Below are 144,179 nucleotides of genomic sequence, written 5' to 3'. Positions count from 1 at the left end.
TACACATCATGTACACCTTGCTATTACTGAGTTGAACCGCCTTTTGCTGTCTGAACTGTCTTAATTCTTTGTAGCACAGACTCAAGAAGGAGCGACACGGTAGCATCACACAGATTCATCTCCTGATCATCCCCATCCTGACCCCATTCCATATCCCAAAGGTGCTCCATTGGATTGAGATCTGGTGACCATAAAGGCAATTTGAGTACTGTGAACTCACTGTCATGTTCACCTAACCTGTTTGTGACATGGTGTGTTATCCGGCCATCAGAAGATGAGTACACTGTGGCCATGGTCACGGGAAGGACATGGTCAGCAACACTCAGAGAACTGCTCCTCAGTGGATATTTTCTCCTTTTTAGACAGTTCTCTCTAAACCATAGGAGAAAATAGGGCTGTGTGGATCAGCAATAGATCAGCAATTTCTGAAATACTCAGACCATTCATCTGGCACCAACAACTATGCCTTATTACAGTCTCTTTATCACCTTTGATGAGCAATTTGAACATACATAAATGCAGTAATTTGCTGCCATGTGTTCAGCTGATTGAATATTTATGCTATCAAGCAGTTGAGCACCTAATGAAGTGACTAGTGACTTTATAGAAGGTCTGAAGAAAACCTGCATTAATTGTATTAATGGCCTTCAGTGGTGGCTCATCTGATGATAAAGAGTCCAGAAGGAAAATGTTTACTGAGATCATGAATCAAGTAAGATTCATGAACTCCTGATGGGTTTATGGTGTTAATCATTTGCTTCAAACCCTCTGAAAATGTTGATGTTAATTTAGTAAATTATGGTTTCATAGACCAATCTTTGGTCATCACCCATAGGTGTCAGATATTAATGCTTCGAGTAGTGTTATTGTGAATGTGCAAGGCAATCTGATAGAGTTCAACAGGAGTATCTCTACTGCTGAAATGTTTAAGGAACCATGTTTTTTTTCCAAACCACAAGTTTTAGCGGGTAAACCTAAACAAAAAGAGTCCGAAAACTAAACTATCTTCATTCATCTACAACAACACTCCAACTTTTGTCTTTGGTTGGAGGAGCCATACTTTTGCTGATTGCTGTTTTTCCTAATGCTGGAATATGACGCTGAGCAGGAATTTCAGTAGGTCAGAAAAGCATGCTAATGTGGTACCCCTTGACTTAAGGGAAAGTGTATCATATGTCTTATATTTTTGACCTCTACATTATCAGTGGGACTTCCTTTTCCTGAAAAACAAAAATGTCTGATTTAGCAAGAATCATACAAATTAAAACAAATATGCAAATTCGTATTTTATTTCTTTTCTTTTTTTTATTTGTCACAAAGATCCCGTTTTTTGGGGGGTTTTTTTTGATTGTTTGTTTTTCTTAAGGGAATTCTCTTGCAATTTCATGGTTCAGGTTTTAAAGGGTGACAAAAAGGAGTTTCTGACCAGGCATCCTTATGCAACAAATTGCAAGTGAGAGTGTTGGTAAAACAGACGATGGAGCAGTTATTCTGACCGTTGGGTTACAGTTGCAGTGAAATTGACGTCTCAGTCACATATATCTCTCACTTGTCAAGCATTTAATTGGACTAAAAGTCAACCAAATCAGCTGTTCAGTCTTTCCAAAAAGGCTACATTTTCTTTTTAGTGTGCATTATCCTGACCAAAAAGCATCCCAATTTATATGAGAGACCCATCTTGCTAACCAACCTAGGGTTTTAGCACTGCCATCAGCTGATTATCTCAACCCTCTTGTCCAAACATAATGAAGGCAACAGTTAAATGCTGAACTCAAGACTTAAAAGTAGTATTCCACACAAACAATATTGTTTTAATGCACACAGTGTTAAGTCAGGAGTCGCTAGAGATGGGAACTGAGAACTGGATAGTGGTTCGGTCTACAGTGTGGATATGGACATTGCTTTTAATTTATTGCACAAAAGGAAGAGAGCATGATGGTAAAGTGCAAACTGCATCGAAGACAGAAACAACTGCTTTACGCTGCTAACCCAACTTCAGCTCTTTGCAAGCACCTGCACAGCATGCTAGCTCTAAGCTAGCCAAGAACCCAGAGTGATATTAAAGCTGAGTGAATACCGACCCCAGCCCGGGAGCCAGACCTTGAACAGGTAACAAAGTCAGTGATGAGAAGTCTGGCTGCATCCTCCATTTCTTTTAGTTCATGTTTCTATAGTAGACTCCCTTAGGCAATCACTTTAAAGTATCTCTGTCCTGGTTTTCATCCTTGCTTTGTGTTGTCAGCTTTGTGTTCATATCCAAATACTAAGAGAAAGATCATACAGTATGTGTGTCCTCATTAGGACAGGGATTTGTGCTGGTGTGTGGGACTGTGGTCTAAAGTTTTCTATTGTTCAATGATAATTATGAGGCAGTGTATTTTAGGTCATTTTAAAGAAAAATTGAAAGTAATGTCAGGAGTAGTGTAACAACTTATTTTCGCCTTAGAGTAATTAAGTAACGTACTGCATTACTTTCAAGAAAAGAGTTCAGTGTAACGTGTACTACACTGACCACAACAAAGAGGCGGAAAAACCTTCAACATGCACAAACATTTGACCCAACATGAAACAACATGAAATTAATTTGCACAAACATAATGTCTTTGATATGCCGCTTAGCAACGATGGTCACTCTCAAAGCAGAGCCAATGAGAACCCAATCAGAATTGATAAGTGATATCAGTAATGGAAGCAGAATTGCTAAACTCTTGAAAATTCCCATAAGAGTGGCAGGACTAATCCGTGCATTTATTGTGGTTCAAAGATTCTAAATGAACTTGTGTTGACAGGCACGCTGTTGCTATTTTAGCGAGCCATCTGTCAATATTCACATAGTCCTTGATGCAAAGTGTAAGTGGAGGTAATATTATATTATGTGATTAACTGAATTGTCTGTTTTTCTAATGTTCATGGCTTCTAACCACATATGAACCAACACTTAGAATGAACAAAGGCCAAAAACCATGTGATGGGTGGTGACATCACATACTGTCAACATTTCTTTTTACCCATGACCACAATCGTTTCCTGTGCTTTAAATAAGTGATTAGTTTAACCCAGGGGTCGCGAAATTTTACTGTCAAAAGAGATATTTTCAAGCTCAAATCGACATCATGAACAACTGTATAATTTAAATCTGTACTGACATTTGTTATTTTTGGTAATTAAACCTTTCTTTTTCATTTGTATTTAAGAAATTGTGAAACTAAAAATGCAACATTTTTATTTTTTACTTTTTACTTACTTTAATTTGGTGCTTTTTATTTTATTTTACCTTTTTAAAATGTGTAAACTGAGAACATGAAGTCTTGGCCCTGATATCTGCTGGCCACAGCCCCAAAACACTTGCTGTCATCTCAAGGCAAAGTCATCAGACGATAGATGGGTTCCCATTAAACCTTAAATAAACCTTAACTCAAGCCAAAGCACATCAACAGGTGTTATTTGTCTGGACATGCTCATTGAAGAGAGCTTAAAAACGTGCCTATAAAAATAAAAAAAACAACGCTGTCCTGCAAATGGGAGAGGCAGAGCAGAAAATAACTGTTTTGACTGGCAACTATGGAGTCCCTGGCTCCTTTGTACAGTACAACACATGACCAGTCATATAAATCACTGCCGTCAGTGTGTGAATGAACAAGTGTATTTCTCTAGCCAATAAATTAAAATACTGGCGATGGCCACTGGAACCCCTCAGCTTCCTAGCAGATACACTTATGGTATCAGTTTCAAAATCCTACGTTGCCCTGGTCTCAAGTTGGGATTTTCTGAAAACTGGACTTCTGATCTTGAAGTCAGGGTCACTGAGATTTGAAAACATCCAAGATTACTTGTTGGTGCACCTATGGCATCAATTTGAAATTCCTATATCACCTTGTTCTCGAGTTATCGCCACTTGCTTGCTCGCCCGCCCGCCTGGGTGATGATAGTTCCCCATTGCTGTAAAAATCATAGCCTTTTTTACTGGTAGTACCGTCAGATCGCAATGAACTGGCCTTTTAACTGAGATTTCTTTGCAAGGCTGTACTTTGACATACTGATAATGATGTCAAATTTGTCAGCTTCTACATTATTCAGATGATGCTGTCGGCTGACTGTGAAATAGTGAGAATAATCTCTTCAATCAGGCTTTCATTACATGCTTCAACAGTGAACAAGGAGCCTGTCCAGCCGCTGAGAGAGAGCGAGAAAAAGTGGGTGATGCGGGATGTATTCATCACAAGCAATCTGATGTAACGCCAGAGGAGACAGCGCATTGGCAGAGCGTCTGTCTGGGTTCTCTTTAACTTGGTTACCCCTGTGTGGGCTCCAAATCGGGCCTGGGAGCATGTGCTTTCATCCAGCACGCAGCTGAGGCCCAAACACTGAAGCATCACAAGCCTTCAGACCAAAGCGACCAGGCGTTAGATGTGAGAGCTGCGACTCGGCTGCCAGTGCCCCAAATATACCTGTCTCGTAGTAAAACCCTTTCACTATCATGCCATACAGCCCCAGCATTCACTATCTGCCAAATCGCCTTTGTCCACAATAGAAAGCACTGTGGCTGTGTCTGTGTGTGTCCAGACATCCAAGTCATATGTTTTGCTTTCACTGTGAAAAAAAAAAACCCTATCAGCATCTATTTCCAAACGTACTCCTTAGGTTCCTTTTTAGGGGATATGAGAGGAAACCTTGGCAGGCCACAGTTTTCCATGAGGTCAGTAAGCAAGGCATTCCAAGCAGAGTGTGAGATCTCAGGGAGGCTTAGCTAATTAAATAAATCATGTGATTTATGTACCTGATACACAGTTGATATGGACTTGTTTAAATCTCACAACACAGCTGTATTTAAATGGGTTCACATACACTAACACTGTACACAACACGGAAGTAAGAGCGGGGAGGAGGACAGAAGAGGACAGTAGGGATGAAATATGAAGGGAAGTGAAGAAATTCAAGGTTAAGAAACATCACTTAAAAGTAAGACAGATTATGACTTTGTCCTGTATCGTGTCCTCTGAAGCATTGTTGTGAATTTAAAAAGGACTATTAAAGAAGTACAGACACATTCAAAGCTTAATTTAGGTGGGAGGAAGTCTCTAATTTGTAGTCGTGGTTAATGTAGGAGCTCGAGTTGGGATTTCTTCTCTACGCTTTTAGGAGGTCAACTCAGATAACAGACGCATCTGTTTCAAGTGCTCCACTTGGGCTATCTGCTTTAAAAGTGTGCCTGTGTGGGCAGGGAGAGTGAAAAAATCAGGAGAAAGGGAGAATATGTTGTGTAATATGATACGGGAATTTCAAAGAGTTTCTTTTGGGAATAGATACAAATTCTCTGGGTCGTGCAAAGCATCGATGCCAGTAATAATGACGCATTAAGCCAAAACAAGCAGAGATTTACAGAATAATGACACGATGGCCCAAGCAGTGCATGGTTTAGGCATTAAAACTGGGCGGCCGAGTCATAGCCAGGAAGTGAAGAATGTCGAAAAGCTCGACCCATTTGATAAAATATCAATTAGAACTGTAAAAATAGCTTTACATTGAGAGCTATGCCTCAGTGTTATGGCTCAGTTTCCCAGGCATAGTTTTAGCTGAATCCTAGAGCTCAATGGCAGTCTTCATCAGTTTTCTTTAGTCTAGGACTAGGCTTTATTCAAGGCTTGGAAATTAGATGTATATGTCGTAATTAAGAGTGTGACTTTCAGTGGGCAGTAAGAGCAGTGGATAATTGGTTAGCCGGTAAGATAAAAGTAATGAATAATGAATTAGTAATGTTTAAAAACAGTAATATGTGATTCTAACCTTTTTAAATGCTTTAGTGAAATAAACAAATATGCAATTTAACTAAATAAGATTAAATAAAAGGACAGCAAAAAACACAAGGAGGCACAATTTTAGGTAAGAACAGGGTTTTAGAAAGTCCAGTGTAAAGACCAGTTGGTGATACCCTGGAGCCACCATTTGATAGGAAAAAAATTAGTATCCCGGTTGCTGGAGGTTTCTGGCTGCCGCTTCAGTAAAACTGGTTGCAAAGTAGTTGGCAACTGTATGCAAACATGTCAGGATCTTCCATACAAACTGTAGGCACTGATTGGTCTTTGGACCTGTGTAACTGGATCTTTGCCATAAGCCGTTAACTATACCTCATACAGTATTAATTAAGAAAGACCATCCCTTGCAATGGTTGAACTGGATTCACTAGCATACCTACCAATAATGCGCAAACAGTGGAAGTATAATGTTTTGAAATAATAAAATCCCCCTCTAAAGCGGTCGCATCAGGTAAGAAATGCAAACTTTATTCAATGTACGGTTCTAACATGCAAATAAGGTTGGGAATCACAGGTTTGCTACATTTACTCACAGGTGTCGATGGCGAGGATGACGAGGACAATTTTCTGTGGAATATATAAAAAGCAGAGACACACTTACATCTAGGCTAGGAACTAGGTCAAGTGTGAATGAGGAGATGACTGCTATAATTCACACACTGTGAAATGCCTTTTGATCCATTTGGACTCCAAAAGTGTTTTGTGTTTGTCACTTGGGATGACAGCTAAAGCAGCAGATGTACCGCAGAACCTGAGCAACACTGTATGGTTGTTAATCCTGACACACTGGAGGGGCTTTGTCTAGTCCAGCGTGTTAAACAAAATACATAACAAGACTGCTATGATTTGATTTTTCCTTTGATTTATGTTTATTTGAACAGCAGTATTATTTTATTCAGCTGAATGCCCTGTTAGAAAATAGCTGCTGTTTGTCTTGCGATCATGTTTCTATGACTATTCCTTTCCCTTTCGCATTTATTTACTCTGCATTTATGACTTTCCTTTATCCTCCTCTGTTTCTATTTATTCTGACCCCTCAGCTGTTAATTCAAAGTCTTGTATTTGCTCTGTCTTTGCAGCCTGTACCTGCCTCTGTCACCTGATTCCAGTGATGTATGCGTGCTCGCTCTGGCTCATGTTCAACTGGTTCAGTTGTTCAAAGGGAGCAGATGCTGTCCTAAACTGACAGACGGAGAGGGGGGCGGTCTGGAACATAACACAGAAAGATCAATTTACTCAAAGCAAAAAGATAATATGGAAAAACTCAGAACTAAATAAGAGACCGTAGAAACACGAGGAGGTGCAATGACACGTGTCTCGCTACGTAAACAACTTAAACTGCGCCCATGTATATCGGACCCAGCCCCGACCTGTGGCTTTTTTAAAGGATTGTGAACCATTTTTGGTTATGTAGGCCGCCTCTCTGTCATCTTTCCTGAACCATTATTATGATTTACAAGAATACTGAACAGAAGCTAGTTCCATCCATTCTCTTCCATGTATCCATATGCAGGGTGGCTTGAGCCTATCCCAGCTACCATAGAGTGAGAGTCGGGGTACACCCTGGACAGCGGGCTAGTCCCAAGTAGTTTTAATGCCTAAACCATACACTGTTTATAACTATTGATTAGTCAAGTGAAAGTGTGCCTCTGATCAGACTTTTGATTGCAATGGAGATGACAGTTTACAAAATTATCATTATGTTAAATTCAATAATACTTTATGTGAGTAGCCAAGACCAGAACAGTAGTGTGGGCGCTTGATCCAATGTCAAGTAAATACAGGATTAATAGGCACAAGGAAAAAATGCCCAACATATATCCATGCCACACGTTTAATTCGTTGTTTAAGACCGAACCGGTGCCCCTGCGGACACATTGTGTCGTTAACTTTACTTCTTCTGCAAGAATTTAATGGCACCCAATGATGGGTTCAACTCTGAAGCAGCTCTATATACATAAATAGGGATATCAGATGGAAAGAAACATTAATTACCAGAAAGTTGATCCTGTTCATCTGATGTGTTTATACTGGGAGAAAAATGTCGTCTTTCATTCAAGTGAAAACCATACGTCCAGCTGAACAGACTCAACCTTCTAGGATTTCCTTATTAAGCATGCACCAGAACAAACATTAGCTCCATTTTATTTTAATTTTTGCTACAGTTGAATGGGAAATAAGTCTGACTTTTCATTCTTGTGACTTACAAGGTGCAGTTTGAGAAAAGGACTCCTGTGTTAAACTAATTTGTCAGAGGTAAGCAGGTTTCATTTTGCTGTCCTCTGATGATCTCAGCAGTTCAAGAGGCATTTTTAAAATGGAATTTGATGAAGACATTTCCAAACACAAGCCCACATGAGAGAATGTGTGGGTGCATTACAACACTCTCGCAGAGATAGGAGCATGTGTGGTCGTCAGACAACGGCTTTCTACTGGAGACACAATTGCCCATCAACATCCTGGCTGAGCCGTTGACCAGGCTCATTGCCACATTGTAAAACTATCATATGTCGTGTCATGTGATGCACAAGACTAATGCTGGCACCTGACTTAATGACCAGAGCCAATTAAATCATGTAATGGATCTTATTAAGGTGTTATATGAACCCTAAAAAGAATTAACTACTCCTCGTGTGCCTCTGCAAAGAAAGTATGTTGTTCTGTTTATCTTGTGATTATTTTATATTTCTTCTGAGAAACTGACAGATAAATCTGAACAAAAGAGCAAAAAGCATTTGGCTTAATGGTTTTTCATAAGAGAGTCATGCTGTCATTCACAGCAGGGATTCAATGCCTCGATTGAAATGGCTGGAAAAGCCGAACAATAAAAATTATGGGAGCACAAAAGTCTTTATCAGCAACAAATGTCTTTTTCAAGTGCAGCATGTTTATTGGATTTTCTGAGCTTGTACTGCATTTCTTTAAACTTGTTCTTGTTAAGTTAAAGATGACAGGCAAATATAATGTGTGTGTTAGAGGTTTGGTGTACCTTTTTAATATCACAGGTTTTCAATATCAGGTCAGGCTGACAGCGTGCTGATGGGGCAGCTCTGGTTGTGTTTTTTCTTTATTATTCAATCATTTTCTACGCTCGAGTGTCCCTGCTCGTCCAGGTTTTCTGGTCTTATAACAAGAAGGGTGTTCAGCCCTTTGAACTGACCTGCCTTTGCAAAATGTACACTAATGCATTACATGTCAATAAATGTTCCTAATCAAATCCTGCAAGTGTAGTAACTTTGGAAAGGTGTTACAGAATGACCATCCAGTTTTCACTGTCAGGTCTCTTTGTCACCTTGGTGAGGTAACTGCTGCCTCGGGCAGCCCATATGGCTGGAGCAAGGAGACAGGGTGCCCCACCCCCTCTCAATCTGCAGGTTCACCTTACCAGAACTGGATCACATAATATCTGCAAATCGCTCCGTGGCATTCATGATAACCTACTTGGAGAGCTGGACTCCAGACTTCATGTGTTTCATTTAATATGTTTTGCCTGATACCATACATCAGGCAGTCAATACTACTTATGAATCCTAGTTTCAAGAAAAAAACACTTTTGGTTTAAATCCTGTCTTGACTTATATTCTTATAATGTAACAAACTCAGTGTGTTAAACAAAAACCTTGTTTTCACTCCAGTTTATACTTTATATTTATTAAAATCAAACAGTCCAGCTGATAAATTATGTGGCCAATACAGGAAGAATGGGCATATATTATCTGAACAAAGTGAATTAAAAAGTAAACAGCCAGTGCTGATGAATGAATTATTTAAACATTACACACACGAGAACAGTTCCTCTTTCCCATTTCAATCCATCACAGAAAATTAGTTTGATGTGCTACACAACTATAACTGTTTGTTTCATCCAACGATGACAGCACAGCATCTAAAACTGTAAGAGAGTATTCACTGTACACGAACTATGATTTTTCACCTTAATAAAGTCCTGCAGTTATTTCATGATGATCTTTTTGATCTCTAACAAGTTTGTGCTAAAAGTTACCAATACTTAGTCATACCATAATCTTATGTTTAAAGATTTTCAGCACGGATCTGTAAATGTTTTGAAGAGAACAGAAAATATTTGTGTCATTCTGAGGAGTATTGGTGTTGAAAGACAGCAATATTCAACTGAAAGCTGAATACTTTTTTGGGATTTCATGACTAGATAGTGAAATCAGTCTTGTTGGGCCGAATTTCATCTCATAGCGCCTTCCGTGTTTAAAACAGCTATATTTTTTGTTGCAAGGCCGACTTTGTAAATCATTAGTGCAACAAAGACATGCATCCCTGTTATCTAATACGAATGCAAAAGAGTGTATTACAAGCCTAAACCCTACCGGGTCTAAGCAGACCATCCAGAAGAAGTGTTAGGGAGGTACGTTGAGACTAAATTCTAAATTTTATAGTCACCAAGCTACGTGGTGAAATCACCAGGATAACTTATGCTAAACAACCTGGTCCTAAGCATCATCATCATAGTTTATTTATATAGCACTTTAAAAACACATAAGCAGGCTACATTCAGAGTTTAGTTTATCAGTTGAAAGCGACCACCAAATGAAGCACAGCCGTAAAGTTACAGCACTGCAAACTGTGCTTTGTACTGTTACTGGAATTTACATTCAGATGGTGATGCAGAAAATGGATACATTTTTTATGTTTAATCATAATTTACTCCCAAGTCTTTGTTATTTATCTCCAAGAATAGCTATCCATCCAACAGCATAAGAACATTGAGTAATTTTTAATGTCAATGTTTATGCAGTTTAGAGTTTAGAAATAAACAGACTGCAGTGAGCGATCATATAAATGCATTCATATGTTTTACTGCCTTCTGTAAATATATTTATTTTACCACTTAGTTGTGATGATCAATTAAAAAATTATTAATATTACTTAATTACCATTAGACCCACTTTCTTTCCTTTTATTTATTTGGCACAACAGCAGACAAAGGGCAGATGTCTTTAAGTTATGTTTGAGGTACTTCAGCATCTAGCAAGAAAAAAAAGCTGCAAAGATAAAGGGAGTAATATTTTTTAATTGGCAGGTAATTTCAAATGCAACGTTTCTACCAGTTTAACAAACATCAGCAAACACACAAAGTGTTTGTGTGAAGATTGTCGCACAGTGTGTTGCTAGCTAAAGGCCCAGCTGCTGTATTTCACAGGGAGAGAAAAGAAACAGCTAACTTCATTCAGAGATGGAGAAAGATAAGAAAGACGGGGCAGGAAAGGAAGAAGAGGTGGTGAGGACTCGTATTTGATAAACTGGAAATTTAAAGCTTACATGTAATTCCTAAGGTTTTTAAATCAGATATTGGGTCTAAACATGTGACATGTTTTTTTCATATTGTGAAATGTGCTGCGAAACAAATTGAGGTAGACTAACTGTGTTATTATAAGGATGCATAAAAATCCTCTGCAGGTTAGTGAAGGATAAACAGATTGCAGTACTGTGATGGATTTAAAGTAAAGGCCAGTGTGTGACTGGTGCACAGCATAAACAATGTACTGTCAGTATCGTGAATGGAAATCAGCCAGGACAACTCATGAAACATCTGTTTACATCTGGTTGAATTCAGGTGTTTAAATCTGCAAAGGGCAGCAGGTCAGCTGATCACAGCATGTACGTTAAGAAAATCTACTGGAGCTCTCAATAGAAATGATTGTGAGCTGTGCTTTTAGGGTTCCCCCACTCCCTGAATTCCACTCTAACCCCTGACTGTACTTATTTTCCTGTTTAGGGGCAAAGAAAATCCAGCTTTTCTATTTTCCTTAGACTTATTGACTGCAAAAAATGTTTAGTTTTTTTTTTCAGCTGCAGGAGGAAAAAAGCTTCCACAGGGGTCGCTAAAAAGACACTATTACAAAGACGGGGGAAAGGACAGTACTGATGCCCCATTGGTAATTGGAAACAGAAGGGAAACAAGACACAGCTGAAACTAATCAGGACAATCACAAAGAAGAAGTAAACCTCAAAGCATGACAGACTATCAAAATAAAACAGGAAATAAAATCAAAAGGGAAGCCCCTAAACACAGAGGCAAAGAAACCCCAATGTAATACACAGGAAACACTGGAGAGGCGAGACTGGAAACAACCTAAAGGTGATCACAACCGATAAGAAATACCCAAGTAATAAAACTAAGGCAGAGGCTCAAAAAGAAATACAAAAACCAAACCATGTAGACATGATTACAAAGTAGACTGCAAAAAAAACTAATTCAACAGCAAATTTTTTAAAAAAAAGACCGATGGCACTGTTTGTACTATTGTTTGTATATTATAATATATTATATTAACATTATAATATAGCCAGTTATCAAGGATTATGTGTAGGAATTTTCTCTTATTTGATATACTTCTGAAACTGTTTTAACAGAAGAACTGAGATGCCAAAATAAATTTTTTTAAATTACAATTTATTATATTTTATTTATTTATACTTTATTTGAAACCTTTTAGTGTTTGTTATTCTAGAAGAGATGACTCAAAAACAGTCTAAGGATGTGTTTAGTCCGTTTAAACCAAACTCTGGCTCATTTTCCCCCTTGGTGGGATTTGTTTGGGCAGATGTGAACACCATATTTGATTGGGCACATACCAAGACGACCACACAGAGACCCTTTGGAGGAGGTGCTTTAAGTGTGGTTTCAAATAAACTGCGGAGCGGTTCATTTATGGTCTGACCGCAGTCCAGACCAACTATCAGGGGTTTGAGCTAAACAAAAACAACTTTGCTTTGTATTCTGGGATGCAGCAAGGTATCCCAGACTATATATGGTAAATGGCCTGTATTTGTATAGCGCTTTACTTGGTCCCTAAGGACCCCAAAGCGCTTTACACATTCAGTCATCCACCCATTCACACACACATTTACACACTGGTGATGGCAAGCTACATTGTAGCCACAGCCGCCCTGGGGCGCACTGACAGACTGTAGAAGCTAACAACTAGCATTGAAATGAATGTAAATTCTCCATGTTCCCCAATAGTCCAGAACACAGCACCTTCTTATTGTGTTTACTTTTGTTGCTCCTGCTCCAGACACGCTTTGGTCAATAAGCAGACAGATTATTCTCATGTGGTTTTTTAGTGACACATTGGTTTGAAGGGATTTCACTTGGCTTTTTCTCCGTGTGAAAACAAACCAAACCATAGGAAAAGCTTTAGAAATTCATCAACTGATCCAGACCAGAGTTATCAAACTATAGGTGTGAAAATGCCTGAAAACTGTGACAGGTGAACAGCCACCTGCTAAGAGGCTGGTATTAATGTCGCTGTTGTCAATGTACATGTCTTCCACCAATCAGGTAACTTGATAGTCCAAAGGTGTAAATTCCACTGAATGCTAAATGCCCTGGCACCATTTTCCACCAGTACAAACCAGCATGTAGATGAGGAGCAAACACTCTGACAGCTGTGATATTAGGATTATTCCTAATAAATAGCAGTCTGTTGTTTTAGCCCACGGTTCTCACAGGACACTTGTTTTCTTTAGTGGGTTTTTTGTTGTTGTTGTTGTTTCTTTTTTTGTTCGAATGGAAATTAAATGTGTACTCATATTCTCATGTTTCATTCGGAGCCCTCGGGGGTAAACATGACTCACCTATCACTGTTATTGTTATTATCATTGCGCCCCGATGTGTGACAGTCCACTTCATCCAGGTTGGCTTGTTGAGAGATTAAACAGATGCTGGAAACAAATTGGAAAACAAATTCCCCTGGGAGACGGTATATAAGCCAGGCGAGCTCCAGTCGCTCGGCTCTGTCGGACTGAATCATTCCAGCGCTCAAAGCCAGTTGGAGTAGCGTAAAACTAATACAACACCCGGGTTACCAAAGCGTTCAACACAATCCCCCTCTCTGGATGCAGAGAAGGTTGGAGCCGTCAGGAGCCAGTGAATTGTGAGAAAAATCACTTCAGGTTGTTATGATAAGAACGGCGAGGACGGCTCTCATTTTTAGTGTGAACCATAAACATGCAGTATTAACTTCTCAGCGCTCACATCAGTGTTTGGACACACTGCGCACAGCTGAGAAGACTACTATGTGTGATATGGACAGAGCTTTCTTTTTTTGGCACATGTATGTTCTGAGGCCAAGGGGGAAAAAAAGGTTACTTGGGCTCCACCAACGCTGGGTGCCGGGAGAGACAGCTCAGTGCTTTGGGCACACAATCAGCGCTCAGCTGGCATGAACACCCCCTCCATTACGGAGAGAAATCTGTGTGAGGGGTGCATTTTATGACACTGTGTTTCTCTGGGAGATTTATAGTGAGGTCGTGTGATAGCGATGTGGACTTTTTAGAGCTATAGAGGGTAATTACAAATGATCTGGTGAAATATTTGTCTAGATGTAGATCATTTCTGGTTTTCTGATGTTGTTTTGCTCTTGATTTCTTGATTGAATTAGCTTTGAATGCATCATATCCTACATCTAGCTATGGCTCTGTACAGTAATGTTTATGGAATGGGTTATAGAGGGTTCACGCGCAGCACACTCATACCAGAGTGGCCATTATGAGCTATGGAATGAAATTTTCTCATCAGCATTTTAGTCATTTCTGTCCTAAATAAACACAGGCAATTTGCAGCCGAACGCGAGCTGTAATATTTTGCTTCTTCTGCATGGTTAAGAGAAAGTGTCTGTCCAAATGTTATGTCAGTGCTATCCACCACATTTCTGCAAAATTTAATAAACACAATGCAAGTCCTGTCAGACAACTCATGTGAAATGGTTTGCATGGATTTCTGAAATTAATGTTCATAGCCTATGAACTGCAAAGGCTTGGACGTCATTGCATTAAAATTTCTGAGAGGCCTAATCTTTTGTAAGATATACAGTATTCTTGAATTGAATTTGTGACCTGTGGGGACTCCTGCTAGAACTCACCAATTAAAAGTAGTCAACAACAACAACAAATCTTTATTTTTAAGGTCCCTTAAAATAATGAACATGTATTTGGCTGAAAATATGTCGTAGAGCTAATATCTGATTTTGTAAAAACCATCTTGCAGATGTGTGTTTCCAGGCTTGTTTTTACATGACAGATGTAGGAATGAAAAGGGAACATTTGTTTGTAATGTGCTTGAGAGTTGGCAGACATGCTCTTTGCGATGCATTTTTTTAATAGCGAGAATTCAAATCTATGGTTACAATTGTATCAGATCATTTTTGTCCTTGAATTTAACCATGTGACAGAGTCAATAAACACAACATCCATCCATTTCTTTCTGTGTGACCATTAAATAATTTATGAATGAGTGCCCTTTTGAACGATATGACAGTAGATTTAAAGGTGCAGAGAGCAGCCACCACAGAGTTCTGGCGTTTCAAACCAAACGAGCTGCATCTTTCCCTCCCTTTGTATTTCATTAACAGCTAGAAAGGTTATATTAATTGAAGACAATAACATCAGCTCAGGTTTTGCCACCACTTTCCCATCATCGTCTTCTTTCTGGTGCTTCCATCATAGATCTCCACAGCAGATCATCTGTCTCCATCTCACCCTATCCCGAGCAACATACTCTGTTACACATACGCTCCACATGTCCTCCTTCACTACATCCATGAACCTTCTTACCGTCTTGCCTCTCTAACCTTTTTCTCCAGACTGCTCAACCTGAACTGTCCCTCTGATGTGCTCATTTCAAATCTTTTCCTGTCTTCTTGTTAAGATGCCAATATACCCACAAATGTTCGCTTCGCTCACCACCGCAACCTCCATCTCACAGTCACTTGTATTTATACCCGCTGCTGCAGTATTCTCCTGAACAATAGGTATCGGCACTCAGACAATATTGCTGCATAAGCGCTGACACAGGAAGAGAAGTCGTCAAAACTGGAAGCCAAGACTTTGTCAAGTGTTTTTTGCAAAGTTTTTGCTGGAATATAATTAAAATGGTGTTAAAAAACCAACACAATCATACACTTGTGTCTTCAATGCGACGCGGCAGGTTAGAAGAATGGAGAGGTGCTTGGGTTGCTCTCTGGAGCTCAGTGAATTCCCGCGTGGTACCGTGATAGGATGCCACCAGCACAACAAGTCCAGTCAAGAAATTTCTTCACTGAGACTTTAACCAAACTTTCTGACTTTAACCAAATAGAACACTTTTGGGATGAATTAGAGCAGAGACTTTCTTGTTCAGCATCAGTATCTGACCTCACCTCACAAATGTGCTTTTGGAAGAATCCTCAAAAATTCCCATAAACACACTGCTAAACCTTGTGGAAAACTTTCCCACAAATGTTGAAGCTGATGTAGCTGTAAAGGCTGGGCCAACATCATATTAAACCTTATGGATTATGAATGGGAAAGGGTGGAGTGCCCACTCCGGGTCGGGGATGAGTTCCTGCCCCAAGTGGAGGAGTTCAAGTATCTCGGGGTCTTGTTCGGGAGTGATGGGAGAAGGGAGCCGGAGATCGACAGACGGATTGGTGGTGCGGCCGCAGTGATGTGGACGCTGCACCGGACCATCGTGGTGAAGAGAGAGCTGAGTGTAAAAGCGAAGCTCTCAATTTACCGGTCGATCTACGTCCCTACCCTCACCCATGGTCACGAGCTGTGGGTAGTGACCGAAAGAACGAGATCGCGGATACAAGCGGCGGAAATGAGCTTCCTCCGAAGGGTGGCTGGCCTCTCCCTTAGAGATAGGGTGAGAAGTTCAGCCATCCGGGAGGGGCTCAGAGTAGAGCCGCTGCTCCTCCACATCGAAAGGAGCCAGTTGAGGTGGTTCAGGCATCTGACAAGGATACCTCCTGGGTGATGTGTTCTGGGCATGTCCCACCGGTAGGAGGCCCCGGGGCAGACCCAGGACACGCTGGAGAGATTATATCTCTCGGCTGGCCTGGGAACGCCTTGGTGTTCCCCCGGATAAGCTAGAGGAGGTGGCTGGGGAGAGGGAGGTCTGGGCTTCTCGGCTTAGGCTGCTGCCCCCGCGACCCAGCCCCGGATAAGCGGAAGAAGATGGATGGATGGATGGATGGATGGATGGACGTTACTCAAGTACACCCAAATACTTTTGGCAATATAGTGTGTTTAAACTCATCTACTTTCACTACCTCTACTCCTTGCAACTGTTATACCTGTATCCCTGTCATTCACATACATGCGTTTATTTCTACTTATTTCTACTGACTTTCAATCTTCTCTCCAGATCATACCTCCACCTCTCCAGGTTCTCTTCTACCAGCTCCCTGCTTATCATTACTTTCAAATGCATGTAAAGACATGTTAAAATTAAATTCTTGAGCTAACCATCATCATAAGTATTTACGGCTGTTGTGCTGCGCTCTTCTGCTCTTTGTTTAACTGTAAATGGCTCCCAGGCCTCTAGATTAACCTACGTTTTGTGGCTAGATGAGGGGAGTGGATGGTTTAGAGCAGGGCTGGGGACGTCAGGTGTCAAGGGCCGGTGTCCTGCAAGTTTTAGATATCACCCTGGGTCAGCACACCTGAATCAAATGATTAGTTCATTACCAGGCCTCTGGAGAACTTCAAGACATGTTGAGGAGGTCATTTAGCCATTTAAATCATTTTTGTTGGATCAAGGACACATCTAAAACCTGCAGGACACCGGCACTCGAGGCCTGGAGTTGCCCCACCCCTGGTTGAGAGTAAATTTTGTCACTCTGGTTTACCGCCGGTACATCCTATCCTAAGCATTCAACTACTCCCTGTGTTCCATGTACTTTTTGTTTGAACTTTATTTCTTGGTTTACTTGTACAGCATACATAAGTCAACAAACTAACCGCATCACCGATTTGCTGATTATGTATCTCATTTCTTTTGTTGTTAAATACATTTGTTTTTCTTATAAGTCTTCTACAATCTCCATATTTTGCCCTTCGCTTATAGCTTTTAGTAGCTCGGATGGAGAAACAAAAAGCAGTGGAACAGCTGCAGAGACAGAACTACATGAAAAGATTTCATATAAATGAGGTAAATGACAAGAATAAAATCCTGTTTTTATTCTTTTTTTATGTTGCAATCTAAACTCTCTTGGCTGGAGCCTTTCATCAAGCTTTCAATTTTACGTTCACACTTTTTATAAACAGGCTTAAACTGAGAGACTTATGTGAATAAACCTGACATGATGTTGTGGATAACTATAAACACAAAGGGAGTATGAATTCATTCTCTGCTAAAGACCCCATTACTCCGCTTTATTTTTTAATACCCAATAGATCTGTGCTGTGATATTAAAATTTAAAATCTCACTTATAGAACCATTAAGAGACGGGTAGTAGAGCAAATAAAAACTTCTGAAGTTTAAACTGCCCAAATGGCACAAATTATGCTGCCAGAACATAGCAGATTTGTCCTACAAGTAATTTTTATAAAGTCTATATAACTGCACTGATACCTAGCATTCCAAGCATTTTGGTCTTATTTGAATTAGTTTTAGTTATTGTTTTAACTCTTTTATTGTCCTATTATTGTTTTTTATTGTTATTATTGTATTACATTGTTGCTTTTTAATGCCATTTTTATATTGTTAAGCACTTTGTCCAGCATCGGCTGTTTGAAATGTGCTATACAAATAAATTTGACCTTGACCTTGACCTAGAAATGCAGCATCTTTCAAAAGTATGCAGTGTGCATCCATCTCTATGTCATGTAAGGACCGTTATCATGTTCTGGCAGAAGCGATGAGTGAGCATGGTTGCAGCTAGCTCAGACATGTCTGTAATACCACGTGGAAATATGTGACTGAACGCTTTAACGGCTTTCGGACATCAGTGATTACAAAACAAAAAAACCCCCAAAACTTTGATGAACAGCACAGACAAAGTTGAAACAGGCTGAGATGTCCCAAAGGTAAAAATGTATAAACAGCTGTCTGTTGTATAGAAAGTAAACCACAGAGATGTCTTTTTGCTGAAATGATTGCATTCAGTTACAGAAGGTAGAGAAACAGAGGCATCATATCACGTTGTGCTACAACCTAAAACCAAATCAATCGGTTCGGTCAAATAAAACCAGCCCAGCTGGGTGGGTGGGGGGCACACTGTAATGCACACATTTTGCCTCTACTGTACATTGCATACCCAGTCAGAAAAACAAAGAGGTGTAATATTCACAGCATTATTGCCAGCATTGCTCCTGGAGTCACGACCCAACTGTCTGCACAAGTTTCCAATACCTTTCCTTTTCAGGTCACGAGAAGAGAAACGCGGCGAACGCAGCCCAGTGACAGTTTTAACAAGCAGTCAGTCTGCTCTGTGCAGAGATTCACATTACATGTCTCATCTTCCAACAGCAGCCCTGTCTTTTATAACGAAAAAAAGACAAGTTCTTAATACTGTCAGCAAGTAACATGAAAGACCAAAAGGAAAAAAAATGAATTGGTCCAGCTGACAAACACAGACTGTGTATTCAAAGCCTGATGTATCTTATTCCTAGAAGTCATTATAGTCTTCAGTGAACTTCAAAACTCCTCAGGGGCTAATTTTCCTTCATGTAATTGAATTCAAACCTTGGCAAAACCAGAGTTATTATAGTTTTATAGTTCCTAATTACTTTTTATTTTTATGTTGTTTTGACTTTCAGTTTTGTTTTTAGTTCAGTTTAGTTTCTGTGGTTTGAAATGATTTCGTTTCATTCTAGTTTTTATTGATTTCACCGTTAGCTTTACTTTCCTTAATTATTCTAATATGGAGAGTATTTGTCAGGGGTATATTTAAGACATTCAGAGGAAATATTATAACACAAATGCATCACTTTTTGATGACAGCTGACTCGCAGGAACACAGATATATGTTTTCAATAAACAGATGCGCCATGGGCCTGACCAGAGCTTGGGATAACAAGTCTGACAAAGACTAAAGTGCTGTTGTGTCCTTCAGCTTAATGAAAGCCTAGAAACCAGGTGATGTGTAGTGGACAACGAATTTGATATGAAATGTAAGAAACTGTGATACACTGAGTCTAAGACAGTGAAGTGCAGAGGAGGCAGCACACGTGCTAAGCACACCTGGCTATGGGAAGGTGTTTAGCTCAAACTTCCTGCGTACAGCTAGTAGTTGGGTTTGACTGAGTTCAGATGGCATTCTTACCATAAACAAACTGTTTTGGAGTTTCTCTGGAATCTCAAAATAGTCTTGGTGCAGTTGTTTTGATCCTCACCCGATTATTACGTTCAGAACCACATGGAGGCTCTAATAAATCACAGTTTGATTTAAACTAATTAAACACTAATTTCTGCTAATAGTTCTCATTTTAATTTCATGTGTATTTGAAGATATATGGTACATACACATGTCCACTTTTGCTCTATCCCGCAATGGTAAAGAATCCTGAATTCAGAGCAAATCTGGATCAAGACTGACTCCAGACGTTTAGCCTGATTTAGACTTCTGCAGGAAATCCATATCATAGCTTACAACTTAAGTGGAAACGCTTTTTAACCCTACGCTGTTAGCGTCCATGCCATTTAGTCATTGTGGGTTGCGTCGACCCGATGTATAGTTAGATTTCTGGGAAGGTATAGATCTGACTACGTGGAAGATTAAAGCATAAGGTTGGAGGGTTTTCCGGTGACATCCTAAGTTATGATGTAGATTTCCCCACAAAGGTCTGAGTTAGGCTTTTCTCATGTCCCTGACTTTAAGAGACAAAAAATAGACAAACTGAAATAAATCACATCCCCAGCAGAGGTAATTAGTAATAAATCTAACAACGTTTTACATTTATAATTTATTTTAAAAACTGACGCAGACAAAACAGTATAATCCCACAAAGTCTTTCCCATGTACCCCGAAACATTTCTTTACATTGTTACAGTGTTGAGTTGTAATACATATTTAGTGTCTGATGAAGCTAGGACACATCTCAGTTAATCTCAAATTTCCAATGGAAGGATTAGGACATTAATTGAGCAGCAGCGGCCAGCGCTCACTAAAAGCTCTGGGTTGTGAAAGAGGCTCATAATTCAATATTGCAGGATATGAGATTATAGGCATTCTTAAATTTGGAGAAAAAACACAGGAAAGAGTTCATATTTCTGATCAAATAAACCATAAAGCAGCCAGTTTGCCCCAATATAGAAAAGATTTTATGCTGTATCTTGTATATTTATACTCTGGAACAGAATCAGTGGGAGATCTCACTACTGTGTACTATTTTATTTGGTTAAACTCCAGCCAACTCCTGCTGGGATATAAAGTCTAATAAATACAATGTTATGTTTTGTTTAGTGAGTCAGGCAAGTACTCAACTTTCCATAGAGGCAGCGGAGCATAAAGCAGACGCACAATAGGTAAACATTAGCTGGTCATGTGAACGAAGCAGCAGCAGCAGCAATGAGAGTGACTTCTATCAACTTTCTCAGACCTAACTCCTTCAGATCCAAACCAGCAACAACCTGCCTGTTTCAGTATTTATGTACTCAGTTTGTGCCTGTGGCTGAGTGTAAAGGTTTGCATCTTCTTCACTAATGCAAAGAACATACAGCGCTGTATTTTTAATTTGAAACATTGAAATTTAGATGCAAAATGTCTTGTAAAAGTTCGTTTATGTGGCGTGCTGCCATCATAATTAAAAAGCTGGTTACTTGTTTAACCCAATTCATAACAGAGAAAGTTTGGTCAACTTTCAAACACTTTGACTAAAATTTCCGAAGATTTGGTATTTAATTTAAAGTTACATCAGCCAATAATATCGTGAAGGCAGAAAAGAGATCTCTGACTGACAACTGATTGTTGGTTTACCTTTAATGGTAAAGAAGTCAGCTAACAGTCAAACAGCCCTACAGACCTACAGTCATATGAAAAAGAAGAGAGTATATAGAGTCCTGTGAAAACTTACTGTGACCACAGGAATTAAGTGGGCAAGTAGCAGACAGGTGCTGCGAATCAGATGCAGTTAATAACCTCTACAGGGAGTGCAGAATTATTAGGCAAGTTGTATTTTTGAGGAATAATTTTATTACTGAACAACAACCATGTTCTCAATGAACCCAAAAAACTCATTAATATCAAAGCTGAATGTTTTTGGAAGTAGTTTTTAGTTTGTTTTTAGTTTTAGCTATTTTAGGGGGATATCTGTGTGTGCAGGTGACTATTACTGTGCATAATTATTAGGCAACTTAACAAAAAACAAATATATACCTATTTCAGTTATTTATTTTTACCAGTGAAACCAATATAACATCTCCACATTCACAAATATACATTTCTGACATTCAAAAACAAAAACAAATCAGCGACCAATATAGCCACCTTTCTTTGCAAGGACACTCAAAAGCCTGCCATCCATGGATCCTGTCAGTGTTTTGATCTGTTCACCATCAACATTGCGTGCAGCAGCAACCACAGCCTCCCAGACACTGTTCAGAGAGGTGTACTGTTTTCCCTCCTTGTAAATCTCACATTTGATGATGGACCACAGGTTCTCAATGGGGTTCAGATCAGGTGAACAAGGAGGCCATGTCATTAGTTTTTCTTCTTTTATACCCTTTCTTGCCAGCCACGCTGTGGAGTACTTGGACGCGTGTGATGGAGCATTGTCCTGCATGAAAAGGATGCAGACTTCTTCCTGTACCACTGCTTGAAGAAGGTGTCTTCCAGAAACTGGCAGTAGGACTGGGAGTTGAGCTTGACTCCATCCTCAACCCGAAAAGGCCCCACAAGCTCATCTTTGATGATACCAGCCCAAACCAGTACTCCACCTCCACCTTGCTGGCGTCTGAGTCGGACTGGAGCTCTCTGCCCTTTACCAATCCAGCCACGGGCCCATCCATCTGGCCCATCAAGACTCACTCTCATTTCATCAGTCCATAAAACCTTAGAAAAATCAGTCTTGAGATATTTCTTGGCCCAGTCTTGACGTTTCAGCTTGTGTGTCTTGTTCAGTGGTGGTCGTCTTTCAGCCTTTCTTACCTTGGCCATGTCTCTGAGTATTGCACACCTTGTGCTTTTGGGCACTCCAGTGATGTTGCAGCTCTGAAATATGGCCAAACTGGTGGCAAGTGGCATCTTGGCAGCTGCACGCTTGACTTTTCTCAGTTCATGGGCAGTTATTTTGCGCCTTGGTTTTTCCACACGCTTCTTGCGACCCTGTTGACTATTTTGAATGAAACGCTTGATTGTTCGATGATCACGCTTCAGAAGCTTTGTAATTTTAAGACTGCTGCACCCCTCTGCAAGATATCTCACTATTTTTGACTTTTCTGAGCCTGTCAAGTCCTTCTTTTGACCCATTTTGCCAAAGGAAAGGAAGTTGCCTAATAATTATGCACACCTGATATAGGGTGTTGATGTCATTAGACCACACCCCTTCTCATTACAGAGATGCACATCACCTAATATGCTTAATTGGTAGTAGGCTTTCGAGCCTATACAGCTTGGAGTAAGACAACATGCATGAAGAGGATGATGTGGACAAAATACTCATTTGCCTAATAATTCTGCACTCCCTGTATAAAAGCAGAAGTTTTGGGGACTTTGCTGGTATCAGTTAACACAACGCTACAGTCTTCCCAGGAGTGGACTGCCGTAAATTCACCCCAAGGTCCGATTCTACAAAGCTCAGCGAATCTTCAACAACTCCACAAGCTCCATCTCAGACTCCATGGGCAGTTAGCATGTTAAATGCTTAAGTTCATAACAGCACAATTAGAAAAAGGCTGAACAAGTATGGCTTGTTTGGAAGGATTGCCTCTCTGAAAAGAACATGGCAACGCAGCTTAAGTTTGCAAAGTCTCATCTAAACAAACCACAGTACTTCTGGAAAAAGGTCCTTTGGACAGACCAAACCAAAGTGGAGATAGTTGGCCATAATGCACAGCCTCACATGTTGGGAAAACCAAACATAGCATAGCAGCCGCGGGACCAGGGCACCTTGCAGTCACTGAAGGAACCACAAACTCCTCTGTATACCAAAGTATTCAAGAGTCAAAAAGGCCATCTGTCACACAGCTAAAACTTAGCCAATAATGAGTCATGGAAAATCAGAATGATCCCAAACACAACAGCAAATGTACAAGAGAATGGCTAAAAACAGAAAAGAAGGTGTTGCAATAGATTTTGCAATATCAATAGCCCAAGTCAAAAACCTCGACCTGACTGAAATTCTGTGGTGGGACCTTAAGAGCACTGTGCATAAACAACTGGCCACAAACCTCAATGAACTTAAGCAGTGTTGTGAAGACGAGTGGGTCAAAACGCATATGTGCAAGTAGCCCCTGTGAGCCAAAGGGCTCAGGCTCCTCTAAAACGTATAAATTATACACTATATTATTTCTAAATATATATGGATTTATTCCTAATATGGATTTCAGGCATATGGCTGAGGAACACAGTCCTTTCTGTAAGCACAGAAGCCCCACCCACATCCTGGTTAAATGTTTTGTTTGATAGGGTGACAAATCAGAAGAAAGTTGGCTTAAAAGGAGAAGAGGTTAAACAGTTTGTTACAAACAGATGCTGAACAGCGCTTGACTGTACTCCAGTAGAGTCCACAAATAAAAACATGGAACTGAAAATGAGTAGAAAGTATACACTTTAATTTGCAGACTGTTAGGACAGATTTGCTTGAAACATGGATGCAAAATACACTATCATAAATTACAGGGCGAATGTTGGGGAAAAGTCACATGGTGAAGCAAAGAACAACATGAAATCATTGAAACAGGGAATTATAAATACCAGCCCACCACTCTGGCTTCTAAAAGCTTTCCATCCAAACAATGGGTGGCATCAGATGTAAACCAAAAGAACACCAACTCTGTGGGAGTTCAGCCAATTCATCACTTCCACCAGCACATGACAAAAGGGAAAACATTATATTCATCTCTATTTAGAAAACCTGTTTGGGAAGCTAACACTTTAACTTATACCGTGTAATTGCAGATAATCAGCAGCGGCCACAAAGTGACGTCAAGCTTTATGTTATTATAGCTCACAATTGTTTGCGGCTTCCTGAGGAAAAACATCGATCATTACCATAAGTCCATTATAGATCAATACAACAATATTTAGCATCACCACAAGGAGACGAGGGGATTCAAAAGGAGCTATCTCTCTTTCGTTGGGATTTTTATGTGCATTGCAGTATGTCAAATGAGCCCGGCATTAGTGAGCCACATCCGCTCAATGAGATACTACAGTTTCTAATCACATGTTCATACTAAGATGCAGCAAGGACTACTGGAAGTATGAGTCTGGCAGTATATTACATAACTCTGCTTGACTGGAAGTGAGAGTAAAATGTATTTTTCAGCTAAACTCACTGTTCACAGTGATTGGGACTTTATGGAGGCATCATGGTCAATTAAGATTAAGATTATTTAACTGATTTTGCTTGAAACAAACTGGAAAACAAAGACGCATCAGGTGGGAGGACTCGAAAGTTGACATTATATCAATTTGAAAACCTACACAGAGGCTTCTGTGTAATATTTCTCCTTTTTTGATGATGTCTCCCTCAGTGACCCCATCATCTGCATTAACCAGTGTGCCTTATTCAGCTGCACACTTATGACTGTCTTCCTTTCCAGATTTGTGATCTGCTTGTAACCTCGGTGACACAGAGCTGGACGAATAAAACAAAGCAAGCTTATCCGTTCAACTTTTCAGGCTTTCAAAGACGACCCTGTGAACACACTGACTGACAGACTCTCAGTCCAATCATTTGTTTTATTACTAACATGCACATACACACTTTTTGCTGTGATCTTTGGGGCTTGGAACTTGTATATGCTATGAAAATACACTGGTATTATGTCACTCCTGTAAAAATGAGAAGTGGAAAGGATTTTTTTTTCAAGCTGTATGTCACATTACATCCAAGTGTGTCTGCATGATGGGTTTGGAGGGCAGAGCCCAACATTCAGAGTGCAACACTGGGTTATGTAAGGTAATTTGTTCTGTTTGGGGGACCTTTTATAGAAGCACAGAAGAGTTAAAGTTACCTTATCCCCGAAATCTCCGAAAAGATAGCAGCTGTTCCCCAGCAGCATCGGGATCAGTTCACTGCTAATTCAATTAAACTGTAAACTAAAACCACTCTGGTTGATTATAACTATTCTTTATTTATTTGCTGTAAATGAGTTTTATAATATTTGACAATTTTTCATTTGAAAACTGTGTTTCGGGAGTTCTCATTATAAGAGCAACGCTGATATTTTGGAAAAAAGACAAGGATTCATTAAAAAGCATTTATGTATCAGCAGCATTAAAAATAATTCAAGTGTTAATATGGAATACATCTGTCATCTTACGTGTCTTCTTCGACTTAATTTAGAGAAAACACGTGATCTTGATTAGTTATTAATAAAGTGCAAAGCAACCTGAAGGATGAAAAAGGCTGCAAACCAAAATAAAGCTTATTCCCTTTTTAATGTGATTAAAAAAGCATTTCTTGAATCTAATTAGACACATGACTTGTCACAGAAGACTGTGTGCTCTACATGTTCATTGTGTTTCCGTCACACTTTCAGTTTGTGCATAAAAATCCAAATGAAAATGAATTTTGCATAAATTTTGACACTTAAAATGAATTCTTTATTTTGTCATTGAGTTATTTTGTTAGTTTGTCATGGGCATCTGGTAAATTGGTGCGACATGCACATGTGCTAGAAAAGCATAGCAGATACTCATCTTGTGCATATTTGTCATTAAGTTATTCCTCATCATTCATCCTATTTTTAATAAACGATTGAACAAACCATTTTCTATGGTTGCCATCTACAGCAGCTGCTCGGCCCATGCTATGAAGCTCCCGATGCACAGCTTTTGTGCTGATGTTAATGCCAAAGGAGGTCGGAAACTCATGTCTGGTATCGAAAAAATTTCACAAACTGACTTGTTGCACCGGTGGCATCCTATTACATTACTACACTCGAAGTTAGAGAGTTGTTTAGAACGAGTGTTTCTTTCACAAATGTTCATAAAGACAGCCTGCATGGCTAGGTGTTGGATTTTATGCGGCAGCAGGACTGAAACGCCTGAATTTTGTCTATGTCTAAATCTGCAGGTATGTGCAGATGCAGGCCGGGAATTACTATGACTCGGTTTAGTTGACAGGGGTAAAAATTGTGGCCAATGAAAACACCAGAAGGGTGTAATGTGGCAACTACCCTATAGCCTCCCTCATACTCATACAGTATGCATCTTTACTCTTTTTTTTTCTCCCCCCATAAACGTTGTTTCTTTCATGATATCATCAGTTCACGGACTTTCTAACTCCATTAAGGACGTGAGGTAGATGAAGTCATTAATGACTATAGAATAAAGTATGAATGAAATGTATGACTAAATGCGGCCTGTATTCTAAAGCACTTTTAGTGGGCAGTAAGACTACAAAAGCACCGTATAAATGCTAGTGCGTCATAACGTAAAGCCAGCAGAGGAAGCAGAAACCCACACTCAGGGCCACTGAGGGAAAACACTAATGCATATGTGCAGTTTGCTGCACAAGCAAACCTCAAAGCTGGAAACTTTTTGGGCTCCAGGCGAACAATTTTCATTCAAGCAAGCAGACACCATTTTTAGTATCCAGTTCTCCTTAATTCATCCATGAGTGGCACCCACAGAGAGTTTGGACCTTAAGGAGCTTGCATAACACTAGTGGACGGAGATATGCATCCAGTTTTCTTTTCTTATATTGTGGATCACACCGGCCATAACACCAATGACTTTTTGAGTCATTAGCCTTGATGATGGTACAATCATTTTTTTTAAAAAGTTGTAGGTATTTGTGCGCCTCATGTAGACAGGCTAAAGCCACTGTGACTGAATAAGAAAACCGGAAGAAAACAAATGGATAATGATTTCCTGGTAACACTTCTGGACTGAAGCATGTGCAGTAAAATTCAAAATTAACACATGTGGGGTTTTTTAAAGTTCACTATTTGTCAGACAAAAATAAATAAATACATAAATATTTTTTTTTTATCTTTTCTGTTGTCTTTTCTCTTGTCTCTTCACCTTCTTTTATCTTCCCAGAGCCAACACTTTCTCCGCTCTCCTCTGAGAAGAGCTGAAGAATTTGTCTCGGTGCGCCCGCGAGGAACATCCACTGAGAGTTACATTCTTTGTGCACTCAACCACTTACTGCACTAACCTCTTAAGCTGACTGAATAATAATGGTGATTCTAATGTAAGTAATTAATTGCATTAATAATTCAACACGTGCCCTCGTGCGTAATCATGCACCAGCTAAAAGACGGGTTCATGCCTGCTGCCAAATCAAACTGCTGCCAGCAATGGAGATAGAGAAATGATCAGATATTTTATTCAGTGCCAGCCCGCATATAGAAACATTAGAGTCATTGACCCAGAGAGGATTTGCTGAGCACGCCTGCTCATTTTAAGCAGCAGCATACGTCACATGCATACACTAATGTGCTTACGCACTTGGTAACTGCCCAGTACATCAAGAACTGATGTACTGCTGGTGACAGAGTAACTAAACCAGCGCTGGAAGGGCTTCAGCACTGTGATCCAAGCCACTTTTAATGTGATGGCGGGGTATGTCCTGCAAACAAACTAGGGGATTCTCCTCAACACTCCAAGGCTTTATCTTGGGATTATAATGACTAGTAGAGACAGCATGTCCCGCACACATTTGGATTCAGTTTCTTTCTCCTCAGAAGATTAAAGATTTAAAGAATACAGATGATGATGTGTCTCTATTGAGACAATGAGCTCACATCTACTGAATCAACAATAGGCAAACAGCCAAATGATCTTTGTACAAGAACTATTTAACAAGAGGTGATTCACCGTCATAAAAATCCAAGCAAAACATGCTCTTTTTTTGAAGTAATGGTTTTCTAACTATAACCATGTGGGTTTAGATCCTATTCAAATGAAAAATGTTTTTATGAGCCCAAAGCGAAGGTTAATGACATCAGGGATTAGATATTAGATGATCCTAAGGAAAAGAAATGCTTATTTTTTTATTTGTTTTTTTCCTTTTTTGAAATATTGAATTTTCTGCTGAAAATGCAAAATGAAAACTAACTTTTTGTATCATTCACCTAAATAATACAGTTGCAGAAAATAGTTTGTGAACTTTAACTTTGAGATATCCTACTGTACCTGGACATAGCCCAATGAAAGACATGAAAAGAAAATACAGATGTTGATTTTGGGGGTCTTTTTAGCCTTTTTTGGAACAGGACAGTGGCGATTCAAACCTAGCCTTACGGTGTATAGGTCGCCTGCTTGACCAAGTGAGCTATAGCGGTACCACCAAGGTGTTGATTTTTTTTTTTTTTTTTTGAGGTACATGATATGATATTATACATGTGGGAGGAAAAAACCTTCAATCAACAAAAATTTGAAGTTGAAATGTTTTTTATGTATTTATTTATTTTCAATTGGCTCATTCATGCAATTTTTTTCTGTCCTGCATATTTTTTTTCATCTCTTTCTGGATATGTTTTTCTCATTCATGTGAATGATCTACTGAAGAGTGTGCTTTTAATGAGAGTATTCCATCTGTAAGAACCAGCTCCATAACTCACAGTGAGGTCTGCGGTTTATTCAGAGTTACTGGGACATGTTCCTGTTGAATTTTTTTTTATTTTATGAGACTTTTTACATGATTAAATCACCTCAGAAAATTGTAGTTATTTATATGATGGTGTTGGAGAGAGGAAGCAGCAACTGCAAAGAAAGATTTCTTCCACTGATTGCTGATTAAATTCAGGCTTATGGCAAGGTTTGAGCTTGTCCCAGCTGTCATTGGGTCAGAGAAGGCACATGATTATAGGACATTTTAAAAAAAGGCTTGTTTCTTTTTCTTTTAGGTGGTCCAAGTGTTTAAGACAGCTAATCTAAATATATTGTAATAATTTTTTTATGAACATATGTTGCAGACAGTGTTTTTCTTTTCAGTATCTGCTCATGTAGTTAAAGTGTGGTTAGAGAAAAGTTATTGTTAATGGTGAATTAACAATACCGTTAATCTCTATAAAGTCGTGCACGTGAATATGTAGGTAGGAGACAAGATTTTAAAGGACAGGAAGTAGAGGTAAAAGAAGCCTTGCAGTCCACCTGTAGCTCCACTTCCGCTGACCAGTCACTTTTATGCAGGCTTTAGTTGGATGTAACTGAACAAGAAGGTGAAAAAATGCAGTTTTGAAATCCCTTGGATGTAATCTAATTACAATTTAGCCTTGTGTTATCCATTCATTCTCTTCCACTTATCCTTACCAGGGTTTATCCCAGCTGTCAAGGCGCAAACTCCACACAGAAAGGCCCCAGTCAAACCCAGTCCACGCCACTATGCTACCCAGCTTTGCGTTAGCTTTTGTGAATATGTCTGGATTTATAAACACTGACTGGTGCACAGAGCAGGATAACTTCTTCCTGCAATGAAAGCCCTTAAAGCTGTGCCTGATGGGTTTCCAGGCTGTGATGTCACCAAGGTGTTGCTAGGGTTAGGGTTGTTAAAACAAAGAAAAAAAACTCATTTCAATTGTAGGTTTGTCTTGACACTCAAAACTGCATTAAATTAAAATGCACCAGCTTGTATGAAAACGTCTAGTGTTTTATAGTGTTACAAAGGAATTGTGGTAAATAATGTTGATCAGTTGGTTAATATTTAGTTTGCATGACCAACATTTGATTTTTGTAAAGCTGCACATTTACAAAAACAAAATCTTCTAAAACTTAAAAAATGGCAGATTAATGGTATGTTGTGCATCTATAAACATTATTTGGGAAGTTATTATAAAGTTTATTACAGTACGTGTTTCAAAGAAAATATGAGTAGAGAGGTGAGGTGCCAGTGATGTCACAAAATCTGAACCTAGTGATGGGTCAGATGCGTCCTGTTTTACTCACAGCTCTGTCTTTTCAGCTGCGTGATCAGTTGATTTTTTGTTTACTTTTGCTGTCTTTTTACCACAACCAATCACAGCAAAGCCCCTACCTGGGCCTGGTTCTGCTGGAGATTTCTTCCTGTTAAAAGGGATTTTTTCCTTCCCACTGTCACCTGGTGTTTGCTCAAAGTGGGTTGTGTGATTGTTGGGTTTTCTCTCTATTATTGTAGGGTCACTATCTTACAGAATGAAGTGCCTTGATGCAACTGCTGTTGTGGTTTGGTGCCAGATCATTTCATTTCATTTCTGTTCCATTTAGACACTAGAACTTCCTGGTTAGGCTGATTAAAAGATTGTAGTTTGCAGAAATTGGTCTCCGTCTGTTGCTGTGCATCACAGGATCAGTGTTAAAGAACATCTTGTGCATCTGCGATGTGAGCAGCTTTCACTGTATATGTGACACCAAATGTGATTTCTATCAAACATCCAAAAACATCAATTTTGAGAAAAGTAACTCGAAATTTCGAGTCAGCGCTGCCAATCAGTAATCTACGTGAATGATGTCATTTCCTTGTTACCCGGAAGCTGAAGCCCTCAGCTACAAATGCTACAGCTAAGCTACCAGTATTAGCCAGTCATGAATGCACAAATTGCTGAGTATTTTCAGCGTGACTTCACAAAAAATGAAATCCTTGTGTTATTAGCTGAATCACATGGCGTTACTATCAGCAAACGTACTCTCGAAAGGGCCAGTTTGTTGCAATCTGGTTTTGAGTGCGCGTTCCTCTGCACCATATCCTGCCGGGTAACAAGAAAATGACGTCATTCACGTAGATTACTGATTGGCAGAGCTAACTCGAAATTTCAAGTTACTTTTCTCAAAATTTTGAGTTAATAAGTCGAAATTTCCAGTTATAGATACTTTTTTTTCTTTCTTTTTTTTGTGGCAGAAATGGGCTTCCATACAACGCTAATAGAAAAATTCTTAGTTTTTTATCTTTGCTTTTTAAATGTGTTTTTTTTTGTGAGAACAACAAATATAATTTGTTTTCTTACCGTGGAATTCTGTCTGAATTCAGTGAAAGTCAATTCAGTGTATGTGCGAGCGTAATTCCGGCGAACCAACCATTTAATTTGGCTTGTGTAATCATACAGTGATATCATATTGCTTGTTACACAAGACTTCTATAGTGTAAGTCAACATATGTTATGATGGCCATCTGCCCACGACTGCGTCTCATGACCTGCAATCGTATGCCCCGGTCCTTCTTTCTTTCAGATTGTGTTATGTAAAAGTCCTCTGCCTGGTAGAGTTCAAGCTTTGTCCTGTGGTGTGGCAGTGATAAGAAGTTCACCCCTGGGGTGGGTGAGGATACAGGGAAGATGACTATGTTACAGATCGCCGTGAACCCCCACATTTTAAAATACTCAGTTTGAAATCGTGCAGAGGCGCTCCCCAGCTGGCATTTAGAGAGCATTTTCTTGCCCAAAGCTCATTTATTTTTTTCCCTTGAGGTGTATCCCACATTGATTCCATATTACTCCCACAGTTGGGTTAGTAAGTATACACCCCGACCTCTTCCTTCCCTTTTCTCTTTTAGAAAACGATGTGTGCTTACTGGCTGTAGCTTCTCCTGCCTTCAGTTACATAGATCGGCCAAAACATTAAAACCACCTGTCTAATACTGTGCAGTTTCCCCTTCTAATGCTAAAATCCATCGTGGCTTGGATGTAGGACCTCGAAGACTGTTCTGACTGTAGGGCCTTTTGTTCCTGAAGGTCTGGGTGGGAACTTAATGTGCTGGGCTTTTAAAGGTGTATCTCACGGACGAGTCAATTACTCAAAGTCTTTAAAATGTTTTTAAGTCATTTGGGGTTTTTAGCACAACATTACATTGTAACAAGATGATCCCTGTTATTACCTTCACCTTTCAGTGATTTTAATATTGTGGCTCATTGATTTATCTTAAATTATCATTACGGCTTGCAGGGGCTGATTCTGTCATGTGCTAGCTGGCAGTTGACATGGAAAATTCCCCATTTTATTCTTGATACTGAGCTGTTTGCACATCATACTGAGGTCTCTGGTCCTTGGGGGTGTCCTGTGTTGGAGCGGAAAGTCCTGAGGCCTCATTCTGAAAATGACTTTAATTATAGATTCAAAGAATAAGTGAGGAAATAAGAGGTTCTTGTCTATTTTTACGCTTCAGCTTAACAAATTAGGCGTTCCACTCTCATATCCTGGAGCAATATTTGGACTTTGCTATAAGCCACGGCTGCATGATATTGTGTGTACAGTACAGCGTCCGTACTGTTGATTTCATGTGCCAGGAGTCCAGTGGAACAGCGAGGCTCTGGTGTTGTCATTAATACTTAATGGCAGACTGAAACGCCAATCACTGTATTTGTAGCAGCCTTGAGGCTCGCAATTACAGAATGCGGTTACAGCCACCCGGGGGCTGGGGTAGTGTGCAATTAGTTGCCTGCATCTGATAGGGTTACAAGTCACAGGTCAATAGTCACTGCTGCCCCGGTCACTAAATACAGGAGGAAGACTCGGATAGGAGACAAAGATAAGAACAGCTTCTGACAGATAAGGACAATGTGATGTAGGGAGACAGTGAAGCCTTTTTAAAAATGTATAGAAATAAATGATGTGGTGTAATCTATAAAAATATGACTTTATGAGCAAACACAACAATCTCAATTTGCCACTTTGGCTGTCTAGTATTAGAGGTAGCTTATCTTTTTAAGAACTATGGTTTATGACTTATACTGAATACGGTTTTTGGATTATTAGTATCTAATGAAACATTTTATTGGTATATATTCATATGCAAACCATTTTCTTACTATGGCAGTACAATTATTTTTCTTAATTGCAAAATGTGCAGTTTTAAAACAGCCTTTAAGTGCACACATGGTTCACACAGAATCTAATCAATTGCTCCATTACTTCTGCTATATTGTATTCAGTATGTCAGGGAAAAGCATTAAGTCTGTGAACAGTGGACTGTTTAAAGACTCTTTGAAAATTCAGGCAATATCAAAAAAGATCAACAATTTGTTGCACAGTGCTTTAACTTTTCTAAATATTTAACTTATTTAACATTCGCTGCTTTTTATTGCTGTTTTATGTCTCTACCAAATCACTGGGGAAGTATGTGGTTCATCAGCTGCTAAATGACCTACCATAGTCATCCACAAGCTACTAACTGTGTGTTTTATGGTGTGAATTATGTGGGGAAACCAGCATTTTCTCACTTTCCCCCTTGTACAGAGGATATTTTGTCTAAACTGACAACCTGAAAATCCAGACTTTTTAGAGTGATTGTGATTGTATACGACTTCCACCTTGACTTTTCTCTCCTGTAAAAGACGTCGTTGTGATCTCAATGGGAATTCAATAATTATCAATGGGTAATATAAAAAAGAATTTTTAAAAAAGATATAACTGCATTTTAAAGAACCTACACTGAATAGAGCTACCTGTTGCAGCCGTAACCTACTGTATAGATAGATTTACAGGGAAGGATGTGCTAAAGCTGCAGGGAGCTGCAAATCTGGTGATAAATCTCTGTATTTGCATCAATACCACCCCTCCTTTCACTCTGATGCACTTTCTCATGGCTATTTTGAGCATAATGATAAAACAACTGGTTATAACTCTTTTAAAAGCAAAAGGAGCTGATGTAAACCTGGCCTCAGATCAAAGGACAATTTGATTCATTACAGTAATTAAAGTTTTTTTTTAGTTCAATTTTTCTGATATGATGTCAGACTGTGTAAAGCACGGAGAGTGGTATGGAGGAAAATGAGTAAAGCTGACCTCCAGTGAAACCACTAAAGCAAACAGGCTAATTTTCAAGACTGATAAAAATTGAGTAAAGAGCTGCCAGGCTTGTCGTGTTGTCCTTGGACCCTTTGGAACGGGAAAAATGCGTTTGAGTACAAATGAAGAGGCAAATGAACGTCCCAATAAGTTGTGAGCAAAAGAAGTCTTTAGAGAGAAGTTTGCACTTAACAGTTACTCACTCATTGGCTTCAAATTTGACTTTTAAATTATCCTCTATAATACTGGAACTCAAAATAAATGTGGCCACTTTCAGCTGATGTAACATCCAAAGCTTGCTTTCCCAATGAGCTCTTCCCTGACTTTTTGGTCACTTTTTTGTTTTTGTTTTTTTGATTCAGGCACAGCACTCCTACGTTACCTTTGGTATTTCCTGACAGCAGAAGTTTTCCAAATTTTCTCCCACTTTCCTCACACACACGTATTCATAAGGACTTGTGATATTGAGGCAGAACTCGTCTGGATGTGCCTGCCCCTCAGTAGTCTTCCAGAAATGTAGCAATCACATTAAGTATATTTCCCTAACTATGAATAAAACAAATATAAATATATAATAATAACAAACACACACACACTCACACGCTACCTTCATATACTCTTAAAATACTATTTTTTTTTTCATGTCTGCTGGCAGATTTGGCTCTATTTTTTTTTTATAAACCTGTTGCATCGATATTTTTTAAATAACATGATATTTTCTTTCATCTGTGCTATCACTGATTAGACCAGAACATTGTGCCGTGATCATATTTTAATGCGATCAGCAGTGTTGGACAAAAATTACTTAAATCGGGGTACCTCCTCCCTCTGATCATATTCAATCGCGTTTTGTCTTTATACTCCCAATAATCCAAAACTGTGCTCCACTTTTAGGTCTACTATAGGTTTATTTGATAGTCGAGACGAATTTTCTTCGTTTTGTGCAATAACCGAGAGTCAAACAAAAGTCCGAGTTTCCGCAGAGGATCTAACAAGTTAGTCTCTTACCTATTGTCGTGATCACAGTGATGGCGAAGTAAAAGGAGCCGGCGAATTTCCACTGCACGCCGGCTTTGTGCGGCTTCAGCTGCAGCACCACTTTTTCCAGCTCGTCAAAGTCCTCCGAGGACAAGTTGAATGTCTGGAGCAGCTCCCCTTTCTTCCGGTGCAGCTCCATCCTCTGGGTCGTCTCCTTCTGAGATTCCATCGCGTCGAAGATCGCGGCTCCCACGATCAGGTAGGTGAAGGTGCAGATGATGAGGGCGAGGGTCCTCACGTTTTGCCTCTTCATGGTGGTGTGGTGAGTGTTAGGGGGACAGGCGGAGTGTCAGAGCGGGTCTTGAGGACGGGGAACTCGGCTGGCTCATGGCTGTGCTGCTCTGACGGAGCAGAGGAGCTCTCTGATTACTTTATGAGCGGAGGAGCTGTTCATTCAGCACCACGCCTCCCTCACCCACCCCCACCCCCCTCCACGCATCCATCCCACCTCTCTCTCACACACACACTCTCTCTCTCCGACTGCATGTATCCCATTTTAATTCTCCTTATGACATACTGGACTCACTGAGAAACTTAGAACACTGTGCTCCAATGCTACAAAAAAATCGTCAGCCTTTACTGAAGCACAGCGAAAAAATTTATGCCCACATTAGGGAAAAAGAAATGGAGGATAAATAATCTCACTTTTTAGAAAAAAAAATATTTTAGGTATTTAAGTTACAAGAAAAAAACGTTACAGGTGAACCAAGAAAAAAGGAAAAACGCAAAAAAACCTTGATTTTTGACTATTTAATTTTTCCTTTTACTTTATTTATCATAAAACATTATGAATAACCCAAAACATCCACATGCAAAATGTTTTTACAGGATTTACAGGCACTAGTAGATAGGTGAAGAGTAACTCTTTTAATAACCCTGATGGCAGGTCTTTACTTTTACTTGTCAGTCAGGAAAAAGCACTTATAGAAAATCCTATTTAATGAGATACAAATGAAATGTAAAAAATGCTACTTAACAATCAATAGCAGTTTGGAAATATTGTACAGAATGATCTGTTTGCCTTGTGGAGCCAGAGGAGACGAGTGTTAGGGGGGATCTGTGACAGAAGGACAGCAGAGAGAGTGAAAGGAAAGGGTTACAAGATGGACGTGAGACCTGCTATGATGTATGGTTTGGAAGCAGTGGCACCGACACAAAGACAGGAGGCAGCGCTGAAGATACTAAGATTTTCAGTGGGAGTGACTAGGAATGACAAGATTAGAAATGAACATACCAGGGGGACAGCTCAGGTCGAACGGATTGGAGACGAAGTTAGAGAGGCAAGCCTGAGGTGGTTTGGTCATGCACAGTTGAGAGATAATGGAAATATTGGACAAAGGGTGTTTAAGATGGAGCTGCCAAACAGGAGTAAAGAGGAAAACCACAGAGGAGGTTCATGGATGTAGTGAAGGAGGACATGCAGAGGGTTGGCTGGACAGAGGATGTTTGGGATAGGGTGAAATGGAAGCAAATGAGTTACTCAGGCAACTTCTAAAGGGAGCAGCTAAAAGAAGAAATGTACAGTATGATCTATTACCTGATTTACTATAAATCTGAAAATCTCTCTGTACTTGCTGAACTCTAACCACAAAAGCAAATATGAAGGATTTAAAACTTCAGCCAGTGAATTTGTGATGAATACTGAAAAGCTCTGCATTGGCTTGAGATGAGATTTGTTTATTTGCACTTTCACCTTAAATGTGGCCGAGAGGAATACGCAAACACAGCCTCAGGGGCCACAAGCTAGTGTACTCCTTGTGCCAGTTCCAAGTCCTGATAAATAGCAGGCCTACGTCATCTGGTGAAAAATCAACATGCTGATCCATCCGCTGTCGCAGCCATTTGGGAAATACCAGAGAAGCTGAAAGTACCATATAATGATCTTTAAACAATGTAGGTTTTGTTACCTAAAACAACCTCTTACCCCTGAAAAAAATCCTACAAGTCAGCCAAACCAGCCAAGCATAAAAGTAAAAGTGAAGTTATCTGTATTGCATAAAACAATAAAAAACTAATTCTATCTCGTGCATGTGTAACAGCACGCTGTGCACTCGTTGTAACGTATAGCCTCTCTCTCTGTTTTTTTAATCTTGCAAGTATTCTGCTTCATAGCTACATAACTATTCATGGAAAAAATACACAAAACACAGATTATAAAAGCAGTACTTCAGTGCCAACATCTTTTTGCCTGTCTCCTTGCTAATTATGTCACTCTAAAAAGTAACCGAGAACTGGTATAGCTCATTGGACCCATATACCTGCTGCAGAGGCCTGGCTTAAAAAATTGTATGTAAAACTATTCTACTACATTTTTTAAAGGGGAGAAATATTAAAGTTGTGTAGAAACTTAAATTTTAAGCAGGCAAGATTTAAAAAGGGGGAACCATGGAGCGTATTAAAAAAAATCCAAGCTGTTTTCTTCAGCAAACTTTCTTTTTGTTCAGTTTTCAGCTTTTGAAAATCGTGATGAACACGTATCACAATTGTATCGTCTGTTACCTGAATTATACAGGCAGTGATGATCAGGTTCACTAATAATGGCCAATAATTGTTAGTTTTGCCATATAATGAAGTTCCATGCTGAAACTACAATTTAAAAAAAAAAAAACTACAATTCCAGAAAAAAGACATCAGACGTAGAAAGATAGTGCAGCCCATTTTCTTTAAGTGGAAGACAAAAATTATTTCCTTTTCAGATGGAATCAGATGAATTCCTGACAGACCACAGCTGCTTTTGGTGACTACTGACCTACTTCAGCAGAGCAGCTGGGGGTTTAAAAAAAACAAACAAACTTTTTCATTCACATTCACTGCTGGGAGCTGTGAGATGGTTTTATTGCATCAAGGATTCATGTCCATCTATAACCGATGCTTTCAACATGACTCACCAGAACATTTCCACAGAATCCAGCTGTTTCTTCGGCTCCAATAAAAACTCAAAGGTTTGCTCTTTGACCCCAGCTTTTCCCAGCTCGCCAAGGCAAAACCAGAAGCTGCTTCTCAGAGTTTTCAGCATTACTGAAATATGCCATGTTTAGACTGAGGGGTAATTTAGCCACAAGAGGTGTGCGAGAAGTAAATAATGTTTAAGCTGAGACAGAAGTCATGACGGCAATAACGCAAACACAAACGGACAAAATGTCAAGTGAAAAGTCCACTTGGGCCAAATTTGATGACCTCCAGAGTCACTGGTTTCCAGTAAGTGGTTCTCTGACATGTTGTACGTCAGCGGGAGACGCAGCCACTGTTTAGGGATATCGAGCAATCTTGATTTTGCTGCTTTCGGTTATTTAGTTAATGCTCATTTTTACTTACAAATTACTGTACTGCACGTCGCTGCCTCAAATAAATGTTTTGACACAGGAACACAGATATACCAAGCAAGAGGAAGAGCTTTTTTTTCTCAGGCAATAAAATGGTTTTATTTCTTCTGATTTTTAGCTATATAAAGCCTATTTCTGTGTGAATGTGAGACTAGTTGTTAACTCCCCAGTGAGCCATTTCTGAGAAATAACGCACAGCATGTCTGGAACTCGCCGACCTTTCAAAATGTATCTCTAACTTTATCTCTGCCAGCCTGTGACAGACGATGACATCTGTACTGCACGTCGCTGCCTCGATTACTGACTGATAGATTCTGGCCAATCTTAAGTTCCACACCGTGAGCCAGGCTAAAAATAGCTCCGGCTTCAATAAACAGGTCAGTCAAGTCAACCGTGACTGAGCCTGAATAAATCCTCCCTTCACAAACCGAAGTGCTGCCTCAGCCGATCAATACGTCAATTAATCCATGACACTTTGATCAAACCTGTGACTTTTTATTTTAAATAATGCTCTTTGAAAGGTAGAGACTCATTACATGATTAAAAGTACCTGTACTTTAACAGAATAAGTAAATATTTTTTTTGTGAATAGCAATGCTTTATATTATTGTATTATAATATTTTAATCATGTGTACACAAGAAGAATGATTAACACAATGTCAAATCTTTTGAGAGGGTTTCTATCCCTCTCAAAATCTTTAATTGCAAAATAAATGTTGCAAACTGATGGGTTTAGGAAACTAATAGTTGAAAGGATTATATTTTATATTAATGTAGCCTATTATAGTCAGTATTTAGAACATGGACAAAAAAAGACCAGTTATCTACTTTCAACTATTCTTCATCCTGATACAACACCAGAGGGTATTTGTGACCAAGTAAATCTGTTAACCACTACACTATGGAGACACCTGTTTGATAAAGAATGCAAGATAATTAAAATAATGTAAACGCAATAAAAGGTGGTGGTAGTGGTGTGTGTGCATGTGTGTGTGTGTGTGTGTGTGTTCGGGGGGTGGGGGTCCGATGCTGAACCAGGGTGTGGATACTGGGGAAACAAGGAGAGAGACTACGTTAACGCGAGTAGAAATTTAGACAGCTCTAAGAGTGCTTGGGCCCTGATTCACCAGGATAAGGTAGCAGAAAATCTGGCGAGGAGTAGAGGCTTGGACTGGCCCTTGAATGCTGGCTTGTTGCTACAGATGATGGCTTGCAGGTGAGATTTTCCAAGAGCTGAGAGAATTTGACTAGCTTATTATGGCTGCCATGCAGATACTTCTTGGTCTTATCACTCAGGAACCTTCATAAGCAAAACTGACACTTCAGTTGCACCCACTGCCTTTCTCTTTGTCCGATTGTCTTTTCAGATTGTTTTTAAACCTTTTCAGATTTTCTACTAATCAGCAAATAAACAAACACCATACGCAAACTTCTTTTCACCCTCCTGTGCCTTTTACCTTATGCTCCTTACTGAGGTCTTCTGTGCAATTCATCGTCTTTGCTGTTCTTTTGGAGATTTGTTGTCCTCTATCTAGAATGCCCTTTTCCTCTTTTATTTATGCTTTGCCGATCTGCCTCTAGGGTGTCCTGCATTTTGGGTCTACCTAATAATAATTTCTGCTAAATGCATCCTTTTTCTTCCACTTATCTATTTCAGGGTTAAATCATAACATATTCTATAAAAACACACAGATGCTATAGTCTTGTACTATTCAATATCACACTGGCATACCATATGAACTTTTGTCTTTCCCTCTACTGCTAAACTGATTTTAGCTATACATTAATTTGATGCTTGAAAAGATTAGAAAAACGAACATCTAACAATAGAGTTAAAATAAAAACCTGCTAGGTGAGGGTTTTCTAAAGAAAAAAATTATGGACGTTATCAGATTTGACAATTCATTAAGAACACTAACAGTTTTAATGTGAGGCTTGTTTGGTTGGTGTTCTTTATTTTGTATTTTATTATGTTTAAGCTGAGAACTGGCCTCAGCTGCAAAGTCCTGCAGACCTGCTGCAGGCTGATCAGTTTTTTTTTTCCCCTCCACTGTTTAATCACCAATACATCTTCATGAGTCTGAGCACTTCCTGCAGCTATGGGCCCATCATAAAAAGTTTTCCCGTGTTAGGATTTGACCTGCGGCAGTTTAACCAGGGCATCGAAACTGAACCCTCATTACTGCGATTTTGAAGAGGCTCCACACAGAAGTCAGAGCTTTGATGTACTCTGAACATCATGGATTTTCAGAAATGTTAAAAACCACATTGCTTTAGCTCCTAATGGCAAATATCAACCAAGAAAAACAGATTTAAAGGTCATTAGACATGGATTTACAGCTGTTTTATTTATTCTAGGCTCTGGGGCTTTAATATCAATGTCTAAATTGTAAACACTTTTTAATGACTCAGCTTTAAATGGAATCTCCCGACTGTGCACAGTAAATGATGTTATACTGCAAAATGCTATTTACTAATTGCACAGCTTAGTAAGTCAAGGAAACAGAGGGGAAAACACCAGATATAATGAGTCACACCATATTTGCTGTGCATCTTTAAACTGATTTACCTGTGAGTCATCCCCTCTCACTCAAACAGGTCTTCAGTTAGAGGAGATCCTCTCTGAAATGTGTCCTCTGTGATGTGCAAAGGCACTCTGATGATCTCACAGCACTCACTCAAAGTTAAGTAGGAGAAACAATAGATGTAGGTAGCTAAGCAGGCAGCTGTGTGTGACTCCATCTGAGCAGGAAGAAGTGCTATGACCTTCTAAAAAAGTTGGCAAACCTCATCTTGACTTTGACAGGATTTCCCTCTTGGTCTGTGAACTAGTAAAATCTTTTAGATGAGCAAACATTGCACTGTAACCAAACAATCAGTGTCATTCATTGCATCTGTGGGGAGTTTCAATGTTGACTGTGTACACTGGGTAGGTTAAAAAACAATTAGGTGAGAAGCAGGGACATTATCAGGAGGATGTAGCTGTGTTCCATTAGTGCAAGCAAGGCAAGCAGTACTTTTCTATAGCTCAGTTAAAAAGTAACAAAGTGAAGGTGATCTCTCTTCTGTCATCTAAGAAAGGGTTCTGCCTCAAATGCATTCTATTTACCCCAGAGCGTGTTGGAGTTGAGTGTTGTCCAGTAATATGTCAGAAATTTTTTTGCTCCTTAGCAAGATAGAGCCATTATATCACCGGTAATACAGCGTAATGCTTGGGGGTTTTCTTGTTGTTTTTTTGTGCTTCAAAATATCACTGCATCCCATTCACGGACAGTGACTGGTCAGTTCTCTGTGTATGGTTTATTTAATGAGTCACAAATACACAACAATGACTTCTTCTTTCCTACGGTTCATGTCCCACTCGATGCAGGGTCCGCTGTTTTCCTTCCAGAGCATCTTCCGATGTGACGTTTGCAGCCTTCATATTGTCTTTGATTCTCCATCAAGCACTTTTTTGGGCTTCCTCATAGCCTGTTGCTGCCCGGGTCTAATCGTTGGGCTGTTTTCACATCGCAATGGACAACATAGCCATACTATCAGGGCCTTGACTCTCGCATCTTGTCCGTGATCTGCGCCACTCCCCATCGTTTCCTGACGTCTTCGTTCATCACTCGGTTGAGTCGTGTGAGACCCAGGGGCCACCTTAGCATCTTCATCTCTATGGTGTGAAGAACTTGCTCGTGCTTGCTCATCGCTGGCCAGCACTCTGACCCGTAGAGTGCCACTGGGCGCACGATTGACTTGTAGACTTTCACTTTGAGGTAGACTGGCGTTCTCTTGTCGCACAGGACTCCAGTGGCACAACAATGGCTGCACAGATTAAAAGGTGGGGTACATTAGGTGGGGTACAAAAGGTGGGGGTGCACTACTGCCATCTTGGATTGTGAAGGCAACTGGAAATGTGAAATTCTAGCTGTGTCCTAATTCCTAGGCTGCATCCTTCAAAGGACCAGGCCTTCGCGGTCTATGTGGGCCGGGTCCTCCGAAGACTGAGAAGGCCGGAAGTGCGAGGCTGTGAAATGGGACGGTCTAGCCCTCAGATTTGCGTCACCAGCTGTCTCGGTGGAGTTTAATAAACTCAGCTGTCTGCTCCTTGCTCCATAAAATATAACAGGACACTGGAGTAAATTCTCTACCATCTCACACTTCTGTTTAATAAGTTTTCTGTTTGACGTTTATTCAGCTGTGTGGAAACTATAATCTCAGCCAAACCAATTTACTCAAGAACAAATAAAGCACTGAAAAAAGCCAAAAAATAACATTTTTAAGTTATCTAAGTGACTTATATATCATGTTTAAATCAATTTAGGCCTGTTTTTATGAGCTTGTTAACATCTGGGCTTTTTTTTTTAGATACATGGGCGACTACAAATTTATAAATTTATAGAAATGCTGTATATTAAATATAAGGTATTTAAAATGGGTCAACCTTAAACAGGTGCAGCTATAATGTTGACATATATCATACCAATAGGGAACACTTCTATGCAGAGTAATTATTTTTGTTTTTGATAATCTACAGTTCTTTGTTAGTAAGATGAGGTGTTTTATTGCTACTTATACTAAAGTAATGGTTCTAAAAAATAAAAATAAACATCTCCACTATGATAACTATAGATAATAATACTTTATAATTCTTAAGTCAGGAAGGTGTGCAACAAGGTGCAGGAGGCTGTGTACATTTAAGTAGCAATAGCTCATAAGTAAATAAAAACCTGATTTTTGACTTAAAAATGGCAGAAAAATGTTTTGTTTCATTTTGTTTTGTGTTTTTTTTTAAGCAGTTGCAAAAACTCCATACTCCGGGCTACTGCAAAGATGTCAATCTACTCACCTAGTCACCCTCTGCTGGCCAGTCCTTGAAGTAAACAGTATTGACAATAATAGAAGAGCTTTACTATTTTTGTTTTCAGTTAAAAATCTTTATTTATTTGCTTATTTATTGGCAGGTTGTATTTGTTATCTGTGCTTTCAGTGGCCTGAGCTAATTGATGTCATATTTCGATGAGCAGTCAACTCCAGCTGTGTTGCCAGTGTACATGTACACACAGAAATATGCACAAGACCTGCACAAACACAACTCGTGGCAGGCCTTGGGGTGTGTAAGGCTGACTAAACTTTACTGGAGAACACGTTACGTAATGCCATGATACGAGGACATCATTAGGGCAATGCAAGGGAGACAGCAGCCATCCCACCCCGAGTGTTCACCCCCCCACCTTCTTCCCACCCTTAAAGCAACCTGGGAGGGGTTCCCTTCAGCTGCCTCCATGTCATTACATGAGGTTTAACGCGGCCTTCAGCTTCCCAATGACGTTCAATTAAAGCCTCTCATTTTCCCATCATTTGCTCTGCCTCCGTGACTCTGCCACTGCCCCTGCTGTCATTTTCTAATTATTCCAAATACCCCTTCAATTAGAGAAGAATCTGTTTATTAGCCTTCACACCCCAGTGACTGAGACACACCTGTTCTGCTCTGCAGGGCAAAGGAATGTCACATTGCACATTAATGTGAATATTTTGGTCAGGAGACTTTGGTTCACTGGTTTTCATCTGTGACCTCTGGACATTTGGAAAGTTTGTTCTGATTGGGCTGTACCACCATGACATATGGGTCAAAGGTAATCTCGCTATGAATGAAATGTGTTATTTCGGTTTTGCTTTCTGTTAGATTATAAACAATCCATTCTGAAATTGATTGCTTTCTCCAACATTTTTCTCCTTAATTGGGCAATTTACTGACCCCAAATTAGGATTCCAAACACAGAAATACTACAAGTATACTTTATTTACCAAGAATGACCTGTATTGGCAGCCAGTATATAGCAATATACCACAAGATTAAAGCCACCTGCATAATAATTTATTGATCCTCAAAGGGTGTAGGTTCTTAATCAGATTGGGATCTGGGAAGTTTTGAGGTTCGGTCAAAACTCCTACTTGTGCTCCTCAGAAAGTCCCATTTCTGTAACGATTCCACTTTTTCCTGCTGGATGGAGCCTGAAGTAGAACTTTGTATTGTGGCAAGATAGTAAATGTTCTTCACCTGTAGAAGAACCAGTGCAAACGCTACAACTAAGCACTAACTTAGTTGTCTAATTTTTACCTGGTATTTCTAAACCCTCAGGTAAACTCTGGTTTTAACGTCATAATTTCAGATCTTTGCACCGTCAGTCCAACTTGATATTGCGAGAAAACTTGTAATAGACACACTTGTCCACCATGTCCATTTCACACTTTGCCTCTGCAAAACGTGAAATAGGCATGCCAACAGAAGTCTCAGTAACAGCAGAGGGAGATATTTTATCTCAAACCAACATGAAAATAATAAAAAAAAAAAGTCTGGTGAAAAGCATTAGGAACCTGAAACCAAAAACACACAGATATCCATTGTACATGGAAATAGCAACACTGAGCAAGGAGTGTTAGGGCTAGTTATACACACTGATGGGTGATTTTCTAAATAAAGTTTAAAAAAAGTTTTAAAAAAAAAAAAAAAGTTAAAAAAAAGGAAGAAGGGAAGAAACTGTAAGCTGGGAACGGGAAACAAAACTTCAAAGTAAAACAGGAAATAACCAAAGGATACTAATCCTAACCTAAATACAAACTCCTGACAACAAAGCATGAGACATGGAAATGAAAAGGAACCAAGCGAAAATAATAAAAAAATAAACAGAACAAGACGATGTTGACACAAAGAACCTGAGAAACAGAAAGAATGCCTGGAAAAATCTAATGAGAAACTAGACTTGATACGGTCACAGCAGAAAAATGAAGGAAAAAAGCAGGAATAAAACTGCAAAGACAAGTATAGAAAGTCTGAACAAAAACTCAGAAAATGAAAACAAGACACTCAAATAATCTTCTGCTGGAATAAAGATGAGCACACTGACATGAAGATAAAACAAAAGAAGCAATCAAAAAAGAACAAAGAAACCAGCTTCCAGAGGTGAACCAAAGCCACCAAGAATCAAAAGTCTTGCAATCAAAACACACTCGTGTCTCACTTCATCCCCTGAGTGAGCCCCTCAGAGGGAGTCAGGCCAGGCTACATGCAAATAGCTCACAGGAGGTAGGGACGAATCAGCATATTTATAGATCTGTGTAGAGTTTAATTTACATCTAAGCTCAAATCACATTTTAAGGGTTTAATCAATATCTGGATAAGGATTGGGTTTGTTAGCTTGGGAGGGATTTGGTTATAAATGTTTAAAAAACATCACATATACAAATAAAATCCCTCACAACCTCACACAGCACAAGATGACACATTTCTTTAAAAAAAAAAAAATTGATCAAACAACGGTCTAAAAACCTGACATAATTGATTTCTTATTAAAAAAGGGCAAACAGTATAGTGATAGAGCTGAGCTACATAAAGTGCAGATTATTTGACAACAGAAATCTGATTACAAAAATAGCCGGTGATTAATTCTCTATCAGCATTCCCTGTCCTCTCCTCCTCAGCTAAGATAACACTTGTGTTAAATACAGTTACAACTACGCTTACATCATCGGTGACCCGCCATGCTCCTGTCTGCCTCAGCCTTTGTCCTTCATCACAAGTCATCCCTGCTGCCTACATCAGCACCATACACTCTAATCAACCCTGTCACATGTCTGCTGCGCTATTACGTAACACGTGTCGCTCCACACTGTATGAATATTCCAGTGTAGAGCGCACTCGCCCTGACACCAGCTTTCCTTCTCATAGATTGCCAATAAACTTTGAAGGCCTGACCCTCATTACATCAGCCTCAAGTGAGAAAAGTCATATATTGACTCTGAGAGATTGATTCAGCTCAAATTGATTGAAGTAATTAAAGACATCCTCCTTGATCAATGACTGCACTTAAAAAGATAGACACCCTCCAATTTAAACGATTTTTTCCCCACTCACTTTCCATTCTCAACTGATCTGTTTAGCCCCGTACAGAAATATTTTTTTAGCAGGCATCGTTAACCCTGGTGCCTCAAATCTCATCCATAAGAAAACTGCATAAATTCAATATCACAAGATACAGGCAAGTACCCGCATTGATGTTTTTCAGTGATTTTTCAGTCGGGGTTTTTTTACTTGTAATTCATCTTTTTTTGTGGGGGGAAAACATAGATGAATATGTAGGTATTATAGTGGTTTTTATACTTGTATCCCAAGGTGTCACATATTAACCTTCCCCATTTTAACTGTTGCAGTCATCAGTAATTTGAGACCTCAATGAGCGTAAACCATTTAATTGGATGAGAAACCATATTTCATCATTTCAGTGGATCTCCCATTCCTCTCTTTAATATCATAGAACTACAAGGATTTCTCTGAGCCAGTCAGGCTACATCACAGTTAATAAAGTCATGGCATCTAACACCCTGACCCCCGACTCTAACCCTCACCCTGACCATACGGTAACATTACCAACCTTAAAAATGAGAAATTTTGAAGAAAAAAGGTCACAAAACTAAAAGTGACTGCCCTCTAAAAGTCAGTGTCTGACATACTGTTATCACATATGTACATTTTCCCTTTTATGTTGTTTGTTTATGATTGTTTTTTGCTATCCGCAGTCTTGCACAATGATAACAGCCTCCTCTACTTTTACTCATAGTGAATCTAATGTCATTATATATAAAAAATGAGAGAAGCAGAGAAATATTTGTATGACCAGCAGTTGTCACTGTATCTTATTAACAGAAAAACTAAAAAAAAAAAAAAAATGTCAGTGCTTCTGTTGTACCTAATAACCCGTCGATGGCACTGTGGATCCAAGTAACACTTAGTGGCTCTCTGCTGTCTGCAACTAATTGCACTTTAGTTCAGTTATCCCTTATGGTACATCATTCCAACATGTCCTGATGCATCCTCAATAATCCAGAAAAGCAAATCCCAGAAAGCTGATTTCCCTTTGGAGAAAAGATTCAATATTCACCCATCTGACTTCTTCAGACTCAGCTTACTGCATGTTTAATAACAATAATATCATTGCTTACATCAGCATCATTCATTTCATGATCGTTAATATTAATGATCATGAAACTGAGGGCGGATGGAGCAGTAATGAACGATTTCTCCCACTGAAATCCAGCCACTGAGCAGAATTTAGGACAATTCCTTTCCCATTACTTTATCCCTCAGTGTTTTGAACACACATACATGTTAAAGGTAACTTCTTGTGTTCATTTCCAACTCTATATTCATCATTTTCAACTATACCCCAGTAGCTTTGCATGATTCACAGTACAAATGCGTCTGTATTTATCTTATACTTGGCTTTGGTGCAGCCCCCAGGTCATCCTTTATCTGAAACCAGCAGTATTAGCTCCACTGACTTCATCTTCTAGCCTTTGGTCTGATTGGCTGCCCCGGAAGCCATGTGCTTGGATGTTCCTCTCCCAGGAAGAACTGCCTTAAACTGAGCCTCAAACTTGAATTTTTGGACTACATGGATTACTTGCAAATCACTTATTGTTGCGGGCGACATGCATTCCACTTTGATCTTATGTAGGCTGGACTGGTAAAACTCAAATTTCTGTCAGTGTAAGAAGGTTTAACTACACATATAATCAATGAAGTATCCTAATATAAGACAAAAAAGCACAAATTCAACAGTAAATCTCAGTTTTTCTACATGATAAAAAAAAATGGTGCTCTAGTAAATGAAAGAAACTTGCCAGTAGGACTCTTTGATCTTAAACTGTAGCATGTGTGTAAAAATTAAAGAAATTTATCATTTAAATACTTTGTACTGTGAATGGCCATGGGGGAGATTTTTATCAGTAGTAAAAGCTCTAAAACTTGTTAAATTGCAGTCAAAGGTCAGAAATTTATGTCTTCATTCACATTTTCTAAAGCCATCTAATGAACTGGATTGGAATTTTGCCAGACCCATTCTGGTCCCCGAGCCTTATGTTTGACACTCCTTTTCTAGAACTTTGAATACATTCCCACCATTTCAACTATATGAAAAAAAAATGAAAATCATAATAGATCTCATGTTGTCACAGTTCACTCTCCAGGTGACTGTGATAAATATGACATTACTCTTTTGTTTGCTGTAAATAAAGCAATTTTATCTTTATTAAAACCAATTCAAAGCAGAATTTACTCAAAAAGCCTTTACCCAGGATCAGAAGACAAGAACACTGACTATTGCTTGCAGAAAGTGTAAAAAAAAAAAGATTACATGTTACCTTTGAGTAGAGTTGGCAGGCCGCATGATAGAATTTCATCCTGGGCAAAAAAGGGCTGCAGCTGCAGACCTTGACCATAATACCTCCACAGACACATTTATATGTGGAGAGACATATGCACACCACGGTCTGCTAATATATGTCCCAAACTGTCACTTTGTGCAGAGTACATTTCTTTCCCTGCTGTTCTCTCTGTGCAGGGGTTCATTTCCCAAAATATATTCAGTCTATGACAGAAAGCTCATCTGACATTAACCTCATGAGATTTTTCCCCACTGGAAGATGTCTTTTTCTGGTTTTACGCTGTCTCAAAGAATCAGTGACACACCTGTGAAAATGCACAAATTTTGAAACACAAAGCTACGTAAGACAAACACAGAACATCTTGTACTAGCGCTGGTCTTCCACAGGGAAAGCATGCTTGTTTAACCCTGAGGAAATGTGCAGATTATGTGTGTTTTTCCCTTGTGTGCCTTAAACTTGAGGGACATCCCTTCTCATGGGCAGTATTTGTGCTTATTCTACCCTCTGTGCTTCACTGTTATTTGTAGTTTTTGATGCAGAACTACAAAAGCAAACTTTACCAATGCACAGCAAGAAAGTCCTTGGTTTGAATCCTCTGGCCAGCCATGGGTCTATTTGTGCTAAGTTTGCATATTCTCCGTGTGTTACCATGAGTTCTCTCTGGGTGCTCCCACTTCCTCCCACAGTCTAAAAATACATATGTTGGGTTCGTTGGTGATTCTAAACTGTCTGCTGGTGTGAATGTGAGTGGCACCTCTATTGCAGGTTAGGCAGAGTCCAGGGTCTAAGCAGGGTACTCTATGTACTATGTACTCTAACTGGATGAGCATTTCAGAGATTGATGGATGGATTTTTAATGCATAAAAGTGAAACATGGAAGAATAACAAGACCAAGAGCAATGTTAGCAGCTCTACATAAGCTTTCAGAGGCTTGGAACAAATCAGCGCTACCATTAGTGCTGAATTAAGAAAAAAAATCTGCTTTTCTTTTAGTCACATTAAAAAAAACTTGAGCAAATATGACAGCAACTTCAAAGCTTTTTAAAGTGTCACATCCAACCTCAGCAGATTTGTAGCATCATTTGAAAAAGTGAAACTCAAAAAAGTTTCAACTATCCAACTAAAACCCGTTTGCACCAGCTTTCACACCTCCATAATGTTCATAATGCAGACTGATGTGCTGTAGGTGTGTATAACCTTATTCCGGCCCTTTTCTGATCCCAGTAACTCAATAAAGTGTGCTTATATAACTCAGATTTGCTCTAATCTTACAAACATGGTGAAGCTAAAGCAAACTGCTAATGTTCAACCTTATGTTTTATGTTGTAGTGTCACATGCTGTCCTTTCTTATATCAAAACTCAGTTAAAACCAAAAATATGTCAACATGTTCCAGGTGGGCAACGTGTTCCAGTTGTGGGTAAGTATATATCAATATTTCTGAAAGGTGTTCATTATTTCAGGGCAACAACAAAAGCAGGCCTCAGACTGAAAGCATAGGCGCTCCGCTGTGAATGCTGACAGGTAGTTGGTGACACACATGCCTGTGAAGACAGAAGACTTCAATATTGGTTGAGGATTGTGCAAAGTTGAAGAAATAACTCAAGTGCTTGCAGTAAATCTCAGGGCGGGGGATGTGCTTATAACTGTCAGCTGATGAATTCTTTAACCTACTGCACCAACTGCTGCTTTCACAGTGTATTATTTATAAATCGAGGCTTTATCTGGGTTCATCTCCTCTCTGCTTCTCATCTCTGCTCTCAGTGCTGCAGATTGCTTCAGCAATGTCAGCAGTGATTGCAAAAATAGTTGTTGTTACAATCTGTTGCACATGAATGAAAGGTTTAATTTTATGAATGCACATATGATATGTTTGAAGAGCAAAAGAATTGTTAACAGGAAATTCTTTACTGTCTTTTTATTGTTTCTTTGAGTGTCTTCTTTACTTCTTTATTTGATGTTTTGCTTCCTATGTTAATTTACCCACTGTGTATCTGCCTCTTGCTTATCTGTCAAAGCAAGCTGCTAACTGTCTGTGAAGGTTCTCGGTCATCCAGGTCATCGTAGTCTAAGGAGCTTGGAAAGCAAAGAATCTGGACTTCTTTAAGTTTTCTTGAAGACATTTCACCTCTCACCGGAGAAGCTTCTTCTGTTCTAAGAGCAGTTGGTGGAGAGTCTTGGGAGTGTCCGCAAGAGGGTCATGGACCCTCTATTGATCCTCTGCCTAATCACATGAGCCAAGGTGTGAAAACGGGTGTGGGTCACAATCAGCCAAGGTTTCAGGTGAACCCATAGTGAAACCTAGCCCCACCCTATCATGTGATTTATTGAGGTCAAATGGCCCAGGATGTGAGTGGGCATTAAGGCGTCTGGAAAGGGATCTCAAAACTGGATTATAGATGGCAGACAGTTGGCTACCGCCTCTCCCATAGAGATAGGGTGAGAAGTCCAGCCATCAGGGAGGGGCTCAGAGTAGAGCCGCTGCTCCTCCACATCGAAAGGAGCCAGTTGAGGTGGTTCGGGCATCTGACAACAATGCCCCTTGGGCGCCTCCTCGGTGAGGTGTTCTGGGCATGTCCCACTGGCAGACCCAGTACACGCTGGAGACATTATATCTGTCAGCTGGCCTGGGAACGCCTTGGTGTTCCCAGAGACAAGCTGGAGGAGGTGGTTGGGGAGAGGGAGGTCTGGGCTTCTCTGCTTAGGCTGCTGCCCCGCAACCCAGCCCCAGATAAGTGGAAGAAGATGGATGGATGGGTGTCATTATCGGTCATTATTGAACGCCTTTACAAAGTTTTTCCACAACCGTCTAAGTGCCCAGGCCCACTATTGGGTCTCTGGGTTCAACCAACTGAAAAGCAAAGCATAAGTCAAACTCTTCTTGTTTTATTACAAAATTCCTTTTGATGATGGCTAGCCAAGCATCCTTTTGCTTTCAAGAGGTTCCCTTAAAAAGGTTTACATCTTTAAACTTCCATACACTATTGTTTCCTTCTTTCTTTAAAGACAAAGTTCCTTGTGCACTCTCCGGCCACTCCAACTCCTTTAATTCTTCATGGCACGGACTCACCAAGGTGTTGGGAACATTCCAGAGGTTTTTGTCCACACTGACATGATAGCGTCACACAGCTGCTGCAGATTTGTCAGCTGCGCATCCATGATGGGAATCTCTTGTTCCACCACATCCCAAAGGTGCTCTATTGGATTCAGATCTTTGTGGAAGCCATTTGAGTTCAGTTGGACTTTAGCAGGTCGTTTTGATCATCTCGACATGTCTAAATGTTCTGGGTTGCTGCCATGTGATTGGTATTTGATACTTGCCTTAACAAGCAGTGAGTGTAGAGTACAGTACATTACTTTTCCTTTTATTCCAAATATTATTTGATGTAATAAAATGTTCAAATTGATCTGACTTGAATATTTTTAAATAACAAAAACAAGCTTGAAAGGATTTGATTCCTATGACAAATACTTTGCAGCTCAAAGTGCACAAAAAAAAAGGGTTTACTTGGATTATTTTGTCAGTCCGAGCGTTAGGTCAGAATCGTGTAGACATTAAGTGCCAAATGTGTAGGTCAGTATTAAAGGTCATGTTGTAATATCCAGCTGAGTCAGGGGCAGCTGTAGGGAAACACAGCTGAGAGACACGCAGCTCACTGAGCAGAACACACACACAGAAACAGTCACTGTAACAACAACATGAAACACACATCCGGGCATGCATGCACAGCCCTATAGCTTACAATGAAAAACAAACTCAGGCTTATGGAGCTAAGACACACACACACACATACAAACACACACTGGGAGACAAAACTAAACAGACAGTGAGAACATGTAGCCCTGGGCTGTTTATGAGTACAAGACAACACAGGGGTCAGAGGTCAGGGGCACCAGCCACATGTGATAAAAATGATCATACAACTGGACACAGCTGGATGTGAAAGAAACCATATTATATGACTGCTTATAGTGACAGGACACCAGCTCTACCACAGGGAGGAAAATGTATTATAATAGTGAAAGTGTTGCAACAGCACCATGTAGTGGATGCTTTAATACCACAGAGTAGTGTGCTTGGATATATATGCATAAACTGCAAGTGCCCATAATAATCGATTCAAAGTTAGAGAATGTGAATTTAAGTGCTTCCTGCAAACAAAAATGTGCTTTTGTGTTACTGTTAAATCATTTAAATTGTGTTTAGTTAGAGTAGAAGCAAATCGCAGTGAGGCTACTAAGAATCGACATCAGCTAATACTGCACCTGACACTTTAAATGGGCAACGGGGTGATCCAAATTAAATTTTCATTAGGTCAGAATGGTCAAAATAACCCGCAGTCGAGCACAAGTTAGTGTGTGATACACCAACATAATATACAAAGTTTTATTTGTATTTTCCAAAGGCTGCACTGAAACTTTGACAAAATCCAGTTGAATATGCTTTACTTTTAACAGCCTCTGCTAATTGCTGGTATGAAATGTCTTGATGGGATCTACAAAACTTCTGGCAGGATTACCTTATTTAATAAACACCATTAAGCACCAAAGATGGTCGATAAGTCCAAGCTGCAAAACAGCTCTGCTTAAGAGGCACTTGAAAAGAAGACCTTAGTATATTTTTGAAGAAGAATAAGAAGAATGTGTGAAGCTAAGATAGCTTTAATGCACACATAAGAGGGTGTGCATTATTTTAACTCTCTCTGGCAAGACAGGAAGAGAAAAGCGGCACTATTTATGAATGTTAAGTGTCATTCACTGAGTAATATCAGTATCTGCCCAATGTGACAACTGCTCTTAAAAATGTTATTGTAGATATTGTATAGGTGAAGTCCAGGTCATACAGTGTTATGTAGGAAATTTTCAACAGGAAAGGCTGGGCGGGCATATGGGGGGCACAAAAAATTGGGGGATGGCACACCAAAAACAGAATTAGCAGTTTGGCGGTGGGGGGTTAACGGGTTGCCAGTGCTGCCCCCCACCCCCCCCGCCCTTGGTGGCACCCCTGTCTGTGGGTGGATGAACAACAGGTACCTTTCAGAGACAGGTGCAGTTTGGGCCATACATCGCTTCTAAACCAGCCAAGTACAGCTTACAGACCTGATGGAAGGAACTCTGAAAATAGCTTGGTTGCCTGAGGGTTATATATATTGTTAAAATACAAAATTTATTTTTTTTCTCATGAGGCCGAATATCTTTTGTTATCGGCTGTTATTCCTTTTTGTCGACCAAATTATTTTTGAATAGAAGAAAGAATATAAGAGGTGGAGCAGCACCCTCTAGTGGATAATTTTTCCTCCAGTGGATAATTTTTAGCAAGTCAGTCACGGTAAGTGAAATTAAATAAGACTATAGTCAAGCCAAAAGCCTTAAATTTCTATTTACGGAAACGAAAATGTGTTGAACTGTTTTTTAAATTAATTCAAATATTTGCATGGGACTCAACCCTCGAATTGGAACCTAATACACCACTTAAGTCTGGCCACAAGATGGTGCCAGCACCATGACATTATAATGGAGTTTCATAGAAAGTCCTTAATTACTGTATCTGTGTTTGCTTTTTATTTCGAGTCAATGTCCTAAATCAAAGAAATTAGACGTGATAAGACGTTTGAGGCATGCGTATTCTGAATGTGTCAGTTTTTTTCTTTTAAAGTGACTCTGACTCCCTTTAAATTGGTTAAAGTACCATTTCCTCCCCACATTAGAGGAAAATCAGTCAGAATAAGGGGGAGTTTCTGCTTTCTGCTCTGCTTTTATTAGTCTTGGATCCTCCTCCTTCCTCAGATCTAACACATGTTGCCACTTTGCAAAAACTTGAAGACGTCAGAAAGGCGGGCATTTCCCCTCTATATATTCCTCAGAGCTGCATCCCATCCTGCTACTCAGTCCAACCTGGAAAGCACTGGCAGGCGTCCTTTTTTTGTTTTTGTTTTTTTGCGCTCAGCAGCATGGAAGTGACCAAAGGAGAGGACGGGTCGGCGGAACAGGCAGCGTCTTTATTTGGGACACGAGAGGTGGAGAGTCAGAGGAGCAAGAATGAGAATAAAAGGAGTTCCCACCGTAAAATCATTATTGGGGTATGTTCAGTTGCACTTTGGCAGCATGGAGGGCAACTTTAAAGACAACGGGGCGCGATTGACTTCCGCAGTGTGAAAGTCACACATTATAGTTAATGTATGTGTCTAAGCTCCTGCCACTCATATTGCTGCATGATCTTAAATGTGACTTTTAAATTGGGAAGCCCTTAAAGTGTCAGGGACACTATTGTTATAGATAATATTATTGATTAATAAGTAGCTGCTGTCTTTCGTCCTCTAGAAGAAATACTGAAAACAAAAACATCTGTCCCTGTTTGAAATGAAGAGATGTCCATCTTTTTTCTTTTGTGTCATAACTGCAAACTGGATTCTGGGGTTTACAAAACCCTGCTGAGTCTTAGTCCTTTTTTTGTATAATTGTTGTCAATCATTAGACAGTTAACCCAACTGACACTGTGTGATGTTTAACTAGGGGAAGAGAATCATCGTCAGGGATCAAAAACCACATCCTCCGGTCAGCATTTCTGCACTGTTTACTCACACTGTCATTAATCCACATCTGCCACACAGACGAGACTGTCAGTGTTGCCAGCGTGAACGTGGAAACTAAATGTTTTCACTCCAGTGCAAACAGACACAGGCCAGCAGGCTCTCTGCAGGTGGACAAGACCTGCAGTTGTTAGTGTGAAGCAGGGCTGGGTGGAGCTCTGACCACACAACGTTGACTCGGATCCAAAGTGTCATTTCGGCCAAATATTGGTTGTATTCAGACAGTCGGAAAATGAGTCGTCCTGCCAGTGCTTTGTTTTGATGTAGTTTTAGTGGTTAAAGATGTTACAGTGCAGAGGCACAGGTAATAGCTGAAGTTGTTTATAACTATAATTATTTATAATGTTGACTAATTGTGCAATTAGTTTCTAACATAATTGAGCAATATTTGTTTTACTCTAATGCAAGACTGTTCAACAAACAGACAGGCACAGTGCTGTGATAGTCAGCACTGATGCTAAAACTAAAAAGCTACTGGTTTGAATCCACTGGCTGGCTGGAGTCTTTCTGTGGGTTTGCATGTCCTCCCAGTGGGCTCTATCTGAGTACTCCAGCTTCCACAGCCCAAAGATGTATGTCCGGTTGATTGGCAGTTCCTGAGATAAACTAACTATCTGTGCAAAAAGTGTACCCCGCCTCTAACTTTTATGAAATGTGTGGTAGGCTCCAGCACCCCGCCCAAGAACCTGAATTAAACAGTGAAAGAAGATGGATGTGGACGTTTGTCACGGCTTGGCCTGTTCTTCCTGTGCTGCCATCAAGAATAGACTAATTTAAACTGGCCCACCTTGACCCTGGACTCTCTTACAAAACACATTGTTAATTTTAAGATTCTGACTTGATGAATAACCTTCAGTGTCCAGTAACATCCCCACATCTGGGCCAGTAGATCAAAACTTTGGTAGGTGTAATCTGTTATAATGTAGCATTGGTAAATATGTATTTTGAATTATTAGTCTAAATCTGAAAAATGATAACTTAATAAAGGTTTAAAAATATGTCGACCAAAAGACAGGCTGTGGGAACTTTGACGCAATACTTGGCTATCACCATCACTGGCAGGAATGGACATTTTAATCTGCTGGGTCTGTTCTTTGTTTTCCCCAGAACAGTATTTTTATCACAGAAGGAACGTCTCAGAAAACAACAGCAGCTTTTATTGTTCACAGCTCCTCGGGACATTGAGACTAACCACACATAGTCTTTGTGGAGGCTAAATCTGGAGTGTGTTTCAGTCTTTACAGAAAAAAACATAATTGAAGCAATTGTAAAGAAAAATGCCGTTATGTTTTATGGACTGGTTTTATGTTGCTGCGGTCATAGTCGTATCAGAAAAAGTTTCTTGCTGTAAATAGTGAAATAAATTTAGATATTTTTTTTAAAAGTTGGAAGTGGAAAGTTAAACATGTATGGAATGTGCATGATCTCCTTCATCACTGAGGCATAAACTGCATGTCAAAGAAGTCATTTGAGAATGTGCACATCCTTTCAGCTATTCACTTGCGACCTTCAGCTAGACACCACAATAACCAGATGCTGTCTGCTTTGACACACGATTAGACACACACAAGGTCTAGACAATGCTACGCCTTGTGCTGTCACATATGTCATTTTTAAGGTCCACGAGAATTCGGACAATAGCACGACTTTGTAGTTTTGCCTCTGTACACTACCACAGTGGATTTTAAATTAAACCAATCAAGATGTGTTTTAAGTGCAGATTGTAAGCTTTAATTCAATGGGTTTACCAAAAAATGGTGCAGTAGCTGCTTTGCAATACATCCCTAATGTCTTAAAACACTTTATGACAATGAATAATAAAGTGAATGTCTACCACCCCTTCACCACGTAGATCTCTTCAAACTCCACCCACCTCTATGGTAGTTCCTAATTTGCTCTGCTGCCTGAGAAGCTAGATTGCTTCATAATAGCTAAAAAAAAAAAGCTAGATTGAGCCATAATAGTTGCAACTGACACAGCATTTAAGACAGTTGTGCACCTGATTAGCACAGAAAAGTAGCAGAGTTCTTGATTATAATTTTTTTTGGATCAAGGATCCAGGCTTATGTAAGAGCAGCTTGTCATATCTACCATATCTTTCAGCTTTGTGCTTGTCATAAGGCCACACATGATGGCTGTTTGATGTGTAGCCCTAAGCTTTTGTGTCTAAGTCCACCCCTGAACTAGAATGACTTTTCCCTAAAAAGAGTTTTTGTGTCTTTGGGTAGCTTTTTTTTTTAATGTCCACTTCGAAGATGGCTTTCATCTGTAGTTTAATTACATAACCTTTACATCATTCTCTTGTAGACAATGGAGAATGAGTGGTGGTCATGGTGGGGGGTCTGAATAAGTATTAAAGTGTGTTTCAGTCAGCCCAGTAGGTTTCCACCAGACAGTCTGTTTACTTTCACAACCCACAGAGACCCCGTCTCTGTGGGTCATTTCTGTGAAGCCCATCCGAGTTTTCAGTTTTTTTCACCTATAGCTGGGGAAAATAAGTGCACGTATCCAGACACCAAATACAGCAGCGTGTTTTCATACCTGTATAGGAATTCCAGCTCTTGTGAATCACGCTAAGCAGATTACTCCTGCTGTACTGCTGTAGCTTTCTAGCTTGGGAGGATCAGACTAGTTTTGACTTGAGGATCATTTCAGTTTGTTAGACTAAAGAAACAGTGTGAAAAGATTAAAAATGTATCAGTTCTGGGAGGAAATTAGACTCTTTGTGCCAGCAAAAAGTGACACCAGAGAACAAAAGACTTGCTTTAAACTATGACTTGTGTTGTGCTAAGGAAATATTTGCAGCTGCATTCCCAGCAGAGCGGTGACAAGATGGTCATAGGAATAAAAGGAGATGAGCCATAATGCACTTACATATTATACTCTTTAAAAACTGTGATTGTAAGGCACAATTTTACCAGAACAATAAATATTAAAATCTGGCGACACATTTAAAATGAAGATTTGTGATGCCATAACGAGCAAATATCCATGTCAACTGGCCTGGTTTGGGGCATTGCAGACGCTTCAAAATCAGCATCCGTGATAAACCTGGTAAACACTGTCATTTCTAAGTAAAGTGATCTTTGAAACACCCATCTAATTACAAACCACTCGCCCCTAAGGAGCTGCTGTCCTGGGGCAGAAAGTTGGTGTTTTTAAAAAACAAACAAACAAAAAAAATTCTAGATCACTTCTTCCAACTGCAGAGAGCTGAGACTAATATATAGACAGATGGAGATGGTGTGGAAATTGCTAAAATCAACAGTTGAGCCTGTGAGGATACAGATGGAAGTCTCGGTGGATGATAAAGGATAGCTGGATAAAGCAATGTATCTAAACCTCTTCAGCTGCAGTAAAACTTGTGTGAGGCTGTAATGGAGTAGGGCTTTGAGCTAAAAGCTAGTGTCAGCATAATTAGAAGCATACAGAAAATAATAGCATGGTGATTGAATAGTGTTTGCCACCCTAGTGTAATTCAACAGGTCCCAAATGCTAATTCTTAACAGTAAAAAAGGAACAAAGTTGAATAAGACATGTACATTTTTATTTTAACTTGGAGATGTCAAATTGTGTATTTTTTTCCTTTTTTTTTACATGATTGTAGTTTGGTAACAATGCACACAGAGTTGTAATCCAATCAGGGGTTTTCCCCTTGTAGCTGCGTGGTTTGTTGGACGAGGATCTGGGGAAAAACAGCATGCTGCCTCTGGTGCGTAAAGTGTAAATAAACTGTTCAATAAAATAATTTTTTTCCAGACATAGTTTTTAAAAAGGAATTAGAGACAGTGAAGTACAGAGAAACACTGAGGCCGTTTGTTCTTGACCGTCTCGTTGCTTGGCTGTTTTTGTGATTCTCAGTCTGCATCTGCAGCTGCATCACATTTTTTGAAAAGAAAACTTGGAAATATAAGAGGGTCATGTGAGTCAGCTGGGTTCCTCTGCGAACTGTGGATACAACAAATTTCTTCATGATCGGTCCATTAATATTTTTTTAAGAGCCTGTAATGTCAGCCTCGTGTTAGTGATACTAAGAGGCAAAATAACAGCATGATTTAGTCATTAGGTGATGAGGATCCCATCTAATACTTAATTCTCAACACAGATGTACAACAGCCAACGCTGCTCTCTCTAGAGCTGAAGCTTTGAGTGTGGATTTAGTTTTGTTTATTTATGTCTTCTCTCGAGACAGACAAGATAATTGTTCACATTATGTTGAATTTTGTAGTGCTTGAACCTTTTTCTTTTCTTAGAACAGCAAGATTAGTGGCTGCTATCTCTAACAGCTTTAACAAACATCTTGCCATTTTATCTTCTGGGTTATAGGTTCTGCTGCTGTGTTTACTGGTGGTTATCCTGGCTGTGGCGTTTTTTCTAAGAAAGGAGAAAGGATCAGGTAAGATTGACTGTTTTAATTAACCAGCATTAAATTAATGTACATTTCACCTCCTCATTTTCATAATTCTTGCCCAATGGCTGTTGGAAAAGTCTCCAATCCCCCCATCCCTCTTCCCCCTTCATGATTTGTGCTTCATTTATAGCATATTTTTCATTCAGCTTGGATTGCATTTAAATTTTAAAGAAACTTTTTTGCCTCTGGTATAATGGTGCCCTGGTCACCTTGGATTGGGACTGGCTATATTCCATAGTACTAATAGAATTTATTTATTTAACACCCCTGTTTCTCATCAATCCACTTTATGCATGTTCTTGTGGTTTAATAAACAGGTTAAGTGTATCTTCTTCCTCAAAACAGCAAAAACAGTTTTATAAAGAATTTGAAAGCTACATTTCTTCACTGCCACGTTTGATTGCTTGCAGTCCCTCTTCCTTTGGTTGGTGCATATCCAGACATATTGCTGCTGCAGCTGTCAATAAGTGGTACAAGATGAAAATATCAGCGGGACTTCGTGTCACTGCAACACACATGTGCATCCTTCTGCGCAGCAAACAAAACAACAATCTGTTACTGCAGAAATTTCTTTGAATTTTACTTTAGTAGATGTATAGTCTGTGAAGTGCAGGTGTTGAAAATGTGAATAATGTCAATACAGACCTCAGCGCCCTGTATTCACAAGGATTTCAATGCCTTTTCTTAATGAATTCTCAGAGCTAACCTTCGATATGCAGCTGTCAAAGTGCTGACCCGCTTTTTCTTTCACTCACATGTAAATCTAAGTAGTACCACATTAATACATTTTCTGTCTAAGCTTTGTCTAAGTCGTGGTTTTCACTCATCATGGACAGTGAATAGAGAGCTTTAGCTACAAGAGCGTGAGAGAGATTATCTCAGGTTACATTTTGGGCATTTACTCAGCGAGAACTCATTTGGTTCGGTTGTCACTTGGTGAAATAACAATCAAGGCTCCACACTCTCATATATAGGATCTAACATCCCGCTGCAGATCCTCCAGAAACTTGAAACTTGAAGTATTTAGAGGAGCAGTAAAGAAGGATAAAGTTACCAACCAGGCAGCAAAAGAGAGACAGAGGTGAAAGTTAACCCCCAAGACGCCACATGGGTTGAGCGTATGTTTTTGTCAGGGTGGTGCAGGCTAGTTTTTTCTACCCATGGTTGCAAAACAAGTCGTAAATACCCTCTTAAGTGACAGAGGAATGTTTTCTGCAGCTATAGATTCCTCCCGGTTAGACGTGGGTAGCAGTGTCAGTATGCTCTTTGTTGAAAACCACCATGCCACAAACGCTCCTCCAATTTAGGGGGCAGCGGCGATGACTGTGGGCAGCAGTCCCCAGCCTGGGTGGGGTCCTCTCTCTCCTGTGGCATTTCCCTTTAACTTGTACTCTATTTTCTCCTCAGTTAACATAAAACCTTCGCATATGGGAAGAATGCTTCTTTTCACTCACCAGTCCTTACATCTGTGCAGCTTTGTTGGGACTTTCACATCTTTCATACTGCTGCTTTCTTGGTGAGGCCTTTGGCAACAGATTAAAAGAAACAAAAATAACCCAGAACTCCACTTGTTCCTATAGGCGGACACTGTGTTGTACAAAATGCTGAGAGCGGGTTTTTATGACGATTACTCACCATAGAAAGCCGTCTCCTGAGACAGAGCATCCCCATGTTAAGTCCAAACCACATAGCTGGCCCCAAAGCAGCGAGGAGGGGATTTTTCATCCATGTGCTAAGGCTCCCTCTGTCGTATGCCCTGTCAGTACAGCAGGAGACTTGATGGATGCATAAGGAAGGCAGATGTTTAAAGGTTAAAGAGGTGACCCAAAATTTCCTGCTTGGTGATGCCTTGCCTGTGGGAAAGTCCTTGAGAAAGGAAGGTTTCTTATCAACCTGTGCATACCGTTACAACATTTGAGGGCGTATTCTCAGTTCGCATTTGATTGCAACAACTAGAATAAATGTTATGGTTGTTTACTGTCTGTTGTCTTTCTCAAACTAAGTGTTGCTTTTGTTTTCTAAAAGCTCCAGTAAGCAACAATCATACATTTCTACATAACGCAGGAAGGAAGTGCTGCTCTTGCAGCTCTCTCTTAGATAATATACTAATGATGCATAAACAGCAGTATTGTATTAGCCTCTCTCACAGCAGGAAGAGCAAGTGAGGGCTTTTTTCCTTTTTGTTTTTTGTTGTTTTGGGAGGTTTTTTAGATCAAATTTTTTGTAATGCTTCATCACACTCATTCGCTCTCTCTTCTCTCAACCAACCTTCATCTTCACAGGGCTGCTAAGACACTGTGCCTGGGATTACCGTAATAACCCTAATATCACTGAAAAGCGCAGAGTCGCTGCTTTCGGGAACCATTGCAATTCTTTCAATCAAGCAAATGGTTCAGGAGTTACGGGAGTTGCAGATATTGAAAAGAGCATTGCAAAACACCTGTCTGATGCCAGCGACAGGTTAGGCTTGAGAGAGTTAAAAGAACAGCAACAAATGGAGCATGTAAAAACACCTAAAACCCAAACACAAGCATCAAAAGAATAACCTAATAGTTGTGTGTATTTGATACAGACCTTCTCATCAGTAAATGCATCAAGTAGGCACAATAAGAGCTCTAATGGAAATGAAGCTCATTTCCTCTGGGGTATCATAATAACCATGAATTGAGGATAACAAAATGGGATAAACCCCGTCACCAGTCTGTCACAAGGCTAACACAGAGAGGAAAACAGTCTTACCAGTAGTCTTCTTCCTGAGTGGTGTCATTATCCAACACGACAGACACGAAGTGAAACTGTGATATCATGACAGCCCTGTTATATAAGCAAACAGCTGATGGCTAAAAAGTTTGCACTGAATATGGCATGTACAGTTGTGTTCACGGGTTATGTAGTTCCCTGATGTAACAAACCAATTAATGGGGGGGAGGAGTTTCAGTGCATGTGTGGACACATCAGGTTACAACGTGTTATGTTTCACTTCTTTGTTTCCAAGATGGTTTCTATGGTGAGCACATCTTCTCCGAGGCAAAATGAAAGCACAGCATGTGTTCTGCCTCGAAATGCTTCCAGTCTTCTTGTAAATGTGGATGAAAAAGTAACGTCACTTTGCACTTACACATCCTCTTCACTGGTAGTCAAATTATTCAACAGTGCCATTTAAAGGGTGAACTTGACAGATTGCTTTAGTTGGTGTCCACCAGATGGGATCAGATTATATCCTCAAAGCTTGTCAGGTGATGTCCTTTTGTGGTAACTCTAAGTGTTTAACATAGATTCAGTTATTTATATGAAAGCTTTTAAAATTTGTAAGAGTTTGAACTGAGGATCTAAGTGGTTGTCAAAACAGTTCTAGTAACTTACCTTGCAAGATCACTGTGTCATTTTAATATATATTATTTATTGAAGTTTGCATTTGCTCAAAAGTGTGTTGAAATTAAATAGAAAACCTCAATTTTCCTTAATAACACAGTTCTTTTCTTACAGGAGGGGAGGTCTGGCTGAAAGAGGCCTTTCAGGAAGTCAGGCAGCCACAGTGTCCTTCTGGGTAATCACATACTTTTGTTTGGCTTCAGCAATGTGAAAACAGATCTACTTTTCATAAAATTTAATACACAAATTCCACCTGGGCTCCTTTGGATTACATCAGCTCTGGTCCTCCTCCGTCTGAATCCTAAGTTGTAACATATCACAGATCTGAAAGTGAAACTATTTAATCATATCACCCACATTTTCCCTGAGGAGAAACCATTCTTCACTTTTAGCAAACACTATCAACATACAAAGCAGGCTAGAGTTTCCTTTCTATCACTCTCTGGTTGCTTACCCAGCTAATGTCCATATTTTTATCTTGCACATAGCTGAATCGCGGCTTGTTCTCTCCCAGTGGTGTTGCTTTATTGGGGGAAAAAGTAACTGTCTCTATGGAAACTGGGGTAATGGCTGAGTAATCAGGCATGTGTTGATGAGTTGTGTCTGTGTGTTTGCACGAGAGCGTGGTCACATGTTTGTGTTTCTGTCTTGGTGAGGGAGTAACCTCAGACAGACGCGTCAGACTGTGGAAAAATGGTCCTGTGGCTCCAGATGAAGCTATTTTAGTTTGAAAAATACAATAAGACACACAAATGTCTCTAGCTTTTATATGAATGTTGGTTTTTTTTACTGTTTCTATGGATGCACCACACTTTTACTTTGTTTTTTATTCTTTACAATTTTTTGCAAAATGTTGATTGAAAACGGTTTAATTTCTTAAATATGCAGAATATTTTAGGACCATTTTTATCAAAGTTTTGCAGAGATGTGACAACTAACCACGTGGTGTTAACTTGTCCATCTTTTTAAACATGTAACAATCACCATGACAGTGTAGGATGAATTAATAAGGACCCAGTCACACAGGCCTAGAGACTAGTCTGCAACTATTTAACACTAGTTATGAGAGAAAAATGAGTTTTTCCTGACAGGTTGGCAAAATCTTTCTTATGATTATTTTGGTTACTAGCATATTGCTGCTCCTAGTTTGACTGGATGTGATGAGCTTGCTCTCTGAGGTATTGTGAAACTTTTAAAAGTGACATGCAAACCAGAAATGGAGAAAGTTTGCCTTCAGTATAAAAGTTCTACTATAGTGCTGCAGTTTCAAAAAGCACATATTTTACTTTGAAGTTGAACCTTCTCTATTTCCACTTAGCGTCACACTTTTGCAAATTTTACAACTACACAGATAATACCGGTAACACAAACTGGCCAGTGTTATGTTTTTAGGGGAGATTTCTGGTTTTATTGTGAAAAACTTTGTGATTTTTATCTGTGAAATGAGGCAGACAAATTTTAGAAATTTCAGAATTTCAGAAAATCATAACTATCGCTTCCTCCTCCAGGTCTGTTTCACAGCTTGTTTTGGTTTTCAGCCACGGACATTTCGGTTTTAGTTTAATGTCAGCGCTGCTACATAGTACAGCGCATTCAGCCACAGGTCTAATTCTTGCTCTCAGTGGCTTGAGACCAAAGCAATGTTAAAGGGCAGACATTCTAAGGGACATGATGTTGATAGACTCCTGAATTAAAAGGATACGGATAGGAGGACAGGAGATGATTGAAGTGTCACAGATGGAAAAGTAAAGTCAGTCAAATTTTCATTTGTCTTAAATTTGGTTCAGTTTTTATGTTTCAGTGAGCTATGATATGAAAGTTTGAAATGACTGACTGAAGCCATTTCAAGATGCTGTTGCGTGATTAGACTTGCTTATAGAAAAACTTGGCAGAAGGAGTGGAAAGATGACTCCAGATTATTAATGACGAATATAAACACAGGTCAGCGTCCCCTTAGAGAATGTGTTTATCAGATGTTTTTCCTGTCCAGATTTTCAAAGCCTCCTCTCATCCTGGTGTCTTTGGACGGTTTCCGGGCAGAGTATCTGAAAGACCATGCGAGTCACATGCCTGTTATCAACAAGTTACGTAAGTCAAAAACATCGCCTGTCTCATAGTTCTTTACGGTTTACGGCTCAAGGTAACAATGTGACTTTGTTGCATTGCAGGAAATAATGGAACTACAACGCAATACCTGAGGCCTGTTTATCCCACAAAGACCTTTCCCAACCACTACACCATTGTGACTGTGAGTGTTTCTTGTTCATTGAGAAATACAAACAGGTTTGTCGGGCAACAGTGTTTGGTCAGTGATGATGAATAACTCATGTTGTGTAAGGATGTATTTATAACTGTTCCAGTGAACTTTGGAGCACTTTTGTGTGCAGTTTGAATGTGATCTGACCAACCCAATTACCTGGGACACTTACTACAAAGCACATTCAACATACCCACATGACATCACATGAAGCTGGTTATTAATTTCCCAGGGTTTCTTAATCTACCTGTAATCTAGCAATGATTAAGAAACCCTGTGTATGGTCATATAAGACATATGACAAGTCTACTGGGAGCAGATGGCATATTTTACCAAGAGAAAACTACACACTAAGTAGCAACAAAGTTGCTGCAGCCAAAGCCAGCAGCATGTAAGTCAGCATGATAGGAAAAGCACCTAATAGTTACAGTTAGAGTCCTGATTAAAGGTGTGAATGTGCCTTTAGTATGCCTCGGTTTCAGTGGTCAGTGAACTGAAGGGATATATATGTAAAGTGGGCATGAAATACTTGGTGTATAAAGGCTAATTTACACTATGGACCCCTGCTCTCAAAAACTGAAAAGACGTAACACTGTATGTGTAGCTGGATTTAAGAAACCTGTGATGTTGGAAAATGTCTGGATGTGTTGGGAAAAGAGAGGCTATTTTAATGCATAAAATACGGCTGATTGCTCTGAAGGCTCTCCTCCACACAGTGCTCATTCATAAAATGCTTTACAAACCCAAACATTACAGCTAACAACTGGATTTTTCCATTTGAGTCCAGCTACCCAAACAACAAAGAGGCAGTGAAAGCGAAAAGTATATATTTAGTTTTAACATAAAACTCATTGTTGCAGTCAGTGGCAGCACAAAAGTGATCGCTTGAAACATCGGTTCTGTCACTAGTTAGCTAACATAAACTAATGTAAGTCCATTGACCACAAGGAACCAACCAATCCGGTGACGTAACGTTCTGTACTGAAAGATTATGGCACTAAACGTGTCTTAAAAACTTTCACTTTAAGCACTTATTTCTTAAATCCTGCGTCGCAGACAGTTTTACATCTGTGTCAGTTTTTGAGATGATGACGTAAATTAGCCTTTATAAATGAAGTGTTTCATGTCCACTTTAAAGTTAGGAAAGAAAGCTATAAAAATAAATAAAAATAACTGGTTTAGTTAATACACATATTCCAGGATTATACTTGTTTGTGAACGCTAAAACCGTGACTTATTCTTATTATACTTTTTTCAATTGTGCTTGAAGCCAAATACTTAAGGCCTCACTCACAGAAGCCTAGACACTGGTCAGTGACACCCCCTCTCTGTTTAGTTTGGTTGCTAGCAGATGTGACTGAGAATAAAGTAGCAAAACATTTAAAGTAAGAGAAGCTCAAACTCTAAATATGTATTTAAAGAAGTGTAAACATCATGCTTTTTCTAAAATGACACTTCCACAGGATGGTAGGAATGGTTGAGGCCTAATGGCTTACATGTGTATGGAGAACAACTCCAGCAAGATGCTTATAACGTTGACTCCCCCTTTATTGGTTGAAATCAGACACTTCAATTAAGATAAACTGCTGTGGTTACTGGTAATATTTGGGGTTGAAAGATGGTGAGAGAAGAGGTAATCACCTTTAAATCCCTGCAGCCACAGAATCAAAGCAGCTCATTGTGACTTGGTTTATCTTATCTCTATTCCTGCAGGGTCTTTATCCCGAGTCTCATGGGATTGTGGACAACAAGATGTACGATGTGAACCGAGATGCTTCCTTCAGCTTGAAAACAGATGAGAAATTTAACTCCCAGTGGTATCAAGGAGAACCGGTGAGTGAATCTGTTGTGTAGAAAGGTGGTAAATTAGTATAGCCAGGGGTGCACATAAGTGGTCCGCAGGTGCGCATTCGCTGTCAAAATAAAATACGCGCACCAGATAAGAAGTTGCAACGCGCGTTTGCGTACATATAAAAGGCACCGTTTTTGTCCGCTAGAGTGGGATTTTCACAGCATATTCTGCACCAAATCTCTGTGCATTCATCATTTGTTTGAAGCCAGCTCACCTCCTGTAACCACTTTTCCGAGAATACGCGCTTCTTTTGCGGTTCGGACTCCTTCTGATATTTCTTTGGAGGTGGAGGAACACCAAAGTAATTGCTTAAAGGAGCTTGCTTCTTCATCTTTAAGAGTTCTAAACAAATGTCTGTCCTCCTCCAGAACATCTTATGTACGCAAACGCGCGTTGCAACTTCTTATCTGGTGCGCGTCTTTTATTTTGACAGCGAATGAGGACCTGCGGACCACTTATGTGCACCCCTGAGTATAGCAAAATATCATAGCGGCCAAAAGTAAAACCTGCTTATTAAAAGAAATCCTTTTTAGGGAAATTTAGGTTCTGTTGAACATGACCACAAAAATGTAGCTCTCAAGGGAATACTGTTTATTCCACACATCTGAGAATCCCAGTTAGACCGTGTTGTTCATAGTCCTGCAAAAGTCAGCGCACTAGTCATGTGTTAGAAATAGAAATACTGTGCTCATCACAATGTAATTTGCTTTCTATGAACGACACAAGTCAGTGAGCAAGTTTGATTGCCGAGAATCGCTTCTCCCTGTAATGAGTTTCTTGATTATAATTATGGATTGAGCTCGTGCTAAGTGACAGCTTGTGAGGGCTGCGTGTTGTGCTTGTTTAGATGCTTTGTGGTTTTCATTTAAACGGGAGGCCTCTTAAATCTCATTTCTCAAGTGTGTGACAAACTGCTCTTCTTGAAATTACACAATGCAGCAGCCATATGGCTTTTCAGGAGGGAAGGAGAGATGGATGACCCCTGTCAAGCAATTTAGCTTGTAGGAATGAATTCTTTCATAATGACTTTTGAACCAATACAGCTAAGTGCATCAGCCAAATGTTTAGGAGACAGCTGCATAACTAATACGTCTACCTGCAGATCTAATGGGTATTAATTTAGAATAAAATCCTACTCTTAGGTTGCCTTCTGACTTGACAGGGCTGTGAGGGATTGCGCTTTTAGCTCAATGTACTAAACACTGGTGCCGCGATGTACTGAAAATTAATTATCCATTTTTCTACTGCAACTCACTCACAATAAAGTCTAGATGGCACTCCGTTCTCCTCCTTTCTTTTATTTTCTTTCATTTTTTCATTTCTCCATCTCATCTAACTTCTCTCGTCAGGTCTGGCTCACAGCCATCAATCAGAAACTGAAATCAGCGACTTTCTTCTGGCCAGGCTCTGATGTAGCCATTGATGGCACCTTCCCAAGTTTTTACAAGAAATATGATAAGTAAGAGCAATGCCATGCAAGCTTCTGATTCAATGCCAATGAAGTGTAAAATGTAGCTTAATGCAGCGCTGTATTGATGCTTTCATAAATTACATTTGTCCCACAGGTCTGTTGCATTTGAGAAGAGAGTGTCAACACTGTTTGACTGGCTCAGTCTACCTGAGGGAGAAAGGTTCTTGTTCATCTTTATGATAACAAAGACGATGTCGTAAGTTCCCATTAGGAGACTCTCTATATCACTCGTAACTGTTGGCTTTCTGTCTTTAGACCTGACTTCTACACTTTATACCTGGATGAACCTGATTCAGCAGGGCATCAGTATGGGCCAGAAAGTACGAAGGTGAGTTATTTGCCTGGATTAATAAGCTGGTTATTGAATAAGTAAAAAAGAATAAGTAAAAGAAGGGAACATCATTAAAGGAAAGCTCTGTGTGGAAAATTTGTGTGCTGACGGTGTTCATCAGCTGACTGAGCATGCTTTACAATGACGGGTTCACTCAGTTGTATAATGTATGCCTGGGGTTTCAGTTAATATGCTCCTGCTACTGTAAATTGGTCCTGGTGAGGGGCAAATTAAGCACAAAATGAAGAAGAAAAAAGTGTTTAACTGCTTTAACCAGGATAAACACATTTTAGGATTAGGATTCAACTTTATTGTCATTACACATGTATAAATACAGGGTAAGAAAATACAGTTTGCATCTAATCAGAAGTGCAAGAGTAGTAAGTGCAGTAAGAGCAGTTATATAAGATACGTTAAGTAGAGAGCTACTACGGGGAAATGTATGGATATACTGATATATACAGATAAGGGTAGTATAAATGGTTATGAACAGACTATGTACAGAGAGACCAAATATACAGATGAACTACAGACAAATGTACAGATGTACTGTTGTATACAGATATACAGATGATCTGTATAGCATACAGATGTTGTATATTGCTATACAGACAGGCAGATATACAGATGTACTATGAACAAATATACAGATTTACCACATTGTATCCATGGAATCCGGCCAAGCTCAGGATGAGGGCACCATCTGAAAACTGTGACGCACCATCTGACGCTGATGTGAACAATGGATTGTTTGGAAGGACATCTGCACTAAAAGGAGTTTGTCCATAACAAACTGTTTGAGCAGAACGGTGTTAGTGAGTGTGCTGATTGCTTTTGGGGGTTTTTGGAACTGTATGTCTTGTCTTGTTCAACAGTTTAAAGAGAAGCTAAGTTGCTAGCCGACCAGCCACCTGATTCTGGCATCTGTCCTGAATGAGTCCTTGATGCCTTTTAAGTGTGGTGTTTTTGGAACGTAGGGGATGCTGTGGAGTGATTATGACTCTCTCAGCTTAATTAAGACCTTTTTAGCACCTCTCTGGAGAGATGGAAGTGGTGGTTGGTGGAAGGGAGGTCTAGTCAGCTCGGCTTACTGCTGCCTGCACAACGAAGGACCAAACAAGCATTGTAATGCTGTTTTTCCATTTTCATTCATTTATAGTTATTTTCTTCCACTGAAAGTATTAAGTCAAACCTCTTCAAATAGTCAAGATTGTTCATTTTGCTGGGTAAATATTTATCTAAAGCACATTGTTGATAGGGCGTTTGCATGGCAAAAGCACAGTGATTCTCAGTGTTGTTGTTCCAGTCGTGGTAACATTTTAACCCTGTTAGAACTTGAACTTCTGTTATTCATTTAGGTCGTTGAGGCCTTGGAAAACGTGGACACTATTCTGGGCACGCTGATGGATGGCCTAAAAGCGAAAAACCTGCACAATTGTGTCAACATAATAGTCGCATCTGACCACGGTGAGATGAATACCAACTCTCCACAGCTGGGATACAGTTTACATGGGTTGACTGAGACAGAAAATTACCGGTTTACTGAAATTAAAATACACTTTAAAAGAAAAGAAACATTATCTTATGAAAGCTAGCAGATGGCTTAGTTTCTGATGGAAATACTGAAAACGACTGATTCACGGAAGTGTTAACTAAAATACAAATGGACATATTTTTAGCATTTTTGAGGAACAGAGCTGAATATTGCAAATGGAATTCAAAATAGCCAGGCTTTCTTTCCATTCGCTCACATAAAAGAGCAATTCACAAGCCATACAACTTTTCCTCCCTATGAGTACTTCTTATTCCAGTAAGTAACATCATCAACTGATGATGATAACATGGAGACTGAAATATAGCAGAAATGTAACACTTCTGCAATTTGACAAGCAATTAATCCTGCAAGAAACTGTAAATCTTAGGATTTGAAACACAAAATAGTCAAATAAACATTTTGATTCCAGTTAATTATTTTATCGCTGAGAGCATTCTCAGTGCTCCTGTTCAGTTTGAAGGTAAAATGCTGCACATTAGCGCTCTGAAACTTCAAACTGGATACCTTTAAACATTACATGTTACTGTTACACACCCTAATAAAGGAGGCCTGAAATTTGTTGGCAGTTCAAAGTTAAATGACTTTTGAGTCTTTGAGTCAGTTAGTTTACCTGCTGTCGGTAAGAATGGAGACCACTGCCACTGAGGAACTGAATAAAGAAGTCATGTGCATGTTAATTAAGTAAAATGTTCTCAGTATTAGAGAAAGAGGTTTCTTCGGATGGCTGGAGACCAGATGTTTAGCCCTGTAATTACACACTCAAGATCAGTGTGTTGGAGTGGATGTGGCTCAGGGCGATGCCCGGATATCCTCATCTGAGACATTACTTCCAAGAGAAGAAGTACATTTTCGAAAATCCATGAACAGATTTTGTTCTTCATTAAAGGTTTAGCTTCATATCATTTACAAGAGAAGATGTTAATTTTAACTTTAGTATTTGGTAGTTCCTAGCTTGGCAAGGCAAGAAACAAGCAATTAACTGGAGCGCTCATGCCAACACATGTTACACTGTCATTTTAAATGCGCAGGTCACATCCTGCATACACTGCAAACTTAAGCTCTGTGAATCTCTAGAAATGAATGGAAAAGTACGCCACAAATCTTCACCTTTTATTGAGGAAAGCTTTAAACTTTGTATTTCAGAGGAATTAAAAACCTTTGTAGCTTTTATACAACATTAAACAGTTCTTAAACATTATAAGGTTTTGTTTAAGAACTTCTTCTGGTGCCTTTCTCTGTGTCATTTGTTGCCCTGCTGAAGACAACCTAGTGAAATGACTTCTTTTCAACAGGCATGGAGAGCGCTTCATGCGAAAGGGCATCATATGTGTCAGATTTCCAGAAAGATACCTCTGGTTTTACTGTAATCCAAGGCCCAGCTGCTCGCATCAGACCAAGTCGCCTCCCACAGGATTACTTTTCCTGTGAGTTCCTGTTTAAAGACACCAGAATTTCCTTGTTCCCAGATTGATATCATTACTCTGTACCACTTTGTAGGAGATTAGCATGCCTGACTTAGTACTGTGTTTCTTTTTTCAGTTGACTATGAGGGCCTGGTGAAGAACTTGTCGGTATGCGAAATATTCCAGATCGGACTCTTGTATTCATAAGAAGAATGAAAGATTATCTGCTTGCTTGGAAAGTCAAACAGTCCCATTCTCTCTCTGTTGTGTGTTGATTCTCCTTGTCTGTGTCCATTTTGAAGTGCAGGACCGTTGATCAGCCAATGAGGCCGTACCTCAAAGAAAACCTTCCCAAAAGAATGCACTTCGCTAAAAACATCCGCATAGAGAGGGCTCACCTCTATATGAAGGCAGGCTGGCAAGCAGCACTGTAAGTAAACAATCAGTGATACTCTCTTTAATGCTTACTGTGTTAGTTCATCAGGTCTGGCTGCATGAAAACCTTTTATTAGTCCTATTAAAGGCATAGTTTAGTGCTAACTTCTGACCCAATTAAGTTAACATTTTTGTTTACAGGCATGTCATTTGTGCATTTTGGTTTTACAACTTCATTTTCAAACTTCGCCTACATGCAGCCTTGATATGTAGGTGTGATGTTTTGATCCGTATTATTATTATATTATTTTATAAAACAGAATGTTTATTGTTTCGCTTTAAGCCAGCAAAGCTGTTTTTTAAGAAACAAGCTGACATATATTATATATCTTTATTTTTATTTTTTGCTGATGCTTTTGTAATGTACAAAAAAAACCTGACACTTCTGCTAGGGCACGAAAGTAAAACACATGGGTTATACTGCAGTAGCCTGCTGCTTTGAGATAACCACAGTTCAGAGTTGGTAGTTAATACTGGGTCCATTTAACAAAGGTTAGCTGATAAGTTCTGTACAACCAAATCTAAAAATTTGGATAACATGAAAGAACTACTTAATTAGTGCTCAGGGATATCCATAACACATGTAGCTTAATAAAGCGGTAAAATGTCAAATATAGAGCTTTTAATGCACTATTTTTTAATGTAACATTAGTTTTACAGAAATTCAGTGCTTCATGTGTGGTTATAAGTGTCATTTTTTTCAGATTCATGAGAAGAACTAAGAATAAAAAACAAAGAGTGAAAAGTTTAGGTTTTGTTTCGTTGCAGACTGATATCGGGGGACAAGTCGTAGCAAGTCTTCTGTTGATTATCTGAGTTCATATCGTGGGAAACTCTTTTTATTTTTAGATATGCAGATTCACATTTTGCTCAGAAAACTCACATTGATTCATTTACAGTAGTAACTGATAGGATCACGTACAGCGTACACTGCATGTTATAGCAAGAAGCTGTGCAGATACTTCCTTGAATGTCATTCGTGCGATCATCCAAAAATGCTGTAGGCTTAACCGTTAAACTGATTCAGTTGGCAGACACAATGTACAGTTACACCTAAAAGAGAAGCATTTTTAGTGACTTCCAGAGTTTATTTTGTTCTGTGTTTTTTCCCTCAGATAAATTTTATTTTTTCTCCTCAGTAAACACAGTGATGTCAAGTATTGCACTGGCGGATTCCACGGCTCTGATAACCTCTTCACCAACATGCAGGTCGGAGGAATTTAATTTAAAGATGTTTATGTCACTTTTGAATTATGAACATTAACTCTTTCTTCATCTCATTCTCTCTCATTGGTTTAGGCTTTTAACCAGAGACACTTAAAAACTCAGTAAATTATTTGGCATAGTCAGTTTAATATACCAATTTTAAGTAACTAAAAACTAAAAATGTGTACTTTGCACATCTAATCGACATCTAAATGTGTTAAGTAGAAATAAAAGCAAAAAGTTGTCGGTTAAGTACTGGAGTGAATTACAGATACCTGAAAATTCAATTTAAATACACAAAAAAAGAATTTGTGCTTTCTTACTTGCCATTTCTGCTAGTTATGCAGTGAGACAGACAAAAAAGAAGCATGAACAGGAAGTATAATATCTTGGACGAACCATAATTGTCCTCCCTCACACACAGCAGTGAACGTTCAATAATGTTTTGTCTGCAATAGATCAGTGTTAATAGCACCAGTCAGATCATTTCGTAAGATCACTTGGCCACAGTACACAGAAAGATAAGAGTTGTGTCAGAGATGTCTTGTCAGTGGGTTTTCCCCCTTTTAATCTTCGCATAATACCTCACACATATCTTACGATGTTTTGACACACGTTTGGATAAGTCATGCTATGAGAGGGCAATTGTAGAAAAAGAAACTATCTTGTTATATTCTTTGTTGTACTGCTGTTTGCTCAAAAATATTCGATTTGTTCTGGATTTCTTTTATAAGTAATGTTCGAGCTTTTGTGGCTACATATACAATCACAGCTAAGAATTAGTCCAACATGATCTTTATACTGTAGTTTGTTTATAGAAATAAAAAAAAGGATATATTATTTTAATCAGTGAGCTTTAAATATGCATATAGACAGATTTTTGAACTTCTGGAAAAGCACCATCAGTGCTGAAAGGTATAAACAGGTTTTAGACCAACATGCTGCTCTTATTCTGATGACATCTTTTTCAAGGAAGGGCTTCTATATTTCAGAAGGACGATTTTGAATTACATACCACAGCTATTACAGAATAAAGCACGATGTAATGTCTTAATAGATTAGCTTTAAAAAAAACTCTGGGTGCTGAACTCATCGTGGGTGATCGTGGCTCAAGAGTTGGCAGTTCGTCTTGTAATCGGAAGGTTGCCGGTTCGAGCCCTGGCTCCGACAGTCTCGGTCGTTGTGTCCTTGGGCGAGACACTTCACCCGTTGCCTACTGGTGGTGGTCAGAGGGCCCGGTGGCGCCAGTGTCCGGCAGCCTCGCCTCTCTCAGTGCGCCCCAGGGCAGCTGTGGTTACAATGTAGCTTGCCATCACCAGTGTGTGAATGTGTGTGTGAATGGGTGAATGACTGAATGTAGTGTAAAGCGCTTTGGGGTCTTTAGAGACTAAGTAAAGCGCTATACAAATACAGGCCATTTACCATTACCATCTGCCTGTAGTCCAGAACTTCACCAGTTAAAAAAACTTACATCGTGAAACAAATACACGACAAAGAAGAACCAGGACTGTTGAGAAGCTAGAATCCTATATCAGTCAAGAAATGTTCCTCTCCCCAAAGTCCAACAGATGGTATCCTCAGTTTCCAGATGTTTATGAACTGTTGTTAAAAGAAGAGCAGATGCTACACAGCGGTAAACACGGCCCCGTCCCAGCGTGCTTTCTCACAGATTTTGGAATTAGGCTTGTAGTGAAACAAATTAAAGGAAACATATGCATTAGGTATGTCTAGACCCGGGCTGAAGTACCGTAATTACATTTTGTGTGGAAGATTTCTCTCCACCTACACAATCAACTTTTGACTGAGTTTGTTTTAATTGAGAAAGGTGTTTCTGTCTGCCTTCTTAATGTCAGTCTTCATGGTATTTTTGTGTATGCTTCCGGCCGTGGTTTACACTGGAATTTGACTCAGTATAATTAGCTTAGAAGACTGCTGATGGATCTAAAAAAAAGAAAAGTCAACTTTTGTGTAAGTGGTTTCCAGCCTGGCTGCACACAGCTAGGGAAAGTTGCAAACTGTGCTTGAAATAGATCACAGACAAATATCTGTGAATCCACCCAAGGCTTTCCTAGAATTGAAACCCTTCACTTCTGAGGTTTTGTAAGTTCATTTTACTGTTTTAGTTCCTTTCAAATATTTTTGCATTATCTAACTAAAGTGTTCAGTGATTTATTTTTGTGTACAAAAACAATTTAAATGTAGGTTTCAGCTTGATAAACTGTCAAACTGTAGATCATATAGTTCAATGTACGCACTTGTTTATTGTTGCAGAGAAATTAATGAAAGTCTTACCTATTTTTTTGTTTGTTTGTTTGTCTCCATCAGGCGATCTTCATTGGCTACGGTCCAGCATTTAAACACAGCACAGTTGTGCCAGCTTTTGAAAACATTGAATTATATAACCTCATGTGTGGTAAGTCATTTTGTTTGTTGTTTGTTGTGCACACTGCTCACTGTACGTTATTCCCCTGTCCTGTAATGAAGACTGATATTTTTTCTTTATTCGGTTATTTACATATTCGCTCATTGACTTTCATGCTGAGAGCTAAATGAGAACATCCATTTTACTCTCGTACCCTGAAGTTTTGTTAGCCCTTCGAGGTTGCCAGGCGAGCTGAGGAGACTACAAGAATTACTGATCAAAACCAAGAACTAGTCCGCCCCACAAACCTTCTAAATTGATACCGTAGTCTTAAACTGCAGGAGATATAATGTTTCAATCAGTGAACTCTAAACATGCTCATAGGCTGATTTTCTGTCTAAGGTAAGCATGCTGCAGCTACATATTTAGCAGATAAATGTGACACTAGCAGCAATAGCTTGACCTCAGACCATTTGCTGAACATGTAACTATTTCTGCAGTGACATAATTAGTTTCCATCGCTTCATCATATGAATCATGTCCACAAGACACCGACAAGTCAGCAAGTCTACAAGAAGTCATCTGATTTCATTCTTATTACTTTGCCTAACGTAGTTTACTAACCCCATAATTCATCAAATTTATAAAAACAGCTGCTTATTTTAAAAAGATAAGTTAACACACTTGAGAAGAGGAAGCAGGTGTGCTTCGCCTGCACTGAGTTTCAGATCTGTGCTATTTTGCTTCCAAAAGAAAAAAGTGTTAGAAAAAAGGAAACCACATCTACCAGACTGAAGAAAAGATAGAGTAACCCGGTTATTTCAGTACTCTAAGTCAAACAGAACACACAACCATACCACATAGTATGACAGCTACAGTACTGGTTGTGTAGGTCAAAGTAGAATAAAGCTCAGTAAGGCTGTTTGTTCATCTTCCATTAATTCAGGCAGTATCACTTAAAAAAAATAGAATTTAGGCAGATTTACTCTTTGCTGGTGTATTTTTTTAACGTACATAATAAACTGACTATTAAGGTTCACTCTCTTTGAAACAAATGTAAATTTGTATAAGTCTGAACTCTTATATCTGTACTGTGTGATAACTTTGGTAAAGATTCGGTGTTCTTGACTCTTCTTTTAATTTCAAATACACTGACATGTTGTCTTATGTGATGTGTCCTATTTATTTATTTATTTAATCATTTTCTCCTCCATTTATCAAACAGATCTTCTTGGCATTAGTCCCGCTCCAAACAACGGGACCCACGGTAGTCTGAACCACCTCCTGAAGCACCCCGTCCATAATCCAGTTCTCCCAGCGCAGCTCTCCCACGACACCCCCTGTGACTCTAATGACCCCCTCCCCTCTGACAACCTGCAGTGCACTTGTGAACCCCAAACCACAGAAATGGTATGTGCTAACCAGATTTATTTTTGGCCTCTGGATGCAAATGTCAGTCCTATTCTTCGGTCCAGAATGAAATATATTTACAACTAGAGTGAAATGTGAATTTTTTAAAGCCATTAATGGGACCCACTGGATGGTTTTTTTTAATAGGTTTAAAGACACTAAGATTATTGTCAACCTATTAGATGGATGGACACAAAATTTTCTTTGACTAGACAGCTATGGACCAGTGCCTGGTCAAAAGTTAAATTAGTCTAAAACTTATTTTTATATGACATGTTCTTCCTGTCAGTAATTTCTCATTAAACTATACAAAGATCTGCCAAACATCTATGTTTTTAAAAGATTTTATTGCTAATGCTAGCATTAGGTTTTAGCAACATACATACCCACTGCATATTGGTTTGAGTGTCAAATGTGTATTACACAGTTATAAATGACAACTAAGCTTCACAAATGCACACATTAAGTTGTGTCTCAAATGCGAGTTTAAAGCTGTTTTATTTATGGGCACATTCATAAAATACAAAAGCTTTCTGTATATATAAAACTATTAGAGGCATTCTCTTTTTACAGATTATAGTTGTGTGCAGTTACATCCATATGCATTGGTTAGATTTGAGACTCTTCTCCGGTTTTTCAGCTGATGAGTGCTTTGTGGTGGTAGATAACTGGGACATGTTGGCTTTTTGCTAGAGTCATAATTTCAAAGAGTTTTGTAAATAAACAGAACAGCTCATCACTCCTACATCACAAGATCATGTAACACACCTTCAGGCTTATTTTGGGACTAGTTTCTATCCATAGTGGCATTGCTGTAGACTTTTAGGTGCTTCAGTTAATCATTCTTTGTGTGCACAGCGAAAAATGAGAATTCACCAGGAACACAGCAGAGCTCGGGGATCCGACTATAACTACAGTTGCATGTTCCATGAAGCTAACATATGATGTTGTTTGATGTGTTTTACCCCTATTCTTTCATCGGCAGCCTTGACTGTGCTAAATGAAGCCCCGTGTTGGGATTATATCGCCGTATAACAGCTTGTAGAGCAACGGAACCGTTTTAAACCTGCTTGCAGAAAAATTGAAAAAAGCAGGAATAATGATAATCATGATTAAGGGTCATCAGAGAAATAAAAAGTATCTAGGCCCTCCTAATACTAGACTTTTCCAGCAATGGACACACTATTTTCCAGTGTATTGATTGGTGTGTAGATGTTGGTTGGAAAACCCAGAGTTAGCCTTGAATTTACCTCACTAAGCCAATATCATGATCAATAATACAGGCCTCTGGTGTGCGCCGGATTTATGGTTTTTTATTCGTAGTTAGTGGCAGTGGGTACCACTTGGTCTCTTCTGATGGAGTTCATTAACACATAGTGAAGTACATGGAGTAATAGAAGTACTACTATCCTACTCTCAAACTAGAGAAGCTGGGATATGTACAAAAAAAGAACTTTAAAAAATGCATTGACATCAGAGCTTTATATACTGAATACATGGTTAAATTATGTTAGCTATTTCTAACACAATCATGCTAACAAGATGTATGAATTTCTTTTCAGGTGGAACAAATGAACAGAAATCTCTTGGCATTGAGCTCAAGTGAGAATCATTTCACTTTTCTTTGCACATTTGTTGGTTTTAGAGATGCTTCTGTCTGATACACATTACACATTTTCTCTTCAGGTGAGAAATCCAGCTTGCGTCGCCTCCACGAACCTTTTGGCATCCCTCGAGTCATCCAATCAGGTGCCACATTTTGTCTGCTGCACCACTTAAACTACCTCAGCGGATACAGCAAAGACCGGCTCATGCCCCTCTGGGTATCCTATACCATTCAGCCTCTGGTGAGTCCGCTGGCTGGAGCTTTTATCTCTAAACATAGCCTGTAGAGTTGAGTCGTCCCGGCTATATTTCTTCTGTGGTTATGGTTTGGCAGCAGATTGCACAGAGTTGTTTAGTATCTGAATCCCTTTTCTGAGGAGCTGTTACTCATCTTCTCTGCTCATGTTGGCTCAAGCCTTTCTTGTCTTTGTCACTATGTGGTTGAGCTCTGGTGTAAATTATGACCTCAAGCAGAGTGATGCATTCCCGGGAGACTTGAGACTATTACTGTACTGTCTGAATCATGGTGCGAGAGAGGAAGCAGCATTGAAGCTATATCTAAACAATAGAAGTAAAACAGAGAATCTTACTGTACCATCTGTATTTTTTCCCTGACACTGCAGATTGTTTGTGACTGAGCCCTATTATCTTCATCACACTTGTAAACCTACACAGAACTTCAGTTTCCAGCTTGTCAAAGCTAAGCATTTCCATGAAAAGCTAGCTTTAAGCTAGTTTGCCTACTATAAAAAATGGACAATGTGACTAAGATATCATTGAAGATGTTTCCTGGACAGAGTCGTAATGTTTAGTATTTTATGACAAAGAGAAAAAAAATGGTTTTACATGCAATTAAATATTAATTTGCTGTTCATTTATTATAGATACTTACACAAGTTCACATCTGTGGCCCTGGCCTCTAGCTTAATGCAAGATCTCATTTAAAATTCCTTTCATCTGCCTTTTGGGGGGAAAAAAACCCTTTTTCCACAAGTTTATTGTATATGTTGTAACCCACGAGCTGTTCGTACAGGCACTGACACTATATGTTACTTTAATCTCAGTAAAGAGTAAAACTACGGCTCCACTGTAACATTTACCAGTGAAAAACTGCAGATTTCTTTCAACGATTTACCGACACCATCGCCTGTCTAAAACATCTCCACAGTTAAGCCCTTTCTGTCACTTTGATTTGATTGACTTATTGCCCATTTTCTGTCTAAACATTGGCATTTAATCAAGGAATTCTTAGAGCTTGTATTGCCTTCTTAAAAGCCTCTTAAACAAATAGAAAATATTTTCATTGTAGTCGTGCTGATTTGTCTTTGGGGCGAGGCCAAAACCGCTTTGGGGGATTGTCCAGATTTTTTGTATGCGGTTTAAAAACACAAAAGTGCATCTTTATGTAGACATGGTGTAAATGGTATGTGTTTCAAAGCGGGGCAGCACGGTGGAGCAGTGGTTAGCACTGTTGCCTTACAGCAAGAAGGTGCTGAGTTTGTGTGGGGTTTGCATGTTCTCCCCGTGTTTGGTGGGTTCTCTCCGGGTGGTCCAGCTTCCTCCCACAGTCCAAAGACATGCAGATATGAGTGTGAATGGTTGTCTGTCTCTCTGGCAACCTGTCCAGAGTGAATCATGTCGTCCCCTACGACCCTGAATTGAAAAGGTGGAAAAAGATGGATATTTTAAAGCTGCTCTTTTTTCTGGGAAATGGAAACACCCAAAAATGTCTTTCTTTCATTGTTTCTATTTAGCACTCTATTCTCTGAAATTATATAAATGTTTTGCATAACTGGTTCCAAAATGATATAACCCATGGTGCTACCAAGAATTTTAAGAGGAAACAAATGTCTTTTTTTTCCTCTGTGACAGAGGACGAAAGTGATTTATTGGTTTTGGGGTTTTTTGGGAGCTGTGCGCACAGAATCAGAGCAATGCCCTTGCTGACCCATATACACATGGAGAGCAAAATCCAAGCCAAGCGATCTTACACAACACTCGGCGTTTTAGTCTGGACTCCCACTTATACTGTCAACACTGACTGATCCTCTCTCTCTACCTCTTACTCTCTCTCAGACCAGAGTGCAACCTCTGAGCCCAGAGTTGGAGGCGTGTGTCCGTGCTGACGTACGCATCCCAGCAAACAACAGCCAGCAGTGTCTGCGCTACAAAGACAACTCTGATCTTGCCTATGGCCTGCTGCATCCCCCCAGTGAGTGTTTGTGTTTGTGAACCCGCATGTGTGTGGTATTGGGGGAGACAGTTCATCCCTCTCGGCCTGTGTTGAAGTCAGGTCGACGTGTTTCAGAGCACATTTTCACGTACAGAGCAAACTTATGCTTCACAGCTGCGTGACAGAAAAGCATCCACTTCCTCTTGAGTGACACTCTGCGGATTAAGTGTTTATTTATCTATTTCTGTATATCTGTCTTTTGGATGTTCAGAGATAAGAATACACAAAGTTTGTGGTAAATTTTCCAGGGTTAACAGAAAAAGCTGGCCAAAAAAAACCTTGGATCTGCCTCTGGTTCTGGTAGAAAGTGAGCACAACGATAGCAGTGATAGCAGATTAATGAATCAATTAATTGGTCTTGAGTGAATTAATGTAGCAACTTTTTAATGTGAACGACTTTCAGTTTTTCTGGAGGTAAGACGCAGTCATTAGCACTGCCGCCTCACAACAGTTCAGACCTCCTGGTCCTCCAGTTTTCCACTACAGTCTAAAGACCTGCTCATTATGCTAATTGGTGGTTCTTAATTGACTGTAGGTTTGTTAGTGTGTGGTTGTCTCGCTTTCTGCATTAGCACTGTAACAGGCTGGTACCCATTCAGGGTGCTATTGCCTTTTGCAGCTCCTACACGACCCTTCATGTTGTGTTTAAGTGTTTGGAATGTGGAAACAATGTGGATGTTACAAAGGTGACGTGTAGTATTTTATTGATTAGTGCTTAAACAGCTCTTAAACACAATCTGTTTTAGCTGTGTTGTTATGTGGGCAAACCAATACCAGTACAAACAAGAGCACACAAGAGGGTACAGCTCCCCCTGAAGGGCAAGGGCTATACCAAAACTTTGATGTTGTATGATGTTCTTCTTACATGCCGAGTGATCAGTCTGTTTTTTTGCTTGTTGGTTTTTTGTATTTTGTTGTTTTTCAGGGGGAGGGGTGGCACCTTTCAACTATGACTTTGCAGCATTACAAACCAAAATTGTGTATTTTATTATCTTTACCCATACGATTAAAGCAGAATTGTCTGAAACCTTGAGATTTTAAGAAATATTAGTGCAGTGTGTGTCTTTGCAAAAATGCAAAAATTTTCCAAGGTCACCTTTGACCTTGAATGCTAACAATGAAGGTCAAGGTCAAATGCTTAGCCAACCTAGCTACTCCTTTCTCCCAGGCCTAGTTTGTAGGTGGGCTGGAGCCTATCATAGCTGCCATGGTACACCCTGAACAGGTCACCAGTCTGTCGCAGGGCTAAAATCCTACAATTAACCAAATGCCAACTTTCATTGCCATGTGTCTGAGTCAGCGATCCTGGAAGCTCCTGCCGAATTTTACGCCAGCTTTCCAAGCATGAGAAAAAACTATTTCAGATTCTTCTGACACCACATCAATGCGATTATTAAAATTAAAATAAATCACAGGAGATGTAATAAAGAAGCCCTAAATCTGTCTGCATTTAACTCCACTAATTTGTAAAGTTTTTCTCAGCCAGTAAATCGGTATGCTTTAGTTTCACAGTAGACACATCAGTCTTTCACAACATGTAATCTAAGTTTTAATCCATAGCCAAATTCCATGCCCAGCAAATTCAGTTTGTCCTAACCTCTCATTTCCTCTATAGATCTGAGTGCCAATGTTTCAGACTCTCTAATCACGAGCAACATGGCACCGATGTTCCCTGCATTTAAAGGTGAGTCAGTTGTTTATTTGTTTCTAACTTTCCAGCTGCACCCAGACCGGTAAAAAGACCAGCAGTGATTCACAAGTTCAACATTTCTTAAAAGATCTGTCACAACTGAATGGGTCGGCTTAACAGCTCTCTGGATCTTTGAGACATGATGGCAGGCTCGATTTTGTTAAATGGGTCAAACACTCGAGTTTTCAGACAGCAGGTATTGCGGTTTCGCAGTTTCCATTGCTCCAAATTATCCTGAGTTGCTTGAAAGCTGACAGTAAGCTATACTTTATCCTATCCCAAGTCCAGAGATCTAACTGATGTAATTATGCGAGACTTCTCCGCCCTAATTTACTTGAGCTTGTTCTGTAAAACGCAATCAAAGGTTTAGTTAGTTGAACAGTTCCAGGGTTAGTTCCCCTGCTTGCATGCTGTGTGTTTCCCTTACAGCCGGATTCAGCAGATAGTCAGTATGTTTGTAAAGTGACTCACCACACTGTGCTCCACAAAGGAGTGCATGCAAGTTCTTCAGTCAAGGATCTGTGCTGGTTTACTTTCATACTTCATCCTTTATGTAGATATGACTTGAATGTGCTGGATTATATGATTATGAAGCCTGAACTTGCTCTCAGTGTACTTTACAGCATTACAAAATCATCTGTCATATGTGAAAGAATGTGTACATCCATGGTGGTCTGGTAATTTCACTCTGTGGTTAGTTAGCCAACCCAGAACTGTTCAAACCTGTAGATTGTGCTGGGTGATTAAGATATTGCAGAACTGAGTTTTATCCTGACAACAGGCAGCAGAAAAGTTTCCACTGTTGTGACTTGTACTGTTACTGGAAACTCTCTCTCACTACTTTGAAATCCTGTTGCACAAAAGTACTGTGTGCTTGAAGCCAAAATGTTTATCAGCTGGGAGATGCTGCCCCCTGGTGGCTGAGTACTGTCTTTGCATGAGTGAGAAGGGAGGAAAACGTGTAGCAGGGGCGATTCTAGGATGAGAGCTTTGGGGGTGCTGAGCACCCAGAGAGCTGCCCAGCCAAGCAAGATAAACTATTCATCACGATGAGACTTCTTCCCTGTCTCTGTCAGTCCCTGCATCCTTAAATGTCTCCAGTTGTCCCGAGTTCTCTCTGACTGTCTCCTTGGTGCATCCCTGTTCCTCCCTGTCCTCGTCGTCTGTTGTCATCATAATTTTACCATCTCTGTGCTCGCCTGCAAATTTCTTTATTAAATCATAAGATTCTTAAATTCATCAAGTCTCTCTGTGCCTGGGTCCTCATCACAAAACATAACATCACTGTTTTGTACATTTTAAGACAATTTAATCCCCACGTTTGTGAAAGAAAAGCAAAACACTTTTTTGAAAAGTTCATAACAAAACATTCAAATCTGATAAAGGTTATTTAAATGCTGCAAAAGAAGAATGGATTGGAGTAAAAAAAATACATATCCTAACCTTAATTACTGGGAGAGAATAATGAATGATGCTCATAGTGAGTAAAAAGTAAACTGACTGAATTATTTGGACAGAGATTCACTTTTATTGTGTATGTATAATATAATCCAGATACATAAAAAATACACGAGTCCTTATAATGTACAAATGTACAAAATATTAATTTAAAAAAATTTAAAAATGGAGGCAACTTTGCCTAGGGTACAATGTATACTATGTATAAAAAGATCTTTACTGCAGCTACTACTATGGCTCTATGGCAAATTCTTTCTTTTATTTCAACCTGCGTCGCCTCACCTTGAGGTTGGCAAATCACTTTTGGTGGTCAACTCTCTCAAGCAGTTTAACAGTTTCTGTTTTGCCTGTCACTATTCCCTGTCTGTTTTCTTACCTGGTTCTTCCTGACCTTGTACTTTCTCCTCACGTTCGCCTCTTTCCTCTCTCCCTCTTTGGACTGACAGTCGTACACAAATAGATGAAAAAATTACATTAATATGAAAAAAAAATACTATTAAGATTACTAATAAAAAAGTCCTCTCTCAGTGTACTTTCAACCAAAAGGCAAAGAACAAAACCACATGTACACCTAATAAAAGATATAAATATTGAAACACTGATCCAAAATTTTTCTTGATTGATGGATCATTTGATCTTACACTTTAACCTGAATGTGGCTCCTTTTTTTGAAAAAAACTTCCTTATCTCCATTATGAACCTGGCTGTCTCTCTGTACACAAACACACACACACACACAACAAGAGTTATAAGGTTAATTGGCATCCAATTAGTTAGCTAGTAAGTACCTTGGGTTTAATATCCGCACATATGACAAAATAACCAGCTTCTCTCATTACATTTCAAACAGTACAGTGGTAACAACAGTAGGCTACAATTTTAAGTTTTAGATTTTTAATAGGCTATATAAACTTCAATGGGAGCAACAGGACAGTCAAATGTAGCTGATTTTAATACAGAGTATGACGGATTGTAGGGTAGCAAACATCGTCAGAAAACATGTTTTCAACACTGCAGGTTACCCGGGTGTGATGTTTTTCAGCTAAAAGAAACATGGTCTGACTCCTACCTAACTATATAAAGAGTAACTGAAGGTTAAATGCAGCTAACATGTCCTGTTTTAAGCCAGGCACTCACACCTCCGCTCCGCTGCGTCTCAGCAACCATCTCTCAGGCAGAAAGGGCGTTAGAGCCAGAGTAGGGGAGAGGCGAGCTGGAACAAACCATTTTGGGTGGGTGGGGGATATCTACACTTTTGTTGTTAAAATATTACGTCTCAACCAAGTACTGTATGCTTTTTATATTTTTAGCAGTGTGTCACACAAACAGCAAATATTGTCAAAAAAGTAAGAAATCAATGGGCTAAAGACGCCCCTTACCTGTAGGAAGACCAGACAAATACTTTAGCATGTGCATTGCATGCAGGGAAAAAAAAAGCAAAATAATGTGATGTTTCTGTACAACACAGTGGAGCACTTAAAGCTTTTTTTGTGTGTATTTTCTCAGCTGTTTGGACGCATTTCCATGATGTCCTCCTCCCAACATATTCACAGCAGCTGAACGGAGTCAACGTCATGAGTGGGCCAATATTCGATAAAGACTATGATGGACACGTCGATGAATTAAAAAAGATTTCAGGGTAAGACAGAAGCGAAATAACATTTACTGTTGCTACACTGTGCAGTAAAGTCCTTTTGTTGTCAGAAGCTGCATATTTTTATGTTGACAGTTTAATGGTCTGATTAAATTCAGCCTTGTTCATTTATTGTGCTTTACAACTGCTTATTAGGTGTTCTTAAAAAAAGACTCAAAAGTTTCCATTTGGCCTTGACGTAAATGTCAGTTGATCATAAAAAAAACCTTTTCCAAAGAAAACTGCAACTTCAGTTTCGTTTTGAAGTTAGTTCTTAAGAAAGTAACTGTATTGCAAAAATGCTGATGTAGACACTTCCATTTATTCCTCTAGCAGAAACAGCAGGTCCAAAGCAAATCAAGAAAGGCTTTCTAATAGTGAGAACACTAGTACAATATTCATTTTCACACATGAACAACAATTTTGATTTTTGTAGGCATTTCCTGAGTGAGGTGCATGTGAGCAGGACCACAATGTGTTACAAATCCATATTCTAATGTGGGCACACACACATAAAGTGTGTTATGTTATTTAACTGCGGATGCTTCTGGACACCGTTTGCACTTTACCATCATGTTCTTGTCCTTCTGCGCAATAAAAATGAAAAGAATCGCCACTAATCAAAAGTTGGAGACCTCGCTATTATTTTTACTTCACCCTCCAAGCAATTTATGTCAGATTATTGTAGCTGAAGTGTAGGAAATGGGCACCTTTGGTTTGTTTTTGGCCTTTTTTTTTTCCTATTTCTGTTTTGTTTTTTTCTACAAGCAAGCAAACAAAGCAGAAAAATGTAATTTGATTACAGATTAATTGCAGATTAGTGCTCTACTTTAGAACGAGTTACGCCCAACACCACTAATTAGTCATTTTCCAGCTTCCTACTAAAAGATGGTCATTCTGTTTCCTGCCTGAGGCAGATCCCTCACCCAAACCAAACTGAGTTTCTCTGTTGTGTCCTGAAACTGAGAACATTGACCAGACATTTAATGTTTATATGGATCCACACAACAAAAGTATCAACAAATAATTACATAAAATGTCAGAAAGCCATCGTAAGATAAACAAGTACTCAGATAAAATCTAAGAAACGCTCCACGTAGTTCATGTGTAAAACTGACTATCAGTGTCCAGGCAGCTGAGCGCACTTAATTAGATGAGATCTGATGGGGAATTCTAAAGTGATGCAATACCTGAGCTGCTGTAGACATTCACTGTAGACATTTACAAACTATATTCAGGCTTTATCCAGACTAAAGTTTTGATGTTAAAATGCAATGTATTACATAAACATCCCTGGTAGGTCTGGTAGAGCATTTGCACATGGCTTAACTCAAGTCTCTGCCCTTCCTGCTTCCTGTCCAAAGGAAGGCCAAACAAAATATCCTAGCTTATATATCCATTGGAACGCATCTGAAAATGAAGATTGCATGACTGTTTGTGTACACCAGGCATGCCTCCTGCATGCAATGGTACGTTAGCTGTTAGCATTGAACACAAGGTCAGTAATCCCCCTGAGCTGTTACTTAATGTTAAACTAATCAGATATCCTTTTTCTTCCGCAGAAGGGTTTGTGATAAGAGAACGATAATTTCGGAGGAGGACGTGTAGTGACTGATAAGCAAATGTGGGTTTCAAACGTCTCCAGTTTCTTCTCTTCCAAACTAAGAAGTAGTAATAGAGCTAAAAAAAAATGAACAAGAAACAGTGTAGACTCTTAAAAGTTGTGTGTTTTTTCTTATATAACAAAATATGTATATGTATTGTTTTGGCCATATGCTTAAGTTACTGAATTTTTATAATATATTTTATATGTATGTCTCAGTATATGCATATTATACCTAATGTGTAAAGGCTGACGCGCTCATTTTGCACATTAGCTTTGTGCACTGGTTCAATACACCCCACCCTCACTCCACCCAACCACCCAGTGATATTAATTTAAGTGCATAAATGAACTCTTTGCATCGTTTTTGTTTGAATTAAAGCATTGATGCAGCCTTCATATGCACAATTATGCAAAAACTCAAAAGACCTTGAAAAAGTGTTTCCTCAATGTAACCCATTCCCCTTTAATAGCTCTCAGTTTTTGCTTAAATACTTCATGCTGGCTGGAAAATGTGATGTCATATACTCCTATGCTCAGATCAAGATTTGGAAACAATGAGAGTTGAATGAAGTTTGGTGGGTTGCTTTGTGACTGTTTGTTAAACAACATGCAGACAATTCTTAAGAAGTCTTGAGCACTTGAGTTGAAGACAGTTCATCCAAAAAGGCTTCTTGAGAAAGATTTCTTGAGTTTTCAGATGGAAGGTGAAATGTCCTTCAGAACCTAAAAAGGTCGGAGATGTGAATCACCTGTTACCCCACATCATAAAGGTGCTTTACTGCATTGAAATCTGATGACTGTGGAGACCATTTGAGTACAGTGAATTCAAGGTGATGATCAGGAAACCAGTTTGAGTTGATCTACTGGAAGCAGCCATCAAAAGATAGTACACTGTGATCATAAAGGGATGGCTATGGTCTGCAACAATACTTGGGTAGGCTCTGGTGTTTAAACATTGCTCAGTTGCAGCTCGTTCTCACACGCGACACTTAATATACTGTCGAATTGTCACGTCCCGAGGCGTTCCATGGGAACGCGAAATGTGACCTTCCGCGTTCCTATGCTACGCGCCAGATTGTGGATGAAATCGAATAGAACGACGCTCCCGCAGTAACACACGTTCCAGCCGTGTATTCCAGCCCTAATCATAACCTTATCCCTAACGTTCACCACCGCCTTAATCGTGTTAGATTTAAGTAAAATAAACATACATGTGTAGATTCATTCCAAATGATTCTCATGTTTCCTAATTTTTCCAAACTCGTAATATAAGGACACGTTGGGTGGCCGAAAACGTAATATACCGACGATTTGTCACCTAGCGTAAAAGGTTATGCTTTGGGAGTGAGAACTTGTTGTTAGTTGGTACTCAAAGTGTGCCAAAAAATATCCCCTTCATCATTACACCGCCAAGACACTGAACTGTTGAAATGAAGTAAGATGGATCCATCCTTCCATGTTTTTTATGCCAAAATCTATTCAGATGTAAAATGAGAGAAATCGGACTTAAAATACACCCGATGGTTATTTTTTAACCAGAGGCTTTAATACTGAGGTATTCAATTTTTCCATTGCAGCACTTTGATTACGTGTGATCTCTCATCTCTCCAGGAACGAGGCTCCCATCCCGACACATTTCTTTGTGATCCTGACCAGCTGCGGGAACTCGACCTTTGGCCCTCTGAACTGTGTAGGTCCACTCCAGGCCAGGTCCTTCATCATGCCCCACAGGCCCGACCACACAGAGAGTTGTGCTGTGAGTAACATCATTCGTCCCACATGTTTCTGCACAGTCTATCTCAGTCTGCCTCTGTGGAAACCTGCTGTCAGACCCTGCTTGATACTGGAGAATTTTAATATACGCCTCCCCCTCTTTCTGCTTTTCTTCAGAGTGGGACGGACTTGAAGTGGGTGGAAGACTGGCTGAAGCTCCACACTGCTCGAGTGCGGGACATCGAGCTCCTTACCGGACTCAGCTTCTACCACGACAGGTTATCAGTGGAAGAGACGCTGCGGATGAAGACATTTCTACACACTTCTTAAACTCACAGACTTTATCAAGTGAAGCTTTAACTCGCAGAGGAAGCCAAATTGGTGTGCAGATGTCAGCCCACATGGACAAACGGTTAACCCGATAACTGTGGGTTTAACAGATGCTTTACTTATAGACTTCCCTGATTTCAGACTGAATTCATTCTTAAGCTCCATCCATAATTTGAAGTGACATTTTTAAAAGAAAGTTTTATTGATTTTGTTTGTGCACAAAATAAAAAAAATAAATAATGAATGGAGCTTAAAGACGCCATCACATCTAATAAAATGATTCCAAAGTATTTCCGGGTTCCCATGTTCAGATTGGAAAACGGGAATAAAACTAAAGGGAAAAGAGAGTTTTTATTGATGGAAGAACTGTTGATGTTGAGTGAAGCTTGCCACACATCAGGGGAGCTGTCTGCAGCAGCTGGAAAAACATCTAACATGAATATGTTTTGCCCTTCTTTTTTTGTATGTGTGTTTTTTTTCTTTTTACACCCATTGGTATTTTTTTGTCTTTTGTAAAATGAATGAATTATTCAGCTTTTAAATGTGCGTCTATGCTGTATGCTTGGAAGGATTACTGTATGAGACACGTTTGAGCCAGTCTGGGCTCAGACACATAAAAGCCTTTTCTTCCTCCAACACAGGAGCAACACAGAGAGACATAAAGCAACTGCAAAGAATACTGAAAGCAAAGTATACATTTAGCAAGGGTCCCTAGTGCTGTATACTAAAATAGGTGTTAAATATATCACAGGTCATGTGAACTGTGTAGCGTGTGGTCTTGTGGTTAACACATTCGCATAGTCACAAGCTCGCACCGGTCCCAAGCCCAGATAAAGGGTATCCAGCATAAAATCTTTGCCAAATTAAACATGGGGATCCATCTACCCAGGCGAGGCTTTTAGAAGAGAGCAGCCTGATGTACCTTCTGTGAGAACCGTGCACGCTAGAAGCAGCAGATGTGAAGCTTTAATAACTGTTGACCACATGAGGCAGCTGTAACCCTGAACAATCAAGACTTCAGAAAATTGATCTCCTTGATGATCATGATCGTAACTTACACCTCACTGGGGTAAAGCAAGTCTGGGAAAGCTGTAATGTTTAAGGATCATTCAGGTAACCTCTCAGTGCTGGTAGTAAACGGAGTTTACTGATGTTTATTCTTCTTCACAAATAAGAAAAAATCAGATTTGGTGAATCATTGAAGATTATTTTATTTCTATTCTGTCTTTTTTCTGACTCTTTCTGGTTGTTTTGTGTCTTTCATGCCATTTTGTAACCTCAGTGAAGTGATTTTACATCCCTGTTGTCATTTTGTTCCTCTGTGGACATTTGGTGACTTTTTCCTGGGAAACTGAATTTTCAGGCAGCTGCTAAACTTCAGCGTTTAGTTGGAGATGAAGAGAAGCTGTGTGAGCTCAGTAGGCCCGTTCATTAATCCGTCCGTGACTGTGTGCGTTCGAATGTGTGGATCAGCAAAATCTTTATTCGGTCTTTGATTCGCGTACTGCTCGTATATGAAGTCATATAGATTTCATGTATACCAAGCCTTTTCTATTGGTTGCTGCAGTTTTTCACACATGAAAAATTTCATATAAAAAACAAACTTCCACACTGAGCCTGTGACTTGTTTCCTTTTCTTTATAACTTTTCATCAGCCAAGATTGAAGGTGCACAAATCACTTTCGCTTCACATGATTGCAGTTAGAGCGTCATGCAGAGCGAGGGAAGCAGCAGTTGCTCTTCAAGTCTCCTTCAGGTTGAAGCAGTGCATGTAAATGTGAAAAGGAAGGAAGCCGTGCTCTCTACGTTACCCTATAAAGTCTGCCACTTCCTCAGGCTGACCACTCCGGCAGCGCAATAAGCCAGAAGGTAAGATCTTGCAGCTTTCAGCTCTGCACCTCGTAAACTCTGAGGTGACCCAATTCTCATGTCAGAAAACCTGAGCTTGCTTTCCATTTGAGGTTGTTGCAAGGCTGGTGCAGTTGTCACAATACTTTTCTCAAGTGTCGGTTGATGGTTTGGCAAGAAAAGGGTACAAGTTGTCTCACTGCATCTTTAGTCATTGAGAAAGAAAAAAACGTTTTGTTGCGTGAAATCTTTCTGTGAAGTCTGCCATTCAGTTGCTGAATTGCTGAGCTGGCTGAATAAGGTCTACTGACTGTACACGCTCCTCTTATGATGATCAATCTGTATGACTGTTTTATTACTTCATCTGGAGTTTATATTTTCCAAGTGTACCTTGAGTCAGTAGTTTCTGACTCAAGGTACTTATATGAAAGTTTTGAAATCCGGCTCAAACTGAAGCAGAGGGCACGTCTCTTGCAAAGGAAATGCAGAAAGATGACGCCAGCTTTTCTGAGCTATTTTTTTTTTCAGTTGCTGTGGTGAACTGCATGAAGATGACAGTTCACCATATTTAGTTTAAATATACACGCAGCTCGTTAACATGCACACAATTTCCTGGAAAGTATTTTGGGAGTCTGTCTCACCTCACAGCAAGGTTTTGTGATGTGAGTAAGATGGGTCATTTTTAAAAATGTGTACCTGACATACTTTCTATTGTCAGTCACTGTGGGTTGCAAGCATGACAAGGCAGCTGTGAGGTTCTTATTTGGAATTCACTTGCTGCACACGCTTCTGGCTGTACAGCCAGAGTTTGCATGCTGTCACTGAAGCCTTCCTGGAAGCCCATCATCTGGGTGGGAAGTGTGTCAGAGACCACGTGACCGCCTTGGGGTTTCTCACGGTATGCTATATGTAGGTCTCAATGAAATTAGTCAAGTGCCCTTTTTACTGTCATTGCCGCGGTGGGCTGAAACAATCCTCCTCCTTCTCTTCTCGGATGTTAAAACACTAACCACTAAACCACGCGCACCCTGAATCATTATGGCCCCTTTGCATCGTAGAGGCGAGTCTGAGATGAGTGTGCTTGCATTAATGCGATAACGAAGACGATCATCTGTAAACCGAGCTACTCTTCGAATGAGGAATCTGTTACTAGGAGTTTTTAAGTGTGCAACTTGTTGCCTCGCCTGGTATTTAGAGCTCAAGAGAGCCACAGAGCACGTAAGCAGAGGACAGATAACAGCCGTGTCCCTCTCTGAGCCGTGAGGCCTAATTATTACTGGCACTGGCTGTTTTCTTCAGCCTCCTGGCAGCTCTGTTTAGTGACAACGACGGGCCTTATCTGCTAACACAGGCTGACATCCAGCTCTTCGACAGGCCATTTCCCCTCTGCTCCCCACGCCTGTGCGCTGCCGGGAAGGAAAATGGTCTCAGTTCAGATTGAGATGTGAAGCACTCGGGAATGATGTCTTCCAATGAGATGAATGAGATATTAAAGAATCGGCTTTCTCCTTTACTTCCTCCTACGCAGCTGATTGACTCTCTTTATAAACTGACCACACACCCAGCTGTGTGGTCAGGCATGCAAGCAATTCAGTTCAGTTTTATTTACACAAATCACAACAGCAGTCGTCTCAAAGTGCTTTAAGTTGTAGGGTAAAGATTGTACAATAATAGCGACAATCAGACAACCGCCTTTGACCCCTTGGCGACACTGGAAAGGAAAAAGTCCACTTTAACAGGAAGAAACTTCCAGCAGAGCTAGGTTCAAGGAGGGGCAACCATTTGACTAGTTTGGGGGTGAGGGGAGGGAGAAGAGACAAGCTGTGGAAGAGAGGCAGAGATTAAAAATAACTATGGATTAAAAAACAAAAAATAATCTGCACGACTGAGATGTAAAGACAAGAGGTCCATGTGTTGACCAAGCCAGTTCACAGCTAGACCCGCTAAGTTGTTTGATGACTGTTTGTGGTAAAGTAACACAGTCACAACTCTACATGCAATGTTATGCAAGGTGAACATTTTCAGTAAGCGGTCAGTCTTTGACAGATAACACTCACTAATCTTCACCTTATCATTTTAAGGACTTTAATACAAGACATGTGATGTGTTCAAGATATTCTAGCTTCTTCACAAACACACACAGCTGATCTTCTGCTGTAAACCTCAAACCAGTGGCTGAGCTTATTTCCAAGCACTGTCAAGTGACTTCTTTTGAAGTAAAACATGAAACAGATCTATTGATCTAATAATAAAAACAAAAAAGAAAAAGAAACTGGGACACGGGTGCACGTCAGCCATCAATAATGCACAGGGTTGGCATTTGGTTTGCTTTGCTGTTGCCCTGCCATCAGTGAAGCATCGCTGCTCTTCCTGCAGCTGAGGAAGCCGCGGTGGTTTAACACAGCGGAGGTCTGTGAGGACATGAGCAGCATGAAGGGAAATGAGGGGAAACTGATCGACACAGATCTGGACATGTAATTTTTTCATGACATCCTGTGCCGCCGAGCAACTATTTACGTCATCAGGTGTTTGTGACGCGTAGCTCCCGGGTATTCTTGGAGATAAGAAGGTTATTTCAAATCATTCAAGTAGAAATACTATAAGTAGCTTTCTGATGTGGAAGGGGAATCTCCGCTGCTCGCGAAATAACCTTTGCTATCTCCCTTTTTTAAATCTTTCAGTTCCAGAAGACGAAAGAGACGATCTGAGGGTTGGGCCCAGTGAGGGGGAGGACTAAAGAGGAGGGGAGGAGGAGACAGGAGTGAAAAAAGAAAACGGTGAAGCAGAGAGGAGGACAGACAGCGAGAGGAGGACCTGTGACAGTGACAGAAGACCTGAACCAGTATTTCTTTCTTCTTTTTTTTTTATTCAAAAACATGGATTTAAGTTTGCTTCAAGTTATGGAGAGAGAGAGCATCCTGGAGGTTCTTCGGAGAGACAAACAGATGCGAGCAATCGAAGAAGACAGGATCAGGTGGGTCATTTCAAACAGTGTTAATGGGTGCTGGGATGAAATGAGATTTTTAGGGATGCTGGAAGGAGGCAGGGCTGACTGCTCTTATATTGATTATGTGAAAGCGAAAATATGATTCTTCTGAAAACAAAACCTGTTTCAGAGATGTTACCTGTTACAAATCTGAACTGTTAGTAGTTTCATACTTAACATACGGACATGTGTGTGATATCAGAAGTTCATACTGTGCCATAAAATAAAGAAAGAACCTTCTTCTCACACGGGGACTTTAAATCTTGGTTTTTCTGCAGCTGACACTTAATTCTGCTCAATAAAGTGTTTTAAACCTTGTTAAACTATGGTAACTTTGTGTTATGCTCTCAAAGAAACCCCATATGTCCCCATTGTCCCCATATAAGGGCATACTTTTTAAAAATCATACTGTTCTTTAGTTTTTATAGCCAGAAGAAATTAACTTTTATCTGCTGGCTTTATGTTGAGTATCTCTAACAGAGTGATGCTTTTCTGAAGGATGTTTAAAAGATACAAATGTACCAAAAAAAGTTCATTATTGTCAGAAGAGAAATGTCCGTGAAGTTCGCAGTTAAAGCTCTCTGTGGTTCTCCCTCTCCTCAGGAGGATGAAATATGACCTGCAGGAGCTCCGAAGGAAGGGTGCAAAGAGCTATGCCCGGCAGTACGGTGAGCGGACCTGCGCCCGCTGCCAGAGGCCGCTGGGAAAGTTCTGGAACTCTGGCGCAGTCTGCCGCGGCTGCAGCCACCGCATCTGCAACAAGTGTCGTGTGGGAGCAGCGATCTGGAAGTGCACGGTCTGCCACGCGTACAGGTAGGGAGGCCACCAGCGAGCCTGCTGTACAGAGGGTTGAAATGTGTGACTCAGCGAGGCTCAAATCAAACACTAAATGACTGTGCGTGTGTAAAGCCCAGCAGTGACTGAAGGTTACTGTAACTGAGGCTCAAATCTCACACTTTCACTTTTACTCTGTTTGTGTACTGTTGAGAGACCCTGTCGTTGTGCTGAACTATCCAATGAAATGGTTAAACAGTCCGTGGGAGATCAGAAAATGACATTTGAAATAATAACCTGACCAAATCACTTGAAAATTATTTGATAATTCAATGATTTAGAACACTAATTTAATTGTGGATGGACCTCCCACCTCCATAAAACATTCCCCGTAACAGTATAAGATTCCCCTTCAAAGTAAAGGCGTTAGGGAATAGTGGACAGTGGACCAAACCACTAAGAGCCCCCCTAACTTCCATAGATTTAGCTACACCCCTGTTAAACTGCAGTTTCTCAAGTCAGCAGCTTCACGTAAAGACTGAAACCCCCCTGCTCAGTTGCAGGAACATGATGTAAAGACTGACTTGCAGTTTGAAAGGCACAGATTGCTACAAAAAAAGAGGAAATTGTGTCAAGGACACTAAAGCAACATGACTGAATCAAATCACTCAAGAGCCGACTAACCAAAGCAAGAGTAGAAAAACTCCAATTCCATAAAAATGTGGGTAATTATTCTGTTTAGCAGATTTATGAAGGAAATGATAATGAGTGAAAACCGATAATAACAAGGTCTTTGCTCAGATTGATTGATACCTACATTAAATCTGCAACTTTAACATGAGTTTCAGGTCAAGTGTCGCTGTTCTAATTAATCGTCAACATTCCAGCTGTTTGCTAGTCAACCACAAACTATTCTAATAACTTTTAAAGTGCCCTGAGTCTTATTTAAAATAGCTGTGACACCAATTTGCTATTTTAGATGAAACGAGATATTTGAACACATCCTGTCGCTTCTTTAAAACTTCCCCTTCCCTTCCTCTATATGAACTCTGTCGTAAATATTTGAAATATGCAGATAGCATCTCTGAAAAGTCAAATTTAGATTAGGTGTATTTCCAATACGTATTTGCGGCCTCTTCATTTTCAGTGTGGGTATTTTATATGTGTAAAAATGTGTCCAAGTTTATAGATGATTTGTTCTGAATACCGAGGGCGCATGTTTTCCTCCGAAATCCACGCCTTGGTTTTCAGAAAAGGATGTAACGTGTTCTTTTACTACTTTAATTATCTGTGAAAGAACAAAGATACATTTGTCAAACTAAAGCTAAATTCAAAAGAGAAATGAAGATGTTGCAGTTGTAGTTTTATTGATTGTGGCTGTCTTGTCATTTCTACCTGCTCATCACGGCGCTCTTCTTCTTCACAGGGATGTAAAAATCAAGTCCGGAGAATGGTTTCTAGAAGAAAAGTCAAAGAAATTTCCAGTCAACACAGGTTTGTATGCAAAACCCAAACTGCATGCATACACACAGGGTGTGATTTGCAGGGCATGGGAGTAACTTCCCCCATCTCTGGTCTGCACATCCTCTGCTAAATAATTTTTTTTATCCCCTGCTCTGATTTTTAGCGCTACATCTTCAGACAGTGTGCAGGGCAAACAACAATCAAATCAGAAATTCAGTTTGAGTGTCAGAGCAGCAGAGATCCTGTTCTGCATTATTTCATTACATGTCATTCCAACTGTTTGGCTTGCAATTATGAACTGGGACTGCTGTCTCACATCCCTAAGAGACTAAGGAAGTTATGAGGACCCTTGCTGCCTTTGCAACTGACAGAGATAGAGTCTGCTAATCTGACAGCAACCCTCCAGATAGAGTTTAACATGACCGTCAATCACAAGTTAGAGCTCACGGCTCTGATGTTCAGTAAACTCCTTGAGTTACAATCCTGAGAACGTTAATTTCAAAAGGGAGAGATTAAGATATTCTCATGGTTATCATATGTTCTGAACTTGTTCATAATTATTCTGTAGACAATAAACTGACAGCAGCTGTAAATAAGTATACAGGACCGCTTGCATGCTGCATACACAGCTGCTTTTCCTTTTTTAAATATAAATCATTATTCAATATTAATGCACACTTGTTCAGCTACACTGACTCATAAAATATGAATGAACGCAGTTGTTTTATGTTGCTGGCTTTATGTGTTCAGTTCATAGTATGGCTAGGCATCATAACACTTAACTATTAAGGATATTTAAATGGTTTTCTGTTCCTTTCTGATGTCCTTGCAGACAAATATGAGACGGTTGGGGAGAAACTATTGAAGACCTACAATGTGCTGAGGTATGATTTACCTTCTAAGTGTTTATTTCTCATTTTTCTACATCAGGTTAAGTCTCCGTCCTGATGTGGTTGTAAAATCAAAAATTTTGACTCGTGTATCTTCGCAGTCATATATCCATTGTGCCACCCACTCCTCCACCGCACTTGGATTATCACTTCCTGAGCAGATCTGGGGTAAAGTATTATTTTCTTTTCCCATTTCATTTTTTTTACAAGATAAAATGAAACATGCATAAAGTAATTAATCATTATTATTGTTTTTGATCTGCAGGATTGGAAAAACTCAAAGCCTTTCACCAAATCTGTGGAAAATCTAATGGTTTCCTTCACGAGTCACATTAAAAGTAAGTCGTCGTTCAACCTCAGCCCAGCGGTCAGCATTGCCACGATCAGTAATTCTTTACTTCTTAATAACAGAAAGTGTAACACACCACAGGTACTCTCAGTGTGCAGTTGTGAGAAATTGTTGCTTCGAAATTAGTAGCATCACTTCCTGTGGATGTTATCAAACACACTCTGATCATGAGCTCAATATACGCACTGTAATAACCACAAAGGAAATTCACCAGAGATAATTTAGAAGAAAAAAAAAGCCTTGTGAGCTCATGACACCTACTGCATCAGCAAAAGAGGCTTTAGATGATGCAGGAGATAGCACCACCACACACGCACAGCTCTTTGAGCAGTGTTGTTTGTCCGAGCACAGGATGCACCTCTTCGTTAAATTTGTTTTCCAGTAAACAGGCATTTACTGGGTTGTGCTTTTCTTACATTTCCTTTTGCAGAGATTTCCAATTCTCAAAACGACGTCCGTGAAGATCTGCTGAAAGTCGACAACAGATGGAGAGGCTCGAGCTTCACCCACTCCACCCAAAAGAGCCTGTCCGACACAGACATAAACAAATCGAGCACGGTAGGTCGCATCAGTCACTGAACTCCTCGAGTTTGTAATAGTAGTGCTGCTTCTGCTGCAAGTGAAAGTGTTTTTGCAGAGCACATATTTGGGCCTGAGAGTCTAAGCGGGGAATCACAGAAAAGGCGGTGAACTGATTCAGGGCCTTTAGCACCACCTGCTGGTGATGAGAGTGAATAACTTCAGCAACCTCAAATCTGAGAGAGAGTGCGACTTTTTGCTTTTTGTGCCTAAACTGCTCCTTGATGTTTTCTAGTTTTATATCATATGAAAATGTTCAGAAGCAGAGTAAAGAAAATGACTCTCTTTCTTTGTGCAGCTCTTCAAAGTCCCAAGTCTTCCAAACCTGTTCAAGAAAAGCAAAGACAGCGACCAGGAGGGCTCATCCACCGGGGCAGAGGACGAGACTTCATTCGGTTCTGAGTACTCTGGAGGGAAGAGAGTAAGTCACAGCGGATTTTCATTAAAAAATAATAAAATAAAATCCCCAAACAACATCCAGTGGTTGAAATATTCAGAAATAACAGCCCTGATCAGAAAATCCCCTCTGATAATTATCCTCTCTCACACCTCTCTCATCCTTTTCCTCTGAAGTGTAAAATTGATGCTATAACCTGTATTTGGCTCCCTCAGGGCAGCTGCAGCAGCACCAGCACAGAGTTCGGCTTTGAGAGCGTTTCTGTGACCGGAGAACTGGAGCTGGCTCTGGCCTTCAACACCAACACCTCCCGTCTGGAGATCACAGTCGGCGCCTGCAGAAACCTGTCCTACGGAGACAGCAAGAAGAAGAAGTGTCACCCGTAAGGACACGTTTGATGTCACTCTGTGCAACACAAAGAGGCAGACCGCATTTCCTGTCATTTTCCATCAAAGCTTCAACAGCATTTTTTATTTATTTATTTTTTATTCTGTTGCGCAGATACGTGAAAATCTACGTGCTGCCGGACAAGAGCTGCAAACTGAAGACGTCAGTGAAGAAGAACACGACTGATCCGGTTTACAATGAAGTTTTGAAGGTAAAAACAAAGAACCTCTTCAGCTATTTTTGGCTGTCTCTCTGTGTCATCAGTTTAATTAAACTTGCAGTATGCACATATGCATGCTCATGACTTATGGCAACAAGATTATAGATTTCATGGGCAGTTAATTCCTCCTTTGAAAGTTTTTAATCTGGTGCATCAAAAATATGATCTACTCTGAGATGCCATCATAGTCTGTATATAAAAGATGGACATAGCCACTGTGACATCTTAGTAATTGATGTAAACTCCTGCTGTGAAGACTTGAGCTGAGCCTTTTCACTACAGTCATCTGGGTGTTTTAAAGCCAGAAATAAAGAGCAACTACTTAAAACTGGGGGACACTTCATGGTACCCCGGCTATCTCCCTTTCTGACTCTAATAATGATTCAATTTTACAAAATTAATAGCATTGCATGTTCTATAACACTCAAAACTAGGCCCTGACACCATAATGCCATCAGAAGAATTTCTACACAGCAGAAAGTTTTTTTAAAACCGAAGAAGACGTAAAATCAGCATCCATCTTTTATATACAGTTTGTTTGTTTTGAGGTTGGGTTTTTTATATATATAGTCTAAACAACACTACCAGAAGGCCAGCACAAGGACTTTTACCTGCACTCATGTGCTTAATCAGTGTTTGAACATTTTAATAAATGTTGTGAACGTAAACAGCATTCACTAACATTCAAATGTTTTTCACAGTATGGCATACAGCGCAACATGCTCATTGGAAAGAGGCTACAGGCGACTGTGTGGCATTCAGGTACCCTGAAAAGGAAAGTTTTTCTTGGTGAAGTCCTCATCCCTCTGGACGGCTGGAGATTTGAAGACAAGGCATTCCAGTGCTTCAACTGGTATCCACTGTGTCCGAAGGTAAAACGGAGAACGGCAGAAAAGATTAGTTTATTATTACTAAAGACTTTTCCCTGTACGGCTGATATGGAAGTGGTTTTCTATAAAATCTCCTTCCTGTGTCCTTCAGCCTGAGAGACAAAACGGAGGTGCTGCGGATCAGGAGTAAGGAGAACTGCTGGCCGGAGTCAAGGTGAGTTTGTAGCTTTCTTAAATGTCTGTCTAGCGCTTTGTTTTCGTCAGGCTTGTGTAGTTTATGTGTTTTTTAGTTCATATGTAGTAGGTGGTGTAGTACGAGTGGGACAGTGATTCTGAAAGCTGTACTTTACAAGGTGTATGTACGTGAGTTTGAGGTCACATAGTCGAGCACAGGCGTAAACCTACCAGATCAGCTGATCTGTGCCACCTGATACCTTTTTATTCATTTAAATTGGCAAATCAAATCATATAGGGCGATATTAAAGCTGCTTTGGCCTGCAAACCACTTTGCAACCCACTTACATCTACACTCATCTGTGCCAGAGTGTCCCCAGAACAAATAATTTAATAAATGTCAAATGTAAATGATTCAATATCGAAATAAAAGTTTTCTTCTGACTAAAGGTTATTTTATTTGCTAGTGATATCGTCTTGTTCGAAATCCTGCAGGTGGTTTTGGGTTTTTTTCTGGTGTGGTTATCAAGTGGGCTGAGGTGCGAGCTATGAAAACCACTATTTTAAGAGAACGTCATCAACACTTTTTAGAAAAGGCTGGTCAAGGTCTACTAATAAAAGTGAAATGAAATAAGTAAAAAATTTAAATTTTTTATTTACATGAGCTGAAATTGTGTTTAATATAAATTTTAAAGGCACATTTCAGGAGCCTTAACCTTTTAGGTTCATTCATTTCGGCACTAGGGGTCAGGAGAGGATCTGTTTTGGATACCTTGTGTTGCCCTTTCAGTTACTGAGGTGAACTGGGCCACATAGCAATGATCCACTAACCGTCCTTCACACCTTCCCATTAATGTAAACATGACTCAGAGTGTAAACACATCTCATTGTGGCCCTGTGTGTCTCCTTGTGTGCGCAGGCCTCAGAGGTGTGCTATGTGTGTTCTGGTGTGTGACTTTGTGAACGCAAATGTAATTGTTCAACAGGCATGAGGGAGCGTTTACATAACTCGTGTGTTTGTGTATGTGTGTGTCTCATTTAGGCGTCTGACTGCGGGAGCCAGCAGAGAGCTCGTCCACAAGACGCCCATTTCTAAAAAAAGGGAGACTGAAGTCATCCACTGCTGCTCGTCCAGGACGTCACTCTGAACTTGGACCTGTGGGATAAAAGCACCTCCTGCCTCTCTGAGGCACCATAACGGGGACTTGAATGGACCAATAACAGCAGAGATTCACCTTTGAACGTCCTCTGTGGAAACACTTTATTGCTGTCTGTGAAGCATCTACAATCGTTATGAATGTATACACCACCTCAAGCAAAGCAGTTGTGATTAATTAATAGTTTTTTTGCATTATAGAACAGACTATAAAAAATCTATTGCTTTATAGAAACATTATTTATGCTTGTTATATTTATTTAGCTTTCTATTTATTTTTCTGCTAAACTCCTTGAAACGTGAAAAAAATCCAGTTACGGCTCCAAGTCTGCTTAATAATTACTTCATAATATCCTTTGTTGCAGTTTTAAGCTAAAGAAAGATTGGATAAGCCAGCTTCCTACCTAACATACCGATATATTTCTTTATTAACTGCTTGTGGATGCTTCATAGTTGCAGATGTTTAGCACGTACAATTTTACTACTTTTTAAATGTTAAACAGTTAAAGTGTTGCCACTTCCGTTCAAGGCCTCTCTGCTGACCTTCGGGGCTCCGTTTAGACCCAGTTTCCTCCTTAATGCGATGTTCTTCTGTCAGAGGAGAGCAAGCAACAAAACGTCCATGCAAATAAAATTAGTGGAAGAGACGCTAAGCTAACGTTACTGACAAATGAAATCTGGAGCCACACCCGGCGGTGGAGCGGAAGCGGTTTGAGTCGCTTCAGAGACACACGCACTGACACACCACACAGCGGCTCTCCGAGTACAAAGACACCTTTCTTGTCTCTGTGGACGCGGCGTGTGAAAGCAGAAGAAGAAGAGGAGGAGGAATAAGGAGGTTTCTGTGCTGGGAGCAGTGATATCACTGACCTGGAATTCTGTTGACTCCGCGTTCTCCCGGCTCACCATGGCAACTGGAGGCTCAACAGGTTAAGCGTGACGTCAGCTCGCCTGCGTCAACAGGTGGAGAAATTGACGCCAGCAGCGGCACAGGCCGCATACAGACTCATTGTATTTATTTATTTATTTATTTTTGTTTACATCCAGCACTTTAAGACGCTCAGTTAGCATTCAACTATTTACAGTGTATGTGTAGTACAGCTGTCAGATAATAAGTCAATCAGCTTCCACGTGCATGTGTGTTTTCGTTTTTTGTCATTTTATTTATTCTGTCACACTGAATTGCTTTTGTAAAAATAAAAGTATCTGAATATGAATCAAAACAACGTGTGAGAGTCCTGACATGCTGATATTATAAATATAAAGCTCTACTTTTTGGAAAGCATTTATCTGTAACCAGTGTGTCTGACTTCATTTTAGAGCTCATCTTGAAAGGAAATTTCTGCATCAAGTTTCATTTTCAATTCATTGAACATCTGGTGAGTTCTTTTATTCAAAAACACAAACATCAATCTCACAACATCCCAAGCCAGAACCAGTCCCAAATCCATGGACTACCCTGGACTACCTTTTCATACAGTTTGGCTTTATAATGCTCTGACAAAGCTAAGATCATCAGCGCCCAGCATTCGTTGTTCGGGAGAACATGAAAGTTGGTACAACCTCCAAGGCAATCCATCCTGTCATCCTGGTCTGTCTTTAACACTGTAAAGCCAGAACAATGACAGAATGACCAGAAAATTCTAATATTTTTTTGAAAATTGTTTTTATTGAACCTTCTGACAAATATATATATTTATATTAATTTGCATATATGAGTTTTAATTTGTATCAAATATGATACACTTGGCTTTACATTGTTAAACCCACCTGGGCTGGCGAGGCTAAGACTCAGAGGCATAAGGCAAACCCACTAAAACATCCCGGTCCAGAAAGCATGAGGACAAAAGTGTCTACTTACTTTGAAATATATATTTTACAAAGTACACACAGACATGTAATCAGGTTTTTTTTTTAATTGCCAAATTCTTAAACACCTCATTATAAAATCCTGTTCATATACAAAGTCCAGCAGAGCTGTGAGTCAGTAAATACTAATAAATGTCCAGAGAGGAGAACATGAGAGTTGGTTTTATGTAATCTGGGTCAGTCCATGAAACTCTGGAGATGTAACACAAACGAAAAAACCCCAAAGGTTTTCAGAATTGCAACTTATTGTTGTTGTTTTTTGTTTTTGTTTTTCTGGTGACTAAGCACCTTGGCTGAGAAGTGTCGAGCAGCTGTCTGGGACTGATCCCTGCAGAAGGGCAACCAAAGGCCACTTTAGAGTGTGAAAAGCATACATCGCATGTTCATTTCTCACTCTGCAGCCACATGACACGGAACAGACAGAAACAAATATTAAACTTGCTCTCAAGAAAAAGATGCATCGCTGTTCTGTGAACTGCATGGCAAAAAAGCAATAATAACAATGTTATTAATAATAATAATAATAATAATAATAATAATAATGATAATGATAAAAGTACCTAGATAGCTAGAGATCTTCTGACGTGATTTTAATAGCATGCAGCTGAATATAATTCCTACGGTAAAAAATAATAATTTACAATTAATATTTCTTTAATTTATTGATCTAAAGGAAAACATATGGAACATAAGACTGTTATTGTTTGGTCAATATATAAAATCTTTAAAACATATTGAATGTTTTGTTATCAGAAGATAGCAAAAATATACAAACCAAAATGAAATACCCTTTTAAAATGTCCCATATACAGTATAAATATCAAACTAGGCATGATTTTTTTTAACCTACAGAATAGCAATATTAAACATAAATGGAAGTGTTCAAATATGATGGAAAATAAAAACTATTTTTCTGCTCGGTCCCCTTTCTGAGTGGTCGCCATGAACAACAAACGGTCCTCCATCAAAAATAAGCGAGGCTTGTACTATATTCTCTCTGTGTGCGTCATAAAATACTAAAAAAAATTGGCTAATCCCCATACTTCATCCCACCTCTAAAAGCAGATGATTATTTTTGGTCTCAATTGCTCAAATTACACAATTAAATACACAAATGGGAAGTGAAACACTAAGTAGAGACAAAAGGGAAAGTTTTTGGCACTAATATTTCTTCAGAGGGTTTGCAAAGTCCTGCATCCAGCAGGGCACTCATAACAGCAGGAGTTTCTCTCTCTCTGTAGTGATGCTTCTGTTCTGCTTATACTGCTCCACTTTAGTCTGCAGCCGTTTGTTAAACGTATCCGGGTTTGGTTGTGTGTTGATCTGGCAGCCGAAGAGCGAGATATGTAGTGACCATTCAGAAAGGGTACGTTTTCCGAGGGCTCCTTATAAGGCTTCGAACTCGTCGATCCTCTGCTTGGTGTTGCCCTGCCTGATCTGTCGCAGAGTCTTGTATTTGTCTCGGCCAGCCCGCACGTTCTCGCTGTGGAGGAGGTCATTGGCGGTATTCTTGGATTCATCACGTGCCTGAGCCAGCTCTGAGGTCAGGGCCTGAGGGTGGAGGAAAGGAAGAAGAATGAGATCAGAGGGCAAAAATCAACAATGCCGCCTCTTATACAACTCCATGAATGAGTCACCATGTCCATTTTAGCTCACTATAGCCTCGAACTTTTTACCCCCCAAAGACATGTATGTTAATCAGTCTTTAACCTTCCATCTAGCAAATGCACATCATGTTTGGCACCGCCTACACAAAACACTATTTTGGAAACTCAGTTTCGGCATTTACACGTGGATGGGGACGACAAAGATTTTTCCCTCTTTTTTTGCCATGAGACATCAACATCTCCGTATGATAAGAGTTCTATCAACGTGTGTTGCTTTAGCGATAAACATTTTCTGTTTTTTTCTTTTCTTCATAAAAACACCAGTGTATGTGACGATGTAGCCTAAATTGCATACAGCGTTTCCAGCAGTGATCATTTGTCCAAGCTCTCTCCTGCTGTTTGCCACGTGTGCGAAAGGACGACTTGTCCTGATCTGATTCTCCTAACACTTTCTGAAGTTAATAGCTGAAAACAGGCTGTGACGACGATCCTGAAAATCAATACAGTTTGCTTGATCACTTCTTGATTGGTCCATTAAAAAAAATGAAAAAAGGGCTTGAATGTATTCTTCAGCCCTGAGAATTTTACACCATTATCTCCTGTAATTATTAAGTTAAACTTGGCTCAAAAATCAAATACATTTCCACACATCTCCAAGAGATTTGGAAAACTTTCTCAGCAGACTCATCATTTTCTTCCAAACTCTTGTAGTTTTCCAATTAATAACAACAACATACGACTACTAGAAACAGAGAATATATTGTCTGGGCAGTCTGTGGCAGGAACCTGAGAGCTGACTTTATATAAACTAGTGAGCAGTAAAGTTTTTGCTCTCCACACAGGAAGCGACTATCAACTGGGCAATCGGCGATAACAGAAAGTCAATGACATATCTAGCAACTTGAAGCAATGACGGGTGAAATAACCTCTGGCCATGTGAAGTTTTCACAACTTCTAGATGAGCACTTCAAGTTAATATTGATGTGAGGGAAGCAAAGGATGCTGTTAACTGTCATATGGTATGGCGTGGTAAATGCCTTGACAACCAGAGCCCGAATCGTCTGCTAGCGACCAACTGTCAAAGCGATGCGTGATGAGGGGTTCGCTTCCTGCATAGATGCCCCTCATTTCTGAACTCAGCTTTGAGATTTGGGTACAGGCCGATCAGGTGACTGAGCTGGTCTCCAACATCAAGTTCACACATTCAAAGGTGCCGCTGATTTCAACTTCCTGATGTTATAGTCGAGTATACTTATAGTCTAGTATAGAAAATCAAGCCAGAGCTCAACAGCCTCGGTTCTACGTGAAGGTCAAAAGAGAAGTGAGAACAGGATGAATGCGGTGCAGAGACTTGTAATCTTTCAAGTTTAACTGAAACTACAGCTGTGAACTGGCTTTTACATAATGTAGTGCTATTCTAGTCTTATGGACTGCAAACATTGCTTTGGTGTTAATAGTGTTTAAGTTGGATCAAGGCTTCAATGAGAACTCTGATGCATTCAATAACACCAGGCCCTTCTGTGCTTTCACAGCCAAACTGTTTGTTCCAGTTAAACTCTTCTCTGTCTAGGCTTGTTTCAAGCTGTCAGCTGATTCGGACTAAGATTACCTGAGGAGGAAGTTCTATTTCTTAATCTGTCTGTACAGATCTTCTACCCTAATGTTGGGTAACACAGTAACAGATAAGCATGAAAGCAGGTAATTCTTCCTGATTATTTAACTGAATTGCAGCAACCACACATGCAGCACTGTTTTTGTCTGCTATCATTAACACAGCTGATAACCTCAGATAAAGGTGTGAGTGTGCCATCACTCTTGCCAATGACTGACTGTGTGAGGTGCTAGTTTTCACCTTCAGCTGTTTCTGGACGCGCTCGTTCTTCTCGGCCTCAGTCAGGCGGTCCTCCTCTTTGCGGTGGTCGTTGATGCCGTCCATGTGCAGGTCGGCGCTGTGCATGCTGGCGTTGTCGTCACTGTTGTCGTCCATGAGGTGGTCGTACATGGGGGGAGGTGGTGGCGGCAGAGGCGTCGTCATCACATTGTGCAGCTCCTCCTTGGTTTTAATCAGATCGTCCTGAGCCTCACGGGCCTGGTGATGACAGAGAAGGTCAGTCAGCTCAAAATCAACGCTAGAGAATTTCTAACTGCAAATAGGTCTGCAATCATTTAATTCAGTTCTTGTTTCAGACAGAAACAGCTGAGTGAGCCTGAGTAAACTGCACTGTGGTCACGTTAAAGCTCTCACCCTGAGCTGCCATGAGTTGGCCTCCTCCTCCTTGCGTTTCTTAGCCTCCTCAAGCAGGCTGATCTTTGCTGTGTGCTCTGCCAGCTCAGCAGCCTGACACACACACACACACAAAAAAACAAGAAATAAGAGAAACGTATTGTTTTATACAGAAGGGCAAATAAAGACTCTTGTAGCATCCAGAAAAAATACATCTCATCTTGTTCATGTCTGTTGTCTTACACTACTACTATACTACTTCTGTATCTACACTTCAAGAGACTAGAACCTTCTCCTTCTAATTAGAAACTAATCTAACAGACCACAATTGTTTCAAAGCATTTCAAAGAGTTTCCAGAAATAAATATGGGCAGCTTGATTTATTATAAGTGTCATATTAAATGACTTTTTTTCCCTGTTTTGTTTTTACTTCTCCCCCCAAAATAAAGAAAACTTTGTTAATCAGATTTTAAATTTTCTGTAAGAATTTAATTTTAATGTTAGTTTAAACCTTCCTTTGATCTTTCACTTGTTTGATATTTTTAGCTTTAAGCCTCAGTATGCATTAAAAAATATCAAATAATATATATTAAAAAAATTCTAAATTTAGAGTCACAAAGAAAGCTAGATTTAAAACTACATTTGATTACTAATTCAGAAAATATGATTGGAAACCAGTGTAAAAACTGTAATAGTTCATTTTTGTATTATTGTAAACTGCCGGCATCATTTAAAAAAAAGAAAAAAAGAAACAGGAAGCAGCTGTCACTGTGAGGAGGCATCTTCATTAAACCTAACCAGACCGTGTAGCCTCACATTCTTTCTCACAACTACAACAATGTCAACGGCTTGTCTTTCACCACACTGAAGTATACCCTGCTCAGCATTAAACGCCACGCCTTCTCTAGCTGTTCAGTGGGTGTAGGCTGCCTCCAGCAAGCCATGAAATTATGTGAAAGGTGCTCGGCAGGAAAATGAAGTTAGTGAAACGCTATTATTAATGAGATACGTGGGTTCAAACAAGTTCGTATCAATGTTCTCACACGTCTTCTGTGAGCGGAAGCTGCACATGGACTTAATCCATTACAAATGTCTTAATGGGGTTTAAGTAAAGAGGGCGTCGCAGCAGGTGTCTCACTAATAAAACTGTGTCCGGCGCCTGAATGTGGAGTAGGAACCACAGCTTTTCGTGTCAGGACAGTTGAACTGAAGCACAGTCTTGCAGGTGGTCCTGAGGGGATTCTAGTCTGAGGCACAGCAGTGGGGACCAGCTAGACACTACAAAGAGGTTTTGTCTGGAGCAACAGTAGCCAGGCATCAGGACATGCCTGATAATAGATCTCGGCAATAAAAGTGTGTGTGATAAATCTGTTTTTTCACTGTCACCATAATCTTACAATGAAATAAGCCATTTTAGCCTCCTTCCTTCTCCTGTTCAGGCAGCTTTTTTCTGATTGGTTGCTCTTCCTGGTGTTAGACCTGTGTCTCTGAGATGACCATATAAGGAAGATCCCTTTTCTTTGCCGTCACACATAGTCTGACCCTGAATTCCTGACTCAGAGGATTTACTTTGCACACTGGCCTCAATATTAAAAAACAGTGCACATGTTTATCATGAGCATCCACCTATGTAACAGTACTGAAATGAGAGGAAAATAAAGGAAAAATCACAAAAGACTGATTTAAAACACCGACCAGCTGCTCCTGACTCTTCTTCTGTTGCTCAGAGTGGCGGGCTAGCTCCTCTTTAGCCAGCAGGGCAGCCTGACGCTCTGCCTCCAGACGAGCTGCCTCCTCCTCTGCTCTCCTGCGCTCCTGCTCCAGCATCATGGCTCTCTGCAGCTGGTCCTGCAAATCTAACATGCAAAAAGAGGGGGAAAGAAAATATAATATGACACAAATACTTTATTTAAACATGTAGATATTTATGTTCACATGTTATTTTTTTTTTCATTATCTTATTAGATAACAGAGCAGCAGTATATGTCTGTATATTTGTTACTATTAACTGAGACCACCAACTCACAGCAGTCTCTTAATAAGGAAGTTCAATAAAAAGTAAACCTGTCAGATGTCAAACATGTTTCCTGAATACCAAAAAGCTCTGCACCATGACTGTGTGAACGCCTTCTTATTTATAATGCTCCGGTGTTTGATCAGCTGGAATTTAAATCATTTAACAACAAACATTGCAAATCATTTGGAGCTAATTTACAACCAGACTGCTTCCGTAAATCAATCAGAGTGTTTTGTCTTTTGCTTTTATGACAAAACTGCAGACAGTCCATTCCAAGACGTAGTTTTTGTTCCTCTGTTTTGAATACAGAGCCATATCTAATCAAAAAGACAATGAATACTAATAACTGTGCTTCATTCCGTGCTGCTTTTACTGTTATTTTGGGGGCAGGGGGTTGCCTTTGATTAATCATTTAATTTACCCAACAAGTAAACTGAATGCATAACCTGATAACCTATTGTTACCTACCTGCATAACAACACGTACACACATATTCCAAGTATTTTCTCACACACACACACACACACACACACACACACACACACACACACACACACACACACAGCCTTCCCCTCGCCTCACCTTTCTCTGCCTTCTTGGTCTTCTCCTCAAACTGGTAGAGCCTCATCATCAGGTCCTGCTTCTCTTGCTCCATCTGCTCCTTCTCTTTCTCAATGGCCTCTCTCTTCTTCTTCTCATTCTCCAGCTGGGCCCTGCAGATAACACAAAGCAGCCGTGAGGACACAAACAGAACTGATATAGCTGATACATGGTTACTGCAAAAGGCACACACACAAACGTGGCATTTGGTGCATGTTTGCAAAAACTGCTCTATAACAGCTGGTGAAAACAACAAGACATTTAAATATAACTATATATATATATATATATATTCATGTAGTTGTATTATACAGGTGAAGTCTTGTGATTTTACGTTGCACAACACTCACAAAGACTTGGCAAACTGAATGACTTCATTGTTTATGAGAGCTATAAAAAGCCGGCATGAAATCAGATGATAGAAGGATGTGATCAGAGCCCTCAGTAACCAGGAATTTTACTCACAGCAATGGAATTATTGGCTAACTGTTTGTCCACAAAATATGTCGATCTGCCTGATGCTTAATCTTAAAAAACTAAACAGTTCATTTTCTCAAATTTGGGATGAGTTATTCATCTCTCTGTTCTCTACTCTTAGTTAAATTTCGTTTGCTCATGTCTCCTCCTGCTGCAGAAAAAAACCTGATGTCTCTCTGGGTTTGCTAATGTTTAAAGGGGACATGAAATGCTAGACACATCAAAGCTAATATACACAATTGAGCACTGCTCTCAAAAACTGGCACAGATGTAACACTGTCTGTGAAGCTGGATTTAAGAAATAAGTGCTTAAAGTTTTAAAAAACATGTTTAGCGCTATCTTCTGTCAGTAGGAGGGAGCGTGACGTCATGTGGTTGGCTGGTTGCAACAGACTTAGATTAGTTATTGTTAGCTAACCAGTGATAGAATGGATAATTCAGAGGAAAATAACGACACTAAAACTAAAAATCTGTTTAAGGGGATCGCAATTGTGTTGCCCTAAATAGAACAATGAGTTCTGTGTTAAGAAACGGAGTCAATAGTCTCAGTTTTCACTGTCTTTCTCTTTAGCAGTAATTGGCTGCTCGCTGTTTGGCTAGCTGCACTCAAACAGAAAATCCAGCTGTTAGCCAAAATATTTGGGTTTGTAAAGCACTTTATAAATGAGTACTTAGTAAGGTAGTTAGTTTTAGTGTTGTTATTTTCAACTGAGTTATTGATTCTGTCACTAATTAGACTTACATTAGTTTATGTTAGCTATTACCGCAACCAACCAACCAACCACATGACATCATGCTCCACACTGACGGAAGATGGCGCTAAACATATTTTTAAAACTTTAAGCATTCATTTCTTAAATTCAGCTTCACAGACAGTATTATATCTATGTCAGTTTTTGAGAGCAGGGCTAACTGGTCTGAATTAACCTTTATGGGTAGCATTTCACGTCACTTTTAAATGAAGTTTCTTGAGGGACTCATCGCAAACCATATTGTAATTGTGTTTGAACACCAGCCAACCTGATTACTGGACAGACTGCGGGCTACTATGCGCGAGCCTGAACTGGTGATCTGATGGCTCTCCCACTGGTATTCACTGTTGTTGTCTGTTCATGGTTACGTCACTGTGTTTGAACAGCTGTGTAGGACAGACAGTGAGCTGACAGCTGCTTTTGAGATCAGGGTCAACGTCCATTCAGTTTCAGCTCAGCCAACACAGGAAGTACATTTCCTACACTTCACCTTTTTTGTAGTTATTATATCAAACCTCTAATATTTTCTGTGCACCTCCCTTTTCTTTCCTCCCTGACCTCTGAATAAAAACTAATTAAAAAAAGAAAAAGTGATTCATTAACTTTTTGCGCAAACTTTACTGCGCTCTAAACACAGATTTTTAATGAGTAAAGTTTATACCCATCAATAAACACTTAATAAACTCTAAAGAAAAAAGTCAAAATAATATGTAATTTTTTGTAAATGTATTAAAAAAACATTCATTTTAAATTTTACCTAAAAAAAGCATTAAACTGCAAAAAAAAGGAACCCCTTTTTTAAAGTTACTATATTAATTTTCTTGTCAAACTGCAGAGAAATAAACTCAATACTTAACTATTAATCAAGTTACTGTGAAAATAATAACTGATAAGGGGTGTTAGTAGCAGCTGCAGCAATGACGTGTTCTAATGTTGTGATTGATTGCTCATTGCTCATTTTTATTTACAGCTGACTCAATGAAAACACATCAGCTCTTATCAAAATCTCAGTGAATGGCACGAGGATAAAACCATAATAGTCTAGAGGGTTTATGTTCTTACTGAAGACAACAGTCACACAATAATTTTTAAGTGTGAAACTACTTCTTAAATGACACTCATCTCCACAATCTGCGTACCTCTCCATCTGCTTCTGGTGCTTCTCCTCTTTGGCCTGGGCCTTCATCTGCTGCACCTCAATCGTATCGGGTTTACGGCGACGCATGTACAGCTCGTGGTTGCCCATGCACAGGTGCAGGATGCGCTTGTTTATGCGCAGTCTCGGGGCGTAAAACACAAAGTCCTGAATTTGGGAAAAGAATCAAACAATAATAACGATAAGAAGAAAACGGAACAGACACTGGGCTGAATAATGAATACTGGTGCTAAAAAAAACCCAAAAGACCTCTACTCGTAGTAAAAGGCAGAGCGGCCTGAAGTGCACAGATAAGGTTTATACCACTTGCTTTTGTGTGTGTGTCTGCAGTCAATCACTAACAGCGCTGCCTAGAAAGCAGCTCTGGCTATTCTTTATGCTCGATTGCAACGGGAGATATGCCTAATGGTTTCCCCCTCCGCTGCAGAGAAACATGATGCCACGGGTAAAATGGAAGCAGCGAGCTTAAATACAGAAACACACTGTAACCCAAAACGCCCTGAAAAGCCAAAGAATTAAAGACAAAGAATGCTTCAAGTAAGGGAAATTACACAGAAAAAAGGACCTTTGAAAGAAGAGGTTTAGAAATATCAGTGTGTGTGAATGCATCTATGAGATTTCTAACTCACCGGAGATTTCTTGTCAATAGGCTTGATGATGAATTTCTTATCATTGAAGGAAATGTTTCTGATTTCACTCCAGGGGAAGCCAATCTTAGGGGTCAGTCTGAAGGAGAAAGCACAAGAAAATAAATGTGAAATAAGTGGGACAATGTGGGTGTCCACTGGGACACAATAATAATCATTTTCTGATATAGTGTGACCTTCCTGCATGCTTCCACTGAGACGGATAATGGTGCCAATACAGTGTTTTAAACATAGAAACCTGAACTGTCTGTTTAGTAAGAGTGCATTTTTCCACCAAAAATGTATTGCACATAATTAACCACAGCTTTCTTTTTTCACACTGCAAAAAGCTGATTGCTCTTGGTCTTCTCTTGTCTGAACTCAGCTATTTACACCTCCGCCTCTTTAAAGAAATGGACTTGCACAGAGCATGATGAAGAAATAAAATACTACATCACACCCAGTTTTTATTGTCTTCATACCGGTTTCAGGTCTCGTCCTGAGGTTTTATTGCTAGTTTACACGGCACTGAAAGGTTTAGCACCTTCATCCTTAGACAAGTGTCTCTTTCTTTCTGTTCCAAGCTCAAAATACTGACCTACAAAGACAAAGATCTTAATAAAATGAGACTTTTTAAGTAGCTTGTGTGCTTGCGCCAATAAAATGTATTTTATTACAATGTAAGTAATGTTTCCAGCACTTTCCTTGGCATAATGTGCATTCTTATCAGTTGTTATTAATACTTCAGCTCCTGCAGTTAGTGGATTAATAGACAAGTAATCAGCAACTGAGAAGTGAGTCATCGTTTCACTTTTCTCGAATTTATGCTAAAATCTCTAATTATAGTATTTGAATGTAAAAAACTCACTCTTTAGGTCATATCATTTTATTTTGGACTAAACAACCAAACTGAAGGCAGCTTGGAGTAAATTTGCAAATTAATAAATCATTAAAGTGACTCACAATTCTAGCCCCATTTATTATAAGAATACAGACAGTTTACATATAAAGCTATAGAAATACGCTGAACAATCTCATTTGGATCACATTTCATTCATTCTGAGTCAGAATAATCCTCTTAGCATGGATTTCAGTAACGAAGTATGAGGGATGAATCTGGGGTGTGGCAGGCTGCTTTGTTGTGCCAGAAAAGAAAACACTGAACGAATGCCAATGTCTTTCAACACAATGGAGAGTCGCACTGTAAACATGGAGAGGCTGATAATGGTGTAATCTGAAAAAGCAGCCGCACACCTCCCAACGAAACTCTGAAACTATGAAACTATACTCCCTGAACTGGAATTTCGCTCCAGCTGACCCTGACACATGCCTGTGGAATTGAGAAAACAATGTGGAAGTTATCTGCTGAGTATTTCTATCACGCTCCTGTGGTCTACGGAGGTGTGCTTTATCAATTCATTTTGGTAACACAAAACTCTTTGCTCAAAACTTGTTTCGATTTTTGCTTTGAAAAAGAGAAACCATGAATAAACAGATTTCACTACCTAGACTCTCTTTTAAAGTTCACTAATATATAAGAATTCATGGGTAAGAAATATTAGCGTTTGACTGCAATGGCTGCAAAAATGCATGAGTAATAAAAGGTGTGCTCCAGCTTCAGGTACTGCTGCAGTCTGTAAATGAAAATTTGTTGTAAAGTGACAGTAAAGGGTCAGATAATGACAGCTAAACAAGCTGAATAGATAACAGAGAGTAATGCTGCATACTCAGGATACTCTGAGACAGAGCTGCATGGGTGCAGCTGTCTCTGCTTCAAGCTGTACACTGGTCCTACAAAAAGCTATGTTGTAGCTGTTTACTGGCACCAGGGGGCAGTGTCAAGAAAATGTGTGGAATAACTGGTCTGTGTGCTACTCTTGTTTGAGTTTGTGCTGTTATGTGTCTTTTTGCTGAGCTCTCATTGCAAAAGACTCCAAGAATGATTCGGAAAAGGGTGCATGCCCACTCCGGATCAGAATGGAACTGAAAGACAGACTGGTGTGGCATCTTGGTGACAGGGATACTGTATCGGAGAGAAGGCAAAGCTATTGATTTACAAGTTGCGGGCAGTGACCAAAAGAATGATATTGGAGATAGAACTGGCAAAAAGGACCTTCCTTCAAAGGGAGTCTGGACTCGGTGTCAGAGATAAGGAGAGGCAATCAGTCATTCAATAGGGACTCTGAGTAGAGCTGCTAAAGGAAGTGGTTCAGGCATTTGACAAAGACCTCTCCTGGGTGCAATGTTTCAGGCATGTCCTACTGGAAGGAGTCCCTGGGGCAGACCCAGGACACAATCGAGAGTTTATGTCTCTAAGTTGGCTTGGAAACACCATGGAAGAGCTGAAGGAGGTGGCCAGGAAAAGAGATGACTGGACGTCTCTGGGTGGACTACTGTGCCCACAAGCTGGACAAGCAGCAGAAAACAGTGAAAACTGTCCACTGCAGCTGCTGTTTGTGTCTTTCATGCTGCTTTTTGCAGCTTTTTAAAAAATTAACAATATTTCCTCTTCATGGTTCCCCTGTCTGCTTATGCAAATTTAAAATTCCAACCTACATCAAAATCCCCTGCACACAAGTGCATCTGTACAGGTTGCATACCCAAAATCATTCACTCTATGTAGTAAAATGCCTCCACAAATAGACACAACTCATTCACCAGACTCATTCTGCTGATAATATCATTTATTATTTGCTGACTTTAGTAGCTAGCAGAACTAACTTACATCTGAATGTGCCACCAATTAATTTAAGAACTGTCTCATTATGCTTAGGCCCAACCGGCAACCAGTTTTTAGGCCTGCAACAATGATGGACAGGAGTCACAAATCATCACTTTCACCGACTGACAAAGTCTAAACTAAGGCATTTAAGCCTTAGTTTAGACTTTAAGAAACAACCGTGTGGTAATATGTGCCTTTAATAGCTACTCAAAGAACAAAACGGCAAAGATTAGCAGCCAGCATCTTTACTCTTTTAAAATATGCATCATATGCAGTAATCTACCGAAAATCCCAATATTGGTCAGGCTCTACAACAAAAAAAGTTATTAAAGTAACTTTTATCTATATAAAAAATGTATATAAATAACCGTTTCAGCTCCAGTGTGTCATTCAAGCTTTGACTAGTCAGTGCTACACAGTTAAGGCCAATTAAGAATCTATTTATTACACCCATTTAACTCCTAAATGCTAAAAAGTGAATTTAGTGTGTGAGGCTGCACTTGCCTAAAGACAGAGCTTTGGCTGAAAAAAGCAAAAACTGCCCTTTAAAAATGAGCTACAGCAGCGGGAGCAGAAGGAGTTAATCCAGCTCCAGCCTGGGTGAAACCTTGGCTGCACTGTTGCATTGTGGGCAGGCTGCCCTAATTGGAGAGAGAGTGTTGTAGGTTTGCTTCGCATTCTTAAGTGCTGCACAGCTTGAAAAACCAGTCGGTGTAGCCATGGTTACAGCAGAGGGCACCATGGAGGAGAGGCATTTTTATGCTGATCCCAGCGAGCGCACAAAGAGACACTCACACGAGACCTGGTCTGATTCCTAACAATGTATTTGTCGCTCTTCTTGGAGGTTTCATACCTCAAGTTGTTAAATTAGACTTAAAGTGAAATGAAAGCACAGGAATCACTCAAACACAGTGGCAGTAAAGGTAATTAAATCATTTAGATTTGAGAAGGCAATAAACCAAGCTTGTAAATGTTCAGTTAGAGGCCTGACGAGGGAGCTGAGATACTGAGCTTTCTCTTTAAAACGTCATCAGTGTCCTGTGCTCATTTGTTCCACAGACGGAGCAGACCGCACTGCATGGCAGGAAAGTGGACAAATTTAATACGTGAAGAGCGACAACCGAAGCCAAAGCAGGCAGCTTTTCCAAGCACGGGGTCAGTGACTGAAAGGCCAGTCATCTGGGATGGAGTGCCCCTTTAACACAGTGTACTTCACCCCAGTAACCACACACAGGAGGCCACAGGGGATCTCAGAAGTCATTTCACCAAACCAGAGGGTGATTATCTCCCAAAGTGTCTTGGCCTACAAACAAAGTGGAAAATCACAAGCAATGCCAGAAAGCAATGTGGAAACACCCAATCAGCAGTGTGTGTTGGAGCTCTCAAAAAGTAGGTCTGCCTTCAAGCACAGCACCACAAACTGATCAAAGGATAGAAAAAATACAAACATTTACTTTGTTTTATTTGTTTGTTTTTAACAGAAAAATGGGTAGAGATTAACTGTACACTTTAGCCTGGTTAAGCAAGTTTATCTCAGTGTTACCAAAGGTGAGACCGAGAACTGAATCAGATGGAATGAAAGGCGAGGCAAAATGTCTGCAGCTTTTGTATATCATCTGCATTTTTAAATGGCCCAAAAATATTTGCTATGCGTCAGGAGATTTTTTTTCCCATTCAGAATTATGTAGAGCATGAAGTGAACCTCTACAAACAACTGATAACCTTTATCTTTAAAAGAGACTAGGTCACAGTCACCTGAGGCAGTCAAAACATAAGTACTAAAGCCATGAAACCACATTATGTGGCAACTTGTAGTCCAAAACCCTGAAGAACTCCATATAAGAACCTATTATTTGACCTGCACAGCAGACTTTTGACTCAAAGTAAACTGCTGATTTTGAATTTCTTACTCTCTGTATCTCCCGTGTCTTCATTGTTATTCTTGTCATACTGCCTGCTGTAGAACAGGAACAGTGATTAAGTACAGACATGAACCTGGCTCAGCCAGTTTAGTTGTGCAAATGGTAAATGGACTGGTTCTTATGCAGCACTTTTCAACTCAACTTGAGCACTTAAAGCGCTTTATACAGCAATATCCCCTAATACTCACACTCAGGTGAATGCATCAAGAGCAACTCGGGGTTCAACCTTGGGAATGCCGAGTAAAATAACCACAGATTGAACCACCACCATCAATCTGATTAGTAGATGGCCTGGTCAACCTCCTGAGCCACAGACACCTCAGGGCCACAGCTACAACAACAAGAAGAGACACCAAGGAGCTGCGCTTACTTGTCATCCTTCTCATAAATATTGAGTCCCAGGGCGTCCACTCCCAGACGCAGCTCTGTTCCCTTCTTATTCTTGATGTCGAAGTAGTTGACTCCGTACATTTCAAGGTCCTGGGCGATCTTCAGGTACTCCAGCATAGCATCCTCCCTGCAAGAACAGGCAAAGATCAGGAGATGAAAACCACAACAAATTTTTGTAATTCCTATTAGGACAGCAGGATTACACAAAAATAAATCTTAACAGTACTGCAGAAATGCAGTAACTCACTTCAGCATCCCGTGGTGCTCCTCATGCCACACCTGGATCCTCTCCTCCCACTGATCTTTGGATAACTTGTGCTGTTCCATGACTCTGTAGACAGAATGAGAGAAAGAAAGTATGGGATTAATGTAGAAACATGCTATTTTTATGCAGTTTCTGTGGCATAAAGTGGAACTTTTTGGTATGGGATAGCATAACGTGGCAACCCTCTGGCTGATCTGGGAATTTTGTTCACTTATCCTGCATCAGAGTTATAGTAAAAAGCACAAAATGCTGTTGAGTAACTTTGGACTTCACACTCCATCCTAATGCATATATGTTTATGTCTGTGTGGTTGGAGGGGCTTAGAGCTACAGGTGTGTTTTTGTTGTTGTTGTAGATTTCTACAAGAATTTCAAATTTCTTGCTTAGGTTCATTACAAGGCACCACTTTGTTGTTTAGTTTTGCAACAATCTCTACGCCTATGGGACAGACACATACAAGCATTACGCCCAGACATTCAAAACGTCTTCAAAGATAAATTTAAAGTGCCAATCCCTGACACACCCACTCACATTTAAAATCCTGTTCCTGGTTACTAAGCGTGGTAAAAATGGACTCCTACTTTTAACCTCAAACTATTAACCTGTAGAGTGTTTTATGACTGGTGCGGAAAAAAAATAAAAAATAAAAAAAATGTATATTTATTTATATATATATACAAATATATATATGTGCCAGACAGGAAATTGTAGTAACCGCATATATCTTGGTGAGGGTGAAACAAAAGCCAATCTAATTGGATTACAAGCATAATTTGCTTTTGACTCATTGTTAATTAGAAACAATGTTTCCTCAATAAAATCCATCCCCTCTTTTATTTCTTTGGGTGGAGACTATGAATTTCTTTGGAGCTGGTTCAACCAGTGCTGCTGATTTTAAGCATGTTACTTCCTTTTTTCGAAGAAATTTTCCCTATTAAAAGCAAATAAGGACAAACAAGTGGTTTAGATTAATAAGCTAAGTCTGCAAATCTCAATTGGTGATTCTGAGCTCACATCTCACCTGTGTGGCAGTAGGCGCTCAGACAGGAGGTACCCAGGCCGGTGGACATCCTTATCGTAGTCTCCAAACTTGGCCTGAACAGAGTAGGAGGCCAGCAGCACGGCTGTCTCTGGTGGGCAGTAGACCTCGTCGCTGAGGATGCTCTCCTTCACCTGCAGAAAGAAGAGCTTCTGGGTGATCTCCTGGATCAGCTCCTCAGAAACGTCCTCTGGGAAGAACTTGGCACGAAACTTGAACTGCAGGGGGTTCTCCTTCTTCACATCCTGAGATGACACCTAGAGAGAAATTATACAATAAACATACTCACTTACTTGATAAGTTGGTTAGATAAGAGGCTGATATGTTATCTAAGCAGCTGCTATCTCAAAGTATTCCAAGTAATTTTATGGACAGGTTTCTATTTTCATTCAACTTTTCAAAGTGAGTGTCAAGCTATGACTTCAGTTACAAATTGTAAAACTGGACCGTATAAATGCCAGGACTGTCAGAGTGTAAATCAAGACTTTCTGTAGCAAGAATCATCCTGTGAATCATGACGCTATAAAAGCATGTTTTAAAAACAGTTTCTCTAACAAATTTATTATTATTATTGGAAACAAAACAATCACAATCGGTGGTATAAATAATGGTTTTGATCCACACTTGAAACCGTATGAAATCCATTGCGCTGTAATGACCTTAAAAGGGGGATCTGCCCTTTCATTTAGTGGAAATAAACTTTATTAACTCCCAGCTACAGTGTGTGTTTACACAATACACCTCTTCCTCTACTTTCAAAACAGGAACCAGGCGGTCTTGATGGAGAGAATGGGGCCAGGAATATTCCAGTTTGATCACTGCATTGTCCTGATGAGCTGCACTGTCAGCGGACAGTGTACAGTTTGCTGCTGCTGACTGAGGCAAGTATAACTCTCTCTTTCTCTCTCTCTCCCTCTCTCTTTGGAAAAAAACTTATAAATTGACGGGACAGATTAGCATCGTTTCTGGCATTTGTTTCATTCAGGAAGGTATTACTCGTAACCTTTCTTTTCAAATCCACAAGAGATAAACAAGATCAGTGTACTCAACATTATTTTTAAACTCTGAGCTTAACCCTCCTCATGGGAGCCAACAGAGGCTGGTGTACATTTCAAATATTACCCCACACATTTTTCTTTCAATTAAAAACTTGGTGCCTCCCTCCTCGCTTCAGTTTGAGATTCAGAAGTAGCACGCGACTAGTGGTTCAGTTTTGGAATCCATCAATTATCGTCTAAGGACAAAAGCCGCTGTTTCAGGGTTTCCAGCGGAGCCAAGAATTTCTGTTCTGTGCTGCAGTCATTGTTTACAAATTCAGATTAAATTTAAAATCCTAATAAGAAGTTATAGCATTGCCCGACAGTATAGATGGTAGATTCACCTTTATGATTGCTGTCTGATTTCTAACTGACCAAAGATTAACTCGAAAGCTTCCAAAAAAATGACCAAAACTCGCTTCCAGATTAAGTGGATATGAATATGCACAAAGAGATTTTCTAAGTTCTTGTGTTTAAAGATCAGATTATTAGGACAGGATCAGCTGCAGAGTTGAACATGTGGACTATGGGCAAATGACTTTATCAGCTGGCTGATTTTCTTTAGGCTGCTCCCTTATTCACAAGCTTCACATGTTTGATTTGGCAGATTTATTTTTTTTTTTTGTTTTAAAAACCTAATGCCCTCTTGACGCAACCCCAAAAAGGATCTGGGTCTCCTCCCGGAATCGAACCAGGGATCTTTTGTTTGTCAGGCAAATGTGTGCTTTTCACAAGACTGTTTTTGTCCATTTGATAATGCAGATCAACACTGAGCCGAGTGCAGGTAAAGTGTGTTTACTCAGGGAAAGAGAGGAACATAACAGAGGCAGCTATGGTTCACAAAGAGTTCATACTCTTTGTCAAATAATCCACCTCCAGCTGATAACATGTAGCCCTGACCCCCTCCACCCCTTCCACCCTCCTTTGCCACCGCAGGACACAGAAACCAGGCGGGGCTTCAAAGATCAGCTGTAATGTCATATTACACATACAGCAATATGGCAGCTACTGATTGAATGAAAGGCAAACACTAGAGCTTTGAATGCATCGTCCCCTCAGAACAATGCATTCTTTCTCTATTACTCCATATTAATCCACAGGGAAGGGTGTGAAAGGAGCCAAGCAGACATGACATACACGCACAGTTTGCAGGAATCAGGTATCATGTAATGAAAAGCAAAGTGCCCATCAAAGTATAAATCAGACAAAAGTTTGACATTATCCGTAATAATAATCATTCACAATTAAGTATCAATACACACACACATAAAAAAACATATTTTAAAGCTGGGTTTTACCTTTTTGTCCAATTTTAGCCAAGTGTGGTAACCTTTGCCGTCCACATACTGAAGCCCGAAGTACCAGACTTCACGCAAGCCGATGGTTTTTACCACCTGCACAGAGAAACAGAAAGCATTCAGTTTTAGCAGAGCTACAACAGCTATTATCGCCTAACGCACTACAACAGAAATCTTTTTGTAGCTTAATAACGTTTTTATAAACTCGATTGCGAAACAAATTTTTTCATTTCCAGAAAAATACAAAGATTGTGGCCTTCATGCCTCGTAATTTTCCACATAAACTAACTTGTAATTTTTCTCCTCTCACAATGACGAGTTGTGAAAAGGCCTTTGAAGGATTTTCAACCTTTGGCAAAGTCTATACAATCTAACCTTAAGATGACATACTCAGGTACCACACTAATCGGGTGGACAGCCCTCATAGTATTACACATTCTCAGGCTTTAGTTAATGCAGTTAGGCACTGCCAGGACAAACAAAGGTACGCTCTTAAATGCTACATGTTTGATCCCTCTGGCCACGTAAGATCCTGGGCATGAACCACTGTAAAACCATTCATTGTATTCTCACTGGTCTCTGAGGATCTCTCCTCTCCTTAAAGGAAAAGGGACATTTTCTTTTAAATCACAAAGAACACAGTTAAGACAATAAGTAAATCGCTACAAAAATAACTGGAAAATATAATTTCTAAGGATCATTCAATATTAATAAGTAATCATGCAGCAAAAAAAAGACTCTTTTGATTAAATGCAACACTTAGCTAAATCCACAATGTTTTTCTCTTCTTGATAGATATCAACAAGTCCCTGAATGAAAGAAGACTGGCTTTGTTTTAGAGACTTTTAGATGGATTGTATTTAGTGCAGCAGCAACAAGACGAGAGCCTGGAATAAGAGAGCAAGAGCACTTCAGCCTGCATCTCACCTGCAGTGAAACTCATAAGGCTTGAGAAAACAATCGGTCCTTTCATGGTGCTTTTAGATTTAGGGTCCACAGACTGAGAGGGAGAGATACCAGAAGGAACAGCGACACATATACCTAAATGAGCTTCTGTTTCAGATTCAGTTGAAGAAACGCCTGATACCACTTTGTCGTTGAAGTAATCCGTATAAGCTTACCAACAACATTGTGGTTCACCTAAAAAAATAAACTAGCTTCCAAAATATGCTGTACAAGTTACGGACACCTGCTGACAAAGGATTTCGAAACTAATACAGTTCATTAGAGGTGGATTAAATCTGAACCTGGGGACACGGTTTAGTGGACTGACTTCGCAGCAGGGTGATTTGGCAGGTTGCCTCGACTTTAATGGGTTGCTGCTAGTTTACCTCAATATCCGTCAAGAGCTCTGAAACCCGAGTGTAGCACTTATTCTCTCCGAGTAAAACATTCCAGTTAGAAACTTAGCTTCAAGGTTTTTGGAAATTCTATTTAAGCCTTTTGATTACATTTTTAACATCAAACAAAATCCTATTTAGTCTCAATACCTTACAGTTCAAACTATAAAGAAAAACCAGTAAGACACATATTGGGCTAAGTGGTAGAAAATGAATTAATAGACTGAATCCTTTGGCTATTTGTTTAAGTTTTAGTAATGGCTCAGAGTAGTTCACTATGAGCCAATGAGCTTCATCATCACTGTGACATTACATTACTGAAGTCCTGTGTTGAAATCTCTGAGTATTTTAACTATCACTGTCTTGGTATTGGTGGAGTCAATCTGACAAACTAACCAAAGACACTACATGCTTATCACAACAGTGACACACCCTAAAGCACACCCCGCTTTACTGCACTTTTTGACTCCGATAGGATCATCATTCACAAAAACAAACACTGGATTATATTTACTGAAAGTAACAACTGAGACCACAAACTGACAAGGAAAGTGTTTACTGAAGTTAATGATGAAGTGAGTTAAAGGGTAGCTTTTCACAGACTTTAATGTAGCTGGACTACTTTTTCCAACCAGTGGAGTTGCCCCCTGTGGACCACTAGAAAAAATGCAGGTTTAAGGCAGGCACACCCAAACAAGAGCCCATTACTCTTCCTCACGTGTAGTGCACTGCAGAAAACAAGACACTTTCCCTAGTTATCACTACTGCAAATACACTGTGTGGTTTAAGGAATTGTCCGCCCTCACCTTACTAGCACTAAAGTCTCCGAACAGCAAACTGCATTAGTCGCACATCAGTGCAATCCGACAACACAAAGATAAATAAATAAGGGAACTGTCAGTTAATGTCTGATCTGACAGCGCAAATTACTGCTGAGTAAGTCTTATGAAATCTGCTTATATATTTGCTACTGGTTAGGCAGCACTAACTGAAAACTCTTTATTTTGCTAATGATCAGCCTGAATCTCATCCAGAATGAGAATTTCTCCTTTTCTTTCAGAGAATGTGTTACGTCCTACCTGCCAGACCAGATATTCACATGACTAAATTTTTACCCAGGAAGCTCTCTGTTAGCACTTTTTCAAGTTTATATCTTTAAGTTACACTGAAATGAAGCATCGTAAAGCAGGTGATCCACAGTATGGGGCTAACCCTGAATCCCAGAATCCCAGCTTTAGTTACGAGGCTGTAATGTCTCCTAATGTTTCAGTGCTGAATTGAATGGCTTTTGGCTGACTTGTGGATGGTTTTACTTCAAAATTTCTTGATGGCATTACCCAGCATGAATAAGTTAATTTTCATACATAAAACCAAAGAGGCCAAAGAGGCAACCCGGACAGCTCTCCTTTTTTCTGGCAATGATTAAGAAAAGAGGGGGGAAAACACCTGTGAAATATTTTGCAGTCAGGTTAATGCTAAAAGCCATCAGACGACGAGTGAAAGTTTCCCCTACTGGTTTATGGGAGCTCAGGCCTAGTGGTAAAAAAACAGGAATGCCAATGGCCTGAAAAAGCATTACTCACTGGATCCCCCAGGCAGAATAACCCAGAGTCTTCCAGTGACTGAGGCGGGGAAGGGAGGGGTTCCCCAAACAAGGACCGACCACGACAAAGATGGAGCGCGCCCTGAGGTGGGAGCGCCGGTTCGAGGCAAATGACAATGACCATTACAGTGAAACGAATAGTAACAAAGGCAGTGTTGCAAAGCCAGAGTTGCTCATTTTAGTAACTAAGAATAGCTCTACCATAACACAACCACAAACATCCCGTTGGAAACATGTTACCTCTCTTGACAAGGAACTCAGCAATGTTTTTAAATGCATCTTTGACATATGGGGTTGGGTGCCACATTGTTGTGCTGCCACCTGTCAGACAAATTTCTTGGACTTGGATTCGGTTCAACACATTGCTGCACTGTTTAAAAACGATGCCATGATTTCAGCTGCTTCACAGCAATTGTCCCTCCGGCTTTTAACTGATCCAAGCCAGTTCTACAGAGCTGAAGCTGAAAATCTGTTGAAACCTCACCAACGCAGGAGAAAGTATCTGGAGGTTGAACGTGGCGAGATTTAACTAACCACTGCTACTACTGTAAAATGCAGTGGCAGTGATTTTCCTAACTGTGGCTTAAGGCAAAACGAAAAGAAGCAGGAGTCACATGGAAGTGAAACCGTATGAGGGTGTGTAGGGGAGTGGCAGGCGTTTCTCCTTAACAGCAGCATGACAAGGACGAAGGCTATGATCAGCGCTGACCACACGGGCCACGCCAGGCCTCACATTCGAACTGGGAATGAGCTCACTGTTGTTACTCAGCATTTCCACAGAAGCTGCTGAACTCTGTGAGGGTACTTCTGTTTTCCGTTGCCGACTGCTTTCAAAAAAAAAAAAAAATTTTTTTAAATCAGGCACAAACAGACTTCAGGGCCAAGGAATTTCCAAAGTTACTGTCACACATTTAAACCTGGAGGCACAGTGAACGGTTGCTCAAAGCTTTGGAGATAATTTCCCATGCCCTGAGCAGCAAATTGTATTGATGTATAAAAATAGAGCATTGTGAACTGTCTATGACACTCACAGAGAGGGAATGATTATCTGTGGCACACCCCACTTACAGCCATTGTAACAAGTAGGCGCCTATAAAGAGAGGTGAGCATCAGGGTCTTTAGTTAATCTTTACTTGAACAAAACTAGTGACGATGCTGCTGCTATTTGAAAATTTGTGATGAACTGATCAGTTACATGCAAGTAATTCATACACCACTTTACACGAGACACCAAACATGACCATTTTTGAATCTGGATGCTTTTGTTGTGTTTTTTTTTAGCTCAATACTACACTTAACATGACTGCATTCAAATGTCTTTTACTAAAAAAAACAAAACAAATGAATCCACAGTCGGCTCTACTTTGCTATTGAAAAACAAGTTAAACAGGAAGTGGCTAAAACAATGCCTTCCCTCCCCCGATGCTGTCGTAAAAGCCACAGAGGAGCTCATACTAATGACTCGTCATCTACATTTGGATCTTTGCTATAGAGTTTCACAATGGCCTCATAAGCAACAGGAAAGTGAAAATTAAAATGGTCTTCTTTAGTAAGGCAGGTGACCAGTTATAGCAACAACAAACAAAGCCACATACTATGATTACGTAATGTCATTCACCATAGTGGGTAAAAATATCAAACTGACTTACATCAACACTCAACTCGCACCTGATGGAAGACTACAGAAACATAAATCTGAGGTTAAATGTCAGCACAATTAAGCTGTAAGGCTTTGCAGAAGAATGAAGCAACCAGTAATAATTTACAGTCAGCGAAGACCACTTCACTAGACAGCTACAGTCACAACAGGTAAATGTTTACTTCACTGTAACCACACCTTTCACTCTGCAGTGACACTGTGTAACCAACCACACAGACTTCATTCACCACTTTAAGCCATAAACCATGAAGTTGATTGACATATTCATCAAGTTCCGCGTTCACTTCATCTTAGGCGTTATGTTAAGCTGTTGTTCTTCATCACCGGAAACTTTTAATAACCGTCCCTGACACTGATATGGAGTCTTTAAGCAAAAAGATCCTGTAATCCGGTCTGTGCTGGACAGCTTTTCATACCCGGATGTAATGACTGGAAAGTCACTGGTGCAGTTTACTGGTGCAATAATACAGGTCACAGCAGTTTGAAAATTAATCTAAATGCAATTCTTTCTGGAAAGGAAACTTGATTTGACAAATATTTTGATATATAATGAAACATTGTGAATTGAGTAAGTGCATGCATGGAAAAAGTTTAACATGTTGGTAATTAGTTTTATTGCCAGCAGAGACGATCATTACAGTATGAACACTAAATGTTAGCTGAAGCCAGGAACTGCTGCATAAATACTGTAAGCAACAGGAAGCAGCTAGCCTAACTCAACAAAATCTCCCAAAAACACATGTTTTAATTCTTTTATTTATTTGGGTAAAGGACATGAGGCCTCAGGAGGAAGAATGGGAACACTGGGATTTTGACACTCAGTATGCAAGCACTTAGTCTTCAGTCACACAGGCTTAGAGACCAGTCAGTGACCCCCTGGCAACCTCCAATCACTGGGGAAAAAAGTGGTCACTAACAGATTGCCATGGTCACCTGTACTTACCTGTGTTATAATTTGTGTCAGATAATTTTCCTCCATCCCACTCTAACCCTTATATCCTCTTCTGTCACAACTCTGCGTGTCGTCCTTCAGTACATACACAAACTTCCTCTGCAGTCCTCCTCTTTCTTCCTGCCTAGCAGCTCCTTACTTAGCATCTTTGTCCAGTATATCCACTATCCTTTCTCAGCATGATTTCTAAATTTGTGCCAAACTATATTCACCACCTTGGCTAAAAGATTAAAAGACTTTATTTCAAAATAGATCCCAAATTGTTAACTTTTCCACATAATATTGTTTCCAAAGTCTTTAAAATAGATTTTTAAATGGCCAACACTGATGCCACAGTCAAGTACAGAGGTGATATGCACTTTACCTGGTCAAACAGCTGCTTGCCGGTGGTGCTGGGCTGGATGGCAAATTCCAGCTCAGCGTCCATGGTGGTGACGCGAACATTGACCTGCAGAAAAACATGAGAAAAAAAGCATGAGATCAAATGCTGACGCAGAGATACAGAGGGGTGCTTATAGGTAAAATAAAATACAAGGTAAATCATACTAAACTGCTGCAGAGCAGAGCTGCAATGTGTGTGTTTATGTGTGTGTCAGTGTGTGTTTGGTAAGGGGGGTGTATTTGCAGAGTAAACAGAAGGGGCTCTGCTTTCTCAGCGACAGACCGGCTGATTGAAGGGAACTGTGCTGCAAAACTGGAGGTGTTATTGATTAAAATATGCAGTGACGAGTCCAACTCATGAAAGTAAAATTATATACCATAAGCACAGCTCACGCCAGTTTCCCAAGCTAATAATGGCACAGCACAATATATGTTAGTCTGGATGGTTCAACTGAAGTAACTCCATTCACTCAGTCCTATACAAAACTTCAAAGTCTTTCAGTTCTCTGGTTAATGACTGATCATAGTGACCTGTGCTTACAAAAAGAGGAGGTCCATCTTACTGAAACCTGCTCGACAGGCCCAGAAGTTAATGCCCACTCACAGCCATCCACCCCAGTAATTAACGTGCAGAACCATTTCAAACAATATGACTGCCGTGCTTCGCTGAATAATGAAAACTGACGTCAAGTGTGCCTCATAATGGAGAGAAACGGTATTCTGTATTGTCGGTTTGGTTAGTAATCAGTAAGCAGGATATGAAATTCACACAAAGACCATGCAACAATGCACAAATATTTACAGTGGCTGCTTTGAGGTAACCCACATACTGAAGCTCTTTTCTGTGGCTATAATGTCAACCGTCTCTGGTATTTGCGGGGGTTATGAAAAGCCACAGATACTCAGGGTATTGACTGAACTTATTAATGCCCAGTGAAAACGATACAAAGAGGTTAGTGGACACAGAGTGAGGAGAGAGAAAGGCCTCCAGTGACATCTTTCATCTCCAGTCCATTGTGAACTACACTGAGCCTCAGTGGTGAACAAACTGAATGACGCCCACTGGAAAAGGGATATCTGGGCCGGAGCAGCGACGAGTCTGGTGACTCAGAGGGCCGCTGATTCCCATGAAGCTTTACGGACTGATCAACTAACTGTCACACGCAAATCCTCCAGGGAAGGCAAATCCAATCACAGCAGTGCATGGAAAAGCACCTCACCGCTGTGCCCTTCAGGATACTGTAAAAACACAGCCGTCAAGTCGGTGGATATTCAAAATGCCCCATTTATTGTCCCAGTCTGCTGCTGCTGTCAAGTCAGGTTAGCTAGTTGACTCACATGACATTAAAACTCAGCAGCAGCACAGCGAATTCTGCTTTACCAACAAAATAAAAACAATGAAGCACTGAGCTCAACCCTCCAACGGCACATGTGCATACAATTTGAAAGGTTTTGAGTCATTCACCCCGCTTCGAGTCACAGCTTGGAGGTTGGAGAAGGAGGGGAAGCACTGCATTTACTTTACACAGCAAAACAAAGCTCTCCTTTCAGTTGCAGTGCCCCAGTAGCCCTCCGCTATCATCATCTACATCCCAGAGGAGCCAGATGACCTAACACAAAAACTGCACCAGAATCGATCAGAAACGGCTCTATTAAGTATTATTTTTCAGGTTTCTTCTGTTTAAATTACTGTTCTCTAGCGCTGACAGTTTAAGGTGTTACAAATTGAGTTACAGATGTAACAGTTACAGATGGAGTATCTAGGAGAAAAAAAAACACACACACACACCCTAACCAGGAGAGAATGGAATATATGAATATGTGGAGGAGACAAGCCAGTGGAAACCACTGAGTGATATCTGATCTCAAACTAAGTTCTCCAACGGTAACTCACAATAAACTGAGGCCATTCACAGCGGTAAAGAAAACATGACACATATGCTAAAAATACACCAGGCAAGGACCCAGAGTTCCACAAAGAGCAACTTTAGTCAGAGGAAAGTCTAGCAGTTCATATTAACCATTCATACCCCAGCCTCATATTAATACCTGACTTCAACATTTTAGTAACAGAAGCCCTGTTTCCTGAAGCCACTGTAACAGCGCAGGTTATGCAAATCTTCACACTCCTGGAGGAAGATGCACCGCAGTGGTGGCTATGAAACATTAACAAGCAAACCGAGCTCTATGGCAACACAGATTATTAAGCAGTGAGAGCCAAAACATGGTAACAAGTGCACATGATCAACAGTGTGCAGATTTTCCCTCACTGTTAGAATTAGATGAGGTGATCAGACCCTGATGTGGTGCACAAAGTACCTGAAATCAACTCATTCCACTCCCTTTCAATTTTTTGTCTCCTATTGCCTCCTTGCTACCTGGTTATTTCTAACCGATCACTGAAGACCAACATATCTGCCTGAATCTAAAGATGTTTTATGCTGACATTGAAGTGAACCATACCAAAATACTAGTTTAGCAAGGGTTAAGAATGAAGTAAAAACAACATTGCGATGTCAGAGAATACAGTTTCATCACTGTGTTAATTCACCCATCTTACTCAATGGACCAAGAAACCACTGTTTCAACTGATGGGAGTGAAAAGGTCTCTACAAGCAAATGTAGAAGGCATTAAATCTGGAAGTGAAAATAAATGACCAGCCTGGATTAAGGCTCACAAGTGGAATCTTTGCACAGAGCCAGGCTGCCTGTTCCTTCCAGTTTCCAGTCTTTATGTTAAAGCAGTCTCCTAGATCCTCTTTATTAACCCCATCTGCACAAGATGTTGTATGGTTACACTGGGTGTGTGTGTTTTAAGGAACAGGCTGGAGGTAATCTTTAGAAAAGGATAGATTAAATTATCTTTTTCTAATCAGGTTAGACACTCATTGCAAGAAAGGTTACTGTAACAGCAATTTGCTTTCACTATTGTTTTTCTTCCTATAGTGCCATTTCCAAATCTAACATGAAATTGAGACCCTTTAAATTTAGAGGTCTGACTGACTTGGTTATTCCAGTCTCTAAAGTCTATGCATACATAACCCCTCCCAGCTCTGTATAACCACGAGTTTGATTAAGGTTCCTTTGGATGTTTCAGTGGTAAGTTTAAGAAGTTTCTCTAGATTAAGTTAAAAACTAAAGTGGTCATCACCTCAGTAGTTAAACTGTGAATAGGCTACGGTGCATTCTTCAGTGATGACCATTCAATATTTAACCTCTGCATAATTTGCATGGCTTTACAAGAGTCTGGTACAAAGGGAGTCACCATGGCGATATACCAATAAGTGACTGCAGCACAGGAAGGACGGAGAGAGAGAGAGAGAGAGAACAGGCCGGCTCGTTCTGTCAACATTAAACACAAGTAACTGAAGAATGAGACTTCAAGGACTTGTAACCATTTTGGGATTGGTGAATCACGCCTGGAGGGTGTTCCTGGTATGATTGAGTTATCAATTACTTAAAAGGAACAAATATTAACAATGGGACTGGACATGAAAAGAAAACACCCATCCACGCTGATGCCAGCCACGCCTTGTGTGGATTGTGTCACAGGGCTGTGATCCCGAGGAAAGACGGTTCTGGGAGCGCTGAGGTTTACTTTGGATAATGTGCAGTTCAGAGGGGTGAACGGGAGACCTCGCTGCTTGTGATAAAACACAATGCAGGAATGATTGGTATCACACCCATCATCTGAACTCTAACAGTTGCAGGGTGCCTGTAGGTTTCTCTCTCAGTTTGATTCACATTTAAGGCAAATCTGCATTTTTGATCCTTTGCTGCTTGACTGTGACTTCACATTTACATTTGCTGTTTCACAGCAGATGGACAGTTAGATGATTTTGGTGGTTTTTTGTGAATTATACACATAAGAGCTCAATCTATGTATGGATCTATGTCTATGGATTTGGCACAGATTTTTTACACCCATTTATCAGGGGGTTGGGACCATTACTAGGAGCTTATGACTCCCCTGAGGCTTGGTTTCTGTCCCTTTCTGGTTTCTCAGGATCATTAGCTAAAATAAAATATACCTCATCATTTGTTCATTAGGGTTTTCCTAAATGTTTTTAGACTTCATTTTGTGTTTTTGAAATTAAAAAAATGTGTTAAATTGACACAGAAGGTGCATTTTCCTGAAGAAGAGATAAACACTACCAGCTGTAACTGTCATTTCTCAAACAAAAATGTTTGAGAGGGGAAGAAGAGGGGATTTTTTAAAGTGCACAGACTGCACAGACTGATGATTAAGTAAGAAAATCCTCAACTGACTAATAGATGATGAAATTAAACAGGCTGAATGTAACATAAGGCTCCTCTGACTGTCACTGTGGGTTTTGTTTCCCAGCTTTCCCCACCCACAGCATCGAAAGAAGAGATTTACTAAAAAAAACAAGTGTCCTGCTGACATTTACTCATGCCATGTCTGAAAGACTGGGCCAATCATGAGGCCACACACTGAATTAGTCTTTAGGATAAACTTTGTAGGAAGGGAAAAAAAAGGCCTTGTGACTTCTTCTTGGTATCATGGAAAAAAATACTCTGATATGATTTTCTAAAAAGGCTGTTTTGTGTCAACTGGACTCCGTGTGCTGCCGCTATCAAGACAGCAATGATGTCATTTCCACAGTGACGCTCATGACAACCCTGAGGCGTTTCTAAACAAACAGACAACATGTCATTGTCATCCCTATATGAATCTGTTTAACAGCAACCTGTCACCATAATAACACAAATTGCACAACTGCACCTATTTCTGATACTGTTTGCCTTTTTCCCATTGAGATACTTTAAAACTGTGAGCTTGATTTGCATGAGTTACTCATGCAAACAGCTTGGCTTAATTTATCTTTCTGACATTTTCTATACAGAGAAAAATATTGACATAGGCTTCAATCTAACACATTTCCATCACAAAGAGGGAGAGATACAGGACGAGCCATGTGCCACTGTACAGTATGTAAGAGCTCGGGTGGGGCAAAGTGAGTCAGGAGTAATTGAAGGCTAAAAACCTGTTCACATATACATGGTAACTACATAAAATACAGTTTATATAGACAGCAAGTCACTTTTTTGCCAGTTTTCCACCCGACATCTGTATTTAAAGACTTTCCACTCTTATCCAGTAAAATAGCATATAGCTATTAAAAATATAGATCTACCCACTTAAATTGCAACCACATAAAAAACTAAACACTGCTCAGGCTTATCTTTCAAGAAAAAATAAATAGAGGACAATAATAAAGACGTAAGACATTGACTTTTTCAATGGCATTCGCCTTTAACATGACTACTGTATTTTTACAAGAGCTAATAATCTCAGAAAGCTCTAATGTCATTATAACAGTGTCGCTCTAACCACATTTTTATGAGATTCGCATAATACAAAAATAATAAAAACATTTATTTATATTTTTTCCGAAGAGGATTTGAGACTGTGTTAATCGTTACCTGCTGTGATTCAGTTAATACAATCTACCTGTCACAGAAGTAAAGAGTGAAATTATACAGAAAAATCAAAGGGGCTGCTTACCGCTTTGGGCATTTTTCTGTCCTTTTCCCGGCTTCGAGCGAGGAACTGTCAAATAAAAAAAGGAGAGACCTGTACTCCGAGCGACTGCGGCTTACACTGCGCCTTCCTGAAAAGAGAGAAAGAAGAGAAACGAGTTTCGACCACTTCTGCGCTACTTAAAGCCGACTGAGGATAGCCCGACACTCCTGCGGACTACAGTCATCAGGATGAATCACCCTGGAAACCAACAAGCCAACGGCAGCTGGATACAACAACATAGGAAGTGGGCTTTTCAACCTTCAAATTAAGAGCAATTGGTCTTACTGGTCATTACTTTATAGTAATCCCGTGAAACACTGGTTAAAAAAACAAAACATTAATCCTTCGATTATTTTTCATATTTATTACAATTATTATAATTAGTATTACCCCTCGTAGTACTATAATAATATGAGAATTATCAATATCCTTCCACAAAGCAAAATAGCGAAATCTTCAGTCTATGAGGAACTTCTAAACCTAAATATTTTCATTTGGAGTAACAAAATAAAAACCCATGTTTGCCTCTTCAAATGGATGTACTTATTTAATTTACAGTGATCCATTAATGGGCACTACCATGCTGCTTATCAGTGGATCACTGACGCACTGTCACATACGTGGGGTTAGGTTAAGCGGTGACTCTAAACTGGTTGTGTGAATGTGTATCTGGATGGTTAGCCATCTGTGTTAGCCAGCAACAGACTGATACACATTAACCTATACACCTATACATATTAACAAGGTAAAATGCTGATGTTGATTGTTTGGCTTTTTTTTTTTAATTCTCTTACAGCCATTTCTTGTCTTTTAACAACGAATACCAAAAATGTCGCGCTTGAAAGGCTTTATTTTGAAATGCAACACCGGATATCCTGAAACTTGCTTTACCTTAACACTGAGTCACACAGACACCATGCAGCTTAGCTTTAGTACAGAAACACACCTCAACCACTACCTTTAATAAACGTAATGGTCCCCACCCCTCTGTGTTTTTGGTCTTTTATTTTGAAGACGTCATTATCTCAAAAATCCACACCCCACTTCATATTAATGGAAGCCTTTCATGCTCAATATTTGCCTGCATCGCCTCACAAAGTCGATTAAAAAGAAAGAAGAAGAGAGCAGAAACAATGCTGTTTTGTAGTGCATTTAGCACAAGGAGTGCTCAGCTACAGTGTGACAAAACGAGACAAAGTGACGGCAGACAGGGAATATTTCACCGGGACTGTAATGTCTGCTCTGGGTACACACCCACACCGACGGGGAAACGACTCAAGCCCAGTTTATGACACGTTCCACCTTTTTCCACTAAAAAGATTTCCTAATAAAAAATACACGGTAAAATATTTAGAAGACTAAACCGTGGGCTCCTAAACCCACGCTGTATTAATGCTCCCCTTTGTGCACAAGCTTCATCTGCGCCGCCCTCAGCCACATTCCCATTATAATCCCAAAGACACCTGTTGTGAGATTTGCCTGCTTTGTGTAATGCACCACAAAAAAAGAGTGCAAAAATAAATAAATACATACATACATAAAACCAAACAAAGTCTTATTTTTAAGCTCTTCCATCTCGCTTTGCTGCCGGGGTCGGTCAGCAGGACGGAGGTGTTGAAATAAGAATAAAGTCTTACCGGAGATGAGACGGTGGTTTGCACGGCGGGTCCGCACACTCCCTCTCCCGCTGCTTCTCCAGCCAGGCGCAATATGGCGCTCATACATCCCTGTGTGCCGCCCTTGCAGGCTGCAGGGCAGCAGGGTCACCACTCGGGGCCCCTGGGACCCGTAAGGGGACTCTGAGGGACTTCCCAACAAAACCATTAATAGTTTCATTGATGTTTGATGAGCATTTTGGCAGAGCTGGGTGTTTTCCCTGCTTGAGTGGGGAATCTTGGTGGTTTGTCACAGGGCCCACAGCTGCAACGTAAAGTGTGATAATAACAATAAATAAATAAGTATGGTGTGCAATGGCTCTTATTTAAAGTTAGTGTGATTAAATTATGCAATTTAATCTTTTGGTTATTTAATTATTATTTAATTTGCAGGTTTATTTTTAAACTGTGCTTCTCTTTTATGACCTTAAAATAACAACACCTAGTTAGACATCTTAAGGTATTTCTACTTTTAAGATAGTCAGTTATTTTCTATGTAGCCCAAATTTTCAGTGCATTATACGAAAATCGTGTAATAACATTCAATAACCACAACAAACAACATAAACTTTTATTTTTTCGGTAAGTTATCGTGTTAAGAGCGCTGTCACTTTGGCAACTGTCTTTTAATGTTGTTTTTTTTAATACTTCCTCAATTTAGTGCGCAACGACTCAGGTGTCACCTGTCCTGAGCGCGGAGTTGCATCACCGCTCAAACTTTAACACGGGAAATAGCGCGTGTCATCCGCCCTGCGCGTGCTGTACAGAGAGCTGGCGTCAGAGGTGAACCGGCCAATGAGAGGACGGGATTAAAATAGAGCCGTATATATCGGAGGTTAGACCTACTTCTCACCATAATGCGAAACCAAAGAGCGAGGTGACAGTCCCGCCTGCCCCTGCTTCTGCTGTTACCTCGCTTTCTACAACTACAGCTTCACCAGCCCTATCATTATCATCATCATCATCATCATCACAACCGCTTTCTAAACAAAGCCTACTGAAAATAGGTGTGTCTCTAACACCTGGAGGGTAGCCTGAAACCCATGAAACAAAGCTGGTACTGACACATTAATCCTCCCTGGTTTTTAAAGCAGGAGAAATTATCAGCTGCTTTAAATACATTTTCTGGGTGCTGGGATAATGGAGCCGAACAGACACAGTAATGCAAAGCATTCTTGAATTTGCCTGTTAGTGTACCTGAATAAACTGTTTGCAGTCAGATGCCAGATGCAAAGGGTTAAATACACAGGAAGGCACTTTGAATGCTCCTCTTGAATATCTGGAGTTCCTTAAAACCTGTTTCACTGCCTGCTCTGCCGATGATAATCTTTTTAAGATTGCTCTTTGAACATTAGATTTTGGCTGATTTTCTTTCATTGGTATGTTGACAGCTCAGTAGCACACAGGAACTTTCTTCAGATAAGCAGTAAATGAACAATTGTACTGCAGAACTGAAAGAAAAAGCTTGACTTCAAGGGAGAAAAATGAGGAAACCTGAAGCAGTTTACACTGAAATGTAACTAACTTCAGCTTTTTAATTTTATTATCTTGAGGTCGTGGCATGTTGTCTCAATATATAGGTGCATAATTGACAACTATTGCACCCAAGTCATAAGTGCAAAAAAGACATCACAGAACTACTAATTGTTGGAGCCTGGCCGATATATCAAACAGGACGATGTCATCATCTTTGCTTTTTTGTGCTGCTCCCTTTAGAGGTCTCCACAGAGGCTCATCTGCCTTTATCTCATCCTATTCCTCGTACCCTGTCACACTAACCCTCTGCATGTCCTCCACTACATCCATGAATCTTCTCTGAGGTCTTTCTCTTCTCCTCCACCACTATTTGGCCAAAATATCTCAGCTTTACTTTTCTACTTTGACTCCAAACCACTCAACATGAGTTGTCTCTTTGATATGCTGATTTCTAATCTTGCCCATTCTTGTAACTCCAGATGTAAAGCTTAACATCTTCAATTCCAGCTCTGCCACTTCCACCTTGGGCTCCTGTCTAATATCAGTCGACATTAGCTATCTATGATATAAGCTATCATACCAGCCATTTGTGAACAGCCAATGAATGAAAACTTAAAAAGTTAAGAAGAGCCACCCTTCAACCAAAGTATGAATGTTGACATGGCATAGTGTGTCCAGCTGAGGGCAGTTATTACCTTACCTGTTGGCAACCTGGGTTTGGAGCCATGAACAAAACTACCAGTTCATGAAAAAAAACTTTTATTTGTGGTAAATACATTCACACACTTGTGTATAAATCTCTCTCTATGAATCAGATTTTTCTAGCTGTCTCTCTTCCTCGTTAAAGCGCTCGAGTCTCTTCTGGGTTACATCGTAGATCATAGCTGAAACAGACAAAAACATGGAAATGTTTCAGTCACACAGGCGCAGCCCCATCCCTGTCCTGTTTGACTTCAGCGACAGCTGTAATGTTTAACACGCACCACTAGATGGTAGTCACACAACGCACGCTGGAGAAAATTTTACAAGTAAATGCAGGCCTCTACCCTCCTGAACCAATTTTTTTAACCATTTGTTTTTACCTGTTATTTCCTCCAGCAATTATTTGTCCAGTTATTATAAAGACAAATTTCATCATTCACCAGAACATTAAAAACTACACTCATGGTCACCAGTCAAATCTTCTTTTTTTTTTAAGGCTTCAAAAGTTGCTGACCTGGGTCTAAAATAAAGTTTTTAAAAAGCCTTTTTTCACCTGTAAGGTGTACTTCCTCCACCCTCAGAACCCTCATATAGATTTCAATTTGAGTGGCAAGTCCCATTCTTTTCATTTCTCTACTTTCTCTTTGAGTTGGTTTGAACTTATAAAGCACTTTGAAGTGATAAAAAAAAACCCAGATGCTAAATAAAAGCATGACTATAGAAAATCTACAACAATGATGAGTGGACTACAGAAAATTATAAGATGAAAAAAAACTAAAACATGGAGGTTATTAGCAAATTTAGGTTTGCATACGTCAACCCAAAAAATCTCAAAAAAAGGGATTGTCATCAACAAATAAAATAAAATAACAATGTCTCTTACTGTCAAGAATCTCTCTTGCTGTGCATCTCCTTTCCACCCTGTTGTTCACCTCGTCCATTAGCCATGGGAAGAAATTAGTCTCGATATCTGTAAATCAAAACCACAAATATGATTCATCCGCAAAGTTTGAGTCAATTATCTTTTCATCTATTAATAGACACAGATGTAAGGAAATGACTCTTTAGCAACAGAGGGCAGCGACACCCTTGTGTGTCAAGTAGGTAAAAGTTCAAGAGGCCGACCTTTCTCCACGGGGTTGTAAAAGTAGCCATGGCTTCTCAGCGAGGTAAAGACAGCAGGTAGAAGACCGGCCAAGTATTGCTGGGTGTACGCCCGGGCGGCGATCTTCTCTGCAATCTCCTTTTCTTTTCTCAGCACCTCCCTCTGCTGTGCAATTCTACGCTCCTGAGGGAGGAAGGAACCCAGATTAATCTGTTTAATCTGGTACCAAAAAAACTCACTCTCATGATGTCTGAAATCCTGAAATCCTCCACCATACCTAGCAGGTGTAAGCAGCGCACAAACACTGTGAACTTTATTATTCTAAAAATTGTCAGTGAGCTCATACTCGTGTAGCTTCACTACACGAGTATGCATAGTGACACATAAATACAAATTTTAGTACTCAAACACAGTTAATCTGCTTCATCCGCACTGTGACATTACTACCATATCAGACTTGGTTTGATGACACTGTTTCTCTGGCAACATAAGCCAACAGAAATTATTTGCGCTCCATGTGTGACTTCTTTTAAAAAAAAAAAGATGATGAAACACCACACATATCTACCACAGCTAATCTTGGCAGGAAATAGATGTCTAAACTTTTCCCCAATTATACTCACTTTATTAGGTACACCTCGCTAATAAGGGGCAGGACCCACTTTTGCCTTGAGAACTGTTTTAATTCTTCATTGCATGGATTAAGCAAGGTGATGGAAACACTCCTCAGAGATTTTGGTCCAACTTGACATGGACCATATTGAAATTTCTATGTTTCACCAAATTTGGACCCTAGCATCCAAATTTCACAGCAGAAATCAAGATTGATCAGATCAGGCAACTGTAGCCAGTTTCCTGGTCTTAGCTGACAGGAGTGGCACCTGGTGTGCTTTTCTTCTGCTGCTGTAGTCCATTCGCCTTAAGATTCATAACGAGTGATTCTTTTGATTGCCTTCATATCACCTCAGAGCAGTCTGGCAGTCCCACTGTTACTTTTGCAACAAGCAACAATACATTTTCTTCAGCTTATCCAATTCAGAGTTTTGAGGGAGCTGGGGCCTGTCTCATAGGCATAGCGGGAGCAGACCCTGGACAGGTTGCCAGTGTGTCACAGGGCTAATACAGAGAGACAGACAACCATTCACACTTGTGGTTGGAATCACCAATTAACCTAACCCTACTAAATGCTTGTCTTTGGACTGTGAAGAGGAAGCTGGAGTACTTAAAGAGAACCCAGGCCGATGATGGATTGAGTTGCTGGCCTGTGACTGGCTGATTAAATATTTGCATTAAAAGGAAGTGCAATAGGGGTACCTAATAAAGTGGCCGGTGAGTGTAGTTATAATAGATAACAAAATGGTACTTTTAGGTGTTCAAAACTGTTTAGCATTAGTTCAGTTGCATGTTTAGTGCTCACAGGAGTGCGACATGTTCGGATAAAGAGAGAGTTTCTAGAACTTTCATACTTTCTCCTCATTGTGTCGTCTCTCCATCTCCTGGAGCCGCTGCACCTCTGCCAGCTCATTATTTCGAAGCTCCTCGAAGGCTCTCTGCTGGGCCTTCAGACAGGCAAGCTCCTCCTCCTCCATCACCTCCAGCAGAGACTGTTCGATTGTCTTACCCACCAAGACCTCCAACACTGGCTGCACCTCAACGTCAAAATCAAACAGCTGCAGAGGGCAATTATAAAAAAGTGGTGTTTTCCTGTGAATTTTACAATATTTTAAAAGTTGTTTTCATTACTATCTTACAAAGCCAAAATAGCAGCACTTTTCTTTTTCAGTTCCACAAAGTTGGGCAATTCACAGGCTACAGAATTGAAGGCAAAGACCAACACTTGAGTCTTGATGACTGACAAGCTGATAATAAAACAGAGCAACATGGAATAAGAAAGAAAAATCAACTTCAAAATAAATAAACCAGAAAATCTGAGAAATAAAAATTTATTTAAATAGTCTAAGTATTGCAAGAATAATCAAATAAAATGATGAAAAATTATTCAAAAAATGAAAAAAATAAAATAAAAAATATATCAGTTAAAAAAGAAATCAAATACGCCATACAGCATACAATAAAAAGAAAGAAATGTCATATAACAGAAAAAATAATATTAAATGACCTCCAACCAGTGAATAAAATAAAATAATGAAACCCAAATTACAAATTAATATGGTTAAAATGGTTAAAAAGCCAAAACAATATATAGAATAACTAGAGAATTGTTAAAACACAAAAAGCAAAAATAACCAAAATAAGTAATGCCTATAAAGCAAGCTCATTTCTGCATGTTTGTCCCCTGCCAACTAAATCTGAAAAAAAAATATTTTGCTACAAAACATGCCTGAATGCATAGTAAATTCTGTACTTTAGTCTCCGAGCCAAAGTGATTGGCAACCTTATAAAGAGAAGTCTTAGTCTGGGTTATTGGCTCCTCCAGAACAATAGAAGGCAACAAACAGGTCTAACCTTTTTTTATTAGAACTATGTTAATGCTATTAAACAAACCTTCTACTGGGACTACTTACCTCTCCCTCTTCTATCTGTGTTTCGACATCTTTGCCAGATTTGGCAGGTATGAAGAGTGGAGTTGCTGGTCTGTCCAGGAAGGGGTCAGTCTGACACTCAATGTCCGTAGTTGCAATAATATTGCTCAGTTCTTCAAGGTAGAGCTCTGAAAATTAAGCAAGGTCATTATAAAAACTCCATGTTTTTGGAGTCAAAAATAATTATTTTACCTGTGCTGAAGTTGTCTAGGGAATTATTTTACCAGTTTGTACATCAGTGTGTTTTCTGCCCTCCAGTGCTTCAGGAGTGTTGGGTCTAAATTGCTCCCTGGCCTGTTTTCGAGCGATGGCCCGTCTCCTGTTGGCCTGTTGTCTTCGTATCTCTGCAGGGTCTGGCTGAGCTGTCTATCAGTGGGGAAAAGAGGGAAACAACTACAACCTACGCTGCACAAAGAACAGTAAAATGAATGTTTCACACTTACAGTTGGTATGATATGCTTGGCGTACGTATTTCCTCTGACAACACGACGATCATACATAATGTTTCCATAATGACGCTTTGTCCTGCAGGAAGACGACAATTCATTTAAATGCATGCAATAACTTTCCAACTATTTCCGGCACCTATAAATGTTCACCACCTGTAAACAACCATCAAATGCTTTGAATCTATTAGGTCTGCGGGACCTCATAGGCTGAAAATCTTCTCTCTTTTTTTTCACGTTTGCATTTTTTAACCTCAAAGGGAAAATGCCGATCCATGTTGTTCTAGAGTTTGACAGCTGAAGCATGCGACATTTGAGATACAGTTGTGGTCTGAAGTTTGCATCCACTCATCGTGAGTATAGAATAGAACAGAATAGAATGGAATAATCCTTTAATTGTCCCACAAGGGGAAATTTGGTTGTAACAGCAGCAGAAGAAAAGCACATATACAAACAGAACAGGACACAGAACAGAAACACACACAATTTTTACAGAAAAAAATATTTTATGAATGTCATGGTAATTTCAGAATTCAAATGATTTCTTTAAATGAATGTTCAGTATACATCTTTAATGACTTTAAAAAACAAGAACTGGGTGTGTGAGTTTCAATTTATTTCTGGATTTTGTCTAATCCACGTAGGGTCTAAATTATACGCACAGGCTGAAATATTCGCATATATTTCAGCCTTAACTTTAATAATTGGTTAAATGTCCCTCAACCAGTTCTTGTCAGAACTGGTAGATTCATTTTAATTCCTTGGTTTCCTGACACACACGTGGCTTTTAAGTGTAGTCGCCATATTTTCAATAGGGTTGAGGTCGGGGCTTTAGAAAGGTCACTCGAGAAGCTCAATGTTAGCCTGCTTCATTAATCCAACACCAGTTTGATTTGTGTTTAGCATTATTGTCCTGCTGGAACACCCCACTATGACCAAGTTTCAACCATGTGGCTTTTGATTTGAAGTGAAGTTGAAAAATTTGGAGGTAATCCTTCTTCATTATTTTTACTTGTACACTGCACAAAGTGTACAACTGGCAGCAAAACGCCCCCAGAGCTTGATGCGACCACCACAATGCTAGACAGCTGGTAGAGCGTTCTTAGGTTTGAACCTTGGTGGTTCCTGGATTGTTCATGAACATCCTAACCAATTTCTTCTCATCTGAGGGTAACCGTTTAGGTCTGGAAAAGTGGTAACACATCCTAATAACTTTTACTTATATACAGTTGTCTGAACTGATGATCCAGAAATCTGGAGTTGTATAGAGATGGCTCCAATCATTTTTATGGTGGTTAAAAGAAAATACCAGTTGTGCATAATCATGATTGTTTATTAGGTCTTGGCCTATTAACAATGTAGTATCTTCAGCACCTACATTTAAATCTCAAAAGATTTCATTGAGTACATGTATGATTTGAGCCTGTGTGTATACTTTTGCACCTAATTATTGGCATTAAAGGAGTGTGCTGTATAATCATTTCAACATAGAAAAAAGAACAGTTTAAAGAAATCATCAAAATCCCAAAATTACAGTGCCATTCGTGCTCATGACGAGTGTATTTAAACTTCTGACCACAACTGTATCTGATTTACTCAATTTTTCAAGTAACAGGCTGCTTTAGCTCTCAGATTTTTATTACTTGTAAATGAAATATAAAGTTCAGCTACTTTTTCTTACAGTCAGTAAAGCCGCTGTAGTGGGTTTTATTTCCACCGCCAATATGCTATATTTCAGGTACAGCTAACCACTTATAAGCTTGCATTTAAGAGACCATGAAAAACGGCACCGTACTCTTCAGTCGACGTCTCGCTGTACTTTGAGCGGTTCTCGACAGCTCTGGGGCGGCTGGAGAAGGTGTATGTTCCGCTTGGATCTCTGTGATTGTGTGAAGTAAAAGCCATCTTTCAGAAAACCCCAGACACTCTAGCGAACGGTTAGCTAGTTAATGTCAGTGTTTAGGCCTGACAACAAACGGTAACCAAGAGGCTAGAAACTGTGGTAGCAACCGTCTCCAGGAAGTGTACCAAATAAGGTCCGTTGACTCACTTCTTTTTCTTTTTTGATTTTCGCTTTCTAATAATACAGATGTAAATGTAATAAAATCAAAGAGTCGGCTTTTAAAATTAGCCCTCTGACATAAACGACAAATTCTGTTTAGAATTAGACATAAAATAAACTCGAAATGTTTACTTATTCGATGTGCACGTGCATGATATTTATTTATTTATTTATTTATTTATTTATTTATTTTATTTTATTTTAAGGCTCCAAAAAAATCATTTAGATGAAAAAGAAAATGACGTATTATTATTGTTATCATTCACCAACCCCAGCTGAATTTATAAATTAATATAGTCATAGAGGTCAACCCCCAAAAGCTTTTTTTGTATGAAACTGTAACCATGTTGTAACCTTTTTTTTTTTCATGTCTTCAAGACATGTGCTGGCAAAAAAGGTTGAAGTTCAAACACATCCTATGTGTTTGAACTTCAACCTTTTTTGCCAGCTTTAAGATCAGTTTCATGTCACATGGTCATGTGGTCTAATAAGTTGAAAGTGTATGTCTTTTTATATTGTCTGTCACTTTTATAGGTTTCAGCTGAGTATGTGTTGTAAGTGAAGGTCTTGTGAAAGTCACAAGTAAAACTTAAAGTCAGCTGTTTGTTAGTGCCAAGTATACAGCTCATAAAAATGAAAAGAAAACTTTGAAAAAGACATCAGATCTCAATGTAAAAAAAAAAACAACAAAAAAACATGTGGACTCAGTAATGTGCTGGAAATGAAAG

At 39.8% G+C, this 144,179-nt stretch overlaps 5 protein-coding genes and 2 long non-coding RNA genes across 8 annotated transcripts in view; 2 read left to right on the top strand and 5 right to left on the bottom strand.

Annotated features, from left to right (window-relative positions):
* Positions 1 to 35,822, bottom strand: part of kcnk3a (potassium channel, subfamily K, member 3a) — a 48,442-nt gene extending 12,620 nt beyond the window's left edge. The window contains exon 1 of the mRNA XM_003446296.4: positions 35,439 to 35,822. Within this exon, the coding sequence (XP_003446344.1) occupies positions 35,439 to 35,721 (283 nt within the window). The 5' untranslated portion in view covers positions 35,722 to 35,822. The remainder of the gene's footprint in view (positions 1 to 35,438) is intronic.
* An 18,953-nt stretch (positions 35,823 to 54,775) lies between these two features.
* enpp1 (ectonucleotide pyrophosphatase/phosphodiesterase 1) lies at positions 54,776 to 91,538 on the top strand. Its single transcript, XM_005474984.4, has 23 exons — positions 54,776 to 55,080; positions 59,917 to 59,986; positions 63,488 to 63,548; positions 65,364 to 65,461; positions 65,542 to 65,621; positions 67,344 to 67,463; positions 68,832 to 68,941; positions 69,048 to 69,113; positions 69,209 to 69,281; positions 70,643 to 70,751; positions 72,132 to 72,263; positions 72,379 to 72,410; positions 72,545 to 72,672; positions 73,817 to 73,886; positions 76,209 to 76,296; positions 77,471 to 77,655; positions 79,218 to 79,257; positions 79,342 to 79,502; positions 81,337 to 81,472; positions 83,109 to 83,177; positions 86,148 to 86,280; positions 89,492 to 89,636; positions 89,771 to 91,538. The coding sequence occupies exons 1-23, from the start codon at positions 54,952 to 54,954 to the stop codon at positions 89,921 to 89,923; spliced, it is 2,388 nt and encodes a 795-aa protein (XP_005475041.1). The 5' UTR covers positions 54,776 to 54,951; the 3' UTR covers positions 89,924 to 91,538.
* Positions 59,942 to 63,478, bottom strand: LOC106098311 (uncharacterized). The gene is made up of 3 exons (XR_001224509.3): positions 61,637 to 63,478; positions 61,456 to 61,524; positions 59,942 to 60,529 (listed from the first exon to the last, which is right to left on the bottom strand). It is a non-coding gene; the product is annotated as an uncharacterized LOC106098311 (long non-coding RNA).
* A 104-nt stretch (positions 91,539 to 91,642) lies between the features above and the next one.
* Positions 91,643 to 103,589, top strand: sytl3 (synaptotagmin-like 3). The gene is made up of 14 exons (XM_005474982.4): positions 91,643 to 91,792; positions 94,453 to 94,745; positions 95,361 to 95,570; positions 96,958 to 97,025; positions 97,828 to 97,879; positions 97,987 to 98,053; positions 98,151 to 98,223; positions 98,665 to 98,792; positions 99,112 to 99,234; positions 99,426 to 99,592; positions 99,712 to 99,808; positions 100,519 to 100,689; positions 100,799 to 100,861; positions 101,864 to 103,589. The coding sequence occupies exons 2-13, from the start codon at positions 94,648 to 94,650 to the stop codon at positions 100,835 to 100,837; spliced, it is 1,293 nt and encodes a 430-aa protein (XP_005475039.1). The 5' UTR covers positions 91,643 to 91,792; positions 94,453 to 94,647; the 3' UTR covers positions 100,838 to 100,861; positions 101,864 to 103,589.
* On the bottom strand, positions 95,459 to 98,642 carry LOC102081959 (uncharacterized). The gene is made up of 3 exons (XR_003214107.1): positions 98,496 to 98,642; positions 96,927 to 96,988; positions 95,459 to 95,594 (listed from the first exon to the last, which is right to left on the bottom strand). It is a non-coding gene; the product is annotated as an uncharacterized LOC102081959 (long non-coding RNA).
* Positions 103,590 to 104,007: 418 nt separating the features above from the next.
* On the bottom strand, positions 104,008 to 135,241 carry ezrb (ezrin b). Of its 2 annotated transcripts, XM_013272001.3 has the most exons (14): positions 135,100 to 135,241; positions 133,445 to 133,550; positions 127,898 to 127,981; positions 121,979 to 122,074; positions 119,626 to 119,900; positions 118,587 to 118,670; positions 118,320 to 118,466; positions 113,309 to 113,405; positions 112,663 to 112,826; positions 110,277 to 110,407; positions 109,373 to 109,533; positions 107,699 to 107,791; positions 107,306 to 107,542; positions 104,008 to 105,397 (listed from the first exon to the last, which is right to left on the bottom strand). In XM_013272001.3, exons 2-14 carry the CDS (start codon positions 133,454 to 133,456, stop codon positions 105,233 to 105,235), a joined length of 1,746 nt encoding a protein of 581 aa, XP_013127455.1. In that variant the 5' UTR covers positions 133,457 to 133,550; positions 135,100 to 135,241; the 3' UTR covers positions 104,008 to 105,232. The 2 variants fall into 2 exon arrangements, with proteins under 2 accessions (XP_013127455.1, XP_005475040.1); XM_005474983.4 differs by lacking the exon at positions 135,100 to 135,241 and having other exon boundaries at positions 133,445 to 133,655.
* A 2,094-nt stretch (positions 135,242 to 137,335) lies between these two features.
* On the bottom strand, positions 137,336 to 143,405 carry rsph3 (radial spoke head 3). The gene is made up of 8 exons (XM_003446361.5): positions 143,185 to 143,405; positions 141,387 to 141,468; positions 141,168 to 141,309; positions 140,926 to 141,071; positions 139,867 to 140,070; positions 138,421 to 138,583; positions 138,179 to 138,265; positions 137,336 to 137,477 (listed from the first exon to the last, which is right to left on the bottom strand). Exons 1-8 carry the CDS (start codon positions 143,292 to 143,294, stop codon positions 137,398 to 137,400), a joined length of 1,014 nt encoding a protein of 337 aa, XP_003446409.1. The 5' UTR covers positions 143,295 to 143,405; the 3' UTR covers positions 137,336 to 137,397.
* Positions 143,406 to 144,179: the final 774 nt, after the last annotated feature.

Source organism: Oreochromis niloticus, linkage group LG15 (genome assembly GCF_001858045.2).
Source record: "Oreochromis niloticus isolate F11D_XX linkage group LG15, O_niloticus_UMD_NMBU, whole genome shotgun sequence".
Lineage (NCBI taxonomy): Eukaryota > Metazoa > Chordata > Actinopteri > Cichliformes > Cichlidae > Oreochromis > Oreochromis niloticus.
Note: the sequence above shows the minus strand (reverse complement) of the source record. Positions and strands in the feature narration are given on the sequence as shown.

Excerpts from the sequence above, each read along its gene's own strand:
- rsph3 (XM_003446361.5), bottom strand. The coding sequence starts at position 143,294 with ATGGCTTTTACTTCACACAATCACAGAGATCCAAGCGGAACATACACC. Across the intron at positions 138,266-138,420 it reads TTACAACCCCGTGGAGAAAG|ATATCGAGACTAATTTCTTC; the intron begins GTCGGCCTCTTG and ends TTTGATTTACAG. Across the intron at positions 137,478-138,178 it reads AGCAAGAGAGATTCTTGACA|CTATGATCTACGATGTAACC; the intron begins GTAAGAGACATT and ends TGTCTGTTTCAG.
- sytl3 (XM_005474982.4), top strand. The coding sequence starts at position 94,648 with ATGGATTTAAGTTTGCTTCAAGTTATGGAGAGAGAGAGCATCCTGGAG. Across the intron at positions 98,793-99,111 it reads ACATAAACAAATCGAGCACG|CTCTTCAAAGTCCCAAGTCT; the intron begins GTAGGTCGCATC and ends TTCTTTGTGCAG. Across the intron at positions 99,809-100,518 it reads TTTACAATGAAGTTTTGAAG|TATGGCATACAGCGCAACAT; the intron begins GTAAAAACAAAG and ends TGTTTTTCACAG.
- ezrb (XM_013272001.3), bottom strand. Across the intron at positions 118,467-118,586 it reads GAGCACCACGGGATGCTGAA|GGAGGATGCTATGCTGGAGT; the intron begins GTGAGTTACTGC and ends CTGTTCTTGCAG. Across the intron at positions 110,408-112,662 it reads CACCAGAAGCAGATGGAGAG|GGCCCAGCTGGAGAATGAGA; the intron begins GTACGCAGATTG and ends TGTTATCTGCAG.
- enpp1 (XM_005474984.4), top strand. The coding sequence starts at position 54,952 with ATGGAAGTGACCAAAGGAGAGGACGGGTCGGCGGAACAGGCAGCGTCT. Across the intron at positions 63,549-65,363 it reads CAGCCACAGTGTCCTTCTGG|ATTTTCAAAGCCTCCTCTCA; the intron begins GTAATCACATAC and ends TTTCCTGTCCAG. Across the intron at positions 86,281-89,491 it reads GAATTAAAAAAGATTTCAGG|GAACGAGGCTCCCATCCCGA; the intron begins GTAAGACAGAAG and ends TCATCTCTCCAG.